This window comes from Pinus tabuliformis, chromosome 6, assembly GCF_031772625.1.
Source record: "Pinus tabuliformis cultivar Carrire ecotype Pingquan chromosome 6, CPIR1, whole genome shotgun sequence".
Lineage (NCBI taxonomy): Eukaryota > Viridiplantae > Streptophyta > Pinopsida > Pinales > Pinaceae > Pinus > Pinus tabuliformis.
The window spans coordinates 970,860,466-971,004,644 of record NC_142292.1 but is presented as its reverse complement, the minus strand read 5'-3'; the positions used below and the strand labels follow the sequence as shown (position 1 = coordinate 971,004,644).

Sequence of the window (144,179 nt, the reverse complement as noted above, 5' to 3'; positions counted from 1 at the left end):
CAGGTATGAGTAATGTGTCGCTTTTGTGCAGGACAAAGGGATTTCGAGGGAAATTGTAATTTTTCACAAACAAAATTTCAGAGTCATCTTTTAAGCCCTTTTCTGACTCCTAAAACATGAAAAGATCGCCGAGTGTTTCTTTTTCACTCGTTAAAACGGAATTAAAAGACGGTCCCCTTTTAGCTCTTTTCTGACCGCAAAATCAGGAAAAGATTGCCGGGTTTTTGTCGTTTCGAACTCGATAAGGAAATAAAACGACGTGTCCTTGATCGCTTTTTACTTTTCAGGTTAACGACACTATTATGAAAGTACTCCTTGGTCGCAAGATCAAGCGGTTCCCCCAGGTATTATTTTATACTTTTTCGGGCTTGAGGGACACAAATATACGAAAAAGTTCAACGTGGAGTCTCCTTTAGTTTTTTCAGACTCTCTAAAATTGAAAAACGCCGAGTTTCTCCTATACTGGGCTCGTTAAACTTTTACAGTAGAGGACCTGTTCAATTACAAACAGGAACGAACCACTCCTTCCTAGGGTTCGAATTTAAACTAGGTTGGACTCGTCCGAAGGATGAGCTTATAATCAAGCATATGTTATCCTCCTCAAGCTTGTTAAAAATAAAGAGGTACTTGCCAGAAATGGTGGGGGAAAAAAGAGAAGAATGAACCTATTTGTCACCTTTTGTCTCAGAAGAAACTTTATTACCGCTCTTGAACACGACACTTTTCATTCACCTGGGTTGGGAAATCTTTTACCTCACAGTTGACCAAATCACTTTGAAAGTCTTTAACCGGGTTCCAGGGGTTAACTTTGAGTTATTCGTCACCAAGCCATCTGTTGTGTCGTTATGTGTTCAAGAGGTCTGCAAGAAAAAACTTTCATCTGCAAAATACTTGTCATCCATTTGACCATCCCTGAGTCAGTCCTTACAGCAACATTTCTTCAACTTGAACAATGATTTCGTGTTGCGGGCTTGCCTGCAACGGGTCGCTTTCTATCGACATCGACACATTATCTAGAAAGATGACTTAGGAATCGACAGTACCTTGAAGTCTGCATGCATCAATGGCAGGTTTCTCGCCTTTGACGTCAGTTTACATCATTGACTTTCGATCAAAGGATTCCGTGAAGTGTTCGACATCAAAACATCTATTCACATTTCACGGGTTGTGCTTGGTACTTTGAGAACCATTGACATTACTGGTGGTCTCTCTCACGCTTGTTAACAGTTTACATCATCGACTGGTAATCAAGTGGTTTCTAACATGTTCGACATCAAATCATTTAATCACATGGCTAGAATCGTACCAATTCGGGAAGTAGAAGTGAAGACCCTGGATCTAGTTTCTACCATCCAGGCTGCGAGGAGTTTTGTATTCATTATCTATGTAGACTAATCATAAACAGATGGCTGCGTCCATACTGTGTCTACAAAAGTCTATAAAAATGATGTACTGCAAGATCATTCCTGTATCAGAATAGTTAGTCCATTAGTTAAAGTTTTGAATCTGAGTATGGGAATGCCTACCTCAGTGATGATATAATCTTATCCATGTATTTTGTGTTGAAAATTGCAGGTTCCAACCAGGCCATCCACAAGGCAATCCTTGAAATGATAAAGCGCTTCACCCTTCCTAGAATTACAAAACCCTATTCTATTCCAGGCTTCGCACTTTAGGGGGCAATCTGTTACACTAAAAAATGTCACCTTGACTACTTACAGTTAGTATGGCTCAAATCAACAGTCATGCTACCCTCTTAGGCAAGTCTCATGCCTCTGTTATCCATCTCAAACTCAAAGAAGAGAGAAAGTCTTGTAAAAACTATGTTTATCTCTGGGGTCGCAGGTTCTCTCTAGCCTTACCTGCGGGGACGCTGACCATGTTCACAAAATCTGCGTCCATGGACGCTCTGTATGTTAAGGGACAGGTGCGTCCCTCTGTAAAAGGCAAAATGCGCGAGTTTTATCTTGAAAAAGTTACTTGTGGTTACTTCTAGAACATTCTAGAGGTCGGTTTGATGAAATGGATGCGCCTCCAGTTGGTTCATGTATCTCTATTAAGGGGGAACTTATCCCATCAATAAGGGAGCTATCCCACCCATAGAGGGGGATGATCCCATTGATAGTGGACCTGAATAACCTCTTTACAGCACTATAAATAAAGGCATTGAGCCAGAAGGAGGGGAGGTTGGAGCTATACATTTTCTTTGGGTAAATGCTGCAGGATTTAGGTCTTCCATTAGAGCCTTTGTGAGGAGAGATTGTCTTCACTTGATTCTACTTGGGAGAGGGTGAGCTTTGTCAAAGTAGAGGAAAACCCTTGATGGACCCTGGGAGGAACTTGCACAACACCAAGGCCAGGTTGTAAGAGTTTCTTTGTTTCGTTATTAATACAAACTGGTTTATTTTTCTCAATAGCTTGTGTTAATGAGTTATTTCATGTGTTCCTTGGTCTGCATGTTGAATATATGTTTTATTATATGAAATGCAAGTGCTTGGTAATTGTTTGATTGTTTGTGGTTGCAGGAATTGACTTGAAGGAGGAGCTCATCCGGATCGTCAAGAACGGACTTCAACAACAGCGTTTTGGAATAAGGTAAGCCTAAACACTTGTAGTTTTCATGTTGTAAAAGGTGTATTTAGAGAAAGATCACTCCATTTTGTCTTGTTTGTCATTAGAATGTCTTAGACTTCTAGGAAGGTCAGTCGTGTCCGCACCCTTGACAGATTCCGTGTGACATGGACCCCTATTAGCCATGACACATTTCGTCAAACATGTCACAAATACATAATATACAGGTTTAAACAACATATCTGAGCATAGGGATCTCATACTTATCTAAGAATTGCTAAGAATCATTGTTCCCTTATATCATTAGTTGCATTATCATATATTAGCTCATAGATACATTATCCATTCATTTCCAAATCAAAACATGAGGAGAGCCATACATCATCATTGTCATAATACATGCTTATAACCAGAATAATAACAAAAGAAATATCAAGGATACATCAACCATAGAATCCACATATAAATCAGTACATTTACACATAAGATACCAAGGAAAGAAACTCTTATTAACGATTGTGAAATCCAACCTGATATAGGACTACCACGTTCTACCCGACCATAGATTAGTTGATCCAAATCTCTCTTCAGCCAATCACCCATGTGCCATGTTCCAAGCATGAATGTGGGACTCAAACCAAAAGAACCAACCAGGGCATCCCAAGGCTAAACCACCTCACCCTCATCAATAGAAACTAGGCTTTACCGCAATCCACACTGGAACACTAGGTCAAAACAATAAACATGTAATAACAGGCTTTACCATAATCTCCACCAGGTCACTACGCCAAAACAAGCATGGACTCCATCGTATTTCTCCACCTACACCATGAGGAATTTTCTTGTCTCCTAGTCTCTAGGATTTACCGCAGTCCACACCAGATCACTAGGCCCTAACCGAGACTCCACTCTCTAGGACTTACCGTACATCCCATCCCGGGATTACTAGGTGATGAGCCTCATCATTGGGTAATTATATGGGCCTTAATTGGCCTTAATTCACCTCCTAGCTTAGCCAAACCAACTATTCTCACACCTTATTGCATAATTTTGATTATATTTTGTTTATGAGATGAGTTAGAGTTGGATATTTTTCTTTGTGGTCTAATGTGCATATAATGCAGGAATAAAGGATACAAGCAAGGAAAAATGCAGGCATAAAGGATAAAAGTAAGGAACTATGGAAAAGACCTTGGTCAAAACTCAAATGGGACAAGGGAGAGTAATTATAGGAGGTAAAATCTCCTCATTTACTACCCCTCCATTCGAATATTCCTCCATCAACTCGAAGTGCAAACAGCCATAACTTTGAAGACTAGAAGACAGTCGAGCAAGTGAAAGGGACAGAAACTAGTTTTTCTTGAGTTGGGAACCAAGCTTCCCCAATTTGAAGGAAGTCGTTAGAGACTTCAGATGTATAAATAGAGAGGCTTAGGACCTCAGTAGGATTCAGACTTTCATTGTAAAACTCTACTTTATTTCTAAGTTGCAAGACTTGTGATAGTTTGTTATGTAATCCAAGGTTTTCATAATGAGAATGAGTTCTGTTTTAAGCCAGCTTGGAGTTAACTCAGAGGGCTGAAGCTCTTGGGTTAGGGCCCGACTCGAGCAGCCAAAGCTCCTCTTTACTGTACATGTATGCTAGCATAGATTTCTGGTTTTGTTCATTTGCTTAAGTAGCATCCTAGTTCTGTTCATTTGCTTAAGTAGATTCATGGTTTTCTATTTTATTTGCTTAAGTAGCTTCATTTTCATTACAACAGTATAGCGTAGATTATTCATGGTTTTTTTGTTCATTTGCTTCAATAGCTGCATTTAATGTAGTTTACTTCCATTTGTGCCTTCTTTTAGTTTACAGGTTAGCTAGGAGAAAAGATCACCATAAGGTTGTGCGCAGGTGTCGGCCTCATCTCCTCCCTCTGGGACCATGACTTGAGGAAGAGACCCTTCAGCAACCCCAAAAACATAGGTTTCTGGTTCTCGCATGAGCTATGGAGTTTGTTGTTCGATGCAGTTATTTGTTCACCCTCACTGGTTTTTCTGTCGTTTTCCTTTGAAACCTCCTTCAGCACGTTCTTCATGCATCACTTCCTCGCCATCCGATCCACAACAAACCTTCACAATCACCGTCTGATTCATTATTTTCTCCAACTGCTGCCTCGCGTGAAGTCTTCCACTTACTTTATGCGCTTTAATCTCCATCGTTGATCTGTCTCTTGATCTGACGGCTATCGCATCACCTCAACACTTTATGCGCTTTAAACCCCCACCGTCAATCTGCCTCGCCTGATCCGATGGCTATCGCATCACCTGATCGCCAACTAGCTTGGCTGATCTCCACCGTTGATCAACCCCGCCTGATCCAACAGCTATCGTGCAATCTCGCGCAGATTATTGCACAACCGTTATCCGCCCAAGAGCATGCGAGAAAAGTGGTTTTCTCGTGCTACGTGTCGCGCAGTAAGGCTAATCGTGTGAAATTTTAGAATTCTGCTTATGGCCTTGAGGGCGCGCGAGAAACTACTTACTACCTTAGAAACCCACTCCATCATTTCCGCACGTTTCTTTTTCCCGCGATACGATCTCTGTCGTCCATCCTCTAGTTAATCATGTCTGTCCATCTCTTGACTTAATCTGCGCGATAAGATCTTAGCCGTTCACCACTTCATTACCCTATCCGTCCATATATTGACTTAACCTCCACGATAAGACCTCATCCGTTCATCCTGTGCATTCACCCTTTTCATCCATCTAGTCACTTAAGCCTTCGCGATAAGATCTCTGCCATTCATCTGCTTCATTAATATGTTCGTCCATCCATTCACTTAATTCCTCGTGATACGATCTTCGTCGTTCATCTGCTTCATTAACCCTGTTCATCCATTTATTCGCTTAAGCCCCCGTGATAAGATCTCCACCATCCATCTTCTGTTTGTTGATCAATCCAATGATCCCTATGCATTATTGTGTCCTTACGTCCTCCTTTCATTGATTTCAACCTTCGATTGATCTTCCACTTGAAAACATATTTAGTCTAAGTTCCTTTGCTTACACCTTAGTATAGTTTAATGCTCTTTACCTCTACAACTGAGATAGCAGCATTAGGTTAGTGATTTTTTTAACAATTCTGCTTAGCATAGTTGTTTAATTAGTTAATTAGGTTATGGTATGGTTTAGCATCACATGTTGTTTTCTTCATTGCTGCAGTAGAGTAGCTCTCTCTTAGAATAGATTTTCTCTTCTTCCATCAAAGCATTAAGCTTCTTCTGGCCCTATAGAAGTCTTGCTTGGAACCCTTGGGGTCTCTTGCCAGATAAATAGTGAAAACAGGTAGGCCCTTCACTTCTACTTGCGCATATAGCACTGTCACCTCCAAGTTTGTACGAACCCCGGGTTGATAAGTAAAGTTGGTAGCCCTAGGAGTTGCAGCATTCTTGTTGCAATACCTAGGCTCATCACTTTTTGGTGTCGTTGCTGGGGAGGTGTCTAAGTAGAATGTGATTATTGCTTTCTTCTATTTCTAGTCTCCAACTTTCTTTTCTTCTACTTCTTATCTTCAATTTTCTTCCATTAGTTTATTTTTGCAAAAGTAATATAGTAGCTTCCTTTCTTTCATTTGTCATTATCTACTTTCCTTTCCATTCTGCAAGTAGAATTTCAATTCAAAAAGTAGTCTTTTTATTAGTAGTTTTCATTCAATCAGCAATTTCATTCTGCAAGTACTTTCTAGCTTTAAAGAAAATCTTACAAAAACCAACCCAAAAACATTTCCTTTCATGCCTCGTAGGAATAGGGACAATTCAGGGAAATTCTTGTCAAATACCCCCACTGCATCCAACAGTCAACCTTCTTTCTTCTTCAGTGACGGTGAATTGGAAGACCCTTTAGGTTAGCAACCTTACATATTTGAGTAACCTACAGGGGAAGAAGAAGAGGAAGAACCCATTCCTACTGAACCAATGGTTGAAAACCAAAATTACAGAGGAAATAGAGAGAGAATTGAGGATGCCTTCCCCATCAGGGAGACCAATGGGGACACTAAGATGAAGAATATAAGCCCCTCTACTCTACCTCATTTCCATGGCCTGACCATAGAGGACCCTGGCACTTTCCTATTTGATTTTGTTTTTATATGCCGAACCTATGACTATACAGATGATGAGCAAAAGTTAAAATTGTTTCCATCTACCCTCAAGGATGCAGCATTGCCCTGGTTCATGGGTTTACCTAGAGATAGCATTACAAATTAGGCTCAGATGCAACAGGATTTTAACAACAAATATAGGGATTGTTGTAGGTTAAAGGATACTAAAGAAGAGATTTTCAGGATGACCATATGCCAGGATGAATCCTTAGAAGACTATGAAGAAAGATTCCAACTCAGTTGCAAAAGGCCCAGGTGCACACTTGACCCTAAGTCACTGAAGTTGGTCCTGCTTAGAGGTGTAAGGGAGGTGTTATCGAGAAAACTAGTGTCCATTCAGAGCTGCTAGTCCCACTAAGATGGGTAGCTATCTTAGAAAAAAACAAACTAAAGTTACTTGTGTTTTCCTTTATGAGAGATAGATGAGAGAGAAGCAGAGAGTACCAACCTCAGTCTTTTGCTAGTCTCCTTGCTTGTTTCCTCTCTCCCTTGATAGAGCTTTTGCCACTCCTTTCTCACTTATCCCGCTTCAAAGAACACCTGCAGAGTCAAAGCAGCAAAATACCATCAAAGCATAGAGATATATAACCATAAACAATGTAGGATCAGATGTACATTAACCATATAAATGCATATACAAATACAAGATCCAGAGATATAAAAGCATATGGAGGAAAACTCAAATAGCTTTATTGATAGAAGTAGTAGAAGAGAGGATTACAACCAAGTTCTCTGATCTAGCATCATCCTCCCAGCATGAAAGCCCTCTTCACCTCATACAAAGCAAGATCACCCAGCAATACAATGTCTTCAAAGAGAAACCAACAGCACTTCCTTACAAATTACAAAATTCCAGCCTCTGGATCTCTAGGATGAGGGATCCATATATAGATGGTTGTAGGAGAGTGAGTCAGCATCTAGGATTTTGATTAGTGTCATTTCACTGATAGTTCTTGGTTCCACTTGGAGATTTCATGATCTCTTACTCATCTTTAGGCGAATTCAGAGAGGCAAGTGTCATATGAGTAGTTTCTAGAAGATTCTTTGAGTTTCCACCTAGCAAACTGCTTCTGCCATTTGTTTGCTCTCGCTCATCGCACCCTACAGAAGAGATTTTTAGTATGCATCGCAACCCCCATGTGTAACAGGTGAGATGCATCGCACCCTCAGCATGGAGCAGTCTGTATGGTCCTGTTTTGACCAGTTCTGAGCAGTTTTTCAAGGAGAACTTCTGGGAAATGATGTAATCAACTGACCTTGTTCCTTTAGGGTATGAAACAACACTTTTAGGGGTTTAGAAGCCCTCAGTTTAAGGACATATGTGTTATAGACATTTTTGTGCCTTACAACACCAAGCATAAAATGTCCATAAACCAAGGGCTCCTAAGTCCTTAAAAGTGTTGTTCCAACCCCTAAAGGAACAAGGTCAACATATTACAGCTTCTCCCAGAAGTTCTCCATGAAAAACTACTCAAAATTGGTCAAAACTGGATCAATGCACTTGCTCCATGGCCAGGGTGTGCTGCATCGCACCTTGTACACACGGGAAGTGTGTTGCAATGCACCTAAATACACTGTGAGGGTGCGATGGACGGGAAAAGACAAGTGGCGGAGATAGTTTGCGAGGTGGATGATCATGGAATCTTCCAGAAACTTCTCCTGGGACACTTGCCTCTCAAAATCGCCCAAGGATGAGTAAGAGATCAATGAGATCTCCAAGTGGCATCAAGAACTATCAGAGAGAAGACACTAATCAAAAACCCAGAGCTGACTCACACCTCTGCAAATATCTATATATAGATCTCTCATCCCAGAGATCCAGAGGTTAGAGGTTGGAATTTTGCACATTGTAAGGAATTGTTGTTGGTTTTGCGATAGATATCAGAGTATTGGGTGATTTATGCTTTGTTGGAGGTGAAGAGGGGCTTCTTTGCTGGGAGGTTGATGCTGGGTCAGGAATCATCGGTTGTAACTCCTCCTGGATCTTCTTGTATATCAATAAAAACTATTTGAGTTTTTCCTCCATGCTTTTGTATCGTTGATGCTTGTTACATTTGTATGGTTAGCTTAAATCTGATCCTAAGCTGTTGATGAATATAGATCCATGTCTTTGTATAGTTTTCTTCTTCTGTGATCTTACAGGTACTTGGTGAAGCTGGGCAAGTAAGGGAGCAAGTAGCTGGAAGCTGTCAAAGAAGAGAGGGATTGGATCAAAGGATTAACGCAAGACACAGGTCGGTTCTTTCTATCCCCCTCTATCTTTAATTCATAAAGGAAATACAAAAGTAGTTTTTCTCTGTTTGTTTCTAAGGCAGCTGTCACACCTTAGTGGGATAGAGAAGTTCTAAATAGACACTTTTCCCGGTAACAAAATGGCGACTCCACTGGGGAGATTGTCTAATTAGTTTGTTTGTGTATCTCTTTGTTGTTTGTTTCATAAACTTATAAGTAGCATTCGAACTGCATTTGCCATAACAAATGCAAATTAGGCATCTGCTGCTTCAATCCATTCACTGGATCTGTTTATGATTTGAACAGCTGATTCAAAAATGATCTGATTTCCCTTGTGATAGCTCTTAGACCCTCCTTAGATCTACCCCTGATTGTGCATTACTGATTGCTTTTACTCAGCCAAAAACCAAAGACTGAACTGCAAACCGTGACCCAGAACCCGGACAGATTCTCGTTTCTAGCCCAGCGCAGGTACTATTAAGAGTTCCTGCATTTCAGCGCACTTCCCAAAAGGGCAACCTGCGCTGCAATCCAGTTTCTCTGTGTTACAGGTGCGCTGATCAGACTAGCCCTGTGCAGTTGAGGTTCTTGTGTTTCATTCTTTCCAGTTTTGTCTCTAAATTTTGCAGCCTGTGATCAGTATATGTCTGTTTCAAAACCCCTTTTCCTTGTTGTTATTCCGCCTCCTTTGTACAAAAGAACTGTAGATGTTTTTGTGTGTTTGTTGCGTCGTTTACAGTTTTCCATTGCAAAAGTAGAATAGTCGTACTGTCGTCCTTTGATTTAAATCTGTCGCAAGTGTCGATTTCGATCATAGGAGAAAGTTTGATTACTATTGATGGTCGATTATACTTTTACTATTGCCTTTGGTCTGAATTTGTGACTTTCTAGTGTCAAAAACGAGTATTTATTTCAAAATCTTAAAGTGTCGTAATCGTCTTTATCTTTTGATTTCGAAAAGAAGCTTGTTTGTGTTTGTCGCTTGAAAGCAAATTCAGATTTGTACATCAACTTTCTTTTTAGCATCAATACTAAGAAAGTCGAAAACAAATACATGCACATGTGCATTTGCATATTGACAGTCTGTTTGGCTTGATTTAGGAAAGTGCATTTACAGTGTGCTCTTTGCTCTTTGTGAAAAGATTGTGTCTTTCTTTTCCCCTAGTAGCTAGGATTTTCATTGCACAAAAGAGATAAAAGTTTGTTTATCATCTTTAGATTGCATTTTAGGAATTACATCTACATCTCGTGGTGAACCCAAAAGGCAAACTTCATAAGAAATATCAACTTAAAATAAATTCAATGAATCTAACAATGCTTTGGAACTTAACGCACAACATTTAGAGGTCTAGGCTAGAGACGTATTCCAGCGTCGTAAAGCCTGGTAACTGTTGTCCTCACTGATGGTTGGGTGATTCCTCCACTTTGAGACGGTAAGTGCCAGTACGGACTTGTGCTCGCACGTACCATCGAGTATATTTTGGGAGACCCCTATAGGCTTAAATCCTTTATCCATAGGAAGCTGTGTCTGCCACCCTATCGATCTCAATGCACTGAACACAGCATTCGGGAAGATTGACTGCCGTACCGTAAAAAGTATTCTGCAGTTTTGCGATTGGTTTGGTACTCCCTCTACCTAGATCTCCAGATCAGTCCCTTTCGTTCCTTTTCAGACTCCTTAATGGAAAAGGTCCATCTGAGCACTTGTCACTTCAGGCTCATTAAAAATCGAAGGAGACTAGAGTCATCTTTTGTTTTTTCTCGACTCTTAAAAATTGAAAAAACAAGTTGTGTCAAAAGCATCTAAAATTCATTTAATTCGGAAACATACTTCCCTTTTTATTTTAGTTGATCGAGTAATCCGCAATCGTGGAAGAAAGTCAATTGAAACCCCGTCGTTCGCGGAGGCTTACGAGTCAACCGTCTTTGTCTCTGGAATCGAAACCAGTACGGACAAAGCGAACTCATTTAACCGGCTCCAAATCTCCTATTAAAGTTAGAACAAGTGTTCCAACGACATCAGAGACTCCGGTTACTCCAAACATTTCTGGAATCCCTGCCTCTACAGAAGAAGTTCAACAGCCACGGAAGGACAGTGATACTAATCCTAGTTTGAGAGTAAACACTTGTGTTACCGAGCCAGTTCCATCTACAACCGGTTCGGAGAGTCTTACTCTTCAAACATCTGTCGCTGCCGATTTCACACCTTCTTCAGCACCATAAATATTTTACGGACCTGACGGTCTTCCCCTTCCACCTGGTCTGACTGCTATTGAAGAAATTATAGAAGATCCTCAAACAAGTACTCCAACGCACTTTGGAGTCGGGATCACTATGTATCCTTCTTCATCAGAAGTTGACCTACCACCAGCGGAAGCTCCTGTAGGATCGCTAGGTAATCTTTTGGATAGACTACAAATGTCTGAACAACTGTCAACATCTAGGACTGTGCCATCTGACACAGCGACGGCAGAACTCCCTGCTATCACTCCGACAATGTTCACCGGCATACCATCTGTCCCGACTAGCTCTCAGCCGCTAGAAGGAGCCCACTCTGGTCCGTTCCTGTTTGTTCATCCGGAATAATATTCGGAAACTCTTATGTTGAGTCTCAACAAATTGATCCATTTGGAGGTCAATTTGGGCAATCCGATCCCCAAGGGCAAACAATTCCCTTGAGTTCCGGATTACCACCGTATGGGGGGCAGTATGCCCTTTCATTATCCCCTCCGGGAGGATATCCATACGTGAGTCCACAACAACATTCAGGTTACACTGGAATTACCTCAAGTGGTTGGGTACCTATACTACCTGAACAACCAAGAGTTGTGTCTTCGATGCAACAATGCATACCTATGTCGAATATCCCGACTACGCCAGCTATTGTGACGGTGTCACAAGTTCAAACGTTGCCTGGTGTATGCCAACCTCAGGTTTCTCAGGTTTTAATGCAACAGCCCCTTGACCCTGCGACTCAACTACAATCACCGACTAGTGGGGCGACACAGGTCCAGAAGGGTACAATTACCCCTCACCTTGGTCCAACGGTTAGTATCGCGCAACAGCACATGGCTTCACAACCATGGCTGGTGCAATACCAACAACCGCAATTCCAACAAGTATACCAAGGTTCTGAGCAGCAAATCTTTGCGAATAGTGGACAACCGTACATTCAAAACGGTCAAAATCAACCATTTTACAATGGTCATGTCCACCAACCTTACCAAACATACCAGCGTCAAATGCATTATGCTGGTATGCAAAGACCAACTGCTCAGGCAATCCCATCTTATCATGGGTATGCTTCACCTAACCTGAATCAACAGTTACCCTTTGTGGCAACCTTAGAGTTACCTTATTTAAATCGGTTAACAAACGATCCAATTGCTTACGCCCCTTGGTGGCCAGCGATTCTGCATAAACTTCCATCAGATATTCCTAAATTTAATGGAAATCCGGGTGAAGATCCATCGAATCACGTGATGACCTTCCATCTATGGTGTTCATCAAACACCCTAAATGATGATTCGATAAGACTTCGCCTCTTTCAGAGGACATTAATGGGTCCGACGGCAAAATGGTACATTGAATTGCCTAGAGTTTCGTTCAACAACTTCAGTACCTTAGCCACAACCTTTTTAACCAATTTTCAATTACCAATAAGGTACGAAACGGGGACAGAACTTCTTACCAACTTCAAATAGACAACGGCCACTCACATATCTGATCATATACATGAGTGGCGACGTCGGCGTAGGATGGTAAAAACGTACGTCCCCGATCAGCTCTTAGCTGAATGGTTTATCAAGTCATTACTACCTTCCATCACGGAAGATGTGGCAAAGGGGGGAGTCGTAACAGAAAAGCAAGTTATCGCTCGTGCACAATATCTGGACTTGATCTATACTCAGTCTGGCACGCTCTACGACAAAATACCTGACGCCCCTAGACCGGAATTCTCAATTCCTCCTCCTCCTAAATCAATCAATGACTCTCATGCCGGCGATGGCATGATTGGCACGACAGACACGAAATTGACAAAGGCTACATCCAAAAAAGCCCGTAAGATTTCAGGTCAAAATGCAAAAGACGAACTTCTTGCTTCGGAAGTAAATGCTGTATCCACAGATAAGGCAAAGAAACCAAACAACCAGGAAGCAAGAAGAAAGGCAAAGGGAAGAAGAAGAAATAGGAGGAATCATCCCCTGAAAAATCTTCTTCAAACCCTCCTGGAAATAGGAAACCAAAATTTCCATGCTTCATATGTGATGAGGATCATTGGACCGCAAATTGTCCATACAAAGCTGAGCTTAAGAAATTCTTGAAGAATTCAAAAACCTCCACAGTGTTAACTGGTTCGTTTCCAAATCCAGGAACAAATCTGGTTGAAAGTGGAAATGCTTCTTTGTCTCAAGTGCTAATGTTGTCGGTTTCAAAAGAGCAAAATGATGCTTTGATATCGACAAGGAACAAATATTATGGGAATCCACAGCTGTCAAACAACAAGGATAAAGATCAACCAAGTAGTTCGACAACAACTTCGACAGAAGTTGTGCCACCCACCATTCCTGAATTAACGATAAAACCGCCAAAGGGAGTAGTACACAAGTCGACATTTAATCCCCGTGCTAGAGCGGCACAGCATTATAACATAGTGGAAGATTTGGCCCGATCGCCGTCCGCTATGTCGACACTTGAGGTACCGCAAAATTACCCCTCCCAAAAGCAAGCTTTATTATCAGCAATAGGTGGGATTGACCCAATGCATTCCAATCTTGTGGCCTTTGATCATAAAGGATATGACCCTCAATTACCGGCTCAACTAGCTTTCCTTATTCAAGTGAAAGCCCTCAACAAAACTGTTCATCGAATAATTATTGATGAGGGGGCATCTACATGTATTATGTCGATGAGTTGCTGGAAAAATTTAGGGTCACCACCCTTGTCGAGATCGTCAACGACATTAAAAGCATTTGATGGACGATCATACACTCCATACGAGATTTTAAGTAACTTGAAAGTTGAACTAGGGGGCAAAACAGTAGAAATTGATGTTGAAGTAATCGACGGAAACCTCGATTACGACATCCTACTGGGAAGGCCCTGGATATATGCCATGGCCGCAATTGTGTCGACCTACTTCAGGAAGATTGCATTTCCCTTCCAAGGAGGAATTACAATCGTCGACCAACAAACATTCCTCCCCAACAGTGCACAAGTTACGGGAAGCATTCCAATGATCCATGGAAGCAATCATTCGCTTCAAAATATTGGAGTAGGTCTCATAAAAGACCCTGCCTTAATGGGTACTTTTGCCCTACCGCCTCCGAATAATCTGACGGAAGTAGCCACAGTGGAAACCTGCAATATGAAATCTTCTATATCTAATGGATTCAGAAGATTCCTAAACATTTTTTCAGCATGGATCATCGCCATTTTAGAAATATTGTAGCAATCAATTTTCTTGGCTTGGGGAGAAAACCCAAATCAACGCTCATCGAGTGTTTGGATAGATAGGTCTAACGAATATGGTACCTCTTCGAATCCTTGGTCGCATGTACATTCTACAGACGAAGGAACCATTCAAACAATGATGATACGAGAGGCACCATCGGAAGATTACCACCATCGCTCCCATCTTTCGGATTACAACAAAGATCATTCCAATAACCTTAATCATCCTTCAGTTTTTGATTTTCTATCAAATACTGTAAACATGGTGGATTATGAGGATAGTTCTTTTACTGTGTCAACCTCATTAAAAAATGAAACAAATCCCCTTTCCAAGTCTCAAAGGTAAACCTTCATTCCAACCACCGAGTTGAATGCAATGAAGCTTGGGGAGCATGCACCTTGATTTGAGTTATTATGCTGGGGGCATGCAAACTTATCGAGCAGTGTTACCGCAAGGTTCAAGCTCGTTAAAAAATAAACCCGCACCGAGCAAATGTTTCCACCCGCGTTTAAGCTCGTTAAAAAATGAACTATTCCCCGGTAAATAACCACCGTGAGTGTAGTACTTCAGCCATTAAAGCCTTGGTCGTGTTTGCACTGTCACCTCCATTTTTTCATTGGCCGATCATTCACCTCCATTTGATTGTTTACCCATTTTTGAGGAACAGCTGCGAAGAGTGATTTCACTAGCCATCCTTGTGACACTGCCGTGATTGGAGAATTCCAAACCTTACCTGGAATCAGCTGCTACCCGTTTTATCACTCGTTCCTCAAAAGACGAGTCTCCTTTAAGCTCTTTTCAACTGACTCGTAAAATATGAAAAGATTGCCGAGCCATTGGCCTCTCCAGCTCATTAAAGGGACAGGAAGTGCTATCCCTCATCTAGATTTTAATCTTTTTGGACCTGAGGGATTATTACACAAAAAGATCGAGCGCTTGTTTTGTTCGGCTCGTTAAAACTATCGAAAATTCATCCCTTCTGTATTGTTTTATACTTTTTCGGACTTAAGGGATTAGATGAAGAAAAAGGAATTTTGGAGTTACCTTTACGTACCTTTTCAGACTCTCTAAAAATGAAAAGGATCGAGTTATCTTTGTCGTTAAACTCGTTAAAAAGATTAATAGCGACAAACTTGTCTTTAGACGAGAACGAGTTTCACTATCGCTAGGCTCGCTAAAACATAGCGATGGGTTTGCCCGAAGGGCAAATTATAGAACAAGCATATGTTATCCTCCTCAAGCTTGACAAAAATAAAGAGGTACTGGTCAGCAATGACTGGGGAAAAATTGGGAAGAAAACTCAAAGAATCTTTATTGGTAGCAAGTTGCTCTTGAACATGACACTTCCACTCCGTGTCCGAGTCGGGTTGTGTTGTCTCATTCACCGGTCACATCGCCATGGTCACGCCATACCATCCACATTTGGGGTTAATGCTACCAATCCATCACATAAGTGTCGCCGACATGTTCAAGAGAAGTCACCTGTGTCCCACCCACTACCATACATTATACTCCATTTTTCATGGCCGCCACCCCGAACCGTATATCATCAGATCATTTTCACCTCCATCAAAATCATTTTCTCCGTTCCATGTCATTGATGTGGGATTCATTAAGGCCCTCCTGTGACGGATCACTTCTTGTCGACATCAGCTCATTATCCCCCTCTATCTTTAATTCATAAAGGAAATACAAAAGTAGTTTTTCTCTGTTTGTTTCTAAGGCAGCTGTCACACCTTAGTGGGATAGAGCAGTTCTAAATAGACACTTTTCCCGGTAACAATATGTGATTTGGGTTGCAGTTCCCAAATATGTCTATAACAGTTGCCCCCTAAAGCATGAGGTCGTAAATCTTCTGATGTCAAGTGAAATGATTTACTATGAGGATCCGAGGTTTTTCGAACTAGAAGGTGACCTGTAATAAGAGACAATACAATACATTATCTTCATAATATTTTCATGATCTAGCTGAGGCGGGAATTCCCATGCTCAACTTTATAAAGTCATTTTCATGTACATAAGACAGACAATCGTCTGTGTGGCAGACTGATGATTCTGGTAGAGCCATCATCCCTTAGTTTGGATGATTATCTGTGCAGCTATGATGTACATTTGATGTTTTTATTTTCCTGAATATATATCGCAGCCCGGATGGATGAAACTAGATCCAGGGTCTTCAAACTCATTCAATCTTCACCCGAAGTACATGTTGATCCATGTGAAAAGATATTATGATGTCGAACATGGAAAGACATCGCCTGATTACCATCCAATGATGTAAGTTGTTAACAGGCTCGAGAGGAATCACCGATAATGATGATGACCCTCAAGGTACTGCAGTACAATTCACGTGGTGTGTATACATGAGTTGATGTTGAACGCCACGCAAAATCTTTCGGTCGAAAGCCATTGATGTAAACCTGTCGCCGGAAGTGAGAAACTTGCCATTGAGGCATGCAAGCTTCAAAGTACTGAAAGGGTTGTTCCTAAGTCGACTTCTTGGATAATGAGCTGATGTCGACAAGAAGTGACCTGTCATAGGAGGGCCTTAATGAATCCCACATCTACGACATGGAATGGAGCAAATGATTTTGTGGAGGTGAAAACGATCTGATGATACACGGTTTAGGGTGGCGGTCATGAAAGAATGGAGCGTTAAGGTATTGCAGCGGATGAGGCGTTAGCTGGGTTGGTGAATTCTCTGAGCGACTTCTCTTGAACATATCGGCAACACTGAAATGGATTGGTAGCGTTAACCCCAAAATGGATGGTACGGCGGACCAATGGTGATATGACCGGTGAACGGAATAACCCAACCTGACTCAATCATGGTGATGGAGTGAAAGTGTCATGTTCAAGAGCGACCTGCTACCAATGAAGTTATTCAAGTTTTCTTCCCTTTTTCCCTAGTCATTGCTGACCTGTACCTCTTTATTTTTGTCAAACTTAAGGAGGATAACATATGCTTGTTCTATACTTTTCCCTTCAGGAAAACCTGTCGCTATGTTTTAACGAGCTTAGCAACAGTGAAACTCGCTCTTGTCTGCATGGACAAGTTCGTCGCTATTGTTTTAACGAGTTTAACAACAAAGATAACTCGGTCCTTTTCAATTTTAAAGAGTCTAAAAATGGACGGAAAGGCAACTCCATTATTCCTTTTTTGTAATATAATCCCTTAAGTCCGAAAAAGTATAAAATAATACGAAAGGGATGACTTTTTGATAGTTTTAACGAGCCGAACAAGACAAGTGCTCGATATTTTTGTGTAATGATCCCTCAGGTCCAAAAAGATTAAAATCTAGAGGAGGGATGGCACTTCCGATCGCTTTAACGAGCTGGAGAGGCCAATTGCTCGGCAATCTTTTCATATTTTACGAGTCAGATGAAAAGAGCTTAAAGGAGACTCGTTTTTTGAGGAACGAGTGATGTTTTTGGATAGCAACTGGTTCCAGGTAAGGTTTGGAACTTTTCAATCATGGCAGTGTAAAGAAGGTGGCTAATAGAATCACTCGTCGCAGTTGTTCCTCAAAAGGGTAAACAATCAAATGGAGGCGTATGATCAGCTAAAAAAGAGTGGAGGTGATGGTAAGAACACAACCAAGGTTCAAAAGCTGATAATTATGCGATTGCAATGGTTATTTACCGAAGGTGGGTTCATTTTTTTAAGACCTTGAACTCTGGGGGAACATTTGCTCACTGCTAGGTTTATTTTTTAACAAGCTTTAACTTCGCGTAAAACTTCTCATGCCAGTCGTATAATAAGGATGTCTCATCGATAGTTTCATTTTTTTGGAAGCCTACCCCATTTGAAACTTTGCTCTGAAGCCTTTTGTATGCAAGCTAGGAACGACCAACCTACGAGTTTAAAGGGTTGAGAGCCTACAAACTAAGAAAATAAATGGTCGCTTTTCACTTGCATGCAAAAAGGTTTGCATGCCCCCAGGTATAACGAAATAGAGCTTCCAGGTTACCATACGGAAGTTCTTGCATTAGCAAGATTGTTCCATCTGCGTAGTAGATAAAATGCTTCCTCGGCTTTGTCCATCGAAATGGACGAAGGTGATTCAAGTTCCAATCACCTAACCTTTGACGGGGGAATCCTTTTCTAGTCTGATCCATTTTCCTAAACGGACAGGATAGTCAGACTAGTCATATTCCTACGCGGAAACCTACCTTATATCTAGGGTTTTTCTACCGAAGCAGACTAGGGCGCATGCCTCCTAGGTTTCAGTCACAATCACCGAATCACTCACGATCATCAGGTGGACGGACTGGAGATTGATGAGACATTCCTTGTGTAAAAAGACCAGTTAGGGACGGCATTTGACTAATAGCTGTGTTTGAACCAGGGAATGAAAGTTGGTCAACTAGGTGGACCACTCTGCCTTCATGCGGAAAACACATCACTCGAAAGAGTGAGGAAACAATAACTCCCATGCCTAAGGAGTATATTGTAATCTAGAGACCCTTGGACTACCATCATGCTTAGATGAATGTTTTTCATTCTCAAAGTTATAGGCAAATTTGGAAGGATCCCTAACGGTCAACTGGTTCCTTTATTGAAGCCTGTCAGATTTCGAATCTCAGGCAAAAGCGATGGCGAACCAAGCGCTTTCCAAGTAGTTGAGGAAAGGATACTCACAGAAGCCCCTTCATCTATGATAGTACCAACCATGATCATTGTGTAAGCTTGTACTATGATTCAGAATGGCACATTAGATGGTAGGCGGGGTCTCCCTAGTAGATTCCAATCGAAGGAAACGACTAGATTACTTAGAGGAGGGACCGAATAAATGGCCGGATAAATCTCTGACAAACTTCCTTCCTGCGGTAAAGGAATGTGTAGATTTCCCTTGTGTTCATCAGATTCTGTGTTAACGAAAAGAATTTGCACGGTGTCATTCTCATTCTCTTTGGTGACAGTATCATCTGAAGGTGGACCTTCTGAAGACAAGATTGGGTTGACTACCATCTCGGCCTATTGACTTTGGTCCAGTGTGGACTCAGAGGATCTATCTTCAATGATAGGTGCTTCGACCGACAACAACGGTGTGTTAGTCAGATTTTCAACTAGCGATGGACTCGGCAAGAGTTTCTTGTATCCAGGAGGAAGTCACTGCGGTGAAGCAGGACGGTTATCCAAGACTCTTTTAGCTTCATCCAGGAAAGGACAATGGTGGAGGGCATGATCGCCTTCACACAGTCTACAAGGAAATTTAGATCTTCCTTTCTTTCCATTGGCTTCGTTTTCACTAGTTGATGGTGTGCTCTCAACATGATCGTCAGAGGTTGAAGACACCGGATTGTGCAAGCGGGGAGACCAGTCCCTCAAGATCCGTGGGATGCAAGGACAATCTCGATGATAGTGGTCTCCCTTGCAAATGACACATGGAGATTTAGGTTTGGATGGTGCAGTGTGTGGATTTTTGCCAGACGATGCATGGTTGCCCCCTTTCACTGTTGGCTTCTTCTTCTTCTTCTCCTTCCCCTTTTTCTTCTTCTCAGTTACTTGGTTTTTAGTGTTACTAGCTTCTCCAAGCAAAGAGGAAGAAGGAGAGGGAGAAACAAACAAAGTGGAAGGTGGGGGAGAAACTTCAGTATCATCTAGTTGCTGATTTGATTGCTGAGGAATTGTGGTGTTTTGAATGACAGAGGTCGAGAAAAGCCATATCGGCAGCCAATTGTGAGTCCTGGAAGGGACAATGTAGCCATGTGTGGAGCACCAACATCTCCCCAAGAGGAGAAGGGACTAGGATTTCCCCCAAGGGGAAATCCTTGATTGATAGACTCCATTTTCTCAACCTAACACCAATGAGGGAACAGTGACGTTATTCCGATTAAAATAAATTTTATGATGCTTTGACACAACTTGCTTTTTTCAATTTTTAAGAGTCGAGAAAAAGCTAAAGATGACTCTAGTCGCCTTCGATTTTTAATGAGCCTGAAGTGACAAGTGCTCAGATGGACCTTTTCTTTTAAGGAGTCTGAAAAGGAACGAAAGTGACTTCTCTGGAAATCTAGACAGAGGGATTACCAAACCAATCGTAAAACTACAGAATACTTTTTACGATACGGTATTCAATCTTCCCGAATGTTGTGTTCTGTGCATTGTGATCGATAGGGAGGCAGACACAGCTTCCTAAGGATAAAGGATGTAGCCTATTGTGGTATCCCAATATATACTTGACGGTACGTGGGAGCACAAGTTTGTACTGGCACTTGTCGTCTCAAAGAGGAGGAATCACCCAACCTACGATGAAAGCGTTAGTTACAAGGCTTTACGACGCTGGAATACGTCTCTAGCCTAGACTTCTAAATGTTGTGCATTAGGTTCCAAAGCATTTTTATGTTCATTAAGGTTTATTTTACATTTGATCTTTCTTAAGAAGTTTGCCTTTAAGGTTCACCGCGTGATGTAGATATACAATTCCTAAATGTGCAATCTAAGATGATAAACAGTCGTTTACTTTCTTTTTGCAATGAAAATCCTAGCTACTAAGGAAAGAGAAATGAAATTCTTTCAACCTAGAGCAGAGAGCACACACTAGATGGACTTTTCCTAAATCAATTTCAACATGCAGTCTAAATGCAAATGCACATGCATGTATTGTTTTTCAGTTTCCTTAATTTGAGAATGACAAAAAAGAAAACTAAGTACAGATCTGAATTTTTTTCTTTCAAAGCAACAGTACTGACAATTTTTTCTTCAAAAAACGAAAGGAAGACTAAGACGACACTTTGTGATTTCAAATTCAAAAAACGAAAGGAAGACTAAGACGACACTTTGTGATTTCGAATTCAAAAAACGAAAGGAAGACCACTTTGCGATTTCGAATTCAAAAAACGAAAGGAAGACCACTTTGCGATTTCGAATTCAAAAAACGAAACGAAGACTAAGACAACACTTTGCGATTTTGAATTCAAAAAATGAAAGGAAGACTAAGAGCGACACTTTGCGAATTTGAATTTAAAATTGCTTTCGACACTTGAAATACTTTTAATTCAAATCAAATACAATGGCAAAAGTTTAATCGACTATCTGAAAGAGAAAGGCTTTACGACACTCTTTTCCTTGACTGAAAACGACACTTGCGACACTTTCAAATCAAAAGACGACAGTTTGATTAAGCTATAATTTGCAAAGGAGAACTGTAAATTATGAAAAATACATAAATAAAAAAAAAATCACAATTCTTTACCGATGGAGGTTGAATAATGCAAAGGAAGAAGGTTTCAACAGTGATATACTGATCATAGACAGTAAAACTACTGAATAAAGCTGAAGACAGTGAGGAAAAAACCAAAATCTGGAGGCAGAAACAGTCTTACTCAATCATCTCACCTGTCCTTAAGGAAAATAGGGATGCATCTCACCTGCAACACACGGGAGGTGCGATGCATCCAGATTGCCAATGAGAGACAGTGCGATGGTCCAGGGACGAGACTGAGTTGGTTTTCACTCGCGATTTGCAGCTAAGTTTAGGGATTTAGACTGAGCCAATGATTGTCAGTAAACACAAAGTATAGGGGTTGATCTAATGAGGTTATTTGAGCTACCACCAGGGCACTTAGGATGTTTGCAAGTTAGGTGTTTAGTTCATAAACCACCTAGAGATTGACTAAAGCAGCATTGATCTACTTTGTAGTTGCATAGCAAAAGCAGTTCGAAGGCTAGCTGGCTTAACTTCAGGCTCCGTCTGTAGTTTATAAAGCAAACAATAGTAACAAACAAACAAACTATTCGCTACCCATTGGAGTTGCCATTTTGTTATCGGGAAAACTAGTGTCCATTCAGAGCTGCTAGTCCCACTAAGACAGGTAGCTATCTTAGAAACAAACAAACTAAAGTTACTTGTGTTTTTCTTTATGAGAGATAGATGAAAGAGAAGCAAAGAGTACCAACCTTAGTCTTTCGCTAGTCTTCTTGCTTGTTTCCTCTCTCCCTTGATAGAGCTTTCGCCACTCCTTTCTCACTTGTCCCACTTCAAAGAACACCTGTAGAGTCAAAGCAGCAAAATACCATCAAAGCATAGAGATCTATAACCATAAACAATGTAGGATCAGATGTACATTAACCATATAAATACATATACAAATACAAGATTTAGAGATATACAAGCATATGGAGGAAAACTCAAATAGCTTTATTGATAGAAGTAGTAGAAGAGAGGATTACAACCAAGTTGTCTGATCCAGCATCATCCTCCCAGCATGAAAGCCCTCTTCACCTCATACAAAGCAAGATCACCCAGCAATATAATGTCTTCAAAGAGAAACCAACAGTACTTCCTTACAAATTACAAAATTCCAGCCTCTGGATCTCTAGGATGAGGGATCCATATATAGATGTTTGTAGGAGAGTGAGTCAGCTTCTGGGATTTTGATTAGTGTCATTTCACTAATATTTCTTGGTTCCACTTGGAGATTTCATGATCTCTTACTCATCCCTGGGTGAATTCAGAGAGGCAAGTGTCATATGAGCAGTTTCTAGAAGATTCTTTGAGTTTCCACCTAGAAAACTGCTTCTGCCATTTGTCTACTCTCACTCATCACACCCTACAGAAGGGCTTTTCACTATGCATCGCACCCTCAGCATGGAGCAGTATGTATGGTCTAGTTTTGACCAGTTCTGAGCAATTTTTCAGGGAGAACTTCCAAGAAATGATGTAATCAGCTGACCTTGTTCCTTTAGGGTATGAAACAACATTTTTAGGGGTTTAGAAGCCCTTGGTTTATAGACATATGTGATTGGGGTTGCAGTGCCCAAATATGTCTATAACAGGAGGATCTTCTGGATACCTTACATATGATAGCAGGAGGAGATATCTACCAATTACCCTATGAGGATATTAAGACTGTCTTTAGAAACCATTCTAGGGAAACTAGGAAAAAGGGTAGGGGTAGTCAACCTATGGCTAGTACATCATCCTCCAACTTATCCATCAAGGGTGAAATTGGAAATATGACGAAAGATTTCAAAAGTAATATGTTGCAAACCCTTGCCTTGCAATTGGACACCATGAACATCAAAAGGAATAAAGAGGAATCAGAGAGAGCCTTGGCCATCTTTTGTCCTAGGTGCACCAAGAGGCATCCTAGGAATGAATGTCCATTGAATTGTATTAAGATTTGCTCAGTCTGTGAAGAAAACCACTCCACAGAAAAGTGCCCTTCTTTACCTGGACTCAAATTTGTATATCAAGGAGTTGAAGGGGTCACTGAGTAGCTTTGCTACATCAACCAAAGGAGACCTCCTGGGCCTAGACCAAACCAGCAAGGTATGCAAGGGTCATCCCATGCATATTATAACCCCAACCAAACCATAGTTTTACCTTATTGGGGACCCCATGCTCATCCTTCCTGGTCTACACCCCTCCTTGGTCCTATGCATCTCAGTATCATTCCCATCTAGCCAGCCAGTCATTTCAACCTTATGTTCAGCCACAACATCATGTAATATCCCACTCCAAGGGTGGAGGCCCCAATTCAACAATGTTCCATCCCTATTGCCTCCACCACCTACCCAACCACAACTCCTGCACTCTGCTCCACCTAAGCAATCCCTGATTCCTGCCCATCCAAATTCGAACCCGAACAATAGGCAGGCTCAACAAGGCTACAATGGAGACATCATGCCCAGCTTATGTTGTAGAAATCCAGAAGATCAACCTAAGATCTGGGAGAATTCTCCCAGACAACAACCTCCCTCTCCACATAGGGAGGTTGAGGAAGAAAGAGAGGAAAGCAACCTTAAAGTAAATCCACCCTTTCCTGAGAGATTAGTGCAACCACTCTAGCCTACCTCAGAAGAACCTAAACTTCTGGGAGAATTGAAAAATCTATGTGTAAAGATTCCCTTCTCTAGGCAATCAAAGATGTTCCCATTTACAATAAGTTGATTAAGGAGAAGTGCTTCAAGCATCCAGGAAGAAGAAAAAGGGATGCGCCTACCATTAATGTCATTGGGAAGTTGTCTAACTTAATGTTGGGGCAGGTAATATATCCAAAATATTTGGACCCTGGAAGCCCTGTAGTAAATGTGCATATCAATGGCACCATTGTCCCACACACTCTAATTGATCTTGGGGCTGCCATTAATGTGATGACTAAGGACACCATGCTCAAGCTCAACCTCCAAGGGTCATTGCGGAAGACCACAACAGTTCTGCAACTTGTAGACTGTTCCACAGTCACCCCTGAGGTACTTGTGGAGGATGTGATGGTCTCCTTGACTCCTGGGAGTACCCTGTAGATTTCCTAGTTCTCCAGCCTAAAGCTAAGCTTACCGGTTACCCTCTCATCCTTGGGAGGCCATGGTTGGCCACAGATGATGCTTACATTAGCTGCAGAGATAGGAATATGACCATCAAGAATGGGCATATGTCCAAACAGTTAGTCCTATACCCTCCTGCACAACCTACCCTAGAGCATGATTTACATTTATGGTTGGAGGAGGAGGAAGAAGATGAGGTTTATTCTACCCACCTTTATGCTTTGGAAGCAATCATAGGAGGAGGACGACAAGATGAGGATGACTTAATTGAACACCTTCTCCAAGTCCAACTACTAGTTCATTACCATTAGGAGAAGAAGTAAGGGAAACCCAGAACAATCATCCAATTAACTTATGCTTGGCCAATTCCAACCCACTCCGTGTCAAAACCATAGAATTTGGCCCAAAGAAAACTTTGAAAATTAATCCATCTCTTTTTGCTTTAGAAGAGGAAAAGCTATGCAACATGTTGAGAGAGAACCTAGAAGCCTTCGCTTGGAGTTATAAGGAAATGAAGGGAGTACACCCCTCAGTGTGTACTCACCACATATACATCAAAGAAGGTTGCAAGCTAGTCAGGCAACCACAAAGGAGGATGAATCCAGCTCTTAAAGACATAGTCAAAGAAGAACTGCAAAAACTGCTAGATGCAGGATTCATTTACCCTATCTCAGACAGTGAGTGGGTCTCTCCTTTAGTGTTAGTTCCCAAGAAAAATGGTAAGTGGAGGATTTGTGTTGATTATAGGGAGTTGAACAAAGCCACAAAGAATGATCATTTTCCCCTACCCTTCATTGACCAAGTGCTAGATGGCCTGGCAGGGAAGAAGTTTTTTTCATTCCTAGATGGATTCAGTGGGTACAACCAAATCCAAATCTACCCAGAAGACCAGGATAAGACCACATTCACCTGTCCTTGGGGTACTTTTTCCTATAGGGTCCTTCCTTTTGGCCTATGCAATGCTCCTGCCACTTTCCAGAGAGCAGTCTTGAGTATTTTTGTTGAATTAGTACATGATGTTGTGGAAATATATATGGATGACTTTACACCTTATGGCTGTGATTTTCAAGAATCCCTAACTAACCTAGGCAAATTATTACACAAATGCATTGAAATGAACCTATCTCTCAGTCCAGAAAAATGTGAATTCTTAATGACTGAAGGGATCGTGCTAGGTCATTCAATATCTCAGCAAGGACTGCAGGTGGACCCAAACAAAATAGCAATCATCCAAAGGGTCCCACCTCCACAAAAGTAGAGAGATGTCAGGAGTTTCTTAGGGTTAGTTGGATACTACCGAAGGTTCATAAAGGACTTCAGAAAGTTGGCCTCTCCTTTTTTTGGGTTGTTGGACAAAGATTCTGAGTTTATATGGTCAAAGAGATATCAAGAGACCTTAGACATTCTAAAGGGTAAGTTAACCATTGCACCAATCCTTAGAGGCCCAAACTGGGACCTCCCTTTTCATATTCATGTTGATGCCTCACACAAAGCCATAGGAGCAGTCTTAGGTCAGGAAGAGGAGAAATTTCCCTGTGCCATCTATTTTATCAGTAAGAACCTATCAAAGGCTGAGCTAAACTATACTATGACCCAAAAAGAACTCATGGTTGTTGTGCATTCATTAAACAAATTTAGGCATTACATTACAGGCTATCAAACATTCGTGCATACTGATCATGCTGTAATTAAATATTTAATGAACAAACTAGATGTGAATGCTAGAATTATAAGATGGTTGCTTTTATTAGAGTAGTTTGATCTAACTATTGTTGATAAGCCTAGTAAGGAAAATGTTGTTGTTGACTTTCTATCTAGGATGAATCTGCCTGTAGGTGAAGAAGGAATGGTGGATGACCAGTTACCAGATAATCATTTGTTTTCTATTTCAATTCTCTCCCCATTGGTTTTTTATATAGCGAACTATTTGGTATCAGCACAGTTCCCACCAAACTTGCCCTCCAAGGAAAAGAGTAAGATAGTAAGGAAAAGCGCCCCCTTCACTTGGATTGGGGGAAATTTGTTCAAACTTGGCCCAGATCAAATCTTGAGAATGTGTGTAAGGGAAGAGGAAGTCTTTGACATCATTCTGACCTGTCATGATGGGCCTTGTGGAGGTCACTTTGTAGCAAAGAGGATAGCATTCAAAGTGTTGCAAGCAGGCTATTATTGGCCTACTCTTCATCACGATGTGAAAAAGTACATTAATCAGTGTGATCAGTGGCAGAGGATGGGAAAGCCTACTCCAAGAGATGAAATTCCCCTACAACCTCAAGTGACTTTCGATCCATTTGACAAGTGGGGCATGGACTTCATTGGGCCTATCAACCCTCCTTCAAAGCAAAAACAGCACATCATTGTGTGCACTGATTATTTGACTAAGTGGGTTGAAACCAAGGCAATTAAGGCAGCAAAAAAAGAGAAGGTGGTTGAGTTCCTAAGGGAGAATGTATTCTACAAATTTGGGTACCCTGGAGAGCTAGTCACAGATCAAGGCAGCCAGTTTACCTCCAGCATGATTGAAGAACTACTCAGCCATCACAAAATCAAGCATAGGACCTCCACTCCTTATCATTCACAAGCTAATGGGTAAGTGGAGGTGACCAATAGGGCACTAGAGAACATCTTGACCAAGGTATTGAGCAGTAGCGGGAAGGATTGGGCAGAGAGACTAGTTGAGGCCACCTAGGTCTATAATGCAACATGGAAGACCACCACTAGATTTACACCCTATGAGCTAGTCTATGGGAAAAATGATTTGTTGTCCATTGAGTTTTAATATAACACATTGAGGATGGCAGCCCAACTAGATATGGATCTCAGTAATGCACAGAAAGAACGATTGTTCCATTTGAATGGCTTGGATGAATTCAGAATGCAAGCCCTCCTACATACAGAGATAGTTCAGCTTTAGAGGAAGATCTGGAATGAAAAACATATTAAGTAGAAGCAATTTCAAGAGGGAGACTGAGCATTGTTATATGACTCTAGGTATAAAGACTTCAAGGGCAAGCTAAGGACAAGATGGCTCGGACCTTATGTGGTGGAAAGATGCCATGACAATGGTTTAGTGCAAATCAGAACTATAGATGAAGAAGCCATTCCATTGCTAGTTAATGGACACCGATTGAAAATGTACAAGAGGCCTTTATCAAAACAAGAGTTCATTGACAATATCAATAAGACAGTGATGATGGTGAAGCAAGTTCCAGCTCCTCCCTCATCAGGTCACTGAAAAAGAGAAAAAAGAATAAGGATTCAGGTGAAAACCTCCATGAGGCGCATGAGTCCCATCCTTGGGTTGAAAACCTCGTGAGGCGACCCAAGGATGAAAAAAATGAAAAAGAGTAAGAAGATCCCTGGGTGAAAACCTTCCTTGAGGCGCCCAGGGTAGATATCTAGTGTGAAAACCTTCCTTGAGGCGCCCAGGGCAGATATCTAGCGTGAAAACCTCTCTGAGGCAGCCTAGGTGTTTTTAATATATATATATATATATATATATATATATATATATAAGAAAAAAAACATAATTTTTATTTGCAGGTGGGTGAGAAATACAATCAAGGAGAAAAGAGAAGATCCAAAGGGAGCCCTACCTCACATATATTCATCTCCTCCACTCCTTACCATGCATCCCTCCATCAATTCCATTGTTTTTCACTTCATTGCTTCAATTCACGCGAAGATTGTGTTTTCTACATAATCACCTCAACCATTACCATCATCCCTGCATCCACACACACTCCTACTCCCTCTATCCATTCATTGGAACATCCTCACAGCACCAACCAGCAACATGACCAAGAAATTCTAAGGGATACACCAAACGTTGCCAAGTGGTAATCCAGGAGCTCCACAGCAACAACAACATCAGATCTCTAGCCACAGACATCTCCAAAAGCCAAGAAACCATCAGCAGACAACACTGGAGGAAGAAGAATGACCATGCAGCAAATAGACAACACAACACCTCTGATCTTTGACAATTGCAGCATGGCATCAAGACCATAGGTAAGTATCCCACTCGCCCACTCATATGCATCATTTGATCAAAAGTTGTAAAGGTTAAGAGGTAGTTGGTTTATAAGTGAAAAGGTGGCAAAAAGGAAATTCTTTAATAAGTCAAAGAGAATGCAAGATTCCATAGATACAGTATTTTTATGGAAACCATTTGAGAATGCTTGAAGAATTAACACTTGGGTAGAAACACCAGTTCACCAAAGACTCAGCATACCCTATTTCTTGATGCAATCACTCATAGACTCCAACATCAAAGTAAAGGAAGGGAATTCCCAACAGTTGGCTCACCATGGTTTGATCAGAATCCTCATTAAGGATGCCCTCCAAAACCTCAAGATCCCTATAACATGGTCACTCTTCATAGACTTACTAGTAGAGTATGACATCAAAACCCTCACCTATGATGTTAGTCCTTCTTCCAGTAAGGAGGAGGCAAAACAAGAAGAAGAAGATACAGAGCTAGATGGGGATGAGAAGGATGAAGAAGATACTAATACAAAGGAACATGATGAAGCAAAAGAGGAGGAGGATGATGCCAAAATAGCAAGCAGAAGAAGGCATTGAAACAAAGGAGAAAGAACAGCAAGAGGCCATCCAGTGTAGGATGCCAGCTAAATCCTATGCTCTTTACCTCAGAGAACAATGGTTGTAATTTCAGTTTAAAACACTAGCATAAAGGGGCACCATGCCATTTCAAGACTGCGGGCAATTTATTAATCTTTGTGATCAAAATGCACTAGAGGATAGGGCAAAAATGGCTGAGTTTTACTTGCACAACATGGCCCTCACAAACATGAATATTTTGGATCCTAATGTAGAGCTAGGAGATCTACAATTAATGGCTTTGGCATCATCGATGAATCATGAGAAGTCAAGGGTTGCAGAGATGGAAATAATATTGGCCAGAGAGAAAAATGAACCTTTTTTTCATCAGAGTTCAACAATCAAATCCCATGGCTCTAATCAGCACCCATAATCTAATTGCAAATATTTTGATTATCAAAGGATGAGATGCTCATTTCACTTTTGGGTCCAAAGGTGAGATTTTATTTCAAATATTTCAGGGTTTGAGGGATTTGAACTTCCAATTCCATTCGTTGGAACCTCCTCCACTTCCATTCTATAAAAAGAACAAAAAAAAAAGAACAAAAAGTGGGGGTTTGGGTACTTTAAATAGTTAGAAGAGCTGGATCCCATGAGACAATGATTTGTTGGCTTGGTACTCTGAAATTGTGAGAAGAAGTAGATCCCACGAGACAACAATTCGTTGGCTTCTAAAATCGTGAGAGGAAGACAAATCACCTATCAAAGAAATGTCAGAAGTAAAAGAAAGCTAAGAAAACAAACCATTATAAAAGGACAAATCCTTGGAGATGGAATCATGAAGTAAAGAAACTGCATAAGGCCTACAATTTGGTTAAGGCAGAGGTAAAGACAAAGTTGCCTAAAGAAATTTAGGGATTGCTCCTTTGAATTTTCAAGATTGGAGTCTTTATCCCCAACCCTTGGTCACATGGCCCGATAAGGGTTGCGACTAAGAGATTAGCTAGAAGGAGCTTAGGCTTTAAGAGGATGTGATATTGGGTTGTTTGGGTATCAGGCATTTGGATTCGATAGCACAACGAATAAACCCTATTTTAAAATCCTCTATACTCACAAATCACAACATGGTCATTAGTTAACATGAGTATTCTCGTCAATTAACTTCTTTCAATTGGATCAGGGGAGTGGTTGTAAGTAGAGTTTTATGTTATTCCGATGGTTTGGTGACCTAGGAAATAGAAAGGTTAGTTGAGAAAAAAAGGTAGTTATAATAGTTGACGTCTGTTGTTGGGTATTGGCTTATGGTGACCCCTTATTATTGGCCTTTGGTGTATCGAGTTATCTTCTTATTAAGAAGTTGGGTATCGAGTGTTAAGTCTTACCTTGAATAACCTCTAATGTAATTCCTCGATATTGATACATCTCGATATGCCTGTCGGTTAGCAAATATTTTCCCATTGGTTGATATTTATTATTGGATCAGGTGTGGGTGTTGAAGAACTCTTGTCGTGTTCCCCGGTGGTTCGACGGCCTAGTGCTAAAAGGGATGATGTGGAGTTGACATGTCATGATGATTTTGAATGAAGGTAAATCTTAATGACATGGGGCTGATGTGTCATGATGGCATGGAAGAAAGTCTTGGTGATGTGGCAATGATGATGTGGATTAGAGTGCACAACAATGTTGAAGTGGAGTCTACGTGGCAATTGAGGTAGCGAATATTTGGATATTGACTTTCAAGTGATTAGGTATCGGGGGCAGGGGGATCATGATATCATTTTCTCTCTGTACTAGTAAACCCCGACAATGTCTATTGAATGATAGGGAAATGTTTGTCAAGTAATTGTCGATGTATTAATTGTCAATATATCGAGAGGTTGGGACATTGGCTATCGAGTTCTCCTCATGATACTGTCAAAACTCGTTAATGTTATGATGTAGCATACTGGCATCGTAGGTCAATGTGGTAGGTCGAAGTGTTTAGTTGTGGATTTGATAGTATACGATGGTGACACGTGGGAAAAAGGGATTTCCATGCGCTTTCCAAATGGTACGGTATAGATGTTGATGTAGCATTCGGAGGGAATATTTCCAAATGGTCATAATGTTGCATTTAAAGCTCATAATTGGATGAAATTTATATTTTTATAAAGCTAATGGCGAGCTAAAGAAATGGTGGTCTTCAAAAGAAGTTTTAAGGTGGTTTAAGGAAGAGGAATTTTGATAAACCCCATCTCCACAAAATAATCTTGAAGGTCAGGTTTGGATACCCCACATCCTTAATCATGCACTAAGGGGTTGGGTATTTTACATCTTGGCTCTTCAATGAGCTACAAAACCCTAATAGTTCCCCTAAATATATGATTGGATGCACAAATCCCTTACCAGAACTAAGACTACTCTTATTTCCTTGTGATTTAGGGATTTCTAGTTTGTTATAACCAATTTTTGTCACCCTAGCCTCTAAGAATTGTAGTTTTCCAAAGTATAAGGAGACCTTAGACTGTTAGTAGGGGCTATCTTCATTCAAGAAATGAGAAAGGAGAAGTCTCTTGAACCGAATCATCTTCAAGTCCCTTCAAGGATGTTCCTATAGGCTTTCCATTTGATACCACCTTTGTTGTCATGTTGGTGAGGGAGTTAAGGATGTTAAAACCTTTAAAGCACATCTATGACACCTGACCTATCACTTTATTCTCATCAATCTCACTATGACCTTTATGCTTAAGTCAAAGAGCTCTAGAAGACTCCATTTTCCCTTTTGCATTACCACCATGGTTTTCTTACAATTAAAAGAGTTCATCTAATTTGAATGAAAGTTGTGGAACCCTCAAAAGGTTCTATGAAATAATGAAGAATTTCCTCGTGAATTATGTCTTCAAGTTGATGTCTCATTGTAAAACAAACCTTTTATTTGATTCAAAATTTTAATCTTAATGGGAGGACATTATTCCTATTAAGGGACACACTTTCACATGCTAGAATGGTTGGTGTGTTTTGAGTTGCTTTCTCTCTAGAAACTGTCAGGCCAGGGTAACTCTAGAAATTAATGAGCGCAAGAAAGAACTGATAATTTTATTCATTAGCCAACTATTATTTATACATACATAAAACGGATCAGTTCATCTTCTAGATGACTGTCCAGTTCACCCATCCGTTTCGGATTAGGTGTCAACATTCCCCCCCTTAATCTGAAGGGATGTTGGTGAGTCCAAGCATCGTTCATAATCTTTAAAGCTTTTCTCTTCCAAGCGCTTTGGTGAAGATGTCTGCAATTTGCTCGTTTGTGGAACAATGACGGAGATGGATTGTTTTGGCCTCAACATGATGTTGAATCAGATGATATTTAGTATTGATGTGCTTAGTACGATCATGGAACTTTGGGTTCTTGGCCAACTTTATTACAGATGTGTTATCAATCATGAGTGGAGTTGATTGTATTTGTTTTACCTGCAAATCTTCAAGAATTTTCCTGAGCCACACAATTTCTTTCATTGCTTCAGCTGCTGCCACATATTCTGCTTCTGTTGTGGAATCTACTGGTACTGATTGTTTGCGTGATCTCCAGGAGATAGCTCCCGATCCAAGATTCATAGCATATCCTGAAGTAGATACCCCATTTTCTTTGTCTCCATCGAAGTCTGAATCAGAGTATCCAATCAAGTTGAAGTCGTCCACCTGTGTATACTTGATTCCAAGGTCTTGAGTTCCCTTCAAGTACCTTAGAACTCTTTTTGCAGCAGACCAATGTCCCTCACAAGGCTTTTGCATAAACCTGGAGAGGATTCCAACAGCAAATTAAATGTCTGGTCTGGTAGTAGTGAGGTAGATGAGACTTCCTACAAGCTGTCTATACTTTGTTGCATCCTCAAATTCCTTTCCTTCAATAGATGTGAGCTTCAAGTTTTGTTCCATTGGAGTAGAAAGGGGATTGCACTATGTCATGCCAAATCTGTTTAACAAATCTCCAATGTATTTCTTTTGAGAAAGAAATATGGACTTTGGATGTTGGGTTACTTCAATGCCAAGATAGTAATGAACATAGCCCAAATCAGTCATTTCAAAAAAATTTCCTAATTCTTTCTTTATGGATGCAATATAGCTTTCATTATTCCCTGTCATTAAAAGATCATCTACATATACCACAAGATATACAACTGTTTTGCCAACTTTCTTGACAAATAAAGTTGCATCATCAAGATCAAAATGATTGAAGTTGAGTTTCAGAAGATGCTCAGTTAGTTTTTCATACCAGGCTCGTGGTGCTTGTTTGAGGCCATACAAGGACTTCACAAGTTTGCATACTTTGTGTTCATGTCCTTTCACAGCAAATCCTTCAGGCTGGGACATAAAAACATTCTCTTTTAGATCTCCATTCAAGAATGCAGTTTTTACATCCATTTGATGGACTTTCCAACCGTTCTGAGCAGCTAGTGCAAAGAGTGTCCGGATGGTGGCCCATTTTGCTGTGGGAGCAAAAGTTTCCTCATAATCGACCCCTTCCTTCTGTGCAAAACCTTTTGCCACAAGCCTAGCTTTGTGCTTGTCAAGTGAGCCATCAGCTTTGTACTTGTTCTTGTAGACCCACTTGCAGCCAATTGGTTTGGTTCCAAATGGAGGATCAACCAGCTTCCAAGTGCCATTCTTTATGAGGGCATCATACTCCTTCTGCATCGCTTCTTTCCATTCATCATGAGAAGCAACTTCTTTGAAGGAAGTTGGTTCAAAATCTGTAGACAAATTCAATTCACAATCATAAGTAACATCCATATCAACAGGTGAATTAGAGTTATCTACATCACCTCCATCTTGTCGGTTTGTATTTCTGGTTCCTGTTTTTCCAATTTCATCAAGATGAACACTTTCAAGTGTCTTTATCAGCCACTTTGGGGGACCTTTCTGAGATGGTCCAGGCTGCTCTGTTGATTGATTTGGGTCTGAATCAAGATTGAGTCTCCCAATTCTATCAATTACATCACTTAAAGCATCATCCGTTGTTGGAGCGTCATGCAGGGGAGAATGTTCTTCAGAAGAAGATTCCTCATGTTGATCTAGTATAGGAATCCCCCCTTCAAGATGTGGAATCTGATTATCAAACTCTTGAAATGATTTCGGTTTTGTGAATTTATCCAAGCGATCAAGTTGCCGCTCAATAACATTGTCAGATTTGGATGATTCAAGAAAAATGACATCTCTAGATAAAACAAACTTTTTATTTACTTCATCATAGAGGCGGTATGCTTTAGATGTGTTTGAATACCCTAGGAAGATACACTTACGACTTCTAGCACCAAGTTTGTTTCTATGTACCTTTGGTATTAAAGCATAACAGGTGGAACCAAAAATCCTGAGATGTTTTACCAAAGGAACATGTCCATACCACAATTCATAAGGAGTCTTGTTTCTTATAGCATTAGATGGACATCTATTCTTTATATATGCAGCACATAGAACAGCATCAGCCCAAAACATTGTCTTTACATTTTTGAAGAAAAGCATGGATCGTACCATATTCAAAATTGTTATGTTCATTCTTTCAGCTACACCATTCTGTTGAGGATTATAAGGCACAGTTGTTTGATGTTTAATTCCATGTTGGCGAAGATAGTGTTCAAATTCATTTGATGTATATTCTTTTCCATTATCAGTGCGAATAGACCCAATATGAGATTGTGCATCATTTTCAATCCACTTAGGAAAATTCTTGAATGTTTGAAAAACATCAGATTTGTTCTTCAATAAGTAAACCCAACACATTCTGGTGTAATCATCAATAAATGTCATGATATATTTATTTCCATTTGCAGAAGGAACAGGCATTGGACCACATAAATCTGAATGAATAAGTTCAAGCTTCCTATGTGCTCTTGAATGTGAATCATGAAAAGACTGTTTGCTATGCTTTCCTAGAATGCAAGCATCACATTGTTTATGTTTTCTAGGAATTGTAGGCAAACCAGCAACACCATTTTTCTTCAACAAGCGGAGACTATCATAGTTTAAATGTCCAAATCTAGCATGCCATAATAAACTTGATGGAAGTATACCTTCTTCATGATGAGAAATATATGAAAAATGTTGTGCATGAGCAGAGGTTCCTTGCAGTTTAAGAAGTCTTTCTTCTTCTATACCCCTCATGACAAGTGAATGGTCAGATGCCTTTCTTACCTCAAGCTTTCCATCAAACATATGAATGGAGTGACCTTGCTGGCGGATGTGGACCAGGGACAACAAGTTTCTCTTGAGCTGTGGGAGATATAGAACATGATCCAGAAGAAAGTCTGGAAGACCAGGCAGTTTAAGCCTGATTGTGCCAAGCCCTGATGGCTTGATTTTTGACTGATCTGCAAAGTATACTGCTCCATCAACATTATCAGTGAAATCTTCAAAAAAATATTTCCTATGAGTCATATGACAGGTTGCTCCTGAATCAAGCAACCAGTCATTTTTCAAAGAAGCAAGTGAAGCATTAAACAAGTCTTCATTTACTCCAATGTTACATTGTGCCTCAATATAGTGAGCGGATTCAGGTGCTTTACCTTTGTCTGTGTCATCAGTTTTACCTTTCTGCTGGTTTCTTCTCTGCTCAACCTTGTCCCATGGTAGCTTGCATGTAGAAGCATCATGTGATCCATTTCGTTTGCAGCGAATGCAATGCAGATCTACCTTTTCTGCTTGAGAATGTCTGCCCCCCCTGCCTCTGAAGTATCTTCCTCTTCCTCTTCGTCCACCTCTTCCTCTTGTAGAGTCTTGAGCAGGATGCTTTTCTTTATGAGCAAGGCAAACAGTCTCTTCAGAAGATTCAAGGACTGTTTTCATTCAAAAGGCTTTCTCTCTTTCAGCAAACTTTTTCACAAGAGACTCAAAGGTTATGTCTTTAAGATTGCCATTTGCTTGTAAAGACTCAAGATAATTGGAGTAGGTAGGATAGAGTGCTTTGAGAAAGGCAATAAGAGAGATATCCAACTCAACCTTAGTGGATTTAATATCATGCATTATAGACTTTATTTCAGATGCAAGAGCAAGGGGGTCATTATTTTTCAGTTCAAGAGTGAAGAGTTTAATCATGAGCTGAACAACTTCAAGTGCAGAATGTGAATCATAAAGTTCTTTCAGCTTTTGTAAAGCTCCAAAGGCAGTGGAATAGGATGAAATATGACGACTTACTTCTTCATTTACAGATGTTGCGATCAATGCATAGGCTTTGTTGTTCTTGTTTTCCCAAATGGCGAGTTCTTTGTCTGATGTGGGCTGCACAGGGTCTTTGTCTTCTTCTCCGACACACACTCATTTCCACAGCTCATTGTAGATGAGGGTGTGTTTTACCATCCGAGACCATTCAGAATAGTTCTCCTTGCTAGTGAGAACTATTCCGACCATAGAGATGATTGAATGCATTCTGTAAAAACTTCTGCTTGATAAAAAAAAAATTCTACAAATCCCTCTAATGTGTGACAGAAGGCATCAAAATTTCATTGAAATATTATAACACTTTGTGCTTCAATACAGCATAAAACAAACTGTGCAAATGTTCTGACTGATATGACTTTGAATGCTTTCGAAAACTGCTTATATAACCCCTTTGAAAACACAATTAATGTAGCATTGACAATAACTAACATGATCTCATTTTTTAATGCAGAAATACTCCACGCTCATCGAACCACCATACACAGTCTTTGATGTCAGTAATGGAAAATGTCTCGAATAGGAGCAGTTCTAAAAAACGTAGTCATTAATAGAACGCAGTCATTCTTTCACCAAAAACGCAGTCACCATTACAATAAAAACGCAGTCGCATTTTTTTTACAATAAAAACGCAGTCTTCAATACCATGTCAGTCTTCAATACAACGCAGTCATTCTTCAAGAAAAAACGCAGTCACCATATCATCAAACACAAGATTCACCTTCAGAAATTGATTTCTAGAGAGATCTCTCATTGAAGAGCTGAAGAGTGGCCGGCGGGGGTGCCGCAGTGGGCTGGCTATCTCCCTACCGCATGGGAATCCGTCGGAAGTCCTTGGCCTGTTCACCGCTTCATGATCGAAATCAATTGCATGGGTTTTTAATTTTGAAATGTCTGTATCCAACAGGCATCTCGATTCAGCCCACGGATTCTTACACTGCTATTTACGCTTAGGATGCCAATCGAAGCATATACAGTGCCACTGCAGCAGTGCGTATTGCATCAGTGTAGTGAACACTTCGAAAGGTGAGCTTGGGCTTCGACTCTCTACCCTGTAAACAAGTTCAGCTTAAACGCTGTTGCAGTAAAAAGTGTTGAAGATGGCAAGGAAGGGTTTGGGTACTGATGCGGCAATAGGCTCGTTAATGTCATCAAAGAAGTGGAAAGAGAGCAGTTGAAACGATTGCAGAGACAATAGATGTTTCAATACCTCCTGCTGCGTCTTCCATAGCAGCCAAAGCTTCAACAGGTGCTCATCTAGAGTTACACCAGAATGAGCGGATTTGTCAGGATAGAGAGCAGAGAGCGTATGCAGCGCTGGTGCGCCAGGGAGCAGAGGAGCAGAGGTGTGTCAGGCAATGCGCTCAGGCAGCGTATTCAGGCCAGAGGCAGCGTATACAGGCCAGAGGGCGCAGAGGCAGGAGTTACAGCTAATTTTAGGGACTGGGACCTGAGCTCTGATACCATGTCAGGCCAGGGTAACTCCAGAAATTAATGAGCGCAAGAAAGAACTGATAATTTTATTCATTAGCCAACTATTATTTATACATACATAAAACGGATCAGTTCATCTTCTAGATGACTGTCCAGTTCACCCATCCGTTTCGGATTAGGTGTCAACAGAAACACATGTTAAGAATTGGTAAGAGTAAGACAAGACAAGTGAATTGGTGGAAAAGGCTTAAACCCCTTGTGTTGTTTTGTATTAATCTCAAAGTCTTAATTTATAATACATTAATGACCATTCTAGTTTAGTGGTGCAAAAAGCAACGATGATTCTTTCTGACAGTTCAACGTTTGCTAAAGTGTGTGCCCGAAAGATACCCTGGCATTCCCAATAGTTATGAGTTGATATTGTTTTGGAGATCCATAAACGATGCACATCGAAAGCGTAGATGGTTTCTCCTCTCAGAGGTATGAATGCTATGAATGGATTCAACAACTAGTAGGAGTTAATATAATTACTAATGGCTCAATAATGGTGTTTATGTTGGCGAAGGTATTTTGATTATCAAAGGATGAGATGCTCATTCACTTTTGGGTCCAAAGGTGAGATTTTATTTCAAATATTTCAGGGTTTGAGGGATTTGAACTTCCAATTCCATTCGTTGGAACCTCCTCCACTTCCATTCTATAAAAAGAACAAAACAAAAAAGAACAAAAAGTGGGGGTTTGGGTACTTTAAATAGTTAGAAGAGCTGGATCCCATGAGACAATGATTTGTTGGCTTGGTACTCTGAAATTGTGAGAAGAAGTAGATCCCACGAGACAACAATTCGTTGGCTTCTAAAATCGTGAGAGGAAGACAAATCACCTATCAAAGAAATGTCAGAAGTAAAAGAAAGCTAAGAAAACAAACCATTATAAATGGACAAATCCTTGGAGATGGAATCATGAAGTAAAGAAACTGCATAAGGCCTACAATTTGGTTAAGACAGAGGTAAAGACAAAGTTGCCTAAAGAAATTTAGGGATTGCTCCTTTGAATTTTCAAGATTGGAGTCTTTATCCCCAACCCTTGGTCACATGGCCCGATAAGGGTTGCGACTAAGAGATTAGCTAGAAGGAGCTTAGGCTTTAAGAGGATGTGATATTGGGTTGTTTGGGTATCAGGCATTTGGATTCGATAGCACAACGAATAAACCCTATTTTAAAATCCTTTATACTCACAAATCACAACATGGTCATTAGTTAACATGAGTATTCTCGTCAATTAACTTCTTTCAATTGGATCAGGGGAGTGGTTGTAAGTAGAGTTTTATGTTATTCCGATGGTTTGGTGACCTAGGAAATAGAAAGGTTAGTTGAGAAAAAAAGATAGTTATAATAGTTGACGTGTGTTGTTGGGTATTGGCTTATGGTGACCCCTTATTATTAGCCTTTGGTGTATCGAGTTATCTTCTTATTGAGAAGTTGGGTATCGAGTGTTAAGTCTTACCTTGAATAACCTCTAATGTAATTCCTCGATATTGATACATCTCGATATGCCTGTCGGTTAGCAAATATTTTCCCATTGGTTGATATTTATTATTGGATCAGGTGTGGGTGTTGAAGAACTCTTGTCGTGTTCCCCGGTGGTTCGATGGCCTAGTGCTAAAAGGGATGATGTGGAGTTGACATGTCATGATGATTTGGAATGAAGGTAAATCTTAATGACATGGGGCTGATGTGTCATGATGGCATGGAAGAAAGTCTTGGTGATGTGTAAGAGCCCTATCCTAGGGTCTGTTAATGGATCTAATTTTTCTGAATTAAATACGATAAGAGATGATAACTTACTTACTTACACGGCTTTTAAACAAATAAAATTTTGTCATTTACATTATAATCAACATAAATTATGGTGAGCATTCCATTGATATCAACTTAACAAGAGTAGTCCATGGAAAAATACCTGTTCGAGCGGTTGATGATGATACCTTTGTCTTATAGCTCCAGCCGAATGCTCCTTCTGACCGACCCAACCGGATTTACCTCCCAGCCAACTAGGAAATAAATTCTTAGCCCAGGAAACCTCCACAGGTTCCCTAGCCCTCCGTGCCCAAGTCCAACCAGATATAGTGTGTCCTCAAGAAGAATGTGAAAAACTAGACAATGATACTTTCCTCCTCTCAAACCCAAGAAACCTCCACAGGTTTCCAAGGTCTCCCAAAATCATAACATGGCTAAACAATCACAACCAACCCCCACAATCCTAAGCAAGACTCCAACACCCCCCCCCTTTCTTCCTTCCCCCTTCCTTTTTATACCCTCTTTCCTCAACCACCTCTCATTAATGTCATTAACTTCTCATCCATCCTTAGTTGACTTCTCTTCTCCCAAGTAAGCTAGGAGTACATTTGGAATTGTGACATGAATATAAAATTGAGAATTTAATGGGAAAGGATCATGTCTTCTCCCAAGTAAATCTGAAAAGTACATTTGGGAATGTGAAGTGTAATTACATGGAGAGGACCATGTCTTCTCCTTAGTAAATGTGAGGGTACATTGGGGAATGTGAAATGAATAAATATATATTGATGATAAGATGGAGAGGACTATGTCTTCTCCCAAGTAAATGTGAGGGTACATTGGGGAATGTGAAATGTACTTACATGGAGAGGACCATGTCTTCTCCTTAGTAAATGTGAGGGTACATTGGGGAATGTGAAATGTACTTACATGGAGAGGACCATGTCTTCTCCTTAGTAAATGTGAGGGTACATTAGGGAATGTGAAATGAATAAATATAAATATTGATGATAAGATGGAGAGGACTATGTCTTCCCCCAAGTAAACGTGAGGGTACATTGGGGAATGTGACATGAATACATATATTTTGAAATAATGAAAGGAGACCATATCCCACATAATATTCAATTTAAGAAGGTAAGTGGGGAATTTGAATAATGGAAATCATAAATTTATATTAGACCAATATTTCTCAATATTTTCAGATAATGTAAATATTAACACAATTTGTAGGATAAGATTTAAGTGGGGCATTACATACACCCCTCCTTCAGAAAAATTCGTCCCGAAGTTAGAATGAAAAGATACAAGGAGTTTGAAAGCATAGCAAACCAGAGAGAGTTATAGCATTAAAATTCGATAAGTCAGGCAATGCATTACTTCCCATCAAGAGTCTCCAACTGATCTATATCTTCCTATCCACCCTGGCCTACTTCCATTCCCACCTTATCCGTCCTCTGCTGCTTTATCAGTGGCAACGGCCATACTAACCACTAATAAAACCGACATGGTGGAAGCGTCGAATACATCGACCTAACTTCCCCAGCAGGCAACTGGAAATCGGCATCGCACGTCTCGGGGGAGCGTTCAGCTGTCCTCCCCACGATTCCAGGTTTCGGAGGATACACGGTGGGAAACACCTCCACCCCTCCTTCAGAGCACGGACCACACTACAGAGCTGGTTGGACTTGTCATCGGATAATCCAGTCAGGTCATCTTGCCACCTGTCATTTGCATTTTGCTCATGTCATAAGAGTGCATATCAAGTAGATACCAAATGTAATAGAACAATGTACATCGTACCTTTCCTCATTGGTCGTCTTAACCTTCCCCAATGGAATAGTAGATCTTGGTTATCATATGGTTCTTTCCAACCTGTAGTTTAGTTCTCATCCATGCATATATACAACCACAAAATAGATATAGATACATGATCTTAAACATCATGTTTATTAAGCCCAGTGTCCACGTGTCAATTTTTGTTGTTCATACTGGAATTAAATCTTACATCAGATAAATCATAATTTCACTAAGTCATTGATTAGATAAATCATATATATATAAGCCTATATGATGCAATAATAACTCTGACAAGTCATGCACTAAATAAATTGTAACCAAGTAAGTCATACATTTGGTCATACATCCAACATTTCCATCATCAATACCAAATCCATCAATTGATTTTCATGTGTCCAACCAGATGTATATAATGTTCCTAAATAACAACATGGAACTGCAAAAGAGAACCTTAACATAGGTGGCTATCTATGTTAAAATGGGCATCATAAACGCTCATGTGACATCCTTGTGGAACCCTTCAATAACAATTAGAGTTGAAACATATTCAACTGTCCATCATGGAAAATAGCATTTGAACCCGCTCTTCCAATTTGATGGTTTTTTTTTTTTTTTTTTTCATCTTCCAACCCATTTAGTTAATCTTGAAAATAAAAGACTCCAAACTTCAGAAACTGTTTCCCAACATGATTGTCATACTTTATTTCTTTTGTAAATTGAGAGGAATGTCCTCTAAATGTCAAAAGGTTCAAATTTATTATATATTTAATCATTGTTTACTAGTACTAAAACAATCTCATGATATATATTGCAGCTCACAATATGATCAGACAAATGAGAAATAATTAAGTGAATGGAATAATTGCCTTTGCCCTGTTGCTATTAGTATTTCCCCTCTAAATGGCATCGCATTTCTAAAGATGCCTACTCCTTTCATAAGTGGCCAGTGACCACAAAAGTTGCAAAGAAAGTTGAGGGTCCTTTTATCCAAAACTAGAGACACATTATTTTTCACGACATTTTTATTCAACACTAGAATAAGGGTAAAAGTGTATCCTAATATTTTCACTAGTCTTTTATTGACTAAATAAGCTTCCATTCTAAAATCCCAAATTCTCTACGAATTGATCTTCTCATTTAATTTAAGATCATTAAAACAACTGTCAGAGTAAGCCTTACACAAGCCCATAGTATTAAATCTATATTTTCACTAGAAAATTCTACCCCACTAGACCATCTTTGTCAGGCCTCCATCTGTTATGCACCATGCAATAATTGTTGGCATCCTCTTTTCCTCAACCTTAGGTTACATCATGTCAGCCCATTTTTCTTTGGATTGTTTGCTTGCTGGTTTTATTGTTTTTCTCTGTTACCTGTACCTATTCATTATTAACTAATTTCTTGATTACTTTCTAGGTTTCTTCGTCTTAGTAAACAAACAACATGACAAAGCATACTTAGTTACAAGACTATGCTTAATATGTATGGATTAGAAGCAACCATTACATTGAATCTCACCATGCTAGATTGATGCATTCTAGTGAAAATCGATTTTTGGAGAAGTTCAATTCAATTAAGAAAACTTTAACCAATTAACCATGCCTTAAAAGATCTATCAAATGGTAAGGATAGTACTGGATCACTTAGGGAAAACTCTTGGCATGTTTTGGGCTTCGTAGTAACTCAAACCACTCTATTCTATATCCCTATGTTTAAAGTAGAGGGTATTTAAATGACACATCTTGTGTCCTCTTGTCTTGGCTTGTCTTCTGCGATTTATGTTTATGTTCTAACTACGATTTACTATTATGCTGATGTGATTGCTAATATGGAAAAGAAATTAATAAATTGCTCTAGCATAGAACATGCCTAAAATTAACATGCTAAGATATGGAAAATTAGTTGCAAGAATCAAGGAGATTAATAATCTCCCTCAAAGCATAAATAGGACAAGATGGGAGAAGTTGAAACACACATTAGAACACTTGAGCAAGGCGAAGACCAAGATAAGTAGAGTGAATTTGAGAAAAGAAAGTGCAGATCTGTTGCAGCAAACAGTAATAGGGAATCCGTACAGCAACAGCACTGTACAGTCGTACAGCAGTAGCTGTTGCCTTCTTTTTTCAGCAGAGCCATACTTCTATTTCAGCATGTTATACTTCTCTGTTTTGTAGTGTTTTGTTTACTATATAGCTGCCAAGTTACAACAGACTGTTGAGGTACCTTCTAAGGTTTAAACAATGGAATGATAAGCTAATTTGAAGGGAAAAATCACTGTACATATGTGTTTTTCACTTATTGCTTCCACTGTTCATTTCTCCATCGATATGTGTGAATGTTGAATGTTCAGACATATTCATTTATGTGATTATATTCATTTATGTGATTAAATAAGTTCAGATCTGATTTATTTAATTAATAGAAACATACGGCAGCAGTCATCTAGGACCTTTGGAAGATTTGACACTCTGGAAATGAGAGTTTTAATGACAGCAGATTTTGAATATGGTTGTGGTGGGAATGGGCATGGAGGTATTTGTCAGTGTGAGTCTTTTTTCAAGAAACCTGAAGGGAAATGGAACCAGCAGGTTGACAAGTAACTAGAACATTTGAAAAAAAGAAGGGAGTTGTCTTGTTCCATTTTCATTCTTAAATATGCAAAAGTTATCTTTGGGAATTCTTATTTATTGTGTGGAGATGGCACACATTGAAAATATCCAGTTATTGTGTTATAAACAATATATTGGATAGATGACAAAGACATCAGCCATACTTCAAACAGAATTTTTGTGAAACTTGTGACAGCCTCGTTAAAGTTTGTTTTTCTCATACTCCACACAAACAGCAATTAAAAAAAATAGATATTGAGGTTGGAAAATGAAAAATAAATAAAAAAGGGAAATGGATCAATCAGTGAATTGAAAACCAAACAATATTCATCCAAAATAAGTGTCTAAAGTTTCAATATCTCATATAGTGGTACACAGGATACATACTACCCAATTTACCTTACAATAGTTCTTTGTGTCAAAACTTGCTTAACAAATTCAGATAAAACATGCATACACTGAAACGACTTAAACTGAAAAGCAATTAAGAACCACTAATTGCCTTGGGACAAATGACTCCCTAGATTTAAATCGAAGAAGCTAAATACTTTGGCCACAGAGAACTAATATCTCTCTATCACAACAATTGAAGGAAAAAGATACCTAGTATAAACACATTGAAATGCAAGCAAGCCTTATATGAAGGCTCAGATAATTGAAAATGCCCTTCAACATGAACATGAATGGATGTTGCATCTATGAGACTGAAAAATAATCTTTTAAAATCATTATTGATTTACGGGAAAATATGCTTGGGTGGCATCCTAGTATTCCATAAAATGTGGGCAAAGTATGCATTGTCTAGCACCACTTCCAGATCAGCTTATAAAATAGATGTCGCAGACAATGTTTGAGCTAGGATTAATTTTCCTGTTTTCATGGAAGCATTTTTTTACCAGATGTACAATCGATGTGCTTCACATGAAAATAAAAGATGTTGGTTATGAAGAAGTCCACCCCAAATAATTTGTCAAAGCTAATGATTTTCCTGTGCCTTGCCGATTTCCTTGGAAGGTTTCTTACAGGATATTCTAAAGTAAGCCACTGAATAAATTCCACCAAGAACGCAATTGCATTTAATTAGATTACAAGACAACAAGAACATGTAGAAGAGTTGAAGAAAGAATAAGGGTAGGCTCTGCAACTACCATTTCAAATGAAAGCAAATGCATCAATAATGACAGAGCCAGAACAGCTTTGCATAGGATTTATTTTCATTATACATTTGGAAAGGAGATACATTGAAATATTTGACCAAGCTGGCAGCTTAAACAGTTAATCATGCGCTGCATAAACCAACTACAATGTGATAATCACACTGCAGCCATTATGGTAAAACCAAAAACAAGCGAACTTCAAAGCTTGCTTCTTCTTTAGCCTTTTATCAAGTTGACATAAAACAGATAATCTTTAGCCCAAACATGAACTCCTTTCAAATCAAATATTTGAAATTATGCCATAAGTATTGCTAAACAGATTATATAGCACCAGAGATAGGTCAGAAGCCATTTACAAACACTTGTAACTTCTTGGAATTCCCCAGCAAACACTCTTTCCATAACTTCATCCTCAGCCTTTTATTCATAAATAAAGCTTCATTTCTACTATCTTTTCACATTTGTGGAGCTCTATGCAGTCCTCTGAAACTACTACACATACTATGCTATTACGAGTCCTAAATAACTGCCATACTTATGGACAACATCACACTGTGCATCGCTTTGCACCAGATAAAAGATCAACCTTAGATGTTGAGAGAGATACATCTTCCTTGTCAAAAATTACTTAACTTTCTCCTAGTATAGCACAGGATACTTCCGTGATGACGACCTCTTATTTGGCCAAGTTGCGACAAAATTTATGGTATTTGATGGGGATGGGATATTTTGTAGTTGTTCTTCACTTGATAGGAACTCCATCAATGTAGCTATACGTCACTTCATTAGTATTGTGCCATTTGCATTTTGATATTTTATATTTCTTATTTTTAGTATGAAAATGGCTTAAACGCATTCTTGGATATTGTACATGTTTTTGTGAATCCTGATCATACCCAAAATTAATTTAGTTTCTTTATTTTTTCCTTTTTTTCTAGAATTTTCTTTACATGGCTACTAATGATCTAATGAAATCTAATCCATGAAATCCAGATTTTCAAATCTTAGCATTGCACTGACCCACTATACACAGTTTAGGTGCATTGCTTGCAAAAACACAGCTCTGTATCCACTCCTATTCTAGAAATTGTAAGGGTGAACTGTGAACAACGGTTTCTTTTTGCAGTGTGCCCTAGACAAGTTCTATATTCTTTCTAGGCCCTCTCAGCCCCTGGGACTCCCCTACTGACATTATCAGGCAGAGCATCAGCACCTTCACAATGGTTGGGGTGGAAGAAAATGCTTCTTCGTCTATTTCTATACTGTACCTAATGAGGAGTAGTTCCTCCTCCCTTTGTTATTTATTTTTGTACTTTCTTATTCGTTGGCTTGTTTACTCTTTTTGGTTTAGTTTTTCCTGAGTAGCCTTGGCATTCCTACAGTATGTTGTTACTGGGTGTACTTTATTGACCTACCGTTTTAATCATTCATGGACATTAATAATACTATTATAGATCCATCTTTGACCCTGATCTATTAAGCACCAAGAGGAATCAAAAAAATAGCCCAAGCACAAATCAATTAGTGCTTAAAATATTTCAGAGTTAAGATTATCTATGCAAGTTTCTTTTATTGTTAATATTATTTTCTCTGTCTATTTATTCCTTCCTTCTTCCTTTCAGTGTAACATTTGAGGTCTAACACCATATTTTTTTCCATTTTATTTTATTAGTGTGATGGTTATACACATGCTATTATTGATTTCTATCCATACATTCCTTCTTTCTTTCTTTCTTTTTAAGATTTGACATCAACATCAATTTTTTTCCCACCCAACTAGGATGAAAGAGCACTGAACTTCTCTTGGTGCAATTATATTATCTTATCTGCACCTTATGTAGGTTTATGATAATTTATTCTATTTTACAAGGCATGATCAGTCTGAATGATCCATATAATAACATCAACCATGTAACTAACTCCATTGCTGTCATTATGTACCAACTACGTAGGCATTAACATCATGGATGGCCGCTGGCAAGCTTAATTTGCATTAAAAACCTTTAAAATAAGGTTTCTAGCTCTTTATTTTAAAAGGACCCTTTCAAAAAAGGATTCATCAAATCTAACACTCGTTGAATTTCATTTCATTAGCATCAATACTTTCAAGAATCAATAATGACAAGAAAGAGGAGAATGTCTATTGATTATGCAGCGATGAGAAGATAGGAAGGACAATCGCAGCACTTCAACCGCCTCTTCTACTGTAAAACACCCATAATTAATTTCATATTTCTTTTTTTCTTTTTTCTTTTTTCTCCTTATGAATAATGGACTGTGGCTTAACTCCACAACAACTGCCATGGAACGGTAAATAAGCCAAGTCTAAGATAGGTCAACCTTAATCACCGCACGCTCTCTTTTAAAAAACACGATTCACCAAAAACTGTGAAAGAATTTGCTTTTTACCTTACTCTCTCAGTAGTGCGTATTTCCCCTATCTTGCCTGTGCAATTGTTATGACCAACTTACCAGAATTATCCAGAGAAATATGGAACATGAGAAATATAGATGGGAAGAATGACTTCTAAGTACAATAATAATGATTAGTTGAACAGAACATCGAAGAAATAGGGAAATATCTCCAATGACCTCTAAGGGTAAGAATATCATTTATATACGTCATAGTGTGTGATTCCTTTATGATTTATCTTGCTAAAGTAGTGCCCTGTGCATTTGTTATAACCAAATTACCAGAAATATCCAGAGAAATACTGACTGTGCAAAAAATAAATGGAAAGCAGGGCTTCCAAATACAATAATGATGATTAGTTGAGCAGAAACTCCTAAAGCATAGGAGAATATCTCCAACGAACTCAGGAAAGGTATATCATAGATATCCATGTGTATGGGTGATTAATATAATCTCATGTATGTGTGTATCCCTAAGTGTTAGCTCAATCAGTTGAACCATCTGCCCAAAGCATATTGCCCATAGAGAAGCCATAGGTCACAGAATCAAATACTATTGAGTCCTTCAAGGTTATCACCCATTATTGTGACTGGTGGTTGAGCTGTCCTCCATCCAGATATTCTAGGAAGAGGGGGCATCCTGTGAGGTTTTCCTCAGACATATGCCCCTGAAAAGGGAAATATCTCCAATGACCTCAAAAGAAGTAACAATATCACATTCAGCTATACATCTGTTTGTGTGAATGATTAATATAATCTAATATATGCTGTGTATTTCTATGTGTGAGATTGAAAGACAGATCCATGTATTTGCTAAATGATCATATCAGCATAGATTTCTGTGGACCTAATAGGAAATCACTATTGCTGAGGCCTTTTTCCCTTTCTTTTGTGAGCTGGCTAGGCAGCTCAAGGCTTAAACACAACTCCATGTTATTCGGAACCCATGTTCTCTCAGTAGCTTGGGCAAACGCACACAGGTAGAACGTAGAAGTGCCTGTCCTTACTAGTGACACTGATTGCAGGAAATCACACTAACGAACCCAGATGTCAAATGAAGACACATCGAGCTCCAGATGAGAAAAACCCAAATTCCTTCACATAAACACTGTTAATTACCAACACCTGTTTGGTCGGGGTAGCATGTAAAACAACTCAATAGAACGATATCAGTTAACATTACAGCGCAAACTAGCACATTCTCATCAGGTAAATTATACTGATAAAAGTTCGCTTCTAGATAGGGCTATCATAGCAAGTTAAAGAGAATGGCCAACTATAATTTGACTATTAGGCCACAGTGACCTCTGCTAATTAATTGGAATGCACCGACCAGCATGCAGTAGCCTCAAATTTTCAGACTAAGGATTCTCAGGTTAGAATCAACTGAATTTGACATACAGAGATCCCATTTGCCATGACAGATACATCAGCTATAGGCATACATAACCCAAATCTTGAGAGAACTGGGTATGTGTTTTAAATATGTGAATACATTTATCTTCAGTGTTGATTGATGCAGAGAATAACCGACATATAGAACTGCAAAATTTTCAATGACCCACATTCGAAAATGCAAATTTTTCAATAACCCAAAAACGAAAAGATAAGAATTGTTCCTAGAATATACTAAAATACACTAACAGACCCTGTACTCACACGAAACAAGTGCTAACACAGTTCTCCAAAATACCGACAAAATATGAAGAAAAAGGGCTGCTCAAGAACATAGGCATCATCGATGGGTTAAACAGGGTACCCACCTAGAAAATGAAAGCAGTAAACGCCATCCCCAAGCGCTCCATGAAAGAATCAGAAAAGTGAATCCTGTCTTCAAATATGAAATTGGGTGAACCTAATGCTTAGAATATGCAGCCTGTAACTCTATATGGAGAGCAAAATATGATAGTAAGCCCGATGAGCATGTCTCCCTGCATGAATTGTCTGAAATGTAGTGACCTCTAGAATGCTGCCATTCGTGTCGGCATAATCTAACAACTTTCGGGCCATGGAAAGCACAAGCTTTCCACTATTGTAGGTTTTTCCACTTAATTTACAAGTGGTGGCCTGTAAGTGTAGGAAATCCTTTGACAAAATGGCCCGGATTTCCCACTTTCCTGCCAAATTTCTGGTGGAAATTTGGGTGCCAGGCATAGCCCCGTGGTCCAAAGTGGCAGGGACATAGTTTCTCCACGCCCCAGAGGTTATAAGGGTTTCTGATTCGACCCAAAACCTCAAAAAAATCCGTAACGCCATGTAACTAGACCAGTTTTAATTTTTTTTTTATTTTATTTTTTGCCGGATTTCAACGAAAATGAAAATTTTGAGACTATTTTGAATAAAGGATGGACTGTATACCCAAATATGGCTTCCTTCCTTCTATAGAAAACCTACTGATATTCATGGTATGAGAATATGTCATACGAATTGAATAAATAAAAATCGAGGATATCTAATAAAAACCTTAAAAGCGCACTGTCGCGAGATTTGATCACATTTTTCTCCATTATTTCTGCTCGTATGCATTATTAATTATAAATAGAATCCTGATGAGTCTAACGTTGTTTTTCTAGATATTGAACTCGCATTGTATATGAAACGACCTAAGCTCCAGAATTTCAATATATATAAAAAATGTGAACTCAAATGAAGAAACGGAACTGAAATCGGTGGTAGAGTCCAAGTGGTTTAAGGAGACAGTCTTGAAATCTGTTGGCAAAGTAGAGTCAACACACATCATACGGAACATGATGATCTGGATTGATGTCTCAAGGCCACTGCTATTCAAATGAAATCTGAGGCTCTGGGCAGCTAGAACACTGGTTTCTATTGCTTTTCATGGAAATCAGGAGGGTATCTCTTTATTAATTTAAAAACAATTCGTTATATGAATATATTTTAGGATTATAAGTCTTTACAAGCTCTTTATAATGGAATTTGGGGTTTAGTGGGCTTTGGGTCCAGATTTTGAACCAAAGCTCTGATACCATGTGTAAGAGCCCTATCCTAGGGTCTGCGAATGGATCTAATTTTTCTGAATTAAATACGATAAGAGATGATAACTTACTTACTTACACGGCTTTTAAACAAATAAAATTTTGTCATTTACATTATAATCAACATAAATTATGGTGAGCATTCCATTGATATCAACTTAACAAGAGTAGTCCATGGAAAAATACCTGTTCCAGCGGTTGATGATGATACCTTTGTCTTATAGCTCCAGCCGAACGCTCCTTCTGACCGACCCAACCGGATTTACCTCCCAGCCAACTAGGAAATAAATTCCTAGCCCATGAAACCTCCACAGGTTCCCTAGCCCTCCGTGCCCAAGTCCAACCAGATATAGTGTGTCCTCAAGAAGAATGTGCAAAACTAGACAATGATACTTTCCTCCTCTCAAACCCAAGAAACCTCCACAGGTTTCCAAGGTCTCCCAAAATCATAACATGGCTAAACAATCACAACCAACCCCCACAATCCTAAGCAAGACTCCAACACCCCCCCCTTTCTTCCTTCCCCCTTCCTTTTTATACCCTCTTTCCTCAACCACCTCTCATTAATGTCATTAACTTCTCATCCATCCTTAGTTGACTTCTCTTCTCCCAAGTAAGCTAGGAGTACATTTGGAATTGTGACATGAATATAAAATTGAGAATTTAATGGGAAAGGATCATGTCTTCTCCCAAGTAAATCTGAAAAGTACATTTGGGAATGTGAAGTGTAATTACATGGAGAGTACTATGTCTTCTCCTTAATAAATGTGAGGGTACATTGGGGAATGTGAAATGAATAAATATATATTGATGATAAGATGGAGAGGACTATGTCTTCTCCCAAGCAAATGTGAGGGTACATTGGGGAATGTGAAATGTACTTACATGGAGAGGACCATGTCTTCTCCTTAGTAAATGTGAGGGTACATTGGGGAATGTGAAATGTACTTACATGGAGAGGACCATGTCTTCTCCTTATTAAATGTGAGGGTAGATTGGGGAATGTGAAATGAATAAATATATATATTGATGATAAGATGGAGAGGACTATGTCTTCCCCCAAGTAAATGTGAGGGTACATTGGGGAATGTGACATGAATACATATATTTTGAAATAATGAAAGGAGACCATATCCCACATAATATTCAATTTGAGAAGGTAAGTGGGGAATTTGAATAATGGAAATCATAAATTTATATTAGACCAATATTTCTCAATATTTTCAGATAATGTAAATATTAACACAATTTGTAGGATAAGATTTAAGTGGGGCATTACATGATGTGGCAATGATGATGTGGATTAGAGTGCACAACAATGTTGAAGTGGAGGCTACGTGGCAATTGAGGTAGCGAATATTTGGATATTGACTTTCAAGTGATTAGGTATCGGGGGCAGGGAGATCATGATATCATTTTCTCTCTGTACTAGTAAACCCCGACAATGTCTATTGAATGATAGGGAAATGTTTGTCAAGTAATTTTCAATGTATTAATTGTCAATATATCGAGAGGTTGGGACATTGGCTATCGAGTTCTCCTCATGATACTGTCAGAACTCGTTAATGTTATGATGTAGCATACTGGCATCGTAGGTCAATGTGGTAGGTAGAAGTGTTTAGTTGTGGATTTGATAGTATACGATGGTGACACGTGGGAAAAAGGGATTTCCATGCGCTTTCCAAATGGTACGGTATAGATGTTGATGTAGCATTCGGAGGGAATATTTCCAAATGGTCATAATGTTGCATTTAAAGCTCATAATTGGATGAAATTTATATTGTTATAAAGCTAATGGCGAGCTAAAGAAATGGTGGTCTTCAAAATAAGTTTTAAGGTGGTTTAAGGAAGAGGAATTTTGATAAACCCCATCTCCACAAAATAATCTTGAAGGTCGGGTTTGGATACCCCACATCCTTAATCATGCACTAAGGGGTTGGGTATTTTACATCTTGGCTCTTCAATGAGCTACAAAACCCTAATAGTTCCCCTAAATATATGATTGGATGCACAAATCCCTTACCAGAACTAAGACTACTCTTATTTCCTTGTGATTTAGGGATTTCTAGTTTGTTATAACCAATTTTTGTCACCCTAGCCTCTAAGAATTGTAGTTTTCCAAAGTATAAGGAGACCTTAGACTGTTAGTAGGGGCTATCTTCATTCAAGAAATGAGAAAGGAGAAGTCTCTTGAACCGAATCATCTTCAAGTCCCTTCAAGGATGTTCCTATAGGCTTTCCATTTGATACCACCTTTGTTGTCATGTTGGTGGGGGAGTTAAGGATGTTAAAACCTTTAAAGCACATCTATGATACCTGACCTATCATTTTATTCTCATCAATCTCACTATGACCTTTATGCTTAAGTCAAAGAGCTCTAGAAGACTCCATTTTCCCGTTTGCATTACCACCATGGTTTTCTTACAATTAAAAGAGTTCATCTAATTTGAATGAAAGTTGTGGAACCCTCAAAAGGTTCTATGAAATAATGAAGAATTTCCTCGTGAATTATGTCTTCAAGTTGATGTCTCATTGTAAAACAACCCTTTTATTTGATTCAAAATTTTAATCTTAATGGGAGGACATTATTCCTATTAAGGGACACACTTTCACATGCTAGAATGGTTGGTGTGTTTTGAGTTGCTTTCTCTCTAGAAACACATGTTAAGAATTGGTAAGAGGAAGACAAGACAAGTGAATTGGTGGAAAAGGCTTAAACCCCTCGTGTTGTTTTGTATTAATCTCAAAGTCTTAATTTATAATACATTAATGACCATTCTAGTTTAGTGGTGCAAAAAGCAACGATGATTCTTTCTGACAGTTCAACGTTTGCTAAAGTGTGTGCCCGAAAGATACCCTGGCATTCCCAATAGTTATGAGTTGATATTGTTTTGGAGATCCATAAACGATGCACATCGAAAGCGTAGATGGTTTCTCCTCTCAGAGGTATGAATGCTATGAATGGATTCAACAACTAGTAGGAGTTAATATAATTACTAATGGCTCAATAATGGTGTTTATGTTGGCGAAGGTATTTTGATTATCAAAGGATGAGATGCTCATTTCACTTTTGGGTCCAAAGGTGAGATTTTATTTCAAATATTTCAGGGTTTGAGGGATTTGAACTTCCAATTCCATTCGTTGGAACCTCCTCCACTTCCATTCTATAAAAAGAACAAAACAAAAAACAACAAAAAGTGGGGGTTTGGGTACTTTAAATAGTTAGAAGAGCTGGATCCCATGAGATAATGATTTGTTGGCTTGGTACTCTGAAATTGTGAGAAGAAGTAGATCCCACGAGACAACAATTCGTTGGCTTCTAAAATCGTGAGAGGAAGACAAATCACCTATCAAAGAAATGTCAGAAGTAAAAGAAAGCTAAGAAAACAAACCATTATAAATGGACAAATCCTTGGAGATGGAATCATGAAGTAAAGAAACTGCATAAGGCCTACAATTTGGTTAAGACAGAGGTAAAGACAAAGTTGCCTAAAGAAATTTAGGGATTACTCCTTTGAATTTTCAAGATTGGAGTCTTTATCCCCAACCCTTGGTCACATGGCCCGATAAGGGTTGCGACTAAGAGATTAGCTAGAAGGAGCTTAGGCTTTAAGAGGATGTGATATTGGGTTGTTTGGGTATCAGGCATTTGGATTCGATAGCACAACGAATAAACCCTATTTTAAAATCCTCGATACTCACAAATCACAACATGGTCATTAGTTAACATGAGTATTCTCGTCAATTAACTTCTTTCAATTGGATCAGGGGAGTGGTTGTAAGTAGAGTTTTATGTTATTCCGATGGTTTGGTGACCTAGGAAATAGAAAGGTTTGATCCAGGTGGATATTGGTGGCCACCTGCCAAGTCCACCTGGACCCCCACCATTGTCTTTCTCAGCATTTTCAGTTTCCTTAATTGTAGCACAACTTACTATTTTTAGCAGTTTTTCGGGTCCTGAACTTCCGGAGCCGTTTTGAGGCCCTAAACGTTTGAGGCCCTAAACGACGTTTTTTGGGAAATCTACCGCCAGCGATTTTTCTGATAAAAATCGTCTTTTCCGTCGTAGTCCGCTGAGAGATCTTTCCAACGGGCTATCATGCACGTCAAACGGAGATAGTATGACCAATTCGCGACCCCGGGAAGTTGATGTACCAACTTACCCAAAAACGGGGCCCACAATTTGGCGTTTCATCTTCTAGGGTTAGGTTTTGGAATGTGAAGGGTTTTCTATTGTTTCTCAACAATAAATAGGCCTCCGAGCCTCATTGTAAGACAGTTCAGAGGCATGTAGCCATCACATCTCTTCTCAGAGATAAGCTACCATCGCCCTAGCTAGTTTATTTCCATTTCTGTTGTAAGCATATTTGAGTATTTTCCATTAATGAAATGAAGTATTATTTCCACTGCATCTTTGTGTATATGGTTATCTCTGTAATTTGTTGCGTTCCTGTTTAAATCCGGATCAGTGGTATCAGAGCGGTCTGCTTTTTCTCTGTTTTTCTTTGCATGTCCCCAACAAGGTCGGGATATAAGGAGTTAGGGCTTGAACTAGTTGAACCTTTGCAAGACCAGCCTCGCAAATCCCGACGGCCTCCCATGGCGGACGGGAAGAAAGACGAGGGGGCAGGAGATCCCATCAAAATCTTGCTCGAAGAAGCCCTCGAGCGACAATGGAACGCGATGATGGACAGTTTTGCCCAGATCCTTCAGCGGCTACCGAGAAGCAACGCATCGGCTTCCAGCAGCTACTCTGGAAACGCCACACCCTTTAAGGTACAAGTTAATTTTGAAATCCCCATATTCGAAGGTCAGATAGACGCAGATGCCGTAGATAAATGGTTAAATCTACTAGAGGGTTATTTTTCTGTTCATGAATTTTCGAGTCGGGAAAAGATTGTTTTTGCTCTCCTCAAAGCAACCCCCCACGTCAAGGACTGGTGGGAAACCTACTGCGAGCAGAAGGATGAAAGTACTGGCTCACTATTTTCAGCCGCACCCACCTGGGATTCGTTCCGGGATGCTATCAAGGAGCAGTACTACCCTGTCGGGAGCTATGAGGATGAATACATAAAGTGGACCACGCTGCGGCAGGGAAGGGACCAAGACGTGCCGGAGTTCACCAATCTTTTCCATACCCTTCGCACAAAGTTGGGTATCAAGGATTCGGAGCAACATTTGATACTTAAATACCGTGGCTGCCTGCACAAGTACATCCAGGAAGAAATACAATTCCTAAACATCCCCTCGCTCGGCGCAGCATACCGGTATGCCGTCAAGGTTGAGCAGAAGTTTAAACAAAAGAAGCGAGACTTTGGATCTGCGAATCCAAAGCAGGGGAAAGGTGCCCCTAAACCACAGAACAAAGGACAAATCCAAGGCGGGATAGCCCAAGACAACCAGCCGAAGCTGCAAGCAAAGAACAGCGCCGCGAAGCCGAGAAAGGACACTGGAAAATGGTGCGAGTTCCATAAGAGCTCCACTCACAACACAAGTGAGTGTCGGGCCAAGCAGTCACTGGTGGCTGAGCTAAAGGTTTCAGAATCAGATGCATGTTCCGACACGGAGTCAGAACCCAATAAGGGGTATGAAAAAGGGAAGCAGATCATTGATGCGGACCCCAGCGCCACTGTTGCTACCGCAAAGATCCAGAAAAATGAACCCGAAGATCCAGAGGAGGAGGAGCGTCTCTTCCACTCCCAGATGTGGGTAAAGGGCTCCCCGATACAGTTCATTGTTGATAGCGGGAGTCAAAAGAACCTCATTTCGGCAGAGGTCGTGAAGCGGTTGGGCTTACTGACCACATCACATCCACAACCATACACCATTGGGTGGCTTCACCAAGGACGAGATCTTCGCGTGAGCCAGCAGTGTCGCCTTCCATACAACATCAAGCCCTTCACGGATGAGGTATTGTGTGACATTGCTCCCCTTGAAGTTTGTGATGTATTACTAGGACAACCATACTTGTGGAAGCGACATGCTGTGTATGAATCAAGGCCCCGTGCAGTTATTATTACATTGGGAAATAAGTTGTTCAGGATACCAGAGGTAGCACCACCTGCCGCCCTCTCTTTGATTACTGCAAAACAATGCAGTAAGATCATTTCCAAAACCAGGAAATTTGTTTTCCTGATGATACGCCCTCAAGGAAAGAAGAAGACAGGGGCCGCGGCCTCCAAACGGGGCCCCTCTGCACGACAACTACAGATGGACAAGATTGTGGAGGAGTACGTGGACATCTTCACCTCCCCGGCAGGGGTTCCTCTGCACTGTCAAGTCAAGCACTCCATCGATCTGACCCCAGGTGCACCGCTACCCAATGGACCAATTTATCGGCGCTCCGTTCTGGAGAACGATGAAATCAAGAGGCAGATTCAGGAGCTCCTGCAGAAAGGTCACATCCGTCCGAGTTCATCGCCCTGTGGGAGCCCGATCGTGTTGGTACAGAAGAAGGATGGGACGTGGAGACTCTGTATTGACTATCGGGCGTTGAACAAGATCACTGTCCGTAATAGGTACCCGATCCCACGGATTGATGACCTCCTAGACCAACTAAAGGGGGCGAAAGCAAAATTCTTTTGGTCTGAATCTCAACAGAAGGCATTCAGGGAGTTGAAGGATCGCCTCTGCACGGCACCAGTGCTCGCGTTACCAGATTTACAACAACCATTTGAGGTCGAGACAGATGCCTCTGACTATGCTATTGGGGCAGTCCTTACTCAACATGGACATCCAGTGGCATATCACAGTGAAACACTTTCAGACACAGTCCGGAAGTACCCCACTTATGATAAAGAGATGTATTCCATTGTACAGGCCTGCCGACAATGGAAGCATTACATTTTGGGGAAGGAAACGGTCATCCACACAGACCACCGACTTCTGCAGTTCATACAGACCCAAGGGAAATTGCAAAATGATCGCCATCAGAAGTGGTCTACATACCTGCAACAGTTTCACTTGAATATCAAGTACAAAAAGGGCAGCACCAATAATGTTGCAGATTGCCTCAGTCGACCACCGATCATGGCGCTAACCACCGTGCTCAACTCCTGCGGGCACGAGACTTCTGATTGGCCACTTCTCTACAAAAGCGACCCAGAATTCGGCCACACATACCAGACACTCTTGGAGGGTCGGCAGGTTGCAGATTTTCACCTCCAGGATGCCCTATTATGCCACCTCGGTCACCTTTGTGTTCCTTCAAGCGAGCGTGCCAAGATGATTTGGGAAGCACACTACAGTCGGGCTGCTGGGCATTTCGGGGTCGAGAAAACAGTGGCAGTACTACAAAATTATTTCTATTGGCCAAATCTTCGACAGGATGTTGGGAAGTACATCCGATCATGTACTGCCTGTGCCATTGCCAAACCGACCATTAAGAAGCAAGGCCTCTACACCCCGTTGCCTACCCCTAGTCGACCTTGGGAATCCATCTCCATGGATTACATGTCAGGCCTTCCTTCCACTAAGCATGGAAATGACTGTGTTTTTGTGGTCGTCGACAGGTTCTCAAAGATGGCCATTATGATGGCCTGCAAGAAGAATATCACAGCAGAAGCCACTGCTAAACTCTTCTTTGAACGAGTGTGGGTGCACTTTGGGATCCCACAGTCTATCATCTCAGATCGGGACAGTCGGTTTCTCAGCACATTTTGGTCCAGTCTCTGGTCAATGATGGACACCAAACTCACGAAGTCCACAGCCTTCCATCCTCAAACTGATGGCCAGACAGAGGTTGTCAATAGGATGATTGTGCACATTCTGCGCATGTATAACTCAAAGCATCCACGCACATGGGACGAGAGCCTCCCCTATGTTCAGCATAGCTACAACCGAGCTCTTCACAGCTCCACTGGCCATAGCCCTTTTCAGGTGGGTTTGGGATTCCAGCCACTATGCCCCATTGATGTGGCCATGCCACTTGCAGCTACTCACATGAATTCAGCTCATGTCCAGTCCGAAACAGATAAGGCCACCAGCTTCATTGAGCGCATCCAACATATTCGCCAGCAGGTCCATGAAATTCTTGAGAAATCAAATGCCAAGTACAAGCAGCGACATGATCAACATCGGGTGCCACACAAGTTTCAGGTGGGCGACAAAGTCTGGTTGCATTTGCAAAAGGAACGCCTTACTGGAGCCTATCGGAAATTGAGACCACTCCGATATGGTCCTTACACCATTACTAAGGCTATGGGAGACAATGCATTTGAGCTCAACATTCCCCCATTCCTTGGCCTGCACCCAGTGTTCAATGTGGACCGCCTTCGGCCATACTTTCCACCATTGCTAGACACATCCGACATTGCAGAACAGCTCAAACCCACAGAATTAAATCCAGATTGCATGGAACAAGCTGCAACTGATCGGATCATGGACACACAGATCAAGAACACTCGCCAACAGAATATCCAACTGTATCGAGTTGTTAAAGCAGGCCAACTCCTTCAGCAGGGCAAGTGGCTCACCAAGGAACAAGTTCAGCAGAAGTTTCCTCATCTCATGGAGGATCTCAACGCAATGGGGACCATTGCTTCCTAAGGGGGGAGGAATGATCCAGGTGGATATTGGTGGCCACCTGCCAAGTCCACCTGGACCCCCACCATTGTCTTTCTCAGCATTTTCAGTTTCCTTAATTGTAGCACAACTTACTATTTTTAGCAGTTTTTCGGGTCCTGAACTTCCAGAGCCGTTTTGAGGCCCTAAACGACGTTTTTTGGGAAATCTACCGCCAGCGATTTTTTTGATAAAAATCGTCTTTTCCGTCGTAGTCCTCGGAGAGATCTTTCCAACGGGCTATCATGCACATCAAACGGAGATAGTATGACCAATTCGCGACCCCGGGAAGTTGATGTACCAACTTACCCAAAAACGGGGCCCACAATTTGGCGTTTCATCTTCTAGGGTTAGGTTTTGGAATGTGAAGGGTTTTCTATTGTTTCTCAACAATAAATAGGCCTCCGAGCCTCATTGTAAGACAGTTCAGAGGCATGTAGCCATCACATCTCTTCTCAGAGATAAGCTACCATCGCCCTAGCTAGTTTATTTCCATTTCTGTTGTAAGCATATTTGAGTATTTTCCATTAATGAAATGAAGTATTATTTCCGCTGCATCTTTGTGTATATGGTTATCTCTGTAATTTGTTGCGTTCCTGTTTAAATCCGGATCAAGGTTAGTTGAGAAAAAAAGATAGTTATAATAGTTGACGTCTGTTGTTGGGTATTGGCTTATGGTGACCCCTTATTATTGGCCTTTGGTGTATCGAGTTATCTTCTTATTGAGAAGTTGGGTATCAAGTGTTAAGTCTTACCTTGAATAAACTCTAATGTAATTCCTCAATATTGATACATCTCGATATGCCTGTCGGTTAGCAAATATTTTCCCATTGGTTGATATTTATTATTGGATCAGGTGTGGGTGTTGAAGAACTCTTGTCGTGTTCCCCGGTGGTTCAATGGCCTAGTGCTAAAAGGGATGATGTGGAGTTGACATGTCATGATGATTTGGAATGAAGGTAAATCTTAATGACATGGGGCTGATGTGTCATGATGGCATGGAAGAAAGTCTTGGTGATGTGGATTAGAGTGCACAACAATGTTGAAGTGGAGGCTACGTGGCAATTGAGGTAGCGAATATCTGGATATTGACTTTCAAGTGATTAGGTATCGGGGGCAGGGGGATCATGATATCATTTTCTCTCTGTACTAGTAAACCCTGACAATGTCTATTGAATGATAGGGAAATGTTTGTCAAGTAATTGTCGATGTATTAATTGTCAATATATCGAGAGGTTGGGACATTGGCTATCGAGTTCTCCTCATGATACTGTCAGAACTCGTTAATGTTATGATGTAGCATACTGGCATCGTAGGTCAATGTGGTAGGTCGAAGTGTTTAGTTGTGGATTTGATAGTATACGATGGTGACACGTGGGAAAAAGGGATTTCCATGCGCTTTCCAAATGGTATGGTATAGATGTTGATGTAGCATTCGGAGGGAATATTTCCAAATGGTCATAATGTTGCATTTAAAGCTCATAATTGGATGAAATTTATATTGTTATAAAGCTAATGGCGAGCTAAAGAAATGGTGGTCTTCAAAATAAGTTTTAAGGTGGTTTAAAGAAGAGGAATTTTGATAAACCCCATCTCCACAAAATAATCTTGAAGGTCGGGTTTGGATACCCCACATCCTTAATCATGCACTAAGGGGTTGGGTATTTTACATCTTGGCTCTTCAACGAGCTACAAAACCCTAATAGTTCCCCTAAATATATGATTGGATGCACAAATCCCTTACCAGAACTAAGACTACTCTTATTTCCTTGTGATTTAGGGATTTCTAGTTTGTTATAACCAATTTTTGTCACCCTAGCCTCTAAGAATTGTAGTTTTCCAAAGTATAAGGAGACCTTAGACTGTTAGTAGGGGCTATCTTCATTCAAGAAATGAGAAAGGAGAAGTCTCTTGAACCGAATCATCTTCAAGTCCCTTCAAGGATGTTCCTATAGGCTTTCCATTTGATACCACCTTTGTTGTCATGTTGGTGAGGGAGTTAAGGATGTTAAAACCTTTAAAGCACATCTATGACACCTGACCTATCACTTTATTCTCATCAATCTCACTATGACCTTTATGCTTAAGTCAAAGAGCTCTAGAAGACTCCATTTCCCTTTTGCATTACCACCATGGTTTTCTTACAATTAAAAGAGTTCATCTAACTTGAATGAAAGTTGTCGAACCCTCAAAAGGTTCTATGAAATAATGAAGAATTTCCTCGTGAATTATGTCTTCAAGTTGATGTCTCATTGTAAAACAAACCTTTTATTTGATTCAAAATTTTAATCTTAATGGGAGGACATTATTCCTATTAAGGGACACACTTTCACATGCTAGAATGGTTGGTGTGTTTTGAGTTGCTTTCTCTCTAGAAACACATGTTAAGAATTGGTAAGAGTAAGACAAGACAAGTGAATTGGTGGAAAAGGCTTAAACCCCTCGTGTTGTTTTGTATTAATCTTAAAGTCTTAATTTATAATACATTAATGACCATTCTAGTTTAGTGGTGCAAAAAGCAACGATGATTCTTTCTGACAGTTCAACGTTTGCTAAAGTGTGTGCCCGAAAGATACCCTGGCATTCCCAATAGTTATGAGTTGATATTGTTTTGGAGATCCATAAACGATGCACATCGAAAGCGTAAATGGTTTCTCCTCTAAGAGGTATGAATGCTATGAATGGATTCAACAACTAGTAGGAGTTAATATAATTACTAATGGCTCAATAATGGTGTTTATGTTGGCGAAGGTATTTTGGTTATCAAAGGATGAGATGCTCATTTCACTTTTGGGTCCAAAGGTGAGATTTTATTTCAAATATTTTAGGGTTTGAGGGATTTGAACTTCCAATTCCATTCGTTGGAACCTCCTCCACTTCCATTCTATAAAAAGAACAAAACAAAAAAGAACAAAAAGTGGGGGTTTGGTTACTTTAAATAGTTAGAAGAGTTGGATCCCATGAGATAATGATTTGTTGGCTTGGTACTCTGAAATTGTGAGAAGAAGTAGATCCCACGAGACAACAATTCGTTGGCTTCTAAAATCGTGCGAGGAAGACAAATCACCTATCAAAGAAATGTCAGAAGTAAAAGAAAGCTAAGAAAACAAACCATTATAAATGGACAAATCCTTGGAGATGGAATCATGAAGTAAAGAAACTGCATAAGGCCTACAATTTGGTTAAGACAGAGGTAAAGACAAAGTTGCCTAAAGAAATGAAGAAAGCAGAAGTTTTCAACCTATTATTCTAGAAAAAAGATGGTACTCTCCACACCTAAAGTGGGGAGCACAATGAAAAAAGAAAGTCTCCTACACCTTTGGGGGTTGGGGAGAGGGAGGAGTGAATTGATATAGTGAAGTTGGTTAGTGGTCATCCAAAAATCACCATCTTATTCAAAGCATATTGGTTAGTGGTCATTCAAAAACTACCACCTTATTTAAAGAAGATTGGTGAATGGGCATCCATAAACCACCACATTATTCAAAGTATTATGGTAGTGATAAACCAAAAACCACCAATTTCTATGGAATATGGTTAGTGGTTAACCAGGAAAACCACCACCTAAAGACTTCGAAGTCCCAACTTGGATCCTTTCCAAAAATGAACTATTGAAAAACTTCTCACCTTGCACTTATAGGGGGAACATGAAATATCAAGATTCAATTTTCAAAGTCTTATTAGTCAAATCAATCAACAATTGGGAATTTCAATGTAGCCACTAGTCTCTTTAATAATCATTTCGACAAAAATGTTCAGATATAACAACTATTCACTTCGAGATATTCAACTATTGACAATTTTTCATGCATATCTTCATCGAAAATCATTTCAACAGTTTGAGATTGAAGATAATAAAGGTTATTGGTACAATTATTCAGACTTGTGATTGAGGGGGAATGTTAGAATGTGAGTCCCTAGACAATCAAAAAGTTTGAGAATACAATTGTTATGACTTATAATTCTTATCTTGACGAGGTGTCATGCTGATCCATTGATGAGTTGTCAATGTGATCTAAATCTAAATCTAAAAGATATAAAATGGTCATTAATATATTATAAATTAAGATTTTGAAATCAATACAAAAAAAACACAAAAGCTTTAATATTTTCTGCCGCTTTACTGGTCTTATCTCACTTTTGCTATTTCATACAATTTTATTAAATTAAAAACACTGAACACAAATATATACCTGACTTAATTTAAATTATTGCTTTAGATGCATGTTACATGTAAAATTAGAACATGTCCAAAAAACTTAACAAGTATAAAGCAATTCTATATACTATTCTACACACTACACTCACCAATTTTTCAGAAATTATAAGAGCTATCCTTAGGATGTAGGTCCTTAGGTTAATGTAATAATATCTTCCCTATTGTGATATTAATATTACTTAAAATTAAATGTTACATTATAACACTTATTGCGGTACTAATATTACTTAAAATTAAGTGTTACATTATAACACCTATTGTGTGGTACTAATATTACTTAAAATTAAATGTTACATTATAACACCTTTGACTTATGATTATCATCTTTGATACTATATTAATTTGACATATGATTATCATCTTTGATGCTATATTAATTGCAAGTTGACTTATAATCATCATTTATGAGACATTGAATTATTACATTTATTGTTACCCTATTAACCTACCTTTGATTTATGAGACATTGAATTATTACATTTATTGTTACCCTATTAACCTACCTTTGATTATTACATTTATTGTTACCCTATTAACCTACCTTTATGTTGAAATTTTGTTCTAGATTTATATTTTTATAATTAAATATGGTTAGAATGTAAATTATTTGGTTGGTAAAATTTCACAGAAAAGTATATAAATGCTTTTATAATTAAAAAAATATTGTTAGAATATAAATTATTTGGTTGATACAATTTCACACAAAAGTATATAAATGCTTTATGTTTTTTTAAGTATATAAATGCTTTATGTTTTTTTTAATAATTACTTTTAGTAAATCACTTTTCAATTAATTTTAATGAAGTATTTGCAAACTTTGTGGAATTGGGTAGAATTTTTATTTATTTATTTAATATTAATATTATTTATAATTTTGATATTATATATATTTTTAAATAATTAATATATTTATAATTTGTATATTATAAATTATTTTATTATAATAATATATTATTATAATTATCTAATTTTAAGGTCGTGTTTTACTCAGAGATTAAATTGGTATATGAGACTTTTTTGTTTGTGGGACAAGGGACCTATTTCTATAGCCATTTCACTATTAAGTTTAGCAAGACACACGTACAATGATGTGTGGTTTGACGGTAAAGTCATATGGGCGATGCCCAGGCAGACCCGAGTTCAAATCTCATTGAGTACATTGACCTGCTGTGGTGGCGGCTAGAGGGGCGGATTCCCCTTTCCCGTTGAGCCTGCTCTTGCTAAAATCATAGGAACTTAGTATAACTGATTTGCAGGTGGTTGGTTATGCTCTTGGTGTTATAGTGGCAGCGTTAAGGTTTGATCCTGGGTCTCCCCTAGATTAGGCCAGGCGGTTACCGATTCACCATGTGGTATAAAAAAAAAAAAGTCTAGCAAGACACACATACTCTGCGCTTTTAATTTTGAACCTGTAATTTTTTAGGAGAAAACACATGCTCTTAACCATTAGACCCACTTAAGCTGTAAACATATTTATATGTTAATATTTATGGGTAGTTTTTTCTCTTAAGAATGATTTTTTTTAAGTTTGGCATGACTATATCTTCAACATGTCCAATACATCACCTCCATTGAAACTGGGAATTAGACCAATAACTTTACATGAAAGTGTGCTTTAATAGAACAATAACTTTACATGAAAGCGTGCCTTAATAGAACACCCCATCACTATTTATTCAAAACCCTATAAAATACTTAATATTTTGTTTTTAAATTAATATTATACTTTTCATAAATAAAATAAATATTTTAAAAATAATAATAATAATATAATTTAAAAATTAAAATAAAATTCTGAATGAAATTAATATACCAGAAAAAACCATTATTTATAATATTGGTACTATAGCTTATGAAATACTTTGACTTCTCCTTTAAATCTTTAAATCACTTGTGATTGAACGATGGTTATAATTACTCTAAAACATCCTTCATGTATTGTGAAACCTAAACTAGAGTTAGAGCCGTTCCCATGTGTTATGGCCCCGCCCGTTTAAACCAGAAGGACAAATTACCAGAATGGCAAAACAAATGGCGATCAAGTTGAGGCGATCAAGCCTGAGATTATTAATGTAGATCAAACACCAGTGAATTTACGACATTAATATGTATGTTTGATTTGGGAAGATGATCTTTATTGCCATTCGTATCTGGTATACTATTTCTGTTTCAATGCAGTAAAAGGGATCGGCAGCTATGGACGAGGAAGCACAGAAGCGGAATACTGACTGCGTTTACTTTTTAGCATCACCGTTAACCTGCAAGAAGGTACTTCCTGGCATTATTCAAATACCCATTTTCTGTTTCAGGACTAGTTCGCACAGAGTGATTAAGGAAATTTGAAAGTATGGGAACTTTGAAATTTTGCCAGTAATAGGAGAAATTTGCGCTAATTGTAATCTAACTAGTGTGCGTTACATAAAATTTAGTCCAATTTGCGCTATTCGGTTCTATGATCTTGAAAATCATGTTTTCTGGTAGTCCGACGCACACAATTCGTTTTTAAACCCTTAAAACCCTTCAACCCCCCTATAGTAGGAGAAATTTTGCCAGTAATAGGAGAAATTTGCGCTAATTGTAATCTAACTAGTGTGCGTTACATAAAATTTAGTCCAATTTGCGCTATTCGGTTCAATGATCTTGAAAAACATGTTTTCTGGTAGTCCGACGCACACAATTCGTTTTAAAACCCTTAAAACCCTTCAATCCCCCCTATAATCCTATTTTGTTTGTTTAGAATATATATTGTTTCAGTCAATATTTCCTGTCAAGCCGCGCTAATAACCTTTATGTGGCAAAACTAGTTCATGGGGACTTTTAAGGCAGATTGTGGCAATTAAGCTGGTTTTTGCACCGATTAGTGTTATAGGGCTGTATAATCATTGTATTAAATCATCATAAGAGAGCCAGGTCATGTTAGGAATCAGGATCAATTGAAACTGAACTAGTTTTGTATTCTAAAATTTTGTGTAATGCTTTAAATGGATATATAACTTTTAAATATGTCCCTCCAGGGAAATGAATGTGAATATCGGCATAGCGAGAGTGCAAGAATCAATCCAAGACATTGCTGGTACTGGTTGTCAGGGAACTGTTTGAACCCACATTGTGCATTTAGACATCCGGTAAGTTTACTCTTTCTTTTGATGTTTTTGGTTGAATTGAGGAAAGAGACTTTTCAGGGAAACTTTAATTTGGATTGATTCTTGACCTGTTTTTTAGTCTGAGCTTGTCGGGTATTCTGTTCTTACGTTTGCCCTTTTAGGTTCAGGCATTTTAATTTTTATAGTGCAAACAAATTACCAAATCCTTAGAGAAACTTTTGTAATAAACATTTTGTGAAAACTCAAACCAATTGCATTACGGCGATCCTTCAAATATTATACTTCTTCTTTTAGCATTTACATTCCTAATTTTTTTTTTCCAAATTTTAATTTATATTTAAATGGGTGGTTACTCAAATTTCTCAAAGCTTCAATACTGACCTATTTGGTCGCATCCTAAATGTTTAGAACTTTATCATTGGGTAGAGGCTCGAGTCTCCTAGAGTTGCACTGGGGTACACTTCTCATTGTGTTGATTTGTGAGATGACATATGCAATCCAAGTAATTATGGATTAGTTTCCAGTTTCATAGGAGTGGCATGGCAAGTTTCATTCGCCATGTGGCGCACTTCACTTGTTTATTATTTAATTGTTTCAATGATCATTTAGTCTGACATAGAAAAATTAGAATTCATTTTCTGGATTTCACCGAATGTGCTTATGATTTCAGGTTTCTCTATCATGACTGGTAGTTTGAAGGCACACTGTTTTGATATTCTATTATTTTGCTTTGTAAATTGCAGCAGATTCATATTTAATGATTTATTGAGCTGTGACTACGAGTCATATGCTTGCAAGGACTGGGTGGAGAACTTTTTAGAAATAAATTTTATTGTAAACACAAAATGGGTAAATTGAGTCTTGCTGAAGGAAAATTGATCATATTTAAAATTACTTCAGTGCTTATTGAAATGTGTTTCTACTGCATGTGATTCATCACAATGCAAAGATTTCAACAATCATGTGAAATAACATGCACTAAAAATATGCAAATTGGTGAGAGATAAACATAATCCTGCTGCTGCAGAAGCAAACTCCTCATGCATATATTCTAGAGTCCAGAGTAGGCAATGCCTGGGATGATTTGCATTTGGTGTTTCTCATGTAAAGCTTCTACAGCGACACAATGGCATTGAAAATTATTTGTTCATTATTGCAGGAAGCCATCAAGTTCCTGATAGCATAGGTCCCACTTGAATGGTGTTGTTGGATAATTGGGTTAAGCTGAGCCCATGGATTAAGAGTTGAGATTTGTTGTCTCAATTGGTAAATATTTTTGAGTCACATAGGTTGTTTGCGATATGTGATATTTATATAATGTACCATGCCATAACAAGTTTAATGTACACTAGTTCTGGCATCAGCATTTTTGAAATGCAGCACCATCAAATTCAAGGTGGTCAACCATATTGTTGTTCGTTCATCTTCATCCACATCTAAAACTTGTCAGAAACCTGCATTATACAGTGCACATATACGTCAATCTTTTTTCAGTTATGTATTTCTGACTTTTGGCTGTAAGTTTTATAAGCGAGATGTAAAATTATAAATAAGAAGAATGTGTTTTTGTCTGAAGTGCATTCTTTGGGAAGATGAAGGCGAACTTTGGTGGCTGCAACAACCATGAAGGTTGCAAGATGCTTCAGGCTATTGAGTTTGTGCTCTTCTTTTTGAGCAGATGAAAGGAATGATGGGGAATATTGTGTTCTAAGTTTAAGAGTTGGAAGTATTATTGTTTTTCTATGACCTACAGTTGCGAATATTAAACCCATGTAGAAATGTTGCCTAGTTTTGAACTTTCGGGTTGTATTTGAAATGGCTGGTGTCTCTTTCCATGAGTACAGATTTGTTAACCATACTACATAGGACTATTGAGGGTTGCAAAATGCTTCAGGCTTTTGGGTTTCTGCTCTTCCTTGCCCAGTGTAGACCAGATGAAATGACTGATGGGAAAATTTGTGTTCCAAGTTTAAGAGTTGGAAGTATTGTGGTTTTTCTATGACTTGCAATCGTGAATATCAAACCCTCATAGAAATGGTGTCTAGTTTTGAGCTTTTGGGCTGTATTCTAAATAGCAGGTGTCTCTTTCCAATACTATTTTGTTTTTTTTTACAGGACTAGTGTGGCACATTTGATAGTGGTTACTTCAATTTGCATTTGGGAAAGACAAATGATGCAGGCAATTTTTTCGGTGGGGGGGGTGGTGCAGGGAGAGTTGAGTGACCTTCCATCTATAGACACTGCAACAATGCCTTGGAGGCTAGACCATTTGACTTGTGCTATTGCAAATCTAGATGGGCTTATTTTTAGGATCTCGGATGGAAAATTGAAAGCCTTTCAAGGGGATAAAGGGTGACAACAACTATCTTTGAAGGTCCTATTGAATGGATGCCTATTAAAGGCCAAAGAGGAATTGAGGATCAGGTAGAAATGAATTCTTTCAAGCAGAAATTATGCATTCTGTAAAGTTTATATCTCAAGCAAGAGATGTGTGGACCTAGATTTAGTGATGTCTTTGCCTGAGATCATTGTTTTTAGGATGGTGGGGATATTCGTAGGAGTGAAATTTGGATTGCAAAAATATTTTCCTCAGATGTAGGCCCTTACATTTGTTTTCTTGTTTGCAACATTTGTGCCTTAGCATGAAGGTACAAAAAAATCCTAAAGAAATAAAGAAAAATATTTTAGAGTTCAAGAAATTAAGGGGCGTATTGTGAAAATGAAGGTATGTAATATGAAGGAATTAAAGAAAGACTTGGTAACACATGCTAAGAAATTTGAGGTCTTGTCAAATTTCAGAGTTTGTGGGTGTAGATGCAGGTACGAGGATGCTGTTTTTTAAATCCTAGTTCATCAGGAGGTGGCAGCACATCACAAAGAGAGACACATACACATGAATAAGAAGATGTGAAATTATAAAAAGGATTAAAAACATAAAATTATACAATTGTTGATATCATAAGAGTTGTTCAATATTCATAAGAATTAGGGCGAGCACATGTCAAAATTTAGCATAATACAATTTTTATTATTTCAACTTTAGCCAGAAAGTCTCTTCAAGAAAAATTTATTCCTATTTGCTTTTAAAACCTGCAAGTGGCTTTACATGGAGACACTCAAGGGAAGAAAATGAAAAATTAGGTGAGAAGCTTTGTTACAGTATATGGTTTGTTTAGTTAGGGCCATTTTAATGTAGTAGATTTAGGGTCATTTTAATGTAGTAAATTTAGGGTCATTTTAATGTACGAGACATAATTTGTTATCTTTTATTTTATTTTTTTAAGTATGGGGATTTTCCTTGGTGCATCTACAAGAAGGCAGGGGTGTCCTTGTGATGTTTGGGGGATGTTGCCCTGCACTTGCATGTTGGATGGTGTTGGGTAGTTGTCTTTAATCCTACATTGGTAGTGAGGGATGTAGATGTGTCCCTTGTAGCAAGGGATGTTAACCGTTAGTATGTTGGAAGATATATAGGTTCCCAAAATGGTGGGGGGCAAGCAAGAAAGGAATCAAAGAAAAGAAGATAGAGATTTATTATACATATAAAAATTTGTCATTTTCTATAGCAAGTAAGGGGCTAGTTGGGAAGGCTTTGATGGGGGTAGTTTAGAAAGTAAGGCAATTCAAAGGACTGAATATCGTCGATTGAGAAGAGGAAAAAGTATTCAGTGAAGGGGATCAAGGAACAAAAATGAAGATTTTAATGCCATGGCCAAATTTGTGTTCAAGCAAGACAACGAAAGAAAAGGCTAGAGGGTGGAGTCTGATCAACGAAAGAGAGAGACAACAATTAAGAAAATTCAGTTGACACATCAAAAGTTAGTTGGAGAACAACGCTGATCTCACTTAGATGGTGGATTGTCCAAATCCTTAAAAGTAGCCTCTCTAAATTAAAATAGTACATTAATCTCGTAAGAATACACCATAGATGATGATGATAAGAATCTATTTTCATGGTTTATCCATCTGGATCTCATAATCATAATCATCCATATCCCCACTACTGTAAGTGCCATTGCCACTGCCATTGCGACACCTGCTATGCTCTTCGCCCTTTTTCTCCAATGTCTCCAGTTCAATTGCTGCATCAATTGGTGTGGTAGAAGATATTTCAGTTAGATCACTATCATCGAAAGTGATTGGTTCTAGGACCAATGCATTATGATCAATGTATTGATACTTTGGAAATAATTGACCAATGTCAATGCATAAGACAATTAGCCATTGGTCAATATCATGACAAGTGTCTTGAATATTGGACATGCACAAGACACATGCCCTAATCTAGAGGTGTACCATGAGTGTTTAACACTAAAGTTATGTGTGCCCAGGTGTTTGACACAAAGACATGTAACTTGTGGTCTAAAAGGAGAGTGGCCTATTTCTTTTAGGTATTTAATGATCCTTTTTGAGGGAAAGCTAAGAAGGCCAGGGTAGTCATAGAGTCACTATTAAAGGTGTGCTTTTGATTGCTAATGGAAAAATATGCCAATGAAATACATATATGGTTCCTTGGAGTCGTGGACAAGGTTGATGCTATGAACACAATACCAACAATGTGAATACTCACAAACAAGACACATCAGAGAGCAAGTATGCAAGTATTAGAGAGAAGATTGTTAGAATTGTAAATATCTACTGCATGGTCATTTGTAGTATTGGATTATGTATATATGGAGAATACAAAGGAGATATACAAATAATCTTCTAGATAAGATAAGATAATTTATTTAAGTCCAATGAATGACCACAAAAGTATGTCAATGGGATTGAAAGAGTACTATTAGTGTAATACATAGTGGGAGTGTTGTAGCAATCGCCTAGATCTAAGTTAACAATATAGCTAATCAACTAGTTTGATAAGGAATGAAGACAAATACATGAAAAGAAATGAGTATGAGAGCGAGAATACCATCAGGAATAATGAAGGAGACTTGGTAGTTCACTTCATTAGAACATATACCAAATTGGAACAACCAATTGAAAATATAAATAAATATATATTAAAATATTGTTTTATGACATGCTAATTACAATGGCTGAAGGCAACGATTTATACTCCACAATATTTGGGGTGTAACCCTTCGTGTGGGTACGATGACTGCTGGGTTATTACATAAATATAATATAATTATATTTGATTTATTACAAATCACTCATGCTTGAAATGCTTCAACCATGAAGCAAGGGCAAGGATGAAACAAATCTGAATGCATCAGATCCATGGGAATTATCCTTGTCATGTTACAAGAATCTTTTGTTATCAAAACATCAGTTAGGTTTTTTATTGCTTCAATTTTTGGCTCGAACATCTTTTGAATTCAACACAATCACTTCTTAGTTGTTGTTGAGGTAAAACATTTTTGGCGTTCCAGATGTGAACAATTGCAACTTCTTTTATGTAATGTCTTTCTTCATTAACAACTTCAATGACTTTCTTCTGGTTTTTCCTAGCACCTTTGATTAACTACTGCATCAATTCCTTTACTTTGTCATTTGGATGTTCTTTACATAGCAATTTTACAATCTTTTCCCTTCTATGTTGGTACCAAATTCCCATATTTGTTTTTTATGCTCACCCATAAAAAATTATCTAATTTTATCATTAAAGTAATAGAATTTAAAAGGCCTTTCATTTTATTAAATTGTTTGTCTTGATCGTGTATTCCATCGGTTGCTTCTTTCAAAGAATATATACGTGTCTAAAATCTCATTGCTTCATTCTTACATAAATGTAACAAAATCATCCTTTGAATCTCTTGTGACATCTTGGATTGTTCAAAAGGCAAATAACAATGAAAAATGGCATCTGTGAAGTATGATATGTTAGATTTTGCATTAGTTTTTGCTAAGCCAAAATCAAGAATATAGATTATGTTCATGTAACCACTCAACTCTATCAACCTATTCTATATGGAGTTTGCATTGCATTTTCACCTGCTTTGACACACATTCCAAACACTGGAAAAGAAATATTAAATAAGACATAACATTCATTTGTTTCACTTTTTTTATGTTAATTCCTTTCTTTTTTCCTATGTAAAAAGATACGCTTCTGTCCCCCATGTGTTCACCACACATAGTACACTAGGATTTTCAAATCAAATGTTATTGGTTAAATTCAAGTAATATTTGAACTCAATATCGGCTCTTACCAATTGAACCTTGTTGTATGTGTTGACCAGATGTTTAGTTGAAAGAGTGAAGCAAAAGAAAATACACACATCTTTGCAACCATGCATGAGTTCAGAGGTTGCAAATTCTATGAAGGAGAATGGGCTTCGAGCCCTCCATCTTTCCTTGCATTTTGAGGAATGACAAAACAATTGCGTGCAAGCAACCTATCAAAAGGTGCTTGCTTTTTGCTACATCCTTAATTATTTACTCATATTATCATGATAAACTATACACCCATGTTGAAGAAAACAAAGGGAGACTGTTAATTTTTCTATGAACCTAGCACCCGACAATTCATTGACCTAGCATATTACAAATCTATTGATTGAAATCACAACTAAATTCTTAACTTGATTAGTGAAAGCAAATTAACCAGTCTCAATCACAATGACACAAACATATTTTGCCCAATCAACAACCCTTCATTAACATTTAGAACTTACATGGGCTCCCATCTTGGGATAATGGCCCAACTAAGAAAATTACATATTACAATGCTTTGGATATGATCCAATAGAACAAGCCCTAGATTGATCCTCGATCTCCTTGGCTGATCTGGATCTCCAATGCTCCCCTTTTGCACTTCCTCAGACCCAACACACTAGAGTATCACACTCTTCACTGAGATGCCTCTCTCAATGTCTTGTGCTACTGTATGGTGTGTCTTCTCCTCTCCTTATACTTGCTTTTATAACTTTACATTGAGCTAAACCCCTAACCCTAATCTCCAAAGTGATTGACGACCAAGATTAGATCTTGCATCGCCCAAGATCAAGGGCTAAGATTAAAACACAACCATTCAAGTTATTATTTCACTTTTTCTAAGTTTACTTTAGCTCAATTAGCCAACACAATAATTATGTGCTTTCCTAAGTCAAAACTTAGACAAAGTTACAAAAGCAATTTGCTCACACTTGAGCAACTATTCTAAGGAGACTTTGGGCCACTTCTGCATGCCTAGACACTGTGGCTTGTGCAAATTTACTTGCTCGAGCTACAAACATCAACACTCCCCATGGAAATGACTTTGATCCTGGAATTGCATTTGCAACCTTGGTTGCTCCTTGAGAATTGAAAGCCTTCCTTACCACTTGATCTGGAAACATCTTGAAGTTTTGTTCACTTTGGTCTAGTTGCTAGAAGCCTCCTGCTCTTGAACATTTTGTAATGTCATCTCATACTAAGAGAACTTCTTGACAAACTTGGAGGAGTTTCTTGATTGCTCCTTCCCACCTGAACTTGAAGGTTGATTCCCTCTAAGTTGGTCAACCCTAAGAGCTTCTTGCTTCGTGTTCTTTGTCATTGCTTTGCTTCTTGCCATCACTCGAATAGGATGGCCCTTTAGCCTATACAAGTTGCGTTATTGAACTCCTCTGACATGTCCCTCATTAGAGCTAGATCCCTTGGGTCTTATTAGTGCTTGTTCATCTTGGAACGCTACACACAAAACTCCTTCTCCATCATAGGGACTTAGAGCAAACTCCAATTGGGTTTTGGCATCCATAGCGTGTCTTTCTCTTTTAACTTGCCTCTTGACTCAAATTGAAATATCGCTGTTCCAACCCCCTTCACTGCATGCTTGGAATCATCACCTAACACTACATGCAATTCTTAGTCCCACTCGGTCATGCTGTCAAACAAATCACATGCCCCTGTCATATGTCATGTGGTTCCACTGTCTAGCAGCCACACATCCACTGGTAATTTGCTTGAAAAAATGTAGGAAACAAGTGTGAATTCAATTTCAAATTTCCTGGCAAACTCCTTTTGAGCTTCTGTCAACGTAACTACAGTTGACTGTGTGCCCTTTTTCCCCTTCTTCCTCTCTAGACACTGTGAAGCATAGTATCTTTGTCTTATGATTGGAAAAACACTTAACCTTAGTCAAGTCTTTCTTCTTATTAGGCTAACTCCTCACTCCTGCTACTCAAACCTTTGCTCCTCATTGCCTAACTGGCAAGAGCAAGATTCTCATCCTCCCCTCTCTTATGTTGTCCTCCAAAAAATGATTTCTCTGAGATCTCTTTGAGTGAAGGCATCCCACAATTTGCTCCAATCTAGTAGTTTGTCTCATGCTATAACACCTGCCACAAAGCTAGCCAAAGGTTTTGTGAACTCGCTCAGGGCTATCCTTACAAGCTCCTCATCTAACACGACTACCCCAACAACTCCAAGCTTTTCTTGGACTTCTTGAATCCTAGTGAGGTATGATGCCACTGTATTTGATTTAGTCATCTTGGTGTTCCTAAGCTTTTCCCTCAAATCCATTTTCTAATTTTGATAATCACTCAAACATCGGAGCGGTCCACATCTCATGGGCACCATTCTTTCTTGATATGTGAGGGATCACATGCTCCGACAACCCATCCATGATGATACGTCTGGGTTTCACATGTTTCAAATTGTGAGCCGCTAAAGTTGTAGCGTTGGTAGGAAGTGTAAGGAGTTTTTACAAAATCCCATAGGTTGTTATCCATGAGAATTAACAACCTTCATTGGAGGGCACTTATTGACGACTAAGACTAGATCTCGCCTGACTCAAGATCAAGGGTTGAGATTTAAACATAATCATTAAAAGTAATTATTTTACTTTTCCTAAGTTTACCATGGCCCAATTAACCAACATAATAATTATGTGCTTTCTTAAGTTAAAACTTGGGCTAAGTTACAAATCAACTTGCTCACACTTGAGCAAGTGTCCAAAGGAGACTTTGGGAAAGTTCTACATTCTTAGACACTTAGGCCTGTGCAGAAATACCTGGCCAAGCTACAAACATCAACAGAGACAACTCCATGTATGACTGTTGCAATAGTCACTTCTATGTGGGAAGGAAACAATAGAGGGTGGACTAAGGCTTCTTTCACATTTTCAAAAACTTGTTTGAGGATAGATAGTGGAATTTGGTTCTCTAGCATTAGAGTGTCCCACTTTATATAGACTCAAAGCATATTTGCATTAATTTATGGGTCGGGGATCACCATCCTCATGGCATAAGACGCTGATTAAGAAACATAAAAGAAACGAAGAATCTATAATCATCATGAGCGAAGCTCCTAGAGTACTTGCCTCCTTTTATTTTCCAGTGATAGGAATGCTCATTATTGAGCCACATCCCTTGGATCACTTTATTGTGTTGTCCAAGGTCTTGCTTTTTTTGGGTAGTTTCTATGGGTATGTGTGGGGGAAATTGACTTGGTAGCTCTTTGTGGGTAGACTTCAACTTGTTCATAGAAGATGTTGATGCATTGGGCTGAAGGAAAGCCATGTGCTCATAGATTTTTATCAATTATCTTGGGCACACAATTAATGTACTTGGATTTAATGTCTATGTGTGCGAATACAACAAGACTTTCTTCATTCTTAGCTCTGGATAAATTGAATAATATGGTTATTAAAAATGTAGCGAGTGAAGGTCTTTTGGCTTGTGCCTTAGCTAGTGAAGACATGGTTGTCTTTCTCTAGCCATGAGTGCGAGCTCATGAGATAGACTTCAGTTAGGATGAGTTTATTTCCAGTTAACTAGAATCATCATCAAGTTTGCATGCGCAGAGTTGGAGCTTCATTTACGTGGAGTCTTCTTCAGTTTGACTATAGAACGAGGTGGCAGTTACAAGTTCAGTTAGAACGAGTTAGTCTTCAGTGTTGATTGGAGAGAGAATGAGTTAAGAACTCTAGTGTTTATTGGAGAGAGGTTGAAGACATCGATTTGTCTTTCTCTAGCCATGAGTGTGAGCTCATGAGATAGACTTCAATTAGGATGAGTTTATATCTAGTTTATTGGAATAATAATCAAGTTTGCATGCGCAAAGTTTGAGCTTCAGTTATGTGGAGTCTTCTTCAGTTTGACTACAAATGAGGTGGCTGTTACAAGTTCAATTAGAACAAGTTAGTCTTTAGTGTTGATTGGAGAGAGAACGGATTAAGAACTCCATTGTTGATTGGAGAAAGGTCGAGTAGCACTATCAGTTAACTTGCAATCACAACTCGACCTATAAAATTGAACTAGGCCTTTCTTGCATGTTCGAATTGGGTCTATAAAGAGGAGGACAAATGCACAAGTGACAGGATAAACACAATTATTCTGTGAGATCATTCTTTGTGTGTGTGTGCATAGATTTAAGGAACTTGTGCCCTAAGAAATAGGAGATCACAAGTGCACAAGGAAATAGGGATTTGTACAATAAAATAAGAGCTAGGATTTGCGCAAAGAAATAGCGGCTGCTAGTGCGCAAGGAAATAGGAGCAGGGATCAAGGATTGTAATGGCAAGTCAAGGCTATTCAATAGGGGAACCAGTGTGTTCTCAGAGAGACATATTGCTTTATAATAGATCCAATTGCTCAAGAACTATCAATAAAATACCACGATAAAGAAAGCAAGTTTTCCCATTTGGGTTTACTGGGTAAATAGGCGTGTCAATTTGTGTGATTATGTTTTTATCTCTCGATTATTTTCCACTGCTTATAGTTTGTTAAGAAACTTTGTATCTTGGTGAAAGTAAATTTGGTTTCAATTTTTAGTTGCCTTGTTTTCAGTAATTCATCTAAGTAGTTGCAGAGTTTCAAGAAATTTAACATGGTATCAGAGCAGAGTTCAACATAAAGACCAACACCAAATTGATCAGTCAGTGAAGAGCGTAGTTTAGGTTGAAGGCTTGCGCTAGAGTTTTGAAGAACAATTTTTGGATAATAGGATGGTGTTCCAAGGACTAAGGGTAGATCATTGTTTAGAGGGAGCCTCAAACTTCTGCTCATGGAGGGAGCGGATCTCAGTGGTGTTGGAAGATAATGGGGTGCTAGAATTTGCAAAGAATAAAAAAGTCCTACCTCAAGATGTCCAACAGTTGATCCAGAATAACAAGAATGACACCAAGGCCAGGAGGATCATTCTTGAGGGGGTCAAAGACCATATTGTCCCTCATCTCCATGGGAAGAAGACAACATATGAGATGTGGAAAGTCATCTTAGATTTGTATCAGGGTTCCAGTGATGCCAGGAAACTTGCTTTGAAAGACAAGCTAAGAAATATCTTGATGAGCAAAGGAGAGCCATCATTACGTATCTTTCCAAGTTCACCCAGGTTTTGGATGAGCTAGCTGTAGTGGGTGAGACTGTATCCCACAGTGACCTTGTGAGTCTTGCGCTTCTGGTGCTTCATAAGTCTTGGGAGGATTTCTAGGATGCAGTCAATGGCAGAGAAAATATTCCCAGCTGGGAAACGCTGTGGTTAAACTTTGTCCAAGAAGAAATCCAGAGAGGGATGAGGGCTCGAAGATCATTAAAGATAAAGGACGAGGAGAACTTTGCCTTGGTAGGCAAAGGCAACAAAGCTAAGGGCAAGAAGGGCCAACGAAAGGTAGAGTCTAGTTAGAAGCGCAAGAAGAAAAAGAAAGCTCTGAGCAAGATCAAGTGCTTCCATTGCCACCAGTTCGGGCACTATGCCACTAAGTGTCCTAACAGGAAGAAGGTGTCTAGTAAGGATCATGTTGTTGTAGAATGTAACTAGTATTCGTCTTCATAATTGTATTTGTCAAAAGAAAGAAAAATGAATTTTTATTGTAAAAACAATTGACTTATTAAAGCATGGGTTTCATGCTTGGGTCAATGGTCAATAGGTCCAAGCATCCATTAAGTGCTTCTAGGATTTTTATATTAGGTCAAAAGCCTCCATTGTAGGCTTCTAGGACAAAGTCAAAGGCAATAGACCAATCTTGGGCTTTGTATGTCTAGGAAGAAAATTTATTTCAAATGAGTCATATAACCCTCTTCCATCAAGTTGGCCTTTAGTCCTTCAAGTCGGCCTAAAAGGTCAACCTCAAATCACTACAAATAGAAGACTACTGACCTATTTTGAAGCAAGCATGAACAAGTTCGATCTAAAGTCTAGTGGAAGAGTTTGACTGGGTTTTCCCTTCATAGGGGTTTTGCCCTGTTTAAGTGCCTACATCTTGTGTTCCCTTTTGATTTTGTGATCTAACATTATTTGGCATTTGTCTTGATGATAAGAAATTAATAATTAGAAAGAAGAGCAAATAAGAAACTTCACAAGAAAATGAAGTAAGAGAAATCATCATAATAAAAACCCTGACTTGCTGCCCTAAAGGATTTCTCAACACGTGGTTGCATTAGCTAAGGTAGATGAGTTTTCTTCTTAGTTAGATAAGGACTTTTCATTGATAGCTTGCATGGCAAGCTCAATAGGCAACAATGAATGTACATTGATTCTGGAGCATCCTTCCACCCGACCAGAAACAAGGAGTATTTCAACTAGCTGAAGGAGGACACGCAGTTTCACATTGAGCTAGGAGATGATGGCAAGTACTTGACTAGGGGAGTTGGTACTGTTAGTTTTGAGGGGGCGCTTGGGAGCTCTCTCCATCTCAGGGTTGTCCTTTATGTTCTAGGCCTTAAGAAGAACCTTGTTTCGGTTGCTACCCTAGAGGATAAGGGTTAGGATGTCATCTTTAGCATAGGTAAGGCTTACCTCAAGCACTTATCTTCTGGACCAATGAAGCAGATTGGTGTGAGGATGGAGAATATCTACAAGGTGCAGGTTGAAACTTGAGACATGCACGACCTTAAGCAGGCAGTGCACAGAGCAGAGACATGGGGGAGCTTTGGCACATACGCATGGGGCATTTGCATCATGGGGCGCTGAAGATCCTCCAACAAATAGCCATAGGGCGTATTTGACGAGTATGATGTGTGCAAGGGCTGCACACTTGGCAAGTACGCCAAGTCATCTTTTCAGGACCGAGACAACAGAGCCAAAGGGATTTTGTAGTTGGTACATTCAAACGTACACGGGCCCTTCTCATGAGACACATGTACTATGTCACTTTCATAGATGATTATTCCTGGAAGACATGGATCTTCTTTATGAAGAAGAAGGAGGAGGTCTTCTCCAAGTTCATGGAGTTTAAGGCTTTGGTAGAAAACCAGACTGGGAAGAAGATCAAGGCATTGAGGAGTGACAATGGCAGGGAATATGTCTCCAATGCTTTCAAGGACGTGTGTGCCAAGGAAGGCATTAGGAGAGAGATGACAACACCCCATAACCCTCAGCAGAATGGGGTGGTTCAGAGGAAGAACCACAACATAGTTGGAGTGGCCAAGGCCATGTCACATGAACAGGTATTGACTATGTTCTTATGGGCAGAGGCTGCAACACTGTAGTATTTCTGCAAAACAGGAGTCCACACAGAGTGCTTGGATGAGTTACACTGAGGACTTTTACAAGAAAGAAGCATGATATTTCTCTTTCACATCTTTAGCACAAAAAGTTTACTGCCATGTGTCCAAAGAGAGCAGGAAGAAGTTGGAGGCCACAATTGAAAAGGGAATTTTCGTGGGTTACAGTGAGACATCTCAGACATACAAGGTGTATCTATCATCATTGAAGAAGACAGTTATCAGGCAGGACATGAGGTTTGAGGGGGATCGAGCTTTGAGGGAGTCCTTAGAGCGAGAGCATGTCAGAGTACTTGAGGAGGAGATACTAGCTCCCAAGCAGGAGCCTTAGCCAGGATCAGAGATTGAGACTCAACCAGGTGGTAAGAGGGCCACACAACAAGATGACTAGTAGTCATTACAGGATGAGGAGGAGAGATCGGGACAAGTGGATGCAACCACTGAGTCAGTGACTCCCAACATAAGGAGGAAGAGAGATGAGTGGGCCGAGAGGTTGATTCAATAGGCCTAGGAGCGAGTTGAGACTCCTAGCTCTATGTTTAGGAAGAGCAAGCAACCACAAAGGTACACTGGATATATGGCACTAATGACTGAGTTGTTGGACACAAAGCCTTCTTGTTATGAGAAGGCAACTTCTCAGTAGGTTTGACGGGATGCCATGGTGGAGGAATATTCCTCCATCATGAAGAACGATGTTTGGGAGATTGTGCCACGGCTAGAGGGAAAATCAGTAGTAGGCTCATGCTGGGTGTACAAGGTGAAGCATGGAGCAAATGGGAGTGTGGAGAAGTACAAGGCCAGGTTTGTGGCCAAGGGCTTCTCACAGGTTGAGGGCATTGACTATTTCCCCAGTACCACGTTATTCATCCATCGGGACGATTCTGACACTTGCAGCATAGATGGGGTGGGAGATCCACTAGATGGACATGAAGACAACATTCCTTAATGGGGTGGTTGAGGAAGAGATTTATATAGAGTAGCTAGAGGGGTTTGAGACTTTCAACAAAGACACTCATGTTTGATTGCTGAAGAGAGCTCTTTATGGGCTTAAACAAGCACCGAGAGCATGGTACACTCGTATTGATAGCTGCCTTCGAGGATTGGGCTTCACTAAGAGTGAGGTGGATGCCAACCTATAATACGTCACGGTTAGAGGGCTCTTGCTCATTCTAGTTCTCTATGTTGATGATCTTATATTGACTGGTGCAGACAGTTTGATCCAGGATTGTAAGGCAGACCTTGCAAGGGAGTTTGAGATGAAGGATATAGGGCTTATGCACTTTTCCCTTAGGCTGGAGGTATGGCAGGGTTATCAAGAAATCTTCTTGGGACAGGGGAAGTAGACTACATAAATTCTCAAGAGGTTTCACATGTAGAATTGTAGGCCCATGGCTAGGCCTCTAGTCACAAACTGGTGGAAGGTGGACACTAGTAGAGCAAAGCGTGTAGATGCCACATTGTACAGACAACTCATCGGGTCTTTGATGTACTTAGTCAACACACGACCTGATATTTGTTTTGCAGTGAATCAGTTGAGCCAGTTCATGATGGAGCCGACCAAAGTTCACTGGGTTGTTGAGAAACATGTTTTGAGGTATCTCAGAGGCACACCGGATTATGGATTATGGTACAAATGAGTTGATGGAGTGAGGCTGGAGGGCTTCACAGATGCATATTGGGTAGGATGTTCCACAGATTAGAAGAGTACTTCAGGTTGCATCTTTAGCATTGGGTCAACAACGGTTTCATGGTTTAGCAAGAAGCAGTGATCAATTACACTCAGTTCAACAGAGGCTGAGTACATGGCTGCTAGTTTGGCAGCGCATGAGGTTATCTGGATGAGGAAGTTGCTTGTGGGAATTTTTAGGCAAGGGATGGAGCCTACTGTGATACACTATGACAATTAGAGTTGCATTAAGCTCTTTGAGAATCCAATGTTTCATGATCGCTCAAAGCATATCGAGATCAAGTATCATCATCTCAGGGATTGTGTGTAGAAAGGGATAGTGAAGCTATCGTACATTCCAATAGAGGAGCAGACAACAGATATCTTGACCAAGGCATTGGCAAGAGGCAATTCGTCTATTTTAGAGATAAGTTGGGAGTTGTACAGAATCCCTTACTCGCTAAGAGGGAGTGTTGAAAATGTAGCGAGTAAAGGTCTTCAGGCTTGTGCCTTAGCTAGTGAAGACATCGGTTTTTCTTTCTCTAGCCATGAGTGCGAAATCATGAGATTGACTTCAATTGAGATGAATTTATTTCCAGTTTACTGGAATAATCATCAAGTTTGCATGTGTAGAGTTGGAGCTTCGGTTACGTGGAGTCTTCTTCAGTTTGACTACAAAACGAGGTGGCAGTTACAAGTTTAGTTAGAACGAGTTAGTCTTAAGTGTTGATTGGAGAGAGAACGAGTTAAGAACTCTCGTGTTGATTGGAGAGAGGTCAAGTAGCACTCAATTAACTCGCAATCACAACTCGACTTCTAAAATTGAACTAGGCCTTCCTTGCATGCTCAAATTGGGTCTAGAAGGAGGAGGATGAAGGCATAAGTGACAGGACAAACACAATTCTTGTGAGATTATTCTTTGTGTGTGTATGCAGATTTGAGGAGCTTGTGCCCTAAAAAATAGGAGATCACAAGTGTGCAAGGAAATAGGAGCCATGATTTGTGCTAGGAAATAGGAGGATTTGTGCAAGGAAATAGGGGTTGCTAGTGTGCAAGGAAATAGGAGTAGGGATTAGGGATTGCAAGGGCAAGTCGAGGCTATTTAGCAAGAGAACAAGTGTGTTCTCAGAGAGAGAGATTGCTTTGTAATAGATCCAATTGCTCAAGAACTATCAATAAAATACCACAACAAAGAAAGCATGTTTTCCCATTTGGGTTTACTGGGTCAACAAGCATGTCAATTTGTGTGATTCTGTTTTTATCTCTCGGTTATTTTCCGTTGCTTTTAGTTAAGAAACTTTGTATCTTGGTGTAAGTAAGGTTTCAGTTTTCAGTTATTCATCTAAGTAGTTGCAAAGTTTCAAAAAATTTAACAATTGTTTCCAAAAGCAAGTAGACGTCTTCTGTACAATTCTTCTTTACAATTTGGTGCAGAGGTATCTCCATGCAAAATAGAATTTGCAATTCATGTTCTTTAGCTTTCTATTCTATGGTTTATGCAAAAGATGAATGAGGAAGCAAGGATTCCTTGTACTTGGCTACTAATTCCTTCGGAGGATGTTTTTTTAGTGGTGTTGAGATACTCTGTATTGCCTGTCCCCCATATCCATGATCCTTATAATGTGCCAAATTACCAGGCAACACCCTCTCTCAAGGATAAATCCTAACTTGTGCCTTCGCCTCATCCCCTACCTTCTAGATGATCTTTCCACCAACACATTGTCACCTTCGCCTCATCCCCTACCTTCTGGATGATCTTTCCACCAACACATTGTCACTGCCTTCTTGATGGCGATAGAACTTGAATTTATGGTAGTTACTTTGTCTTCATTCCTCAATGATTCTTCCTCATTTATTACTTAGATGGACATGAAAGGCAAGCATTGAAGTGTTTAAGGGTCACAAAATTAATAAGTGGTACCATGGTTGTGAATCCACATAGATGGGCTTTTTTACCTTTTTACTAGTTGCATGTTTACATGTATTGGATGATATACTAATGTGATCATGTAGATTACTTCCCTTTTTTTAAAGAATTACTACTACGTCACATGTATTTCTTCGAAGCTATTACAATGTTGGTTGATTTGAAATGATGGATTAATAGAGTAGCTACAAGCCATGCTTTTACTTGGATTTAGGGTTGCAATGCAGTTTCCCCATAATGAAAAGTCATTCCTAACTCCTCTTCATGTAACTCATTCTCAACATTTTTATTACCATAGGCATCTTTAACCTCCTTGGAAGACTTCTTCCTAAGAATCATTAAGGTTAAGAATCTCCTTCAATTCTTGCAATTCTTTGTATATTTCCATATTTCTTGGTCAAAACTTGCTTTGAAACAATCATTTTCATGGATAAAACTATCTATGCTTGCTTCTAAAAGCATATTGGTAGAGTCTCACTAGTGCCTGAAGTCTTCTTTGGTTTCTTAGCTTGCCTCATTGTGACATTATGAAGAATTCTGCGGGAATGAGTGTGCATGGTTTTTTTTTTCACACCAATTTTCGGGTCTTGTAATTTTTTTTGATTGAGTCGATAATTTCTTTGAGTTGGTAAAAAATAATTTATAGGGTTGGTAGTTTTTTTGAATATTTCTATTTATTACTTTTTTAACGTAATTCGTAATACCATGGGTTAGAAGTTGCTTTAATAGCACTTGAAGGAGACCTAGTAGTCCATTTTACGAGATCATATACCATATTGGACAACCAATTGAAAATTTAAATAAATAGATATTAAAATATTATTTGATGACATGATGATTACCATGGCTAGATGCAACAATTTATACTCCATATAATATTTGGGGTGTAACCCTTCATGCAAACATGTTGACTGTTGGGTTATTTCACAAGTACAAATGCCAATGAAAGACATTTATCCTTAGATCTTGTGTAATTGGCATCTTTGTATAGAGTATAGATCCATGTTCATGTGTTAGCACTAATTCGTACACCACTTGTGAGTATGATGACCTATGAAAGTCAACAGTAGATATTAGTGAAGAAATAGGAAAATCTGCCCTAAGTGTTACCTACAAATCTCCCTCTCCATTTGGGTTGGTGCTTGCCAACCTCAAGGGGTATCCCTAGTCTGAGTACCTACTGTTCTAACTTGTAAATCTCTAATATAACTTAGAAAAGGCAACAAAGTAATGGCTGTTTGAATAGCAAGTTAGTGGCCAAACTAGTTCACAAAATTCTTAATGTTTAATATGTTGAAGCTTGTTGTAGCTTCGAAAGCTCTTTTACATGAGCTTGGCATCTTAGCATGTAGGAGATGGTTAATTGCCTCTTTAGGTGCTTGCATGGTGCTGTAGGTTTTAAACCCGTAAGAAATTACCTGCATACGAATTCTAAAACATAGAAAATAAACAATGCGAGAGCATAACACATAAAACACATATACACAGAGATTTTCCCTGGATCCCAAAACCCGGACTACCAGCTTGATTTTTCATTGTATTCCTTTCAATGTTACAATACATATTTATACATGCCGAAGCATCCAATACCATGGACCGAAAACCATCGCGTCCAAAACCATGTGCGAAAACCATGCACAAAACCATAGGTCGGTCTGCCCAACCTAACATAGGGTTTAAAACCAAATTTTTTTGGGGCGTTGCCCCGGACCCCATAGAGTGGGGTTACTTGCACCCTTCAAACCCCCTGTGACTCCCCCCGCTACGCAATCGGCGCAACCAAGGGGGGGCTCCGTTAACTACGTGGGCTAGTCGTGGAAAGAATATAACACAACCCAACATTCTCCCACTTGTTGTTTTCTTTCCACAGGGGGCCAGAAGAGAGCATAGTCATTTATCCAGCCCTGCAATGCCCATTGTTTCTCTACACCAAAAGAACTTTTCAGAGCTCACAGATTTTGTCAAGGCATCTATAGTATTCTTCAAAGTGTCCACCTTTACCAGCAACATCTTTTTGTCTTCCATCATATCCCTCACAAAGTGATACTGAACATCAATGTGCTTTGTCTTTGAATGATATGCAAGGTTTTTTGCCAAGAAAATTTCACTTTGGCTGTCACAGTCTATCCTTATAGCTTCTTGTACTAACCCCATACTTGAACACAATCTCTGCAACCAAACTGCTTCTTTGCTTGCATGAGTGGCTGCCATGTATTTTGTCTCTGTAGTTGATAGTGCCACTACAGATTGTTTCTTACTCATCCAACTGACTGCACCTCCAAATAGGTTAAACACATACCCACTTGTAGATCTTCTCTGATCCAGATCTCCAGCCCAGTCTGCATCAACAAAGCAACGAATATACAACACTCTTTCCAATCCTGGTCTTCCTTGTAGCACAAACCATAATCACTAGTGCCACACAAATACCTGAAAACCCGCTTCACTGCTATCTAGTGCTCCTTTCCTGGTTTTGACATAAACCTGCTCAATACTCCCAGTGCATGTGTAATGTCTGGTCTAGTACAGACGATCACATACATCAGGCTACTGACTGCACTTGCATATGGAACACGGGACATGTCCTCTTCCTCTTCTTGTGTCTTGGGACACTGTTTAGCAGATAACTTTACAGCTACAGGAATAGGAACCTTCACCGGTTTACTATCTTGCATATTAAACGCTTGCAATATTGTCTCGACATACTTCTTCTGGTTTAACCAGAGCTTCCTCTTTGTCCGATCTCTTTTAATTTCCATGGCCAAAATATAGTTTGCAGCACCAAAGTCTTTCATATTGAATTTGAAGGACAATTAGGTCTTCAAATCATGGATAATTTCTTTGTCATTTTCAACCAACAACATATCATCCACATACAAGACCATATAAATAACACGGTCACCAATTAATTTAAAATACACACAGTGATCTGCTTTGCTTCTGGTGAAGCCAAGTCCCTGTATAAATGTATCAAATTTCTGATACCACATCCTTGGTGACTGTTTTAACCCATACAGAGACTTCTTTAACTTGCATACCAGTTCTTTCTTACCCTTCATTGCAAAGCCTTCAGGTTGCTTCATGTAGATCTCCTCTTCCAAATCTCCGTGAAGAAATGCTGTCTTCACATCCATCTGTTCTACCTCAAAATCAAAAGCAACAACAACAGATAAAAGTAATTTAATAGAAGTTACCTTGGAAACAGGAGAAAAATAATTACCTAAATCAATTCCCGGCACCTGGGAATAACCTTTTGCTACCAACCGAGCTTTGTATTTCTCCACCTTTCCTTTTGCATTTGTGTTCTTCTTGAACACCCATTTGCTGCGAATGGGTTTCCTTCCAGCCGGCAACTCCACCAGATCCCAAGCCTCATTTTTGTCCAAAGATTCCATTTCATCAACCATGGCCTCTTTCCAGAGTTTTCCATCCTCTGAGTCTACTGCTTTCTTCATAGTCCTGGGATCATCATCAGTGATAGATAAAGTAAAATTTGAACAGAAAGCAGATGGACTATACCTTTTCGGCTACCTCCTTTCTTGAACTGATCTTCTCACACCTGGAGTTTGTGGCTCTTCATCTTCTGATTCCTCCTCTGCTATAGAGTCTGATTCTTCCTCCTTAAGCTCAAACTCTATCTTCTTAGGTTTCTTTGGTTGGAATTCATGTTTAATAACATCTTTTACCTCTCTGAACGCCACATCTCGGCTGTACACAACCTTTCTTGTTACTGGGTTCCAAAGCTTATAACCCTTTAAACCATCCTTATACCCAATAAAGATGCACTTTTCAGATTTACTATCCAACTTGGTTCGTTTCTCCTTTGGAACATGTACATATGCATCACATCCAAATGCCCTCAGATGTGAAAGAGAGGGTTTCTTACCAGTCCATACCTCTTATGGAGTCTTATCCTCCAACGCTGATGAAGGTGATCTATTGACCAGGTAACATGCTGTCTCCAACGCCTCTGCCCAGAATTCCTGTCCTAACTCGGCACCATTGAGCATGCTTCTTTCCCTTTCCATCAACGTCTTGTTCATTCTTTCTGCAACTCCATTTTGCTGAGGTGTATATGGAGTAGTCTTTTGCCGTGCTATACCACACTTTTTACAAAATTCTTCAAATTCCTTACTGCAAAACTCTCCATCGTTATCTGTCCTCAGCACCTTTATCTTCTTCTCTATCTGATTTTCCACCAGAGCCTTAAATTCTTTAAACTTTGACCTTAAGTCACAGGACACGTCCTCCAAGGTCCTGTGTCCCGTATTTTATGTGTCGGACACGAAAACGGCCCTAAAACGTGTTGAAAACGTTTTTCATCGTGTCCTGTAAAATGTAAAACGTATTCGCCGGTTTTCGTCGTGTCCCGCATCTGGAAAACACGTATTCTGTTGATAGAAAACGTTGCCTGCCTAAGCTGCAATGTTTTTTGAAAGAAATAAATAATTTTTGAGTGGGGCAGCTTAATGATCAAGTCTAGGCCCTAGCATTGATATGCTATTCATGGTAATGTTAAATTCTTAAAGTAAAAGTGACATTCTCCTTAATCTTCATTTTCATCATTTTACTTAAATTTTTAACATTACCATGAAATGACTCAAGATGTTTGAGAGTGGTTCCGGCTTCATTGGATTTCATATGGAGAAAGTAGAATTTTAGATTTTATTCAAAATGCAGCAGATTTATCATTTTTTCAGGATATCAGGATTGGGAGATTGTAATGTTTCCAGGTGACACCACCTGCCCAGGCTATCCCTGCCACTAGTAGAGGACGTGGTCTACCTCCTATAGCTCCTACTTCTAGTTCTTCAGCGTCTAGAGCATAACAAACTCCACTGCCAACTCCACCAGCACCGACATCTACATCTAGAGGGAAAGGGAAAGCTGTGGCATTTTCTCGCAAGAGGGGTAGAGGAAATCAATAGGATTAGACTTTAGTTATTTTCTTCATTTTATTGTATATGACATTATAACATGATGAGATACATTATTATATTTTTTGTTGATATTTTGAGGCTGAGTTGGGACTCAGGAGTCGGGACTTATTATTCAGGACATGATTCAATATTATGTGTGATTTTAGCACTATAAATGATATTAAACATCTTATATATTAGTTCTTTTATCATATTTATTTGTCAATGTATTTATTTTATGTTGTAGATGGTTTAGATATTAAAAAAATTGAAAAAAAATAAAAAAATGAATATTTTTGTACCAAACGATTTTTCCTGATTATTTTCGATTGTTTCCTGATAATTATGATTTTTTCCGATTTTTTCCTTGCGCCGATATTATCCCGATAATGATTAATGCAACATTGTTGTAAACACTGAACAATGATACATTTTGATTTTGATGACTTAATGGAAAATCTGCATTTTATGGTTTTAATATCTAAGTTCGAAATTTATAATTAGTAGTAAGTACTTAGTAGTTTCTTATGTGCTTGTAAGTTGTACATGAACAATGAACATTGAATATTCAAGAATCAAGACCAAGCATATCACATTCTAATTTCTAAATAGTAAATTTTGATTCTATTTTTCTTTTAAAGTGAACTATGAACTTTGAGAAGTAATTATATTTTAATTTGATTAGATAAGCTGCAACCAGCTATTTAATATGGATAAAAAACTATATTTCGGTATATATATATATATTTTATTAAATATATATAAAACGTGTCCCTCGTGTCTTGTTTCCAGGTCGCTGCATTTCGTATTGAATACTCGTATTTACGTGTCCTCCGTGTCTCGTGTCCTCGTGTCATGTGACTTAGTCAAAGACTTCAGATTTCTTCTTAAAGAAATATATCTTTGTATTCCTTGAGAAGTCATCTACAAATGATACATAGTACACAGACTTACCCAGTGATGGAACCTTCACAGGTCCAAACACATTACTGTGCACAAGCTCTAATATTTGTTCGCCTTCTTACCACTAGAGGGGAAACTCACCCGATTCTGCTTCCCATATACACAATTTTCACAGAAATCAAAATCGAGAGAGCTATTACTCATACCTTCTGCCATACCTTTACCATGAAGTATTCGAAGGCCCTACTCTCCAATATGTCCAAGCCTTTGATGCCACAACATGGTCTTCTCTCGAGAGACCACTAGATTTTTGCTCCACTTTTAGGAACCACAGAACTGTTGGACCCATCAACAACAGTGCTACCTTGCAGCTTGTATAGAGTTCCAATCTGAACTCCCCGCATCAATACCAATGCTCCCTGAACCATCTTGCAGGTATCTTTCTTGATCACTGTTTTTACACCTGCATCATCCAGTTTGCTTACAGAGATCAGATTTCTGGCCAATGCAGGAATATGTAGAACACTCGGAAGTGTTCTAACTCTTCCACCTTGCAACTTCAACTTTACTTTTCCGCGACCAATGATTTTAGACTTCCTATCATCCCTAAGAAGACATTACCACCATTGTATTTCTCATACTCACAGAACCACTCTCGATGGGGAGTGAAGTGAAATGATGCACTTGAGTCAATCAACCATGCCTCATGATATGTTGAAATTTGGTACCAGAGGACAGGTGGTTCCTTAAGGCTTTGATCTTTGGCCTAGGGAAAAGTGTCCAAAAGAAATTAATTTTTCTCCTAAAGTGACTTTATAATTTTATAAAGTTAAATCTAATTTAAAAGTGACTTTAAGTGATAAAGTTACTAAGTCTAATTTTAAAGTGACTTTTATAAAGTCAATGAAAAATTAGAAAGGAAAAGTGACTTTGGAAATAAATGACTAAGTGGGTCTTTATTAAAGTGGGGTGAATTAAAAAATAAAAAGTGAGATTTAAATGAGCGTTTAATCTCAGCCTTAGATCTCAATCTATTTCAGCCATTGGATTTAGGGATCACCCAAAAGTCATTTGGATCACCCAAAAGTCATTTGGATCACCCAAAAGTCACTTGGGGTTAGATTAAAGGAGGAAAATGAGAAAAAGGTCATTCATTCTTTCATGAGCAGATTGGGAGAAGGAGAGCAAGAGAGCAAGAGAGATTTCTGAGCAGGGAGGAGAAGGAGACAGTAGCTTGGCACACATTCCAAGGCAGCAGTTGAGCAGATTTGTACAGCTGATTCAGCACACAGTGAAAGACAGATGTTGGCACGATTTTCAAGGAGTGGTTTGCACAAAAATTGAGGAACAGTTTGCTAATTTTTTTGCACGCAAAACGAGGGCCGTACAATGCATTTATTGTAGTCCGTACAGCGCATTTAATGTTGGCCGTACAACAACATTCAATGTTGAAAGTGGGCACGAAAATCGAGGAAGCCGTACAACATTTATTGCTGTCCTGTTTGTTGTAATTTCTAGTTTGCTGTGAGGCATGGGAAAAGAGATAAGTTGTAAATTTGCTTGCTGATTTTTTGCTGAATATTTCTCACTGTAAAAAGGCAATTTTCAGAAATAAAGAAGAGCTCTCAAACTGGTTTTCCCCAAGAGTTGTAGGGGGTTTTTCCAGGGTCACATTGACAAAAAATCTCAGTGTTTAAATGTGTTTTAATGGCTGTTTATTACTGCTGATTTTTTATTTCTGCAATTTTAGCATTCTGTAAAATTTCCAGAATTTGTGTTTTCAACAAATTTATTTTTTCCAGCTTGTTAAATGTATGGTTATGGGAAATGGCATTTAACTATATGGAAGAAATAAGGAGAAACTGAAAACCGGGGTGGGAAAACAGAAATTTCTACATGGTATCGGAGCTTGAGTGCTGAAGGGCAGTTTGGGATAGCAAAAGGAAAAATTACAGCGGCTGATTTTTCACTCAGAAAATTCCAGCAAGTTGATTTTTTCATAAACAACAGTTTTATCTTTACTACAACAGTGCTATTTTTCAGTTTTAGGATAGCAGGATGTCATTGGGATTGAGGGTGGAGGATAGGCTGGATGAGCATACAAATTACAGCGTTTGGAAGGAGAGAATGCAGAGTATCTTTGAGGAGGCAGAAGTCTGGGATATCATGGTGCATACCACACAGAACCCTGTTGTTGTGCCTACTGATGCTACTCAGTTGGCTGAGTATAATAAGAAGAGCAATAAGGGTAAGAGGCTGATTCTAGACGGAATCAAAGACCATTGCATTCCTCATGTGAGAGGAAAGAGCAATGCTCATGAGATGTGGACAGCATTGTCCGATCTCTACCAGAGTACCAATGAGAACCGGAAGATGGTCCTGAAGGAGAAGCTGAAGAACATTAAGATGGGTAATGATAGTGCAGTTGGATATCTCACAAAGATTACTAATGTGAGAGATGAGTTGGCATCGATTGGAGAGGCCATTCCACCCACTGAGTTGGTGCGGATTGCAGTGAATGGCCTCCCCCGTTCATGGTTGAACTTTGCTGATGGGGTTTGTTCACATGGGAGAGGTTTTGGGATGATTGCATTCAGACAGAGATCAGGAAAGCTCAGCTTGGGGCGGCCAAGCCAATTGAGCAGGATGAGGATGTAGCACTGGTGGCAGGAGGCAAGAAAGGCAAAGGGAAGAAGCAGGCTTCCACAAGCAGTGGTGGGGGCAAAGGTAAAGGTAAACAGGGGAACACACATAAGGACTATTCCAAGGTGAAGTGTTGGAATTGTCAAAAGATGGAACACTATGCAGTTGTGTGTCCGGAGAAGAAGAAGAAGAAGGGGAAGAACCAGGATGTGGCAGCTTCAGCAGAGATTGAGGACTTTGCAGGTCGTTTTGACAGGGAGTTTGCGTTCACTACGTGTGAGTCCTCTAGTGCAGGATCACCTGCCACACAGGTTCAGAGGGAGCATGCTTTTCCCTCGATTAGCGGAGCATCTTCAGGTATCTGGTATGTGGACAGTGGGGCTTCACGTCATATGACAGGAGTCCTTGAGTACTTCTCAGAGCTTTCAGAGAGTGGCACTGATATTGAGGTAGTACTCGGTGATGACAGAGTTGTTAGAGCAGTCGGGGTGGGGACACTAACATTTCAGAGGGAGTCCAAACCTCCCTTGAAAGTGTCAGATATTCTTTATGTGCCAGGGATGAGGAAGAACCTCATATCCGTCTCAGCGTTGGAGGACAGAGGATATGAGGTATTGTTCAGGGGAGGACAGGTGTTGATGTATCCCAGGGGCACTCCAGCTGATTCAGCTAGAGTGATAGGTGTACGCCATGCAAAGGTGTACAAGTTTGCATTCCAGCCCCTTTTGGCATTGAGCAGTAGTACCGACAACAGAGCTAGCAGTTCTGAGCTATGTGAGATTTGGCACCGCAGGATGGGACATATGTATCATGGAGCCTTGAGGACATTGCGGGAGATCACTACAGGTGTGCCAGATTTCAGTACTGATCACTTTGATACTTGCAGAGGTTGTGCGATGGGCAAGTTTGCCAAGTCCCCTTTTCCCAGCAGTGACAACAGAGCGACTGGGATACTTGATTTGATTCATTCTGATGTGAGCGGTCGGATGTCTCATGTTTCCTTGAGTGGATATGAGTACTATGTTTTATTCATTGATGATCACTCCAGGAGGACCTGGGTTTATTTCTTGAAGACCAAGAGTGAGGTCTTCAAGCGGTTTCAGGAGTTCAGAGCTCTTGTGGAGACACAGACAGGTCGGAAGATCAAGTCCCTGAGGTCGGACAATGGAGGAGAGTACACCCTTGGAGAGTTTGTTGATTATTGTGCGGAGGCAGGCATTAGGAGGGAGTTCACTGTTCCTTACAACCCCCAGCAGAACGGGGTTGCGGAGAGGAAGAACAGATCTATCATAGGGGCTGCCAAAACCATGTTACATGATCAGGGGTTGCCATTGTTCTTGTGGGCAGAGGCCTGCAACACAGCTGTTTACTTGCAGAACAGGAGTCCGCATCGTGCCTTGGGGCACATGACTCCGGAGGAAGCTTTCTTTGGGAAGAAGCCTGATATTGGTCATCTTCATATCTTTGGATGCATTACATACTCCTATATACCCAAGGAGAAGAGGACCAAACTAGAGCCCACCGCAGAGAAGGGTATCTTTGTGGACTACAGTGAAACCTCAAAGGCCTTTCGGATTTACATTCCTGCACAGAGGATAGTTGTTAGAGGGGATGTGAAGTTCGAGGAGGACAGGGCCTTTAGGAGGTCACGGGAGTTAGAGTATCTGGATCAGCCAGACCCTCAGCAGCAGTTGAGTCTGTCGCAGGGATCCAATGGGCAGGGATCAGGAGGATCCGGAGGTACATCTATGAGGATGTCAGGTCCGTCAGTGAGCAGTGGCTCGCCGAGCCAGAGGGGTGGTGCTCCGGGCAGCATGCAAAGCAGTTCACTAGGGAGTCCACTGATGGACAGTTCACACGGTACCTCAGCTTCTACAGGTTCAGGTGCAGGCAGGAGGACAGCAGACAGACAGTTAGGAGTTCAGGCTACTGATGGTGATGAGGAGGATGAGTTTCATTCTCCTATGGGAGAAGCATGCTCAGGGAAGAGGAAGCCCACGTGTCTTCAGGACACCTTGAGAGATGCCTCATCTATTGCTGAGCCGAAGAGGCCGGTCAGAGAGAGTAGACCACCTGAGAGGTTTTGTAGCTATATGGCGACGGTTACCAACATCCTTGACTCTGAGCCTTCTAGTTATGAGGAGGCAGCTAGCCAGCAGGTCTGGAGAGAGGCCATGCAGGAGGAGTATTCTTCTATCATGAAGAATGATGTTTGGGAGGTGGTGCCGAGGCCTGAGGGCAAATCCGTGGTTACTTCCAGATGGCTTTACAAGGTAAAGCATGCTGCAGATGGCAGCATTGAGAAATTCAAAGCAAGGTTTGTGGCTAGAGGGTTCTCCCAGGTAGAGGGAGTTGATTATGAGGAGACCTTCGCTCCCGTGGCTCGATATACTTCAATCCGCTCCATTATATCGATAGCAGCATAGATGGGTTGGAAGATCCACCAGATGGATGTGAAGACTGCATTTCTCAATGGCTTCATACAGGAGGAGGTGTACATTGAGCAGCCACAGGGCTTTGAGGTGCATGGGAAGGAGTCCCATGTGTGCAGACTGAAGAAGGCTCTTTATGGCCTGAAGCAAGCTCCCAGAGCTTGGTACTCCAGGATAGATACATATTTGCAGGGGATGGGTTTCACAAAGAGTGAGGTAGATCCAAACCTTTACTTTATTGTGATAGGTGAGGAGCCTCTCATTCTGGTGCTGTATGTGGATGAATTGGTCATTACAGGTGCAGAGAGACTCATAGAGCACTGTAAGAGAGATCTTGTGACGAAGTTTGAGATGAAGGACATCGGCTTGATGCATTAATTTTTGGGTTTGGAGGTGTGGCAGGAGGAGGGGCATTTTTTCCTGGGGCAGGGGAAGTATATTGTGGACATCCTTAGCAGATTCCACATGGAGGATTGTAGACCCATGTCGACACCGATGATCACCAACTGGAAGAAGCTTCATGCTTCGGATTTCGAGTTGGTGGATCCCACATTGTACAGACAGCTGATTGGTTCCTTGATGTATTTGGTCAACACTAGACCAGATATCTGTTTTGCAGTCAACACGATGAGTCAGTTTATGTGTGAGCCTAGGAAGGTTCATTGGGTGGCTGCAAAACACATTTTGCGGTACTTGCAGGGGACAGTGGATTATGGTCTGGACTACAGGCAGGGAGATGGAGTGAGATTGGCAGGATACACTGATTCTGATTGGGCAGGTTGTGCTTCTGATAGGAAGAGCACTTCAGGGTGCTGTTTTGGGTTGGGTTCAACAGTAGTGTCATGGTTCAGCCGGAAGCAGCAGTCAGTAGCACTGAGTTCAGCGAAAGCAGAGTATATGGCAGCCAGTCTAGCTAATTGTGAGGCTATCTGGCTTTGCAAGATGTTGTTTGGCTTCTTTGGTCAGCCGTTGAGACCTTCAGTGATTTACTGTGATAATCAAAGTTGCATTAAACTCACGGAGAATTCAGTTTTTCATGACAGGTCAAAGCATATCAGGATCAAATATCATTTCATCAGAGACTATGTTCAGAAGGGAGCTGTGAAGCTTGAGTATATTTCCACTGATGAGCAGGTTGCAGATTTTCTTACCAAAGCCTTACCACGGGGCAAGCATGTCTACTTCAGAGACAAGATGGGTGTGGTGAGGAACACCTTCCTCGGTAAGAGGGAGTGTTGAAATTTGGTACCGGAGGAAAGGTGGTTCCTTAAGGCTTTGATCTTTGCCCTAGGGAAAAGTTTCAAAAAGAATTTAATTTTTCTCTTAAAGTGACTTTATAATTTTATAAAGTTAAATCTAATTTAAAAAAGTGACTTTAAGTGATAAAGTTACTAAGTCTAATTTTAAAGTGACTTTTATAAAGTCAATGAAAAATTAGAAAGGAAAAGTGACTTTGGAAATAAATGACCAAGTGGGTCTTTATTAAAGTGGGGTGAATTAAAAAATAAAAAGTGAGATTTAAATGAGCATTTAATCTCAGCTTTAGATCTCAATCTATTTCAGCCATTGGATTTAGGGATCACCCAAAAGTCACTTGGATCACCCAAAAGTCACTTGGGGTTAGATTAAAGGAGGAAAAGGAGGAAAAGGTCATTAATTCTTTCATGAGCAGATTGGGAGAAGGAGAGCAAGAGAGCAAGAGAGATTTCTGAGCAGGGAGGAGAAGGAGACAGCAGCTTGGCACACATTCCAAGGCAGCAGTTGAGCAGATTTGTACAGCTGATTCAACACACAGTGAAAAGCAGATTTTAGCACGATTTTCGAGGAGTGGTTTTCACAAAAATCGAGGAGCAGTTTGCTGATTTTTCTGCACGCAAAACGAGGGCCGTATAGCGCATTTATTGCAGTCCGTACAATGCATTTATTGCTGTCCGTACAATGCATTTATTGCTGTCCTGTTTGCTGTAATTTCTGGTTTGCTGTGAGGCATGGGAAAAGAGATAAGTTGTAAATTTGCTTGTTGATTTTTTGCTGAATATTTCTCACTGTAAAAAGGCAATTTTCAGAAATAAAGAAGAGCTCTCAAACTGGTTTTCCCCAAAAGTTGTAGGGGGTTTTTCCAGGGTCACATTGATAAAAAATCTCAGTGTTTAAATGTGTTTTAATGGCTGTTTATTACTGCTGATTTTTTATTTCTGCAATTTCAGCATTCTGTAAAGTTTCCAGAATTTGTGTTTTCAGCAAATTTATTTTTTCCAGCTTGTTAAATGTATGGTTATGGGAAAGGGCATTTAACTATATGGGAGAAATAAGGAGAAACTGAAAACTGGGGTGGGAAAACAGAAATTTCTACATGATCTACATGTGTACTTGAAGAAGCCAAGTACACATCCCCACTTCCATCTGAGGTGGTTTTCACCTCTGCAAAAGGGGCATCATCAGATCCCTTTCCTTTGTCAGGAGCTTTAGATTTACAGTCCTTTTTGTAGTGCCCTTCCTTTCCGCATTTCCAGCACACCACCTTTGCAGGTTTTCTTGGAGATTTAGATCTCCCTCTAGATTTGGATCTCCCACTCGATGACTTATTTTTGTTTCTGTTCTGGGACCGTCCTCGTACAGACAAGGCATCACCATTCTGGCTCTCCATATTTTTCCATCTCATCTCCTCCGTCAGCAAGGATGAGACTATTTCATCAAACTGCAAGGTAGTTGCATTGCTACCTACTGCAATAACCAGACTATCCCACGAATCTGGTAGAGAACACAACAAACTAATGCACTTATCTTCATCTGAAATTTTGATATCAACTGACGATAACTAACTTACCACAATATTAAACGCATTCAAATGCTCTGTGACCGAGTCTTCATCTTTCATCCTCAGGTTATACAGTTTTTTCTATAGGAACAGTTTATTCACCAGAGACTTAGATTGGTACAAAGTCCCTAACTTGTCCCACAAAGCCTTCGTCGTAGCTTCCCTTGATACATTCAGCAATATTGAATCTGAGACACACAATCGTATTGTGCCCTTTTCCTTTCGATCCAACTTCTTCCATTTTTCATCAGACACTCCTGTTGGTTTAGTACCCGGATCTACCGCGATCCACTGATCTTTATCCACCAACAGATCCTCCATCTTGAGTTTCCACAACTCAAAACTCTGAACGTTAAATTTCTCAATCTCTATCTTTCCACTGCTCGCCATCTTCTTTCACCACCAGAATCGATCCCGTAGATCTCCCACTGAACAGGGTCTAAAAATAGGGGGTGACCGATCAACAGAGACTAATAATTAAGACAAGCAGACAATATGATAGAGCTTTGGTGCATTCAGACTTACTTTTGATTAAATTCGAAGTTTCCTAAACAGCAGATCTGAGACAGGCGACTTCTCCTCAACCGAACATGCGCGCGCAACACGACCTCTCTCCACGGGTCTTCAAAACGCCTTCGCCTTACAGCTCAAGGTTCTTTTGGATACAGAAATTGTCCTCAGACAGGCGGCCCAGTAGGCTTCGATATTAACAAAAACAAGCAGAGTACATAAAGCTTATTACAATAAGAGATCTCAGAGTTCTCTGTCAAGCGATGATCTTGAACTTCTGCAGACCCTTTCTTATATAGACTTCCTAGCGAATCTAATCCTAGCTAAGAGATGACGTAAAAGCGGAAATTATTGAGGGTCCTATCGGTATTTCTTTCACCGACGGTGTCTACTCAATCTTTTCCAGTACAATGATTTTAGCTACAACATGTGACCACATTATCACATTGCTAGCTAAAGATTCTACCAAGGTCCCATCGGACTCCTATCTGAAATGTCATGATCTGAAGAATCTGGTGATGGCTCGTACTCGTCGAGTATCTTCTGGTAGTGGCGTTCTATCAGCCGATTGTATTCTTCGTCGATATCTGCTTCTGGGTCCTGGGCATCTGTCAGATCGTCTTTTCCTTTGGCATCTTTATCTAAAATTATTGTCCTCTGAGATGCTGCTTTTGAAGATTCTCCCTTTTCCGTATTTGTCTTTATCCTGTGGAGGCCCGGTTGCTGAGGTGTGTACATAGCTTCCTGTTTTTCCCACTTGTTAAGAAAAGGTAAAGCACTTATCTCGATGTCTAGAAAAGAATCTTTAAAGACATTTCTTACTGTGGGTGACCTCTGAACTGCCAACTCAATGCCGTCTAATAGTTCCCATTTAAAAATTTGAAACATGTTTGTGGAACTTTCTATAGCATGTTGAACCCACGATCTGCAATTATCACTCATAAAATCTTTATGCTGCCACCCTAGCTCGAAAATTATTGAAGTGCAGATTCTTTTTGAAATCATCAAACTTATTATATGAATGACATTATTGTTCCAATTAGGTGAGAGAACAGTTATGGTGACCAAAGCCCTTTGATTAATTACAAATTTTAACACTTTAGGTTCTCCCTGTAAGTCATTCATTTTATTTAGAATCTGGATTTTTTCTACCAGCTTTAAATTGCCGAATTCATGAAACCAACCGGCATGCTGCTTAATCATTTCTTCATTGTTGCTGGTTTCTATTTCTCCGATTCTTTCATGGCTGAACACCTGTGCAAACGGATTGGGATCAATACTTTCTCTTAATCTAAGACTGTGAAAATCCCAAGGGTATGAGAAAGTTCTGAGATACTGCATCGTCCGTTGAATGCACTGAGATATCCTGGTAGTTGGCTTTTTTCTGCATAAACCTCCCTTGATTTCCCAATCAGCAAACCCTTCAAATATCTCATATTGAGGGAAGGTGTCGCTGGCTGCATAATTTTCATCAAATCTCTGCAAGAAAGAGGCTTCTAATTCTTCGAAGATGTCGGGGATTTTTAGAGACACAATATATTTTTCTAACTCAGGCTTGATAGGAATTTCTTCAAGATCCAGTAGTTTTGCTCCTGTAAAAATGCTAAGAGCAAAATCAATTCCTCCAATGAGCTGATAAAAATTTAAAACTTTGAGGGTCCAGATCATTTCGTCAGTGTATACACTAGACCATAGATCAGATAAACTCCTGAAAAAGAGTTTCACCTTCATATTTGGCAAAGGATATACCTTTACCAATGTGTCGTCTAGGCCCAGAGAAACACCTAAATTCTTGGACTGCCATGCTTGGCATTTTCGTATCCAAGTATTTCTTCTCAACCTCATTCCTACAACCTTTTTTATTTCTTCTGCAAGGTGAGTTGCATGTCCTTCAAAAATTCTGAATCTATCAACAAAAGTAGCAAAACTATCGTCCTGTGGACTTTTACCTGGAATGGTAAAACATGAATCTGTACAAGTCATGAATGCTTTATTCATATCCCTGGTTAATGACTCCGTTAGAATATAGCCAATGTTTCTTTTTCGGCTATGAAGTAATTCTTTTGACTGGGTGTAAATTCACCCGAAGCATAAGCACAAAGTTTTTCTTCACTTTTTCCTTCACTGTCTTTTCTTCGTTCTAAAAGAACAGCTGCCCAAAAATCTAAAGAAGCGTCAGTTTGAAGTATAAGCAAACCATCACCTAGTGGCTGGAGCTTTGGCAGTTGTTGGCATTCTGCTTTCAATTGTTTAACAACTTCTGTTGCTTCTTGTGACCATCCCTGTTTGAGATGTTTCCTGATCGGCGTTGTTTTCTCTGTCAGATTTGGAATATACTTGTGAAGATAATTCAGAACTCCTAAGAATCTTTGAATTGTCTTGGTATCCTTCAATTCATCGGGAAACTGTGTCAATTTGGTTAATACATGAGGTTGCATTTGAATTGCACCATTGACAACATTAATTCCCAGAAAATCAATACTATCTTGGAATAAAGACATTTTTCTTTCTGACAAAACTATACCATGTTGCTGAACTTCTTTCAGAAAAATTTCTAAATGCTCTAGATGGGTTTTTACATCTGGACTATGAATGAGAATATCATCTATATATGTAACAATGAAATCATATTTAGCAAAAATAAAATCCATTCTTCACTGGAAGAATGCAGGGGGCATTTTACAACCTTCCACTGGTAAAATCCGGCTGGGCAAATAAAAGTAGTTTTATGCCGGTCTTCTGGCTGGATCTGAATCTGATAATACCCAGACTTCATGTCAAACTTACTGAATACCTTGCTATGTTGGATTTTTTGCATTATTGTCTCAGGCCTTGGCAATGGATAATTAAAGCTCTGAGTGATGGCGTTGAGGGGTTTATAGTTTATCACCATTCTCGGTTTACCCCTAACTATCTCAGAGTGATTCCTTACCAGAAATGCTGAGCAAGCATAATGGGACTCGCTTGGCTCAATGAGCTGCATCTGTAACAATTCTTTTATCTGTTTCTTTATTTCCTGCTCATCTGAAGGAGTGCAGGGAATCAACTTTCCTTTGACTCCATTGTCATGCAAGGTTATAATTTCTTGCATCGGACTTTCTGTTTCCCAAAACTGTTGTGGGTTTTCCGAGCAACTTTTTAGAAGTCTTTTATGGATATCATCTTGTTCTGTAGACCAATTGGGATCTATGCATGCCAATTGTTTTGTTTTAGACTCTGCTCTAGCTTCATAGAACTGTAGGACTTCCTGCCAATCATCAGAATCTTTTAATGGCTTTCTGGCTCCTACTCTTTTCTGGCTATTTTCATGTCTTGCTTCTGAGTTTGCAATAAATAACCTGGGGACAGAAATAGCTTTCTTTTTCAAATTGATAATCAGCTTATCTTGGCTGATTGTCACTGGAAGCACAGAGTTTAAAAATGGCATTCCCAACATTAGACTGGCTGAGGGATCAAAATGCTGAATTGCAGAAATCTTAACAATACTCCCCCCAACTTTCAAAGAAATATTGTCTACATAATGTGTTAAACTTACAGATCCTCCAATAGTTTCTGAAACCAGTATATTTTTCAGTGGTTTCCATAGAGATTTAAATAAAGATGGTCGAGCCAAATTATTTGATCCACCGGTATCAACAAATGCATCTACAGATATCCATTCATTTTTTACTTGTACTTGAACCGGGATATAAATGAGGTTGTTAGTCTTGACTATCTTTTTTAACAATGCATTTTCTTCTGTTCTTTTAATCTCTGGTTGCGGCAGACTGGTTGATGCTGTTGTTCTTTTCTCAAATGGGCAAAAAGCATTTATTTCTGGCAAAGGTAACACAGGGTGCTTACCTTGTTTTACTGATAATGATACTGCACTTGCAGATTCATCATCTGAGTCATCTGATGTCTCACTTGTGACTTCAAAGTCAGTGTCACTCTCCTCTTCACTGTAGTGATGTTCTTCTGAAAAATCATCATCAGAACATGATGGACAAAAATTCATTTTCTGAACATTTTCTTCTTCTTCTGCATCTGATATTTCAGTTAGAATATATACATCTGAAACATCATCTTCTGAATCTACAATTGACCAATCATCCTGAAACTCTTCTATATCTATACATGCTTTGAGCTTACTGGATGAATTCTGGGGGCACTTTCTTGCAAAATGTCCTTCTTTTTTACAAATGAAACAACAGTTGTTGTTTCTGGGTCTTGATCTTTTCTTCAAAAATTTATATTTTCTAAAAGGCTTTCTTGGGTTTGAGACTCTCTTGGGTTTAAATCTACCATACCTTTTTGTTTTCTTCTTCTTTCTGAAAGGTGTCCATGGTAGCATTATTTTGCAGACATCTGAACTGGGTGTGATGTCGTGCGCCTTCTTTTGCCAGCATAAGTATTTAACTTTCTCTGTAACTCTGAAAAGAAGGTCAACCCAATAAATTTGATCTAGTCTTTTGTTCTGTACATCTAGATCTTTCATCACAAGGTCTCCTAGATTGCCTGGTAATTTTGACAAAAATGAAATTTTTTGAGCCACATCATTTGAGAGATTAGCTTTAAATACCTTAGCCATGAAATCTTTACTGAATTGATCAAGATATTTCAGATCTTTTAATTCCATTCGACTAAGATCTGTTATTATTTGCTTCTTCTCATCAACTGGTTCTGGCACAAACTGTGTTTTCAATAATAACTCTAATGTGGACAGTCCAGCTTCCATGACGGCTCTCCTTTCCTCTTCAGATGGTCCCATCCACCAATCATAGACTATTCCAGTCATGCGTTTTTCTGCTAGGACCATGATGGATACATTATCCAACTTTGTAGTAACCTGCATTTGATACAAAGCTCCTATCCAAATCCGGATTGATTCTCCAGGGTTTGAAGAATTATCTAGATCTAGGATATAGCCACTAGTATTGGCTGCATACAGGTCTTCTTCAACACGAGGGTATTTATTGACTTCTTTCAAAATATGTGCCTTATTCTGATTATTTATAGATGGCAAAATGAAAGACGGGAATTTAGAGGCAGCTTTTTCAAGGGTCATGACTTCCTTCTTTGACTCAAAAGGTTTATCAGTTTTATATGACTTTGTTTCACTGGTTAGTTTTCCAGTGTCCTTAGAAGTACCCTCTTCTGCACTGGTTGCAGTTACTTCTCCTTTTGCTTCCTCTTCTTCTTCCTCTAGATCCCAATAATTGGGTGCAGACATATCTATATGAAATTTTGGAATTTCTTTGGCCTTTTTCTTGTGTCTCCTTCTTCTCCTTTCTTCTTTTTCTAGCTTCTCTGATTGTTGCTCATCATAGAGCAATTTGAGATTGGCATTTATCAAATCAGCTTGTTTGCCTAAATCATCTAGAACATCTTCTGCGTGAGCACACCAAGTGGTTAGATAGTTTCCTATCTGATATACTTGGTCCAAGTCATTTGGATTCTGTGAATTGTGTTCTAGCAATGGGGCACAGTCAGCTCTTGTGGGTGGCTGTCTGGTATTGGATGAAGAAGTACAAAACTTTGTTTTGGGTGGCCATTTTCCTCCTTTTACAAATCTATGATTTGCATACTGAAATTCTTCAACTGGTGGAGTAGTATTTACATATGTTCTAAACATCTTATTTACAGCAAAAAATGGTTTTTCTTCTGGTATATACAACTGATTTGTAGCCAGCGGTGTACTGGTGGAAGAACTAGGCTCCTCTGGTGTAGGAACATGACGATAGAAAGATCTTCTTCCACTAACAGGGATTGGTTCATTTTCTAAGACTGTTGGTAGCACATGTTTTTCTGGCAAAGCTATTGGTCGTGGTATTCTTGGTCTGTTTGGAATTATTCTGACACAACCATCGGATACAGACATTCTTTTAAGCATGCTATTTGAGCTATCTGTAGCGGCCAAAGACTTATATTGAATGTACCAGTCATTATGACAAATACCACAGGCCCGAGCGAAACTCCTCAGCAACGAAGGTGTCCCCTTGAAGCCAAAATAGCTCCGATACCAAATGTAGGTTTTAACCCCGTACAAAAATTCCCTGCATACAAATTCTAAAACACAGAAAATAAACAATGCGAGAGCATAACACATAAAACACATATACATAAAGATTTTCCCTGGATCCCAAAACTGGGACTACCAGCTTGATTTTTCATTATATTCCTTTCAATGTTACAATACATATTTATACATGCCGAAGCATCCAATACCATGGACCGAAAACCATCGTGTCCAAAACCATGGACCGAAAACCATCGCGTCCAAAACTATGTGCGAAAATCATGCACAAAACCATAGGTAGGTCTGCCCAACCTAACATAGGGTCGAAAACCAAAATTTTTCGGGGTGCTGCCTCGAACCCCATAGAGTGGGGTTACTGGCACCCCTCAAATCCCCTGAGACTCCCCCGCTACGCAATCGGTGCAACAAAGGGGGGGCTCTGCCCCCCTTCTAACCCCCTGGTTAACTACATGGGCTAGTCATGGAAAGAATATAACACAACCCAACAGGTGCAATAAGTGATTTATGATTTCTTTCCTAAGTGTCTCTTTAGGTGCTTGAATGGTGCAGTAAGTGATTTATGACTTCTTTCTTAAGTCTAACTTGGGAAAAATACAATAATTAAAGTCAATTAATTATTGTGGACTATTAAGCCAAAGTACTAAGAATAAATAATAATTTTTTTGAAGTGACATATATGATCTCAATCGTTGGGCTCAAGTGAGGTGAGATCTAATCTTAACTATCAATCACCTTGGAGATTAGAGTTAGGGATTTGGTTTAATGATAATTATAAAAAGAAGCCTAAGGGAGAGGTGAAGACATAAGACGAGGCAAATGTTGCATCTTGAGAAAGCAATTTCTCAAAGAGGTAGAGAGCAATTTTCTCTAGAGCGAGAGGCTCATCTAGATTGAGGAGAAAGAGGAAGAGTGCAGGGTGATTCAGGAGTATTTCTAGGAGGTTGAGATTTGGAGATCGAGGGAGGCTAAATTGCTAAAGCATGAAGGATGTTGTGAATTGGAGAAGTCGATTTATCTAGGGTCGAATCGCTGGTGAGAGGTGGGCCAAATTCTCTAGGCTGAATTTATTTGGGGGCTGATTTATAGAGGGTCGAAATTCCTTGGGCCAAATTATTCCCAGTGGGGCCGAGTTACAGGTTCTAGTCATTGCATTTTTTGTGTATTTTCTCTACGGGTCAAAACCTAGATTTTCTTGAGATTATTGAGTGAAGGAGAATTGTTATGGGTGTACATTTGTTGTTATAATGTGATTGATCTTTCTTTTTTTTTTTTTCGTTGCATATTAGTTTCTAAAAGTTAAAAATACCAGTGATTTTATTTTTCAGCAATTTAGAAATTATTTGGGTAATAAAATAATTTTTTGGAATAAATAATTGTTGAGAGAAAATAAATTTGGAATGGTATTAGAACTTTAACATGGTATCAGAGCTCTAAAAAACTCTGAGAGAGAGATCCATGATTATTAGGGTTTGCAACAACAAATCATTTTCATGGTAGCAAAATCATTTTAATTTTGCAGCTGGGGTTTTGTGGCCAAGGTTGATTTGTGAAATGGCATCACTGAGTAGTTTGAGATATGAAGACAAGTTGGATGGGGCCACTAATTTTAGTCCATGGAAGGAGCATATCACTATTGTTCTGAAAATGAATGGTTTGTGGGATTTTGCAAACACAGATATCTAGGTTCCTTCTGATCCTGTCCAAGCAGCCAAGCATAACCTTAAGGATGTGAAAGCAAGGGGTATAATCTTGGATGGTGTGAGGGATCATATAATTCCTCACATAATAGGGAAGGATATGGCACAATAGATGTGGGTAGCCCTAACTAGTCTTCATCAGAGCTTGAATGAAAATAGGAAGATGGTCTTGTGAGAAAATTTAAACAACATCAGGATGAACAAATCACAGACCATAACATCTTTCTCACCAGGATCCAACAGGCTTGTGATGAGCTATCAATTGTTGGGGAGGTAGTGAATGATTCAGAGTTTGTGAAAGTAGCTTTAAAAGGATGCACTAAGCATTGGATGGTGGACCACTCTTGTGGAGGGGATCCTTGCTAGGCAACAAATTCTTGATTGGAGCTGGTTGTAGGATGACTTCATCCAAAAGGAGATATGGGAGAATTCATTGATTGTTGGACAACGAAGGAGTGGTGGTGGGGAAGAAGAACTTGCTCTTGTTGCACAAGCGAAAAAGGGCAAGGGTAAAGCCACACAGAAGTGGGGTTGAGGAGGATCTTTACAAAGTAAAAGGGAGAAGGACATGAGCAAAGTAAAATTCTTTGCATGTCGTAAGTTTGGTCACTTTGCTGGACAATGTCCAAACAAGAAAAAGGGCAAGGGAAATACATCTACAACAACCACAACACAAATGGATGAGCTGGCTAAGAAGTTCGAGAAGAAATTTTCCTTGGTGTCATGCCTTTTGGCACCATTATGAGATGGGTATGATTTATGGAGTCTGGACAGTGGAGCATCTCGTCACATGGCAGGATTTCGAGATATTTTCACCAACACGGCCAAAGAGCCTAGAGACCTACGTGTGGAGCTTGGGGACAACACCAAGTATGCAGTAGAGGGCATTGGCAACATTGAGTTTCAGATTGACTCAGGGGGTATCATGGAGGTGAATCAAGTGATGTTTGTACCTACGTTGGAAAAGAATCTCCTATCAGTTTCAGGCATTGAGGAAAGAGGACTAGAGGCCAGCTTCACGGGAGGTGAAGTAGTTGTTGGGCTGAAAGGAGCTGATCCTAGTAAGAATTGAGTAATTGGGAGTAGGGAGAACAACCTATATTTGTTGGAGGATAGCCAGTGAAGGCTGTACATGAGAGTGACAACCCGTTTGAGACTTGGCACAGGAGGATGGAACACCTACACTACAAGGCTCTTCTTATGTTACGGAGAACGGTTACACGTTTCTTGGAGATCAAGGTAGAGCAGGAGGGAGTGTGCAAAGGGTGTGCGCTTAGCAAGCATGCCAAGGCAGTGTTTCCTCACAGTGAGACCAGTTCCAAGGGGATATTAAACTTGGTGCATTTAGATATATGTGGTCCTATGTCAGTGGAATCAATCACAGGGTCTTGTTACTTTGTGACATTCATAAATGACTATTCTAAGAAGACATGGATCTACTTCCTGAAGACCAAGGATGAGGTCTTCGATTAGTTTCAAGAATTCAAAGCTCTCGTGGAGAATCAAAACTGGAACAAGATTAAGGTTCTAAGATCTGATATTGGGGTTGAATATACCTCCATTGAGTTTCGATATTTTTGCAAGAAGGCAGGGATCAAGAAGGAACTCACAGTGCCTTATAACCCTTAGCAAAATGGGGTTGTCGAGACGAAGAATAGGATCATCGTGGGAGATGCAAAGGCAATGATCTATGATCAAGACTTGCCTATATTTTTGTGGGTAGAAGCCTGCAATACTGTTGTTTATTTGCAGAATATGAGTCCTCATAGAGTATTGGAGGACATGACTCCTGAGGAGATGTTTATAGGAGTGAAGCCAAATGTGAGCCATTTGCACATCTTCGATAGGTCGATATAAGTCCACATTCCCACAGAGAAGAGGACTAAGCTGGAGCCCTCATCAGAGAAGGACATTTTGTGGGCTACAGTGAGGTCTCAAAGGTCTACCGAGTATACGTTCCAGGACAGAGCAGAGTTATTGTCAGTCGAGATGTTAGATTCGAGGAAGGCATAACCTCTAGGAGATCTCATGATAGATAGCCAATAGGGGTAGAGGATTTGGAGTGACAAGCTCCTAAGGTTGAGCAGGGATTAGTAGCACAAATTTGGAGGAGCGAGATGTTCCTTTGAACTCTACCAAGAGAAGGTCGAGATGGGTTGAAAAAACCTTGAGAGATGTTGAGGAGCATGTGGAGTATCCTAGCAACACCTTTAACAGAGTAGACCACCATCGAGATTTTCTAGTTACATGGCCTTGATGAGCAACATTAGTGATTTCGAGCCTTCTACTTTTGAGGAGGCTACAGATCCACAGATCTTGGAGGGATGCCATGGTGGAGGAGTATAGCTCCATCACGAGGAATGATCTGTGGGACATAGTGCCGAGTCCTAAGGTAAAGTCAATGGTCACTTCTTGATGGATCTATAAGATCAAACGTTCAGCTAATGACAATGTCGAGTAGTACAAAGCAAGGCTTGTGGTGAGAGGGTTCTCATAGAAGGAGGGAGTGGTCTATGAGGAGACATTCACACATGTTGCCAGATATGCATCCATTAGAGCAGTCATGTCCATTGCTTCAGAGCTGGGGTGGAGGATACATTAGATGGATGTGAAGACTGCTTTCCTTGGAGAAGGCCCTTCATTGGCTAAAGAAGGCTCCATGTGCATGGTATGCTAGGATTGATGGATATCTTCTTGGTTTGGGCTTCACTAAGAGTGAGGCAAACTCCAACTTGTACTATGTACTTGTTGAGGGTGAGCTGCTCATCTTGGTACTTTATGTTGACGATCTTTTCTTAACGGGATTGAAGAAGCTCATATGGATGTGCAAGGAGGGCCTTGCTTCAGAGTTTGAAAAGAACGACATTGGCTTGATGCACTACTTTTTGGGATTGGAGGTGTGGTAATGACTAAGAGAGATTTTCCTTGGGTAGGGCAAGTATGTAGTTGAAATCTTGAGGAGATTCAGGATGGAGGATTGCAGGCCTATTTCTACACTGATGATCATCGATTTAAAGAAGCTGAGTGCTTCTAAGGGTGAGTTGGTGGATCCCAAACTATATATGCAACTAATAGGTTCTTTGATGTATCTGGTCAACACTAGGCCAGATACTGTGAACACACTTAGCCAGTTCATGGTGGAGCCAAGACAAGTTCATTGGGTGGCAGCGAAGCATGTGTTGAGATACTTGCGAGGTATAATGGACTTTGGATTGAGATATGTTGGAGTTGGTGGAGTAGAGTTGCAGGGGTACATAGATTTTGATTTGGCTGAGTGTTGTGGATAGAAAATCCATGTTTGGATATTGTTTTAGCTTGGGATCAACCATGATATCATGGTCTAGCAGGAAGCAATAGGCAGTGGCACTTAGTTGAACAAAGGTAGAGTACATGGCAAAGAGTCAGGCAAGTTGTGACACAAAATGCTCATAGGGCTATTTGGTCTTGAGATGGGGCCAATGGTGATACACTGTGTGTGATAATTAGAGTTACATTAAGATATCTGAAATTTTGTGTTTCATGACAGGTCCTAACATATCGAGATCAAATATCACTTTGTCAGAGACAGGGTCCAGAGATGTGCTATGAGATTGCAATACATTTCCACAGGGAAGCAGGTGGCAAATATTCTTGTTACGCCTCTAGTGAAAGGGAAGTTCGTGTTTTACAGGGACAAGCTTGGGGTAGTAGAGAATCCTTTCCTTGCTAGGAGGGAGTGTTGAAGCGTGTGGTAGCTTTGGAAGGTCTTTTACATGAGTTTGATGTCTTAGCATGTAGGAGATGGTTAATTGCCTCTTTAGGTGCTTGCTTGGTGGAGTAAGTGATTTATGACTTCTTTCCTAAGTTTAACTTAGGAAAAGTACAATAATTAAAGTCAATTAATTATTGTGGACTATTAAGCCAAAGTACTAAGGATAAATAATAAAATTATTTAAGTGACTTAGATATGATCTCAACCATTGATCTCAAGTGAGGTGAGATCTAATCTCAACCATCAATCATTTAGGATATTAGGGTTAGGGATTTGGATTAATGAAAATTTTAAAGAGAAGCCTAAGGGAGAGGTGAAGACACAAGACAAGAGGCAACTGCTGCATTTTAAGAAAGTGATTTTCTCAAAGAGGGAGAGAGCGATTTTCTCTAGAGCAAGAGGCTCATCTAGACTGAGGAGAAAGAGGAAGAGTGCAGGGTGATTCAGGAGTAACTCTAGGAGGCCGGGATTTAGAGATCGAGGGAGGCTGAATTGTTGAAGTGTGAAGGAGGCTGCGAATTGGAGAGGCTGATTTATCTAGGGCCGAATTGCTGGTGAGAGGTGGGTCTAATTCTCTAGGTCAAATTTCTTTAGGGGCTGGGCTGACTTCCAGAGGGCCGAAATTCCTTGGGCATAATTATTCCTAGTGGGGCCAAGTTACAGGTTCCAATCATTGCATTTTTCTGTATATTTTCTTTGTGGGTCGAAACCCAGATTTTCCTAAGATTATTGAATGAAGGAGAATTGTTATGGGTGTACATTTGTTGTTGTGATGTGATTGATCTCTCTGTTTTTATTTTTTTGCTGCATATTAATTTTTGGAAGTTAAAAATATCGATCATTTTATTTTTTAGCAATTCAGAAATTATTTGGGTAATAAAATAAATTTCTAGGAATAAATAATTGTTGAGAGAAAATAAATCTGGGCTGGTATTAGAAATTTAATATAATGTGGAATAATCTTTTAGCGAATCGTCCTTTTGTAAGGAAATAGAGTAGATAGAAAGTGGATTTGAATGGTAAATTACCAAAGTAAATAGCTGAAATAACTCTTACTAAACTGCATAAAATATCATTGAAACATCAAACAAACCCAAAGCTGAGTTTTATTCCGCGAGAGGCAAGAGGCTGGTTGCACCAAGAAGACTATTACAGACTTGAAGACAATGATATACATATATGAAATAAAAAGAGCTAGAAGAGAGAAGAAAGAATAATGATGAAGACAAGAGAGTGATGTTGCTTGCTTTCTCAAAACAATTTGAATTGGATGCTTGCCTTCCCCTTCTAATTCACAACTCGTACTAGTGAGAAGAGGAGGTTGAATTCTCCATAATTGCTAATCAACGTGCTTTGGAAAAAAGTTTGTTGAGTCAACTTAACTCGAACTGAAGTATGTTTGAGTTGTCATGAGACCAAAATATCCTTGAGCCTAACTTTAGCTTGCTTCAATTTGGGAAAAAAAAATCTTCTTGGAATATTTTAGATAACTTTTGTTGTGATTTTTTTTGATTCTTTTTTAATAATCAGAAAATCAGGGTAGGTCCACTTGAAGGGACCACACTTTCCAACCAAACTAATCAGAGCCTAACCCTAAGGACATTGAGGAGAATTGAACCCGTGACTTCCCAATGGCAAGGTGCTTTAGCAACGAGACCTCGACCAATTGAGCTAACCCTCCGGGCAAATAAATTCTGTTGTGATAAAAATACCCTCCAAGCAATTTTGGCATAGTTCAAGTTGTCCAATATTACCTCATGCAATTTGAGCTAGCTTATTTCCCTCCTAAATCAAATTTAGTAAATTTGACTTGGTATAATTTTAGTAGTTTGAGTTGTTGAGGGAAAAACATGCTTTTTTGTTGAGGAAATGGTGGAGTGAAACAAGGAGGGAAAGTAGGAAGGGAAAGAGTGAAGGGTGGAGGGAAAATAGGAGTGGAAATAGGAGATAAAAGAGGTACAAGAGAGAAAGGAGTAGAGGGAAATACATTGGGAGAGAGAAAAATATGGAGGAAAATAAATTGCCTTTATTGCCATGTCACATCCATGTGTGTTGCCACATTACTGATGATTCATTTGAAATCTTGCCACTTGTCCATTCCATTTGCTGCCAGGTGTCAACCCCTCATACTGCCTCATCACCCTGCTATATATATGTGATATAGACACGCCAAAAGTAGTAGTCCCCTAAAAAAAGAGAAAAAGTAGAAAATGCCTAGAATAGATAGGGGGCCCTACCATATATCCTAAAAATAGTCACTGCTAGAAATAGAAATCTGACTGCATATCCACAATAATATAGTAATTAGATTCAAAATTTGATGGGGAACCCAAATAAGCTGTGAGCTTTGCCATGCCGATACTGCTAAAAATATAAATATGTTGGATTCTGGTGAAACCACTCTTATCGGCTTCAAAAATCATTGGGGAGTCTGAATATGTAATTAGACCTTACATGCTACCACTGTTAAAAATAGAAAGTTCATAGAATCTCATGAAACCATAGGGCATTGGATTTGTCTTTCAGTAAGGAATCAAAATCCATGATCAAATTCAACTTGCAAGTACTACTAAATATAGAAAGTGCTTGTATGTCCCTTGTAAGTAGCTCATCACACTCATAATCTCGCAATAATTCTAAATATATCATTATTTATGACATGTCTTCAGATGAAACCTGCAAAAGATAATAAGTGCCATGCATGTCACTCAAAGAAGCCTCACCAAAATCCTGAATTTACAAGGATTCTGAATATGTGATCAATAAGGACTCTAAATATGTGATCAATACTGATACAAGCCTCGTAACACTCTCTCCTACAAAGTAGGGGATCTCCAATCTGTGTAAAAATGTGTTTGAATCATCACTGAATCGATCCTGGAACTAGTCTCCCTGGGAACCAACCCCCATTTTGAATAAGATTTTATCTGGATCTGTCTCTGAACCTCTATCCTGATGAAATGTGTTGGACTTTAAGCCTCCAAATTTGCAAGGGGCAAATTTAGAGGTTAAAACCACGATTCCAATCAACACATCAACAAATGGGATCCTCCAACTCACCCTTAGAAGCACTCAGCTTCTTTATAATGTTTCTTCCCCTTCTAAATTTAGAGGGGCAAATTTAGAGTGTTCTACCATTGAAGAGGAGATGTTCTTGAAAGAACATTGGTGGACATCTTCCTATTTGTAAAGCAAAACATGAAGAAGCATGCCAAGATGTAGATTCACCAATGTAGAAGGAACATGAATAAACGGAACTACATAATTAGTGGAGCACTCAAAACCAATTGAACTCACTTTGCTTCGTAATAGTCACATATGGAAGTAAGTGGCAAAGTGTCCTTGTCGAAAGTGGGATGAGAATATGGAGAATTGTGACTAAGAAGTCCTCTTCTCTACTTATGTTGGAGGATCCCATTTGTTGATGTGTTGATTGGAATCTTGTTGGTGGAATAGAATGCTATGAGTACAACTCCAAATGGACAAAAGAGGTAGGTCCATTGATGACAGGAAGGCCTAAGAGGGTGGTGTAAAGATTAATTGTGGAGGTGTCTCTAACACCATAGGCTTGCCATGTAGTGGAGTTGCGGAAGTTTTATGCACGACTATTATGTTAGTAAGAAGAAGAATTGGAAGTGTAGCATGCTCCTGGAAAAGAAAAGTTGCAAGAACAACTTGTAGTTTTGGTTGTTTTGGCTCATGTGGTTCTTTAGGTATGTTGGCATGTGGGATCAAATCAATCTTGTTAGATGGTTTGAAGAGTCTGTAGTTTGTGAGGTTCGTCAAAATCATCAGTAATATCTCGAGTATCTGAAGAAGGGAACTTCTTGATGCCATCTTCTTTTGCTTGGCCAACCACACCAAGGTTTTAAAAGTTGGAATTGAACTTGTAACTGATCAAGTGCAGCAAATTGTTTGGAGGCGAGAAAGGGTAGTATTAAATGGTTTTTTAATTGAATTTTAGTCTTTTTTTGGGTGGAAACCTTGTGTGTCCAGACTCCATATTCATGTTGAAATTCTGGTGTTCTATGCTGTAACAATCACTTATTCTAAAACTTCTTTCTGCTGCAATATTAGTTAAACAATTGTAGCTAGAACATAAACTAAATGCACAAATGAAGACGACCAAGAACAAAATGAGACATACAGAATTTAGGTCCAATGACCATGGCAGAACCCACAAGGAGAAAACCCAACCAAATTCTTCTTCTATAAGATATCAATTGTTTAGCGGAGATATGTTAATTTTTGGTATGTTCTATGCTTAGAGCAATTTACTTCAATTTTCTTATTAGCCCAATATCAATATCCAGATTAGCAATCACATCAGCATGATAGTAAAATGCAGATAGAGCATAAACGTAAAACAATAGAAGACAAGCCAAGACAAGAGGACACGAAATGTGGCACCAGCTAGGGACAAACCCCAATACGGGGAATCCCTTGATCAAATCTTATATTCTTCAATAGTTCAGCAGAGAGATACAGATAGTACAGCGATTTAAATTCAACACTGACTTGCCAAATAGGAGATCTGACATCAAAGATCTACACCATGAAGATGAAACAATGAGGATGCAATTCTGACATCAAGGACTGCAGTTCTGATTACTGGTTAGGGCATATTTATCAGCCCTCAAAATCTGCCCAGATTGCCTTCAATTGATGTGGTTGTCCTCCAAGGGAAAGTTGTCCCCTTTGCTGTAATGCAGAGCAGCCTATTAGCCCTTAACAATAGCTCTGCCTTCCACAAGACCATCCTTCACTTACTCCATCACTGGTTAGGGCATCATGGTAAGCTGCAGCCTGCATCAGCCCTAAAGCATATACCCAAACAACCTTCTACCACTGCGGCTTAGTCCCTCCTCTTGGCTGCTGTCCTACACAGGAGTATAGGGCTAACATTAGCCCTTATACCTATGTTGCACAAAACTTCTAGGAACCTGACATTTCAGGACGTACCTGTACCCGTATTAGAATATTCCTATTTAGTATCCTATTTAGTATTTAATGCTCATTCCTTTTAGCTGTTGCTATTTGTATTCTTTTAGCAGTTTCTTAGATGAAACTGAGTGTTTCTATATTCTACATAGAAACCTGATGTTTCTATTATTGTAAATATCTCTGTATTATGATTGAGCTGTTTGCTCATTCAAAATTAATTCATTCAACATTCTTTTATGGTATCAGAGCAAGGTTAAGAGATTTCTTGAACAGTTATTCTCTCTGCATCTTAATCTCTTGAGTCCTTTCTAAGGTCGAGCCCTCTGTAAGCCAGGTAGCCTTCACTGAGTCTTAGCCTCGGCTTTGCTCGCTGTGATAAAAGCTTACAGTCGTCCATCTCGATACAGAAATGGATTCTTCCCCTGCATGATCATTTTTCTAAGGAATTAACTTTGTGGCGGTGACTGTTTCGTGGGAGCGGAATTTTTTTTGGCTGGCCAGTTTGCTTGGAATCGTGAAAGTCATTTTTCCGGTTTGGAATCGTGAATTGAATCCGGCTATTTTCTTCTTCGCCTGGCGGCTACTCGAACTCAACACGTATCCACGGATATTCACGTGGACTACTTTTCTTCGGCAAACGTGACCCAGGTGTTTTCTCTCATTCAAAACTCATTTGTTTTTTGAAAATCGGAGTCGTGGTCTGAAAATACGCTCTGCGGGCAACAGTCTATTTGTTTTTTTTTTTGTTTGAAACCCTGTCACCTCATCCTGAGCATTTGTAATTAAAGACCGATTCAAATCACGAGTTCGAGCCTCTAACGCTGCTAAATCCGTAGTTCTCTGTCTCAAAAAAAAATTCCGAAATTTCTCGCTGAAAATTATATGCCCTCGGTCCTGAATCCCGTCTGATTTCTACCCTCGAAATCGACAGATCTTCTGCGTCACATCCCAGCACTTTCTTCTGAGCGCCAACGCGCATATGTCTGCCTTTTAGATACCGGCCTCGATACGCGTGTGTTGGTTAATTATATTTCAAACCCGTGGATACACCTCGGTTCTGTGGAACTATACCACGGAACGTAGCTGAGTCGTGAAGCTGAGACGTGAAGCTTTGACGCCTCACGTGGGTCCACCTTTGATCTACGTATTTGCTTTATCATAAACGGTTCTGTTTGCCGGCAGTGTTTTCCCAATCAGCGGATTTCTTTTTTCATCGTGATCATGACAGCCTCCATTACAACTCAGACGTGAAATCACCTGTTGTGGCTCAGATTATGGTGCAGCTCCACGGACCTGAGCATTCCTGTGAAATCTGTTTATAGCTCGGACATTGCAGCAGTATTGCTATTGTTTTAGACTGGAGAGATATTTTTGCTGGGTAAATATTTTTTCTAGCAGAACAAAGTCTGTTTTTAATTTACACCAGGATAAACAGGCAGCTATTTTTTTGTGTGTGTCAGACTTCTGTATTTTCTTTGGGAAAATGGCCACGCTCACTAATCTAATGTTAGAAGGAAATCAACGCTTTAATGGCAGCAACTATAACATTTGGAAACAAAGAATGTTGACCATTTTTGAATACAGGCGTCTTGATCAGCTCATTTTGGGCAAAGAGCTTTGTCCCGGTACAGCTGGGACCGATCAAGATAAATTTGATGATCGAAATCGAGAGGCTGTTATGCTTCTCAAGCCCTCTGTTGCTGATGATCAGTTACCACAGATTCCTTCTGGCAAGACAGCTGCCGAAATCTGGCAACAGTTGAAAGAACTGCATGAGACATCTGACAAAAGCAGAGCTTTTTTTCTCAAAAATCAGTTGTTCTCCATCATGATGGACGAACATATGTCTTTACAGGAACATCTCAACAAAATTAAAGACATTCGAGATCAGCTCGAAGCCATTGGTCGGACCATGGAGGAAGAAGATATGGTAGTCATTACTTTGAAAAGTCTACCGAAATCTTATGAACACTTCATAGAAACACTCAACATTACCACCACAAATGTTGATCTGAAGTTTCCGGATTTATGTACCAAACTTCTGCAGCAGGATCGGTGGAAACAGCAGTTTGGTAGTAGTGCTTCATCAGTGTCCTCGGAAAATGCATTTTCTGCAAAATATCAGTCCTCTCAGTCCTTTCAGCAGAAAGGCTCCTCTCAGCCTTTTGATCCTGCTAGGAAGAAAAGTGTGCAGTGTAATTACTGTCACAGGTTCGGTCACATGAAGAAAGATTGCCGATAGAGGATTGCTTCTGAACAGAGGAAACAGGGAGGGCCACATCAGACAACAAATGTTGCAGAACATTCCGAGCAGACAGAGTCTGCCTTTTACGCCTTTATGGCTAAAAGGTCTTCAGATCCTGTTCCTTCCTCTGCATGGTACATTGATTCTGGCGCATCACGTCATTTCTCTCACAGGCGTGACTGGTTTATTGACTTCTCACCTTTCAGTGATTCCGTGGTATTTGGCGGAGGTGAAAAGTACACAGTAGTTGGCAGAGGTACAATTCAAATTCAGTCTGGTGGGCGCACACTTATATTTCTGAATGTATACTATGTTCCTGGTATGGAAATTAATCTGCTATCTGTCAGCCAGATTATGAGGAATTCTCCTCAACTTGATGTAGTGTTCTGTACCCACAAGTGCTCCATTATTGACAGGGAGACTAGTTTAACAGTTGCTGTTGGCCTAGAGGACCATGGTCTATACAGGCTACTTGACATCGGTGACTCTCCAGAAGTGGCTCTAGCAGCACGTATCTCTCCTATCAGCACTCTATGGCATCAGCGATATGGGCATCTCAATATGCAGTATCTCTCTCAGCTCTCTCGGGAGGGACTTGTGTCTGGATTACCTGATATTCAGACTCAGCAGTTGGGGGTATACAGCGCCTGTCAAGCGGGAAAGCAACATCGGTCTTCATTCAAAAATGGAGAATCTTGGCGCGCATCTAAGGTACTTCAGTTACTTCATGCTGATATTTGCGGTCCTATGAATACAGCTTCTATCACTGCTTGCAAATATTTTTTACTTATTGTAGATGATTTCAGTAGAAAGATGTGGGTATATTTTTTAAAAAATAAATCTGATGCTCTTAGTACCTTTCAGAAGTTTAAAACCTTAGTGGAAAAAGAATCTGGTTGTAACATCATGACCCTTAGGACCGACAATGGGGGGGAATTTTGTTCTTCAGCGTTTGCCAACTTCTGTGATACTCATGGCATCAAACGTCAATTAACCACTCCTTATACTCCTCAGCAAAACAGTGTTGTCGAGCGTCGCAATCGCACGGTTGTTGAAATGGCTCGTTCCATGCTACAACACAGGAGTGTTCCAAACAAATTCTGGGCTGAAGCAGTATTTACTGCTGTTTATCTTCTTAACAAATCACCCACTCAGGCTGTTACAGGGAAAACTCCTGAAGAGGTTTGGTCTGGCCGTAAGCCTAAGATCAGTCATCTCAAAGTATTTGGCTCAGTTGCATATGTTTGGATTCCAGCTGCTAAGCGCTCTAAGTTGGATTCCAAAAGCCAGAAACTCATGATGACAGGGTACAGTGATCATCACAAGGCCTATAGGCTGATAGATATAGCCACTGGTCGTCTTAGCTTCAGTCGGGATGTAGTATTTGATGAAGACAGAGGATTCTTTCAGTCTTCTTCTTCTGAGCAGTGTTCTGAGGATCAGCCTCACAGTGTTCTTCTTCCGGTCGGTCCACCTGATGGGAGGGATGATGTAGCATCAGTATTTGATAATACTCTATCTGAGCTTCCTCCAGAAAATAACCCTCCTCTTACAGCCCCTATTGCTCTTGAGTCTTCTCCACTTCCTCCTGATATTGGTTCCTCTACTCCTGCTATTGCTTCTTCTACTCTTCGGCCAAAATGGTGGGCTAAAACCATTTGTGATCTCCGGGATGATGAGCTCCTTGAAGGCAGAGCTTCTAGACATAAGAACAGACAACAGTCTACAGTCAATTTTGCTCTTATGGCTAACCTACACAGTACTTTTGAGCCTCAAACCTATTCAGAGGCTAAGGGTACATCTGAGTGGGAACAAGCTATGGAAGCCGAATTCCAGAGCCTTCAGAAGAATCACACATGGACACTTTCTGATCTTCCTGCAGAAAAAAAACCCATAGGTTGCAAATGGGTGTATAAAGTGAAATACAAAGCTGATGGAACCATAGACAAGTATAAAGCTCGTCTTGTGGCTCGAGGGTTCTCACAGAAGGAAGGCATTGACTATGAGGATACTTTTGCTCCTACAGCCAAGATGAGTACCATAAGGCTTATGCTTGCCCTAGTAGCTCAGTTCAATTGGAAAGTGCATCAGATGGATGTAAAGAGTGCTTTCCTAAATGGTGATCTCCAAGAAGAAGTCTACATGACGCAGCCTCCAGGATTCAAGGTTGTTGGTCAAGAACAGAAAGTGTGTCGGTTAGCTAAAGCAATCTATGGATTGAAACAAGCTCCTCGGGCTTGGTACATGAAAATTGATCAGTACCTGACAGATCAGGGTTTTCAGCGGAGTCCATCTAATGCAAATCTGTATATCAAGCATACTGGTGATGATATCTTGTTTGTGGTTGTCTATGTGGATGACCTTATCATTACTGGCAGTTCTGCACATTTGATCCATGGGATCAAACAAGATTTATGCAGAACTTTTGAGATGACCGACTTGGGACTTCTTCATTACTGTCTGGGGGTTGAAGTTTGGTAGACTGAAAATCAGATCTTTCTCTCTCAGTCCAAGTATGCCAAAAATCTTGTGGACAGGTTCAGAATGCAGGATTGCAAACCGGCCACGACTCCTATGGAACCAGGGCTCAAACTTTCAGCACAGTCATCCTCTCCCCTTGTGGATGAAACTTTATTCAGGCAATTAGTGGGAAGTCTCATCTACCTTACTGCTACCAGACCTGACATCAGTTTTGCAGTAAGCTACATTTCCCGTTTCATGTCAGCTCCTAAAGCTGATCATTGGCAAGCAGCAAAGCGTGTGCTACGATATGTGCGTGGCACCTCTGATTATGGTCTCCTATACACTCGAAGTTCCAAACCTATACTCCGTGGTTACACTGATTTTGACTGGGCCGGTTCGGTTGATGACCGTAAATCTACAACTGGGTATGTGTTTAATCTAGGATCTGGTGCTGTTACTTGGACTAGTAAGAAGCAACAGGCAGTGGCTCTCTCCTCAACAGAAGCAGAGTATCGGGGAGCAGTTAAGGCATCCTGTGAGGCAGTTTGGCTTCGACGTATGCTTGCAGATATGCATGTTTCCCAGATAGGGCCTACTTTTTTGTTTTGTGATAATCAGGGAGTGCTCAAACTTACCAAGAATCCAGTCTTTCATGAACGAACAAAGCATGTGGAAACTCATTGCCACTACATTCGCCAGCTTGTTGAAGACGGCTCAGTTCAGTTACAATATGTTCCCACAACAGAGCAGCCCGCCGACATTTTCACCAAGCCTCTTGGTCCTGATAAATTTGTAAAATTCAGAGGGTCTATTGGTGTTGTAAATAGATTGAGCATTAAGGGAGGGTATTAGAATATTCCTATTTAGTATTTAATGCTCATTCCTTTTAGCTGTTGCTATTTGTATTCTTTTAGCAGTTTCTTAGATGAAACTGAGTGTTTTTATATTCTACATAGAAACCTGATGTTTCTATTATTGTAAATATCTCTGTATTATGATTGAGCTGTTTGCTCATTCAAAATTAATTCATTCAACATTCTTTTAACCCGAAACTCCAAAACCCGGCTGAAACTTGACCAAAACTTGACCATTATGTAATCATCTATGAGAGTTAATATAGCCTTGGTTTTCCTTCTAAATTGTCATCTATTGGTCTTATTCCCTTTTTTCTTGCAAGATAATGTGTTATGCACTTATTTATAAATCTCTTTATATATATATATATATATATATGGCGTTTCAGCGAACGTTTCGGCCGACGTTTCCATTTTTGGGAGGTGACGTTTCTAAATGCACCTGTTTTGGAAACTCCGATACGTTTCGGCGTTTCATGCAACTTAGCCTTATATTCATCCAACGACCCACTGTTTAGGACTCGGCCTCCCTGCAATTCTTCCTGTGCAATCCGCTGTCCAAAACATGGCTGAACATTACTTTAACTTAGCCACAACAGACTTGCAGCTTCCCTTTTCTAACTCGGCTCTCCTACAGGATGAGACAACCTCCAGGCAGTCACAAAAAGGCTCCTAAAACAATCCTTTTCTTCCTCGATGGTTTGCTTCTTTTCCCGTGGCCAAACAGTGGTAACTCTCCTCTCTCTCACGCTGAAAGTTGCACTAAACTTGGCCCTAAAAAAAGACCCTTTTCCTTTCCTTAAGGCTCCTTCTGCTGTGGATTGGGGCCTCTCTTCTTGCTGCATATAGTGCATCCTGTGCTGCAGCTTAGGATCTCTTTTAGCTGTGTTGTGTATTAGGGATCCCTTTTAACAGCATATTAGGGCATCACTTGACAGCAGATAGATGACAGCGGCTAGGTCTCCTTTTGAGCAGCGTATTAGGCCTCCTTTGCTGCGGATAAGCCTCTTTTTGTTGCTGCGGATTTGGGCTCCTTTAAATGCGTCCATATCTTCTTTCAACTGCGGCTAGGGCTTGCTTTAACTGTGGCTAGGGCTTCCTTCAAGACTGCGGCTAGGGCACATCTGAACAACAACTAGGTCTCTCTTTGATAACTCTTTCCACAACATCTTCCTTGAGAGAAGACAAACCCAAAACATGTGGAGAGAGAGATCATATGAGAGGTGTGTGTAACAAATGACTTGAGGTCACTTCTATTTATAATGCAACGTTGAGGTTGAGCTGGGGTAATTTGGTTGCTGGCCAACCTTGACAAATTGTCAAATAATATAAATAAATTCATCTCTCCTTAAATACATGTTGGAATCGGATGATATTTAGATCAATCCTACACCTCTCGAAGAGAGGAATCCAAGAAAAATATCAGATACCATAAATAAGATGACCCACATGGAGTTTGGCCCTAGTTGCCAATTTTAACAAGATACAAAGTACAATGAGAGATCAAGAGAATGAGTGAGTTCACCCAAATCTGAACAAGTTTTCATCTGTTGCCCCTCCTCCCTGCTTGCTGGTCCTGGACTCTTTACGAGTCTACTCTTGGATGTAGTCATCCCAAAATCTCTAACAATTGGGAAGATGCTCTTGAGCACAAATGCCCATGATGAATGGTTCCCAAGCCTTGGTGAACCCATTCAAAGCAACATTCATTAGCTTTGCATCCAATACAACTTCTCCAATAGCTACAAGCTGGTCACGTATTTGTGTGATCCTCATAAGGTAGCTGGTTACATTGCCGGAGGGATTCATTCAACATTCTCTGAGCTTAGTTTTGAGAATCATTTTCCGATTGATGTTATCACTTTGAAAAAGCGATACCAAGGCATCAAACATCTCCTTAGATCTGGTATTTTCTGCAACATGCAGAATCAGATGATCCTTAATAGCTTCAAGGATCACCCTCTGTGCCTTTATGTCCTTATCCCACGCTACCTACATTGCAGGGTCTACTACTGCTGGTGTTTGTGTGCTCCTTGAGACCTGCGTTGGAGTTGGAGGGGGGTTGGACACGACTCCCCACAAGTCTTGCTCCTTAAATATCAATGAGATTCTTGCCTTCCATGGCAAGAAATTCGAAACCCTATCAAGTCGATCCTCAACTTTTACACTGGTTATTGACATGGCTGTCTTGAGCTTTAAGTTTACTTTTCAAGTTCACTGAAGTAACCTGAAAATTATAGATTTGATTTTTTTTCAGAGTTGGAGCTCTGATACCATGTTAAAATATTCTAATACCAACTATCTAAGCAAACAGATCAGATACTTGCTGTTTATATTAACTTTTGCATGCAACGGAAAACGACAAAAGCAATCACATTCAGTGCACAAATACTTCTGCCCTTCTAGGTCAGTTCATCATTCAAACTTCTCTTCAGAACTTACAAGAGCTCCCTTGCAAGGAAAAATGGCTCTAAGAGTTGATCAAATGAACAGCCAACCTGAAAATTACAGTTTTCATGGAAATTGAGGCAGCCTGCCTTAAAATCAGTATGGATGTATGGAATCCATACGACAGTATGAAATCCGTATAGATGGCAGTATGGCCTGCTCTGCTGGGCTGTATGGCTGCTCTCTCTTCTTTCCTGCTTTCTGGCTGCTCTCTTGCTTCCTGCCTGTCCTTGCTGAAGACTGGCTGCCTTCTCCTTGCTGAAATCCTTGCCCATCGCTGAAAATCAGATCTCTGATTTTCTTCTTCACTCATGTGACTTATAAAATGAATGTTTTGTGTCTTTTCCCTTTGCCCTCTTTCTTTTATAACTTTGATATGAGTCAAAAACCTAATATTCAACAGTTGAGATCTAACTGCGAGATCAATGGCTATCTTTTAATTAAATTATGAAGTTACCCACTTTAACCACTTCATTAATTAAAAATCACTTTAATAAAAGAATGTTTACTTTAGTAATTAATTAATAAATTGAACTTCTGAAAAAACATAGGATATTTTAATGATGATTTCCATAAGTAGACACCCTCATGGAAATACCTGTCTGAGCTACAAACACTAACAAGAAGAAGGTGTGAGTTTGTATACTGTGGAATGGCATTGCTATGGATTGTCCTTAAAGGGTCCAACGGCAAAAGTGACCTCACACTACTTGGATACAAGTGTTGCTAACATCTTTAGAGTAGTATGGAGTCCGGTGGGCTGTCGTAAGATGTTGTAAAGATGAGCCCACTTTTGAGATATCAAGTCCTTTTGACTACCATTGTCAATTATGAGAGAAACAAAATGGTCTTTAACTTGGCATGTGTGTGTGAAGAGTGCTTCCTTTAGAGTGGCTGCATAGTCTCTGGTCATCAGAATAAGTTGTGGATTTGAAGTAACTAGATTTTCTGCATTGATGTCTACATTGTCTGGTTGTTGATTTGCAAGGAGAGTCTTTGACTCTTTCTTAGCTTGAATAAGTTTGCATTCTTCATTGGAATGCCCTTACTTATGGCAAGTGTAGTAATTTTTCTTCCCATTACTAGCAGGAGGGGTTTGATATGAATCCTCTCAGTTCCCTTGGGAGGTGGACAAAGTCATGGAGGTGGAAGATTTTGAGGAACTACTGGAAATGATGGAAGTCTTCTTCAAAACTTAGATCTAATTTTATTTGTTAGCAGAGATGGTAATTTTTACTCTGTTTCGAAAGAATCCACTTCACAAGAACTGTTTTCTTTCATAATACTAGGAAGTAAGCTAAAAGCAATTTGATTTGGTGTACCTCTTATGAATTGGAAATTCGTAGCTTGTCCTGAAGCTTTTCGAATACCTCAATGTAGTGTTGGATTGATTGTTCAGGAAGTTGCCTGTTAGCAGTCGTGTCAATATATTTTGTTGATGTCTAGGAGTGTGGAACCTTGTCTTCACAACATATCTGAAATCAATGCATTGGGAGATTTTCCTTTCTTTGGTAGCCAACAAACTTTGGTAGTTTTGCCACCAATCTAAGGTGTTTTCCTCCATATGGACCTCAACAGTTAGGATCTTAGGCTGAATCTTGAAATATGCTTTTAAGTTTTAGAATAAGCAGCCACCATTGAAATTCCTGTTGAACTTAGGAGTCTGCACTTTTGCTTGAAGTTAGAAAAAAGTTGACAGTACTAGGTTCGTCCAAGGGATGATTTTACAGGAGAATCTCTTGGAGGCCGTTGAGCAGCTCTTGTATCTGTTGGGTATTGCTTTCGTACACATTGGAATGACATATTCGACCAAATTATTATTGGCTGTGTCCTTTGTTTATTCCTCTTGCATAGAATCTCTATGAGCCATTCTGCATTGCATTTGGTAAGTAGATGTGGTGATGTTGATGAAGAACACTAACACCAAAGTGATTGTTGAACCAAGTGAGTGTAAATAAATTGATAGTACTAGGTTTATCCAAGTATGACTTCACCATTCAGAGGCTTGTTGAAGAGAGTAGATCTAGTGGAGGGTGTTGAAATAGGTAACTAGGTTCTGTTTTCATAAATATGAAATGTACTCTTGATCCTTGTATCTTGTAAAAAAAGAGGAAAGAAAATTTATTATTATTATTATTTTGAGGCATGGGTTTCATGCTCAAGGTCAATTTTATTTGTAGGTCAAGCACCCATTGAGTGCTGCTAAGTTCTAAGGTTTCTTATAGAGGCAAGAAGTCAATTGAGTCATTGTCATAAATTAAAGACCCCTCCAAGATCAAGTTGGCCTAGTTACAACAAGTCGACCTACACAAGTGACAAGTCGGCTTCATGAACAGCTACTTAACCTCCACAAGAAGCCTATATATAAGAGCTTGACCTCGTTGGAAGATATCATCAAGTTCGATCAAGAAGTTCGTTGAAGCACAACAAAGACAAGGAATACCTAGCGAAGAGAAGAAGAATAAAGGGAGAAGAAAAGCGAAATGTTTTTGGGCTGACATCCTCCATATGTGCGAAGATTAGGCATCACTGCTATTGCAGCAAGACCGAATTGCATGCCTATCAAAAGGAACTGAAGTTTGAAGACAATAGATCTAGAAAGAAAGCTGAGTTACCAAGGAAAGGAAACCAAGCCAAGTGAATGATCATATTTCTGCCCTAATTCAGTCACACGTGCGAAATTGTAGAGAGAATAGGAAGGCCAAAAAGTACAGTTCTGAAGCAATGGCCGAAATCTGAAGGAAGAGGCGAAAATCTGAAGTGTTGCAACAAGTTTGACTGGCGTTGAATTTGTTGAAGAGAGGCTCATCAAGAAGAGGTTTGACTTGGTCTTGGAGGGGTCTTGGTCTTGGGTCATAAGTCTTGGAATTCATCATTTGAAGATTCTACAAGAAGAGAAGAATTCTTGTGGGTTTTCCTCTCAAGAGGAGAGGTTTTGGTCCTGGCTTGCAGCCTACGTTTTGTGTCCTCTTGTCTCATTGATCTTCATAGTTTGGTAGCTGTTTGATGATAAGAACACTAATAATAATCAAGTAAAGAAGCTGACTACAAAGTACATAAAGTTAAGTAAGAAAACATCACAAGCAGTTATCCAAGTAAGAGAAATCACCCTAATCTACGCTGTCCTTGATTTCTCAATAGAGGGTAATAGGTGGGAACCTAGAAGGAGATTGGATCAGTGGGCCTTGGTTGTATCAAGCTAAATGGTGTGAAATCCACTTACAAAACTTGATAGCATGAGGTATGCTAAGGGTAAAAGATGAATACCCTTACAAAGCCAAATAACATGAGATCTAGTAAGGGTAAAATATGGTAACCCTTAGGATGATTAGATCTGAAGGCTATGATCACAAGGCTTTGATACCAAATTAATTAAGCACAGTATAAACAATGTGAATACACACACAAGGGAACTTAAAAAAGCAAATATCAACTGTTAAGGAGATTGTTGGGACTGCATTTGCTGTAAATATGTATTGTGTATACAAAGAGTACAAATGATATACAAGGAAGCATCTAGAGAATGTACATAGAGTCTAGACATGTACAAGGAAGCTTCTGGAGAATGCTGATAGAAAGATGTACAAGGAAAGCTTCCAGAATAAGGAAGTTACCAAAGAAGGTACATAAAAGATGGACAAGTAAACTTCTAGAAGAAGGGAGATTCTAAGAAAATAGAAATATAATTTGTATAATACATAAGAATATAGGATAAAGTACATCTCTATTGTCATATGGATTATGTCTTATCTGTCAAGCTAACAATTCAAGCAAAATCTGGGGGGCAAAGAGGAGAAATGCATGCTTCTCTACAAGTTTTTGATTCCATATGGCAACATGAGGTTCATCAACCATTGTACGCTGTGGGGAGCTGTCTCAACACATCTTTCTTTTATAACTAGACCTTCAATGTCAATGCTCAGGTGATGAAAGCTCTTTTCCAATGGCTACAATGCATGAATCCTCAATTAGGCAAGTCAAGAGTCCATCCATTGCCAATTACAAAGATACGAGAACACTAATGGGCCATTTGGATATGACATGGTGGTTCAAACAAGGAAGGTAGCCTTGATGTTCCTTTGTTTCTTTTGAAATATTCCATCCCTTTGAACTTTATCTTTTTAATTTTGTTGTAGGTTGTAGCTTGTGTTTGGCATCAGGCATTTAATAGGTGTTTGGTGGGGAGATTTTGGTAGCCAGACTCCTGTGCTCTAAAAGTTTGACATCTGATTGTTGAGTCAAATAAATAGTGCCTTTGGACAGGACATGATTGGAGTATGTTCGAGTCAATTCAATCCATGAGCACAATATGTTGGTCTAAAATCAGTGGAATGATTTAGCGTTTGGGCACAACAATTTTCAACTTGGCAACTGATAATGGAAAGGAAGTATGTGTAGAAAATCTGTGATAGGTTAACCCGATAATGCAATATAAATCAAAGCAGAATACTATAACCTACTTCTACTATCAATTTGCGGAAGCTTAAAGATCGAGCTGAACAATATAACTAGAAGAAGAAGAATCAATGGCACAATACACATGAAAATACTTTGGGGAAAGTCTCAGCCCACATTATTGTATTATCATACATGGTGGAAATACATAGGAATTATACAAAGCCTTAGCTCTCACAGCGAGAAAGCTCTTAGTACAATCCTCACAGATGCTCACAAACAATCTTGGCTTCTCTCCAGCCTTCCTCTTTGCCCTCCAAGCTCCTATTTCCTTGCATTGTTCCTTGTGGATGATTAGCCTATTACCAAGTGGAAAAACAAGCCTTCAAAACTGCGCAATCCTCAGGGATGAAACCTTGACTGCATGCATGAGTTTTATCCATGAGAAAACACATGCAACTGATAGTACACTGTCCTTGAACATTAATCTCAACTTGGTCTTTCTCAGAATAGACTTGCATGAGTTTCTGATGAGGGACTCTTCAGTTAGCTGGAGTAGCACTAGTTGAGTGCATTAATGCATCAACTGACTATTAACTCACTATTAGTTCTTCAAACAATTTGGAACTAATTTAATTGGACTTAACTCAGTAAACTGAGTTAACCAATTACAACTCAATCTTATCTCCTTAATTTAAGGGATAACTCTTGCATGACTTCAGAAAGACTTCTAACTTGAATTTCTCCAATTAATTAATTTAAAATAAATAAATTAATTATTTCCAAGTACTGTTAAGACTAAATTCGATTTTAATTCACAGTTTAATTCAAGGACAAATTAAATTGGAATATTTTTGTTGCCATATTTCAACACTCCCTCTCAACAAGAAAGAGATTATTTGCCAACATGATCATGTCTCTATGGAACTCGAATTTACATTTTGACAATGCCTTTGTCAAAATGTTAGCATCTTGCTCCTTTGTCGAAATATACTGTAGCAACATGATCCTCCTCGCTACACAGTCTCTGAGATGATGATACCGGATGTCGATGTGTTTGGATCTATCATGAAATACTGGATTCTCAGAGAGTTTGATACAACTCTGATTATCACAATAGATCACAGTTGGATCCATCCTCTGATCAAACAAACCAACTAGGATTTCCGCATCCAGATGGCCTCACATGCTGCCTGACTTGCAGCCATGTATTCTGCCTCTGCCGAGCTGAGTGCAATCGACCTCTGTTTCCTGCTGTACCAAGAAACTGCCGCTGACCCTAGGTTGAAAATCCCTCCTGATGTGCTTTTTCGATCTGATGGACTCCCTGCCCAATCTGCATCAGTGAAGTCCTGTAGCTTCACTCCCTCGACCTGTGAAAAGCCATGGGCAACAAATCTTGCCTTCTCCACGCTACCATCAACAACTTGCTTTACCTTGTAAAGCCAACGGGAACGCACAACTGACTTGTTCTCCGGCCTTGGAACCACGTCCCAAACACTGTTACGAACTATGGAGTCATACTCCTCCACCATAACATCAACCCAAATCGGCTGTTGCACTGCTTCCTCAAAGGAAGATGGCTCTGTCTCAAGACATTCCCCAGCAAGGGCCATGTATCGAGCGTACCTCTCAGGTGACCTCCACCGTTGTCGCTTCTCAAGGCCTTGATCTTCTTCCCTGACTCTTTCTCAACGAAAGCTTTGAACTCACAAAATTTTTGAATGTTTGGTCCTTTTGCATGAAATAAATCCAACATTTACGAGAATAATCATCAATGAAAATTACATAATACCTTTGCTTCGCTGTGGATGCCGTCGAGAATGGTCCACACAAATTAGTGTGAACTCGCTCTAAGATAGCCTCTGCTCGACAGTCTCGATCATGAAAGGAAGACTTGGTGTACTTTCCCAAGGTACAACCTTTGCATGTGTCAACTTGCTCAAGTTTACCTTTGGGAAGACTTGTAGATATCTGTTGCATTATCTTCAAAGCCCCATGATGCAAATGGCCCAACCGCCTGTGCCACAACTCGCCAATGTCTTGGCTTTGCACCAATTCTGCTTTCGTACTCAATGCTGCATAATCATCTCCCGCTAGTTTATAGAGATTCTTTACTTGAATCCCTATCCTCTTGGTCTGACTCGTGGCTATGTGTCTTAGGAACACCTTTCCTTTACTGAAGACAACATCGTAGCTTTTGTCTGCCAACATCGCGACCGATACCAAGTTCTTCTTTAGTCCAGGCACACACATCACATTTGTCAAGGTGAGAGGAGCTCCAAGCTTCCTCTGAAAAGAAACCATGCTCACTCCTGAAACACTATACCTTCCGTCGTCACCCATCTCTATGTGCAACTTGAGGTCTTTCTCCTCCAAGGCACTGAATAAATTTTTATCACCGGTCATGTGGAATGAGCTCCACTGTCAAGATACCCGACACAACCCATCATCGATGACACCATGCATGCAATGAGGGTAAAGTCCATTTCGAACTGAGAGGCTAATGCCTCACCTTCCGATCCTTCCAAGGATCCCTTCTTGGACTTCTTCGATGGGCAATTAGTCGCATAATGTCCCATCTTGTGACAATTAAAGCATCTTATTTTAGACATGTCACCCTTTTTCCCTCCATGAGAAGAATTAGATTTGAAATGGGAAGCCTTCCCCTTCCCTTTCCTTGCCTTACTTGCTAAGGCCAAATTTTCTTCATCATCATTCTTGGATGAAGAACCATCTCGTGTGCTCCTCCTGATCTCCTCCTGCATAAGATCCGACCACAGTCGTTCCCAATCCGGCAGTTTCTCCCTTCCATTCATAGAGTCCTGGTAGCTATTCCAACTCTTTGGAAGGCCAAGGAGAGCGAGGCTCACCATATCATCATCGGCAGTAGTTATTCCCACACTGCCAAGCTCATCTCTGCAGGTGGTGAGCTTGTTCAGATATGTGGAAATAGTATCACCCTTCTCCATCTTGATTCTTCGAAGCTTATCCTTGAGCGCCAATTTCCTCTAGTCGCTATTATTCTGGTAGAGGTCCTTCCATGTCTTCCACATTGAAAATGGAGTATCCTTCCCATGGAGACTCGAGACAATATGGTCTCGAACTCCCTCAAGGATGATTCGTCTCGCCTTCGCCACACACTTTCACTCAGCCAAATCTTGTGCATTAGTTGAAGCTGACTTTGGGATTTATTGATCAATGAATTCCTTCAAGCCATGGTCTTCTAATACAACCTCCATTCTATCTTTCCATGCTATGTAATTCGAGCTACCTTCCAAGGCATACTCGAGTCTCAAGCCATAGAACGCCATTGGCCAACCTTGAAGTATGATATAAATTTGATTTGCACTTGCAACCCCGAACTTCAAACTTCGAATTCTCTTCTCAATATACTCTTCACAGCTCTGATACCATGTAGAAAATCTGTGATAGGTTAACTTGATAATGCAATATAAATCAAAGCAGAATACTATAACCTACTTCTACTATCAATTTGCGGAAGCTTAAAGATCGAGCTGAACAATATAACCAAAAGAAGAAGAATCAATGGCACAATACACATGAAAATACTTTGGGGAAAGTCTTAGATAAAAACCCCACACTATTGTATTATCATATATGGTGGAAATACATAGGAATTATACAAAGCCTTAGCTCTCACAGCTAGCCAGCTCTCAGTACAATCTTCACAGATGCTCACAGGGAATCTTGGCTTCTCTCCAGCCTTCCTCTCTGCCCTTCAAGCTCCTATTTCCTTGTGCTGTTCCTTGTGGATGATTAGCCTATTACCAAGTCGAAAAACAAGCCTTCAAAACTGTGCAATCCTCAAGGATGAATCCTTGACTGCATGCATGAGTTTTCTCCATGAGAAAACACATGCAATTGATAGTATTGTCCTTGAACATTAATCTTAACTGGGTCTTTCTCAGAATAGACATGCATGAGTTTCTGATGAGGGAATATTTAGTTAACTGGAGTAGCACTAGTTGAGTGCATTAATGCATCAACTGACTGTTAACTCATTATTAGTTCTCAAACAGTTTGGAATTAATTTAACTGGACTTAATTCAGTAAACTGAGTTAACCAATTACAACTCAAATATAACTCAATCTTATCTCTTTAATTTAAGGGATAACTCTTGCATTACTTCAGAAAGACTTCTAACTTGAATTTCTCCAACTAATTAATTTAAAATAAATTAATTAATTATTTCCAAGTAGCTGGTAAGACTAAATTTGATTTTAATTCACAATTTAATTCAAGGACAAATTAAATTGGAATATTCTTGTTGCCATATTTCAACAGCATGATCGTTGGTGCTTTTGTACTGGACAAGGTTTCTTAAAAATTGGATTTAATTGTGGAAGCAGCTATATTGAGATGAGAACCTCAGTTGGTTGGACAGATCAGGATACAAAGTCAACAATGCCATCAGATGAAAGGATGTAATGTTCCTGTTCTTATTCATAAGTTTGGGGGGTTTTATGGCTCATCATTTCATCATTTATCATTTTAGGCCATAGTCAACCATGTTTGTACATTTAAACTGTTATATAACTTTTGGAACATATAGACTTTTTGATATTCACCGTTTAATGTCTATATATTTTGAGAGTTGATGTATTTTTCATTTGATTATTTAGTATTTACAATCAAATTCTATGGATTTGACATGAAATTGAAAATCCTTCATCTCATCTTGTGAGATTATGAATATTCTGTGTGTGTGTGTGTATATATATATATATATATACGTATTATGCTGTGTTATTGCTCTACTTTTCAGTGCTTTTTGTGGAGTTGTTGGGGAGTTTCTTGAACTCACTAAAGCGGTTCTTCTCCTTCAGATTAGGACCAGCTTGCTTCTTCTGAGTAAGATATAACCCAAATGTGCTATTAGACGCTAATATTCTTGTATAAACACAAAACCTGTCCTTGTATTATTCTGTTATTAAGTTATTTATACTGTTTTTTCTGAGTCATGTAACTTTCTTTAGGATTTATCTGCTAGCAGACGGTGATCTCGTCCACCAGAAGCTTAAGGAGGAAATTCTCGTTTACATTCACAGACAATGGAAATTTGTTTGAACTTTGAAGAAAGAGCTGTAATGATTATTGTGAATATTTCATTCAGGTTGTGATGCAGAATCAAATGATAAAGATACACAGTTGTTTTGTTTGCAGTCATTTCATGGACTAGTCACTTCAGATTACCAGCTTTTGTAATCCAGCGTTCTGTATATGCTTATAGCTGAATTTCACATCATAGATTTTTAATCCTTACAAATAAATTGTTCCTTGAAAATTTACGTTACTCAAGGCACCTAATAATTGCATCATTTACATCTAATTTTTTTTTGTGGTGTCTGTAAAATTACATTTTATGATTGGTCAAGCATCATGATTTTGATCTGGATTTTCTCTACTGAGTTTCATGTCAACTCCTCACTTTCTTCTTCATGATTGTCTTCATCCTTTTGTCATATCATATGTGCTGGCTTTGCTTTTCAATTTGAGGCACCATCTTGCTGATTGTAGAGGAAAACGAGAAATTGGAGTGGCATTATCATTAGATTCTTTTCAGCCACAGGCATGGCCTTTACCTCCAATGTTAGGAGGGACATTATACCTAAACAGGCAATAAGGAACAATTTCAATTCGTTTTTTTATTTTATATTATTTTATTTTGGGGGGTGGGGTCTGTGGGTGGGGGCATATTATATATTATATAAGATGACAAGCAGAGGCAATGGCATGGGCTGATGCTGTGACATGATATATTCAAAGGTAGATTTACTGCATCACGAGGTGATTGTAAGATTCCTTGTTCTTGTCATTTTAGATTGCATCATTCCGAGGCTTAGGGCTAAGAGTCAAGACCCATTATGTACTCCCCCATTTTGTTTCTGACAATTTTTATACATGTCATTGCCCACTCTGGATAGCATTGCAAAAGATGATGAGCAGAGGACTTGGCATGGGCTGAGACTCTGGCATGATAGTACAGAAGATGCATTGCATCAGGAGTTGATTGAAAAATTCCATGATTGGAATTTTAGATGGTACCATTTTGAGGCTTTATATGAAGATCAATTGTGCACAAGTCCATTTTGTTTACTATACATATAAAATTTTGTGTACATGTCATTATCCAAGCTGGATAGATTTGCAAAATATGATGAACAGAGGACATGGCACGGGCTGATACTGTGGCATGATAGTAAAGTAGACTATGTAGGAGTTGATTACTAAATTTCTTATTATTGGCATTTTAGATGGCATCATTTTGAGGCTTAAGATGAAGATCCATTATGCGCTCCCAAATTTTGTTTCTGACATGCTTATAATTTTGTATACATGTCATTGTCCGATTTGCGGAGCATTGCAAAAGATGATGAGAAGAGGACAAGATCTGATACCATGGTATGATAGTACAGTGGATAGGTGTACTGTCATAGTTTTGGTAGCATAATTTTCTGGTTTAAGATGGAGACCCAATATGCATTGCCCTATTTTGTTCTGCCACATTTATAATTTATATACATGTCATTGTCCAATCTGGTCTTGGCAGACGTTAATATTTATTTTCTTTCCCACAGTTTGCATACTTGTTTGCTTTTGTTTACGGATATTATATATCTCAGAAGTCATACAATTGTTTTTTCAATTTTGAACTAAGGCATTTTTTTTTATCTTTTAAATACCTCTTTCTGAAGATCACTTGTTATTTTCTTAGAAGCACAGAAAATGCCACTCTGGATAGGTCTTAACACCCAGATTTAGTCAGCTGATAGCCTGACACTTATTAATCTTCCTTTATTATTTGAATTTAATATGACATTGGTTGGCTTATCCTTGTGCAATTGTTTTCAAAAGCCAAGCTGTTAGATAAAAGGAAAATTTAGTTTCTTTTCATCGTATGTTACTTTTGATCTTTTTATTTCTAGGGTTATGTTTTTGTTTACCTTTCTTATTCAGTGGTTTAGCTTCTTTCTATTTAGTCTTTATCTTTTAGCATTTAGCTTGAGAACACTCCTACGGTTTGTGTATATAGTCTCAGTTGGATATTTGACATATATATTTGTGCCTTTGTAGCCACTTGAAGGGCATCCGACAACATCAGGCACTGAGTCATTAACAGCATCTGGAAGTTCAAACAAGAGTAGAGTTCCATGCTATTATTTTTTTCAGGGATACTGTGCAAAGGGAGATCAATGTTTATTTATGCATGTTCCTCCTTTTGGAGGCAACCAAGCTGTTTCAAATTCTCAAAAGACAACAAAAGTGACAGGTATGGGAGCGGAATCTCAACCAGTGGAGAAGAAAGCTCCCAGTGGTGCTGATAATGGCACTGTTAAACCTACATCTATGCAAAGCACATCTGCAGAAGTTCAGTTGCTAACTGAAGACAAGCGTTTTGCTGAAGTTGGATCTCCACCAGGTCATGCAAAAAAGAGAGATCAACATGCTCCAGAACGTTCTTTGCCTGAGGCTGGATTTTCCCCAATAAACATGTTAGATGCTCCTGATAATGAATTGAGTTTTTTAACCAGATCTCATGTCCATAAGGTTCAGCCTACAGATGACTGGTTGGATAATGATATGGAAAGTGAGGAGTGGTTAGAGGAGTCATCACCGGGATTTGATGTACTTGTAGATGATGGACCTGAGCAACTTGGTTTCCAGGAGGAAGCTGAATATCTGTCTAACTTTGATATGGAACAAGGACAAGAACTAACTCATGGTAGGGAAAGAATAATACCTATGACAGATGAGATGTTGCACTTTGATTATGAAGGGATGCATGATGACCTGTGTTACACTGAAGGTGGAAACCAGTATGCTTACAGGTCATATGATCCATATGAAGAACACATACATTCTTCTTATGACCAGGTTAATTGGCATAAGCGAAAGACCTTTGATGGCAGGGTACCCGAGGGAACAGTTGTTTCTGAAAGAAGGGACTTATCCTTGGAAAGGTATCCACGGCAGAGTGAAAAGACAGATCTTCGCCATCGACTTGGCAAGATCAGGAGGGTTGATAGAACACAAATAGATGATAAGTCTAAAAGAAGATTGCAGTCAGATTCCAGATCAGGTGAATTTCAGCGTGGGCACAGGCAACGAGGCAATGAGCAGAGATATCATCATGATGCAATAGCTAGGCGGCAGCAAGTTACAAGGCATAATAAAATGCGAGTGCACTCTAGGACGCCATCTGGCAGTAGTAGCTTGCCTAGAGGGTCAGTTCACGAGGTGGAACCCAACTTTGAAGAAATTCCAGAAAAGGTTCATCGGAGAAGCTTATCAGGAAGGAATGATTCAAGTGAACATTTTAGGAATAGACACAAGGAAACGGAGAGAGGTAGAATTTATGCGGATGTTGCTGCACCATCAGAGTCAAGTGTCTTCAGAAAACCTTTCAATAGAAATGAAACAGGAAAGAACACTACAGATTTTGCCAAGCCAAAGACTCTTGAACAGATAAAAGAAGAGAAGAGAAAGAATGCTTTGCTAGGGAATGGTCCCAGAGCTTGTGATACTAGTGAAGAATCAAAAACCTTTTTTCAATCTGGACAACGTGGCTCACAGGCTGCCATTCCAAAGAGTCAGATTCAGCCCCTAGACAGTCTTAGTGGTGGAGAAAGGAAAATAAATTTCAGCAAAGTCAGAGTTCATGAATCAAGCAAGTTACCAACTTTTGAGGGTCCAAAACCTTTGAGTGCCATTCTGAAAGCAAAGCAAAAGCCAAAGAATGATGATATTGTTGAAGGAACTCATGCACAAGGGGCTGGAGACATCAGTAAGCGATCAGAATTAACCGGCAATTCTAGAATTCCAGAGACAGATTGGAAGACCCCAGTTTTATCATCAGGTGCTGAAAAGAAAGTTGAACAAAAGGGGTTCTCACAGGGGGCTAAACATATGCATGAATCAGCCAGGAATGCTTCGATAAATGTATCTTCACATGTTTCTACTGATTTTAATGAAGGTGATACATTATTACAGAATAATAGAATGCCAGTGATGAGACAGAATAATGGAGATCTGACTATGAATGGATCAATTAACAGCCATGTAGACAAAGGTGATACTTGTTTTGAGCCTCTGAAGATTGAGAATGGAGGGATGACTGGTAACTACAAGTCAGAATCAGAATCAGATGAAGAGTATTTGGAGGAGGACGAAGAAGACGATTTTGCAAAAAAACTTGGTGGCTTTTTCTCCTAACTGGTAAGTATTTGATCTAATTCAAATCAAGATGTTTACAATTTTTTGTTCAATTCGTTTGAATTTTCCTTGTGAAAAGAGATATGGTGTTGATGTTATGTTTTTCAAGTAATTTTCTTAGATGAAAAGTGCCGAATATTGCCCAAGTGGTTTATCCATTTTAGCTGTGCCCTTAGTTGTGAACAAAGTATACATATCCTTGATGGTTTTTAATGAGCCAACCCACTTTCTTAAGTAATAATAGTCTATTTCTGTTACCATTCTTTTGGTTCTTTCTTCTTGGCTAAATATGTTCCATGGTTCTATGCAGGTTCCATTTGCTATGCAGTGACAAAATGTTGATTAATTATGAATTTGCTGAAGAGAGGAATGGTACTCATGCTTATTAATAGATGGTGGATGGAGATTTGAGGTGGTCTCACTATTGCAGATACATGGCAAATGCCTCGTGATTCTCTTGCTGAGATCCAAAACAAACATATCCAGATCGATTGACCTGTTGAGATTATCCTGTAGTCATTTTTGGAGCAAGGTAACATCTTAACTTGCTACCATTAGCATATTTCTCTTGTGAAGGCAGCGGGAGATACGTATGACCATATCAGAAATGATACTGATTGGAGCAACAGTAACAGATGTTGGATGGTTTCCTGATATTATAAAGGATTAACCTGTTCATGGGTTTCTGTTACCTAGTCCGTCATTCATTATATTTAATTGTATTTTCTCTACTAATCAGTCAGCAGTGATGCTTTTACTCTTATATAGAAAGGGTAACTTCTCACATTAGAAGCTGATAGTTGGAGTCAGATGTATGATTGTTGTTGCTCCTGACATTTGACCACTCTGTTAATGCATTGCTAACAGTCTTTGTTCAACTTGACCAAGAAATGCCTTCTCTAGGCACAAACAGAGTCCAAATTCTAGATGTTTTCATGGATCAGGGTGGACTTTTCGAAGTATGGATTCTGCTATTATTTTGAATGAGACATCACACAATTCAAGGTTGTGCGGGCGTCACAGTCTGCCATTCCATTGATACTTTATGGGAACCATTTTGAGGGTTCTTCATTTATTATGTACAGTACAATACACAATCAATATATTGACGTAATTTGTTGATGGTCATCTGTCTTGGAAGTTCCTGCCACCTTTTAGTATGGATTGAAGGTTTTCCTATGTAGTTCTACAACTATCTTGTTGACTAGAGTTGTTATATTCTTTTGCTATTTCGGACTGCTTTGGGCAATGTCATATCCTGAAGTGGTGATTCATGTCTGAAGTTATCTGACGGCTGATTTGACCTTGGGGCTATTCAGTTAGCTGGCAACCGTCTCCCTTAATTAGCAATGATGCTATAATTCTAATTTGAATCATGCTTTTTAATGCTGGCTAGCTAGCTGTGATATTAATTTTTCTGGTATTAGATTTATTTCTTTTTTTTTACGCATAAGCTTCCTATGCTTTTTTTCCCATGTTGGTAACCTAAGTGTTATCCGGGTTTCCTTGTTATATCTGTTAGACGAACACTTGAGATTCCTGGCGAGTCAGCGAATTAGTATCCAATCCCCTTCTTAATTCTGTTTTAAATGCCTGCTTCAATGTTTATCACACTGAAACATTGTTTTTACTTTTTCCTTAATAAAATTTGTTCTTGCTGCACATATGCAGCTTTTCTTCATTTTTTTCAAAACAAAATGCATGCATGATTATACTAGATTAGCTGATGGTGACATGGTGTCACATTCCTCGTGAAAGAATCTAATGGATTAACATGGCACTACAAACTGCGGATGCATGTATATTTTTATGTAATTGTCGATGCAAGAATGATTTCAGCATGCTATAAAGACAGGTTATATTCATTGACTGGCCCAGAGGGGAAGCAGGTTAGATTCATTGATTTATATTGGAGACCTACTTTATGTTGTGATGATGATTGTGCATTAGTCCAGCTCAATAGTGTTCATTGTTTAGGTGATTGCAAGGTGTATGACAGTTCTCAACCGTTATTGAGACGGCTGCGATTGCATTGGACAGGGATGTGGTGGGACTACTTATCGTACAATCCCCTTAGTTGGCAAAGGTGGAGGTCATCACCACTTGATATACCTGTGCCTAAATTTGGAATAACAAATTTAGAATCATCACATTTTAGGCAATTAAATTTCTCCATGGTTTCCTTGCTAAACAAGATGCCATTATGACATTTCCGGATTTAGAACAAAATCTTAATTTTAATGTGCCATGAATTATTGAAATTAACACTTTGAGTTGAGTTTTTAGTACTAGGGGTGGGGAGAGGACCAAAAAAATTGTTGAGAAATTAACCATCCTAAGATTTTTTGCACATGTTCAGTGTAAATGTGTACTAAGTTGAGAAATTAACCCTCCTAATCTTTTTTTGCACATGTTGAGTGTAAATGTGTACTAAGTGGTTTGAGACATATATTTGGTAAGATCTTGATAAGGTGATCACTAATTTGATTTTGTAATTTTATTTAAAAATAAAATAAGTGAGCTTAATGTTTTGAAGTTAATTTAGTCTTAGAAATCTAAATGAAATATTCTATAAGTTCTAGAATATTAGTGATTTATATTTAGATGTCCATTTTATGATTGAAATAAGTGGGAATTAAGATTGAGGAGATTAGTTGTTTCCCCCGAAGCATAAATAAGACTAGATAGGAAAGGTCGTTACTTGTGAGAAGAGAGCAAGAACACTTGAAGAAGGAACGGTGCATTTAAAAATAAGAATAGCAGTTTGCTAAAAAGACCAAGAATATTAGCAGGTTGTATAGACCGTACCACTGTTGTAGTTGTCTTTCTCTTATGCATGTGCAGTGCACCTTTAGATCTGGCTGTACAGTCGTTTGTGCATTGCTGGAATGTGTTGTAGTTGTTGACAGGAGAGAGCATCTGGTTGTCTAGGAAAGGTAGGAACATAGTAGGCCAAACTACTGTAGTTGTATCCTCTTTTACATAGGCTGTATTTTGAGGTGATTTTATTGACTATACAGCGGTTGGTTTAAGCATGATCAAGGGGATGAAATGCTGATTAGGAGAAATTTGTGGGTTTTATCTCTTCCATTCATTTTTTTAGTTATGTGATTGATGCGATGTTCAGAGATTTAGTTCTCTGCTGTTAATTAAATTTTGTTTTGATTTTTTAAGGACAAAAACAGTATGATAGCAGTCACCTAGGGTAGACCAGTACATGTATCAAAACATTTCCTTTGGTTGAGAATTTTAAGGATTTACTTTGGTAAATCAACCGCTGGAAAGGAGGACCAGCAGTGAGAAGGTTTCAATGTTCTTAAGATTAATTTTGTGCATTAGATTTCAGAGATGGCCTCAACTAGCCTTAGATCACATTAGATGGTGTCTCAAATTTCTGGTATCATAGTTCTTTATCAAGAAAGTGGACGAGTCTAATTTAGATGCATATGGTTACTTGGATACCCAATTTAGGACTCTCAAAGAGGACATATTTTCAGTGATAGTGGATATTAGGTTATTGGAGTGGGCGGTCAGAAATATAAAACTAGTACATATTTCAGTGATAGTGGATGTTAGGTTATTGGGGTGGGCAGTCAGAAATATAAAAATAGTACATATTTGTTTTCAAATTTGAACTAAAATATGAAGCAAAACAAAATTGTGACAATGTGATGCTCCCATATGTACTTTTAAACTTCGAACAATACATAAGATGATATAACATAAAAGAGAATACAATCTATCTGAGCAAAATACTACAAACTACAGTTATCACATATCTAACATGTATCTTTTACTTAATGAACAACCATTAAGAAATTCTATGTAAAATTGATTTGACTATATTTGTAGGTGATTTTTCTAGTAAAACTAAGGAACTTATCTGTTATTTCCTTGGAACAATTAAAGGTAAAGGTAAATGTGTGTTTTATAATTGATGAATGTTTGATAGAAAATTGCAGTGAGTCTATTGACATTACTTTGCATTCACAATCCATTCTACCTTTGTCTATGCACTTGGCTTTACTTCTCCTATGAGTCGTACTATGGCAAGTGCTGTTTCCGGCTCTAAACATACAATGAATGTTATGCCAATCATTGATGTGCTGCTGACTAACCAAAGTATGCATATGGATGTGTGAAATTTCTTAATTAATATATGATAAAGGGAAAGTTTTTAATCTTTATTATTCCAACTATTTTGCAAATTCTAAGTAACACAAAAATAAAAGAACTAACGAGTAAGAGTTTTAAGACTTCTTACAAAATTAAGGAAATATTGAAGATGTCCACTTAAATGAAATTAATGTGTAAAGGAGGTTGGACTTCTTGCAACATGAAACAAAGGAAAAGAGAGAGGAGGGAACATGCTGAAATATGTAACGAGGTTCAGTCTTCAAAATGACATATGTAATCATGATTTTATGTATTTAATGTAAAGAGAAATAAAGTTATTATTGTTCATCTTGAGGCATGTGTTTCATGCTCAAGGGAAATTTATTTTATAGGTCAAGCACCCATTGAGTGCTTCTAGAGCCTATCTTTGAGTCAACAAGCCATAAGAGTCATTGTCATATATAGAAGACCCTTTTGGGCATGTTACATATTGTAAAGAAAAAATTATTTGAGTCAAATTAGAGTCAAAGACCCTCCAAGACCTTCTCATTGTGCCTCAAGCAAGTCAACCTACATGAAAGATCAAGTTGGCCTCAAAGAAGCAATTCGTACCCCTGGAAAGCCTATATGTAAGAAGGAACCCGACCTCATTTGGACACACAACAAGCAAGTTCAATCTCCTCAAGAAAGAAGATGGAAAAGGACAAAATTCAAGGATAAGAAAAAAAAACAAGATCAAAGTTTTGGATCTCTCTCTCTCGTGTTAGGGTTTCTAAAGTTGTTGGACAAGTCAAATCGCTGGAGAGTCGAAGTGATGGAAAGTTGATGGGCAAGTCAAAGTGCTAGAAAGTTGTTGGGCAAGTTTAATCGCTGGAAAGTTGCTAGGAAAGTCGAATTGCTAGAAAGTCGCTGGGCAAGTCAAAGTGCCGGAGAGTTGCTGGGCGAGTCGAATTGCTGAAAAGTTGTTAGGCAAGTCGAAGTGCTGGAAATTTGTTGGGCGAGTTGAATTGCTGGAAAGTTGCTGGGCAAGCTGAATTGCTAGCAGCCTACATTTTGTGTCCTCTTGTCTCTTTGATCTTCATTGCTTGGTAGTTGTTTGATGATAGAAAACAAAATCATAATCAAGTTAAAGAAGAATTTAATCAAGTTAAGTAAAAAGACATCACAAGCATTTATCAAAGTAAGAGAAATATTTTAATCTAGCTGCCCTAGATTTCTCAACATGGTATCAAAGCTAAGGTGACAAGACAAGGGAAGACAACTAGAAGAAGGACCATCAAAAAGGACATCAAACCATAAAAAAGGGATTCATAAGGGCTAGACATTCTAATATCATAGAAGACCTCAAAACCCCAGCTCATCCAAAGAAGGGTTCCACACTTGAAGCATCCTTGGGAAGCACACATTTTACAATCATCATCTCAAGGAAAAGAAGACCTAAAGGACCCCACCTCCACTCAAAGAAAGAAGGACCACACATTTAAGCATCTTGAAGTCTCTACATCAAAAAAGAAGGAAGAAGTGTTGCCATCATCGTCAAAGTCATGAAGGTGATATCCCACCCCTGGAAGAAAGGCTCGCTTTTCAAGGCATACTTGAAGTCAATCATCTTCAACAAGAAGACATCTTCTATTATCATCATCATCAAGAAAGGCATAAAGTTGAAGACTTCATCATCTAAGAGCATCTTGACTTGACAAGTAAGTATCCTTATATCTATCACTGAATCTACTATCAAAATGACTTCATTTTGCAAGGAGGGCAATAAGCTGGTTGGTCATCAAATTTCCTTGCATGGACGAAGAAGACAAATTTGATACTCATGGAAAATGAAGTCATTGGACATATTAAGGGTTCAATTGTCGAACCACCAAAAGAAGAAGTTGAAGCTATAACAAAGTATATGAAGGGGGAAACAAGGGCTTAAAGAATCCTTATAGAATCAATCAATGATTCCTTCATCCCTTATGTGGCAAAATTGGAGAAGTCAAAAGACACATATGACAAATTGGTAGAATTGTTCTTCGTAAGTAATGTGGGAGAAGTGATATCTTTGAGAGCTGAGCTATATAAGATGAAGATATCAAAGGAAGAAGGAACAACGCCATTTTATGAGGGTATCACACATAAGAGACCAACTACAAGAGTTGGGGGAAATCATGTTCGACAAAGAGATGACCACCATTGTGCTTAGTGCACTACCAGAGAAATGGGGCAACTTTGTATCAATCATCTATGGAAAGAAGGAAGCCACCCCATTCAATGAAATTTGGTCATTGTGTAAGATTGAAAAAACTAGGTTAAAGGCAAAAAGCGATGTGGGACCAAGTGAACAAGTTCAAGCATTTGCTGCCATGGCTAGGATAAAAGGAAAGTTTGGGAAGTTTGGCCCTCAAAAAAGGAAGAAGATCGATATGTCAAATATTCAATGCAATGGCTATCAGGAATATGTGCATTTCAAGAGAGATTATTCGAAACTGAAGAAGGACAATGAGAAAAGGAAAGAAAGAATTGAAGCCCATATCACCGAAGAAGTAGAAGAACTTGATGAGAATAAATCCAAGAAGGAAGGGATGGATCTTCACTATTAAGTTGTCTCAGGTACATAGTAAGGAAAAGTAGGACGTGAAAATACCTCTACCATAGTTAAAGGATTATTGTCAGATAGAAAGCATTATAAGTATGACAGGATGTATCATATTAGCAGATGACATCATGAAACAAGAAGCTTGAAAGGATAACTAAAGTAGAAGTCTACATGGATGTAGCAGTCATCATAGAAAGGAAGTAGCTCATGGTGACCTCATTGAAAGCATAAGTAGTAAATATGAAGAAATTCATCTAGCATGATAAAAGATAGAAAGAACTCATCATACATCATCATCATTAGAAAGGAGCATTTGCAGGATGACGATAATCAAGATCCTCCATTGGAATATTCATGAGAAGGTTCATCTCTACTTGGAAGAAGCAAGTGTCTCACTGATCATTCTACCTTGTTTGGATCCATTGTTTAGAAAAATGATGGTATGGTGAGAAAGGAGTGCAACATGTCAAAATGGTTGAAGAAATTTCAATCAAGGAAAAGACGTTTCCGAAGGAAGTCCAGATGACCAAAAGGAGAAAAGATATATATATATATATATATATATATATATATTTATATATATTTGAGAGATTAAGTCATGTCATCATATAGTTGCAGGTAGCATGGGTGAATGCTCTAACTCATGAGCATGATTGAAGAAGAAGGATATCTTCCTTTGGAAAGATACATGAAGGCATATGTTTTGGATTGGTTCACAACATATGGAATATGAGGTGGTAGACAAAGATGAAGGAACTTTATATAGAAGTTCTTGGGAATAATATGTGAAGGAAGGAAGAGGAGTTTGTAAGAAATGCAACTATGATAAGTGATCTACATCTAATGACTAAGAGAATTGGCTAAGACATCTCCATGAAAAAAGTATGAAGACACTGACAAAGTCTGTAAAGGAAGGAGACCCTTGACATTGAATGTCTTGGAGATGTGTTTATGAATGAGCAGGATGTTGATGTTGCAAGCAAACAAATGTCATGGTGAAAGGCTATCATAAAAGGTAGCTTTGATTTGATGTTCATTTTGATTTTTTAAAAACATCTGGTTGGTTTGATACATGCTATCAAAAGAGATTTGTAGATTTCACCTGCAAGCACTCGTGATTGGATGAAAGATCATGAAGGAGACATGACTTGAAAGAGGTATATGTATGAAGTAAATTAAGATGTGGACTAGAAGATCACTTTACGGTGAAAAGAAGACGACATGACTATTGGTTCAATCTTATGGTTCATTGAAGGAAAGTGATGGATGGTCAATGCCCTATGAAGAAGATATAGAAGATGAAGGCTCCATAACGAAGAAGATGAAGTTCATAACATCGAAAGGAGGAGGTCTACAAGCAATTGGTAGTACCATGATCTCCACCAAAGAGCAAAAAGCTATTGATGGAAACAAGTCCCTAGTTAAGAGGGAGCTTGGAATCAAGTCCCTAATTAAGAGGGGGCTTGGACAAGTCCCTAGATAAGATGGAGCTTGGGTATATTCCTTTCATGGGAATGAGTATATCTTTCTTAGTTGAAAGGGAAAGAAAGACATATTATTCTTATCTTCATGTTGTGAAGAAAGAATGGAGGATGGGGTAAGCATCTGAGACTGATTTTGATACTCTTTGAGGATGAGGTAGGGCATCCAAGATAAGAGTAGTCAAAGAGGAAATTCCTTGAGGAGGTGTTATTCCAAGATAGGAATTGTCCTAAAAGGAAA

At 39.4% G+C, this 144,179-nt stretch overlaps 1 protein-coding gene across 5 annotated transcripts; it reads left to right on the top strand.

The window, feature by feature from the left end:
* The first annotated feature begins 65,310 nt into the window (after nt 1–65,310).
* Nucleotides 65,311–136,882, top strand: LOC149262226 (zinc finger CCCH domain-containing protein 32-like). Of its 5 annotated transcripts, XM_089423659.1 has the most exons (6): nt 65,311–65,483; nt 65,590–65,679; nt 66,426–66,536; nt 132,899–132,943; nt 133,616–135,757; nt 136,065–136,882. In XM_089423659.1, the coding sequence occupies exons 2-5, from the start codon at nt 65,608–65,610 to the stop codon at nt 135,752–135,754; spliced, it is 2,367 nt and encodes a 788-aa protein (XP_089279785.1). In that variant the 5' UTR covers nt 65,311–65,483; nt 65,590–65,607; the 3' UTR covers nt 135,755–135,757; nt 136,065–136,882. The 5 variants fall into 5 exon arrangements, with proteins under 5 accessions (XP_089279785.1, XP_089279781.1, XP_089279790.1 ...); XM_089423655.1 differs by having other exon boundaries at nt 65,311–65,679; XM_089423664.1 differs by lacking the exon at nt 132,899–132,943 and having other exon boundaries at nt 65,313–65,679.
* Nucleotides 136,883–144,179: the final 7,297 nt, after the last annotated feature.

Coding starts and splice junctions, on each gene's coding strand:
- LOC149262226 (XM_089423659.1), top strand. CDS start 65,608: ATGGACGAGGAAGCACAGAAGCGGAATACTGACTGCGTTTACTTTTTA. Junction 65,680..66,425: donor CACCGTTAACCTGCAAGAAG/GTACTTCCTGGC, acceptor ATGTCCCTCCAG/GGAAATGAATGTGAATATCG. Junction 132,944..133,615: donor GGACAAGATCTGATACCATG/GTATGATAGTAC, acceptor GTGCCTTTGTAG/CCACTTGAAGGGCATCCGAC.